Raw genomic sequence first — 144,179 nt, 5'->3', positions numbered from 1 at the left:
ATAATTGTTAAAAACAGAGAATATAAGTTATCCATGTTTGCAGACGACGTTCTGATGTCTCTGTCAAGTCCCTTGAGGTCTCTCCCCGCGGTGCAGAAGGAACTGAAAGAGTATGGAGAAGTATCAAACTTTTCAGTAAATACTAATAAATCGGAACTTTTGCCACTACATATTCTCCAAAACACTATCACTACTATACAAAATAAATGTGATTTCGCGATTCAGACGAAAGCCATAAAATATTTGGGTATACATTTAACAAGCAGTCTGGACTCAATTCGCACTATTAACTACACTAAGCTATTACAAACAATCTCTACTCAGGCATCATCCTGGATGTCTAAAAACATATCCTGGATAGGGAGAATGAATACGGTTAAGATGGTACTCCTGCCAAAAGTCTTGTATATATTACAAACCTTACCCTTACCACATACTCTCATATACATACGAAAAATACAGAAAATAATGAACAGCTTTATATGGAAAGGGAAACCGCCAAGAGTATCCAAAATCTCACTGTATGCTAATAAAGACTCGGGAGGACTGGGAGTACCTAATATATTATTATATAAACAAGCTATTTCCCTACAAAGAATTTTAGAATGGAGTAGAAATAATGGTTGTGACTCTAAACACTGGATACAATTAGAACATGACATCTCAGGGGTACCCCAACTAGGAGGCATGTGCTGGTTGCCTACAGCTTTAGCTAAATCTCAGAACACTTTCACAGCCACTGTAGTGTCGACTATATCAGATTGGATATACATCCCAGATAGATATAAGGGAATCTCCAGTGCCCATTCACCTTTGACACCAATTCTAGCTAACCCAGAGTTTCCAGAAGGCCAGAAGTATAATACAGAGGGTGACAATAGTCTAAAGGGTCACATTCCAGTCACAATATTACTCAGAAAGGAGAAATTGTTGCCTATTGATGACCTACAAGAATTGGGTGGGCGGTTTTTTAGTCAGTGGATGAGGTACCATCAGACACGCCACTACATCATGACACACAGGAACAGAACAATGTTGACAAGGCCCCTAACGATATTTGAACAGATGTGCCTATCTAGCTTTACACCAAAAGGGATTATCTCCTCTATGTATAAACTGTTGCTCTCAGCCACAAAACCCAACCCCCATAATTATGTGAAAAGTTGGGAGAGAGATCTACTGGGACCTCAAGATCCTAAGATATGGGAAAATATATTTAGGACCATAGCTCACTCAGCACACACTACGGCAGCTTTAGAAACAAATTACAAAGTATTGTTTCGTTGGTATCTAACACCAAATAGAATGAAACATCTCTTTCCCTTAGCCAATGAAAAATGTTGGAGATGTAGGGAAGAAGTAGGCACTATGGGCCACATCTGGTGGTCATGTCCTACAATAAACACATATTGGGGAAAGATAATAGATGAAATAAATCTGGCCTTAGCTTGCGATGTTGCCCTCTCACCCCAAATCTGTCTATTCAATATATTAAGTAATATTAAATGTAAAATAAGAAGGAACTTTGGCCATATTATGCTTAATTCAGCTAAACAGCTCATAGCAGCTGCGTGGCGAACTGACAAGATCCCTACAATAGATGAGTGGAGGGAAAGGGTGAAAGGAGCCCTATTGCTAGAAAGATATTATTATTTTAAAACAAACCAATTGGCAACATACAACGACATGTGGTTTTACTGGGAGTCTTATTTCGGAGCTATCAAACAACTTTAAACACACATAGATAACAAGTTCTTTAGTTACCTGACTAGCCAATCCCGAATATTAGATAGATGAGAACAAGACAAGGCGCTCTCTGCAGGAAGTAGTTGTTTCGTGTTTCTTGTTATATTCATGTTATTGTACTCACATGGTAATACTAATGCCAACGCTGTGATCATGACTAAATCAAACTCCAGAATCTTATCAAAGTAGTAATTCTAATTGTGTGAATGGACTTAGATCACAACAGCTGTAATACTAGAATGAACTAATGACTTTGAGTTTGTTTCTTCTTTCATTGACATGTCAAGAAATATGTAATCACAGTGTTGATGTTGCACTCTTTGATTTTGTATTGGTTTTATTCATAAAAATTTTCAATAAAAAGACTAATAAAGAAAAAAAAAAAAAAAAGTACAAAGATGGAAGAGACCAATACTCACAAACCAAGCAGCACTATGGCGTGCCTAAACCAGCAGTCCGGGACCTCAACGTCGCCCGGAAGACAGACAAAGGCAGCAGCTAATCCTTGAGCCGGGCCAGGTTCCGTAAGGCCAATCAGGATCTCTGGAGAGTGACACACCTTCCTCCTTGTGTGCCGAAGATCTATACACTAACGGAGGAACAGGCGAATGGCGGTGGACAGTGTCCAAGACACCAGTCTGCCAAAAATTGCACAGTCCACAAATGGAAAGAGGGGAGAGCAAACTCCAGCAGGGTAAAGTTAAAACAGTTTTATTAAAATGTTTTAAAATCAAAGCATCAAAGCAACGCGTTTCTCGGCTACACAGAGCCGTTTCATCAGGCTCTCCCCTCTTTCCATTTGTGGACTGTGCAATTTTTAGCAGATTAGCTGCGGCCTTTGTCTGTCTTCCGGGCGACGTTAAGGTCCCGGACTGCTGGTTTAGGCACGCCATAGTGCTGCTTGGTTTGTGAGTATTGGTCTCTTCCATCTTTGTACTTTTATTCGGGTTTTAGCGATATTACCCTATTGGCGCCTTCCTTTTCCCTACTACTGTTCTTCATACCAGCACATATACAGAGCTGTGGTTGTAAAGCACTAGCTGTATTGTAATGTAATGTGCTAGCTGTGACAAAAAAATATTAGATAACTAATATTTACATGTCAGTGATTACTGAAGCTCTGTCTGGTAACTATAGTAATGTGAGCAACAGTCATGTCACAAAACCAACTGACAACACAAACTGTTTTGTCAGTTGGTTTTGTGACATAACTGCTGCATCACATAAGCCACTCCCCTAAGAGTGTCACCATGACAACATTAAGGTTTAGCCTTAAGTTGTTTTATTAGTGTAGCTTTAACATAAGATGTTTAAAGGGCCATAATACCCAAATGTTTAAACACTTGAAAGTGATGCAGTATAGCTGTAAAAAGCTGACTAGAAAATATCACATGAACATCTCTATGTAAAAAATAAAGATATTTTACCTCAAAAGTTCCTCAGTAGCCACATCCCATTGTAAAGGAGTTCTAAGCAGCATATTAGTATGTCTGTCCCGGGACAGCCAAAGGGATGAGCCTTGTGCACTCTCATGTTATTTCCCTATTCAGTGTAAGTAAGTTTACAATGAAATCTCATGAGAGTTAAGTCAAATCTCATGAGATCACAGTAAAAGAGTTCATGACCTCAGCACTGCTGATGCTGATTGGCTGCTGTTCATTTCTTCATTTTTTATTTTTTTTTACCTGCAGCTGGGAGCAGCTGAGTATAACTTTTTACACAGAACTTACTCTGCTGAGCTGAGGAGATTGTGAGGTAAAATATCTTCCTTTTTTACATAGAGATGCTCAGGAGATATTTTCCTGGCAGCTTTTTACAGTTATACTGCATCAGTTTCAAGTGATTTAGCATATGAGTATTATGTCCCTTTAATTATGCATAATAAAACAACTTTGTAATATACTAATTATTTATTTTGCCCATTTTCATGTAATTTAGCTCCGAAAATTGTACATTGAGTTGGAACTGCATCCTGATGACTTTTCAGAGCTAACTCTGCATCAAATATTTACCTAATTGGCTTTAATAGATAACAACTGCTAAACAATTCACTTTATACTAACTTAAAGGGACATTGTACACTAGATTTTTCTTTGCATAAATGTGTTATACATGATCCAATCATATAGTCCATTTGGGGGGGGGGATGTTGTAAAAACGTACAAATTTGCTTATTATTAAATAACATTGTGCTGATTATGAGACTCCCAACCAAGCCCCAAAGTTTTAAATGTATACTGATCTATACAGACTTCACATTGCTTCTGTTTGTATAATGGCTCTATTCATAAGCAGGGAAGGGTCTGCTCTCAGCCCCTTTCAGTGGGAGTTCCAGGCTAATCTCATCAACAGTGCAAAATTGGGAGCTTCTAAGTTAGATTGTTCACCAAAAATGGGCCGGCATCTAGACTTACATTCTTGCTTTTCAAATAAAGATACCAAGAGAATGAAGAAAATGTGATAATAGGAGTAAATTAGAAAGTTGCTTAAAATTGCATGCTCTATCTGAATCACAAAAGAAAATTTTGGGTTCAGTGTCCCTTTAAAGGTACAGTCAACACCAGAATTTTTTTTGTTTAAAAAGATATATAATCCCTTTATTACCCATTCCCTAGTTTGGCATAACCAACACAGTTATAATAATACACTTTTTACCTCTGTGATTACCTTGTATCTAAGCCTCTGCAGACTGTCCCCTTATTTCAGTTCTTTTGACAGACTTGCATTTTAGCCAATCAGTGCCCACTCCTTGGTAAATTCACATGCGTGAATGTTATCTATATGAAACACATGAACTAACGCCCTCTAGTGGTGAAAAAACATTCAGATTAGAGGCGGCCTTCAAGGTCTAAGAAATTAGCATATCGATCAAGCTCTTGTCTCACAAAATAAAATACCTTGTGTGCAAAAAGTAACACCTGTGTTTGTGCGTGTAATTGATGGGTCACAATTCCTTAAAGGACCAATTACACATCATACCATACCTTTACTCACAATCAAAGACACAGGATATAAAGAATTCATCACTTACGATATCATTCCTCGTTCTTTACACCCAGTTATACTTGGGTATCCATGGTTACAAAAACACAATCCCACTATTGACTGGGCAGTTAATAAGATAACATTCAATTCACCATACTGTACAGGTACATGCTTCCCTTACGTCACTATTAGTCACATTGATCCCCTTTTACCCAGTGAATACAATGATTTCTCAGATGTGTTTAATCTCAAGAATGCAGAGAATTTACCCCCGCACAGACCGTATGACTGCCCCATAGAAACTAAACCTGGAGCTGTAATTCCATCAAATTGTATATTTCCCCTCTCACAAAAAGAACTTCAGTATCTTAGAGAATATCTTGATGAGAACCTAAGAAAAGGATTAATTTCACCATCTTCCTCTCCAACAGCGTCCGCTATATTCTTTGTCACTAATAAGGATGGAACACTTCGTCACCATCATCCATTATCACTCTATAAATGCTGTTACAATAAAAAATCGCTACCCCCTTCCACTCATACCAGAACTACTTGAACGTCTGAATGGTGCCACTATCTTCACCAAACTGGACCTAAAAGGGGCGTACAATTTAGTCCGAATGAGATCTGGTGATGAGTGGAAGACCGCATTTATAACCCGGTATGGGTTATACCAATACAATGTAATGCCGTTCGGCCTAACAAACGCTCCTGCCACTTTCCAACATTTTATTAATTAAATATTTAAGGATCTCATGGACGTCTGCGTTGTTGTGCATCTTGATGATATTCTGATCTATTCAAAGTATATATCTGAACATAGAAGGCATGTAAGATGGGTACTAGCAACCTTAAGAGACCACCAATTATATGCAAAAATGGAGAAATGTTACTTTCATAAGAATACTATAAAATTTCTTGGATATATAATCTCCCCTGCAGGCATACAAATGGATCCGGAAAAAGTCACTGCTATACTTAACTGGCCTACTCCAACTACTGTAAAATCTCTACAGAGATTTTTAGGATTTTCTAATTTTTATAGAAAATTCATTAACCACTTCTCTACTATCGTACAACCACTTACTCGTTTAACTGGGAAACAAAAGTTTAAATGGGATGAAGAAGCTAACACAGCCTTTCGATTACTTAAAACAAAATTCACCACTACCCCTCTTCTACGTCTACCAGATCCAAACCTACAGTACTCCTTGGAGGTGGATGCTTCTAATGTCGGTATTGGGGCTATTCTATCTCAGCATGATGAAGATTCATCAGACCTTCACCCCATTGCTTTCTACTCACGGTTACTAAATACAGCAGAGAAAAACTACTCTGTGGGAGACAAGGAGTTACTAGCCGTCAAGTCAGCTTTGGAACACTGGAGACACTTATTAGAGGGAACAACAATTCCATTTTACATCTACACGGATCATAAAAACCTTCAATATTTGAAAAAGAATAAGACTCTTTCCTCCTGTCAGGTTCGTTGGGCTCTATTTCTAGATCGATTTAACTTTATAATGAACTACATACCAGGCACTAAAAACATTAAAGCAGACGCACTCTCCAGATCCCTAGAAGCTTCCTCTGAGGATGAAGAGAAAACATTCATCATACCTCCGTACAAAATCCTCACTACTATATCTACCCTACAGGCAGATATTCTCTCTGCCTTACAGACTGACTCTGCAATACCAAAAAACTGTCTGAAGGACTCAAATACAGGGTTATATACCTTCAAGAACTTAACTTATGTTCCTCCATCATTAAGGAAACAAATACTACATCATTACCATGATTTGCCATTATCAGGTCACCCTGGAATATTGAAGACCCATGAGCTCATTAATCGCACATTTTGGTGGCCACACATGAAGCAAGACATTCATACCTATGTAACAACTTGTCATACCTGTACAACAAAGAAGAAGGATCATAAAAAAACATTTGGATTACTTTCTCCTCTACCAGTCCCTGAAAGACCTTGGAGCATGATAGCTATGGACTTCATAGTGGAACTTCCCCCTTCTAATGGCTACACTACCATATTAGTTGTGGTAGACCATCTGACTAAACTGGCTCACTTTATACCCTTAAAACAAACGCCAAATGTGTCTGCGACCGCAAAAGTCTTCCTATCAAATATTGTGAAATTACATGGGTTACCAACTTCCATTGTATCGGACCGAGGAACGCAATTTACATCCAAATTTTGGAGGAATTTATGTGTTCAACTAAAAGTCTCTCTGAGATATTCCACAGTCTTCCATCCTCAATCCAACGGTTTGACTGAAAGATTGAACCAAACCATTGAACAGTATCTGAGGTGTTACGTATCAACTCTACAAGAGGACTGGTCAGATTGGCTTCCCATGGCGGAATTCGCCTACAACAATTCTGTTAATTGCTCAATAAAGGTATCACCTTTTTATGCCACTTATGGGTATCATCCTAAGACCTTCCAAAATATCGGACCGTACTCTAATTCTCCCGCAGTATTGGATTACTCCACTAACATTAAAGACACTTTACTACTATTGAATAATCATTTAAAAGAAGCTAAAAATACTCAAAAGTTATATTACGACAGAAAACGTTCGATTCCTCCACCATATAAAGAAGGTGATCTGGTCTGGCTCTCCACCAAAAACATAAAACTGAAGGTTCCATGTAAAAAGTTGGCATCTCAATTTCTTGGTCCGTTTCTAATTCTAAGGGTCATCAACGAAAATGCTGTTATGCTAAAACTTCCTACCTCTCTCCATATTCATCCATCATTTCATGTTTCTTTGCTAAAACCCTATCTCGGTGGAGAAGATTCCCCAGTATCTGATACATCTGATTCTGCTTCATTGATCGATGACCACGAATAATACGAAGTAGGACGTATCTTGGATTCTAGAATTCGTCGCCGAACACTTGAATATCTGGTTCATTGGAAAGGCTACGGTACTTCAGAAGATTCCTGGGTTCCAGTACACGATTTGAATGCCTCTCAATTGCTCGCAGCTTTCCATACCAAATACCCATTGAAACCGGACCTATACTCCTTGGGAGGGGGTCTTGACCGGGGGGATTTGTCATAGACTACTGTCTCTTTAAATACTGTTATGCACCTTCATGCAGCTTAAAAATAAAGGGAACATATTTTTCCTGTTTCTTTGCTTGATTATTAGCATTGATTAGGGAAAGTCTGTATGTGCAGCCTGTCTCTCCAGCTACTCATCAAAAAGCCTTTGTAACTCTAAATTCCTTCTATCTACTAAAAGGGCACATTAGCTCCTCTACTAACCATTTCTACTGCCAACCTCAAAGAATTGGACTAAACTTTATAGGAATCACTAGCGGGTTGTTTCCGACCTGAAAACCGCCTCTCCCTGCTGAGCTGCCTGTCAGATGCGCTCCTCTCCCCCGAGTGACGTCATCCCATGCTGAGACGCTCAGTCTCTCTCCGCTTCCATCAATACAGGCAGGCTTGGGCCTAACAGATGCCGAGGACGGGTTAATGAATACAGCTACACAAACGGATCAGCTTGAACGGATCGCTCAGCTCATCTATGCTAACGAACCAACTTTGAAGCACAATAAATAACCGCAAGTATATTTGCTGAATTCTTATCACACATAGGATTTATAATTGTAAGGTTGTTCAGCCAAGTGAACTTTAACGAAGTTAAAGAACTTTCCTTAACCTGTACTGAACAGTGAATGTGTTATTAACTTGTGCCAACTTCAATTCAGATTAATATTCAAGGCATCCTGAGAATCATATTGTGCTGTTTTCTGTAATCAGAGGTCAAAACATTCAGATTATAAAATTGTGCCAAACTAAGAAACACAAATTAACTGTTTGTTACTTTGTGTGAATTGTTAATTACTCTTTATCAAACCTTGCTATTTCTTTACAACCTCTCTCGTATATCACTGTGAGCTGGGGAGAAATAAGTAGCTACAAACAATCTCTAACAGTTCTGTTCATATCTAAATAAAAGATTTGGACATTGCAGGTGCCTACAGTCACGTGATGATGCTGCGTCTTGATGAGGCTCCACTACACTTAGAATCCCAGAGTGACTGAGCATTAGATGACACAGGTGTGTCTTTTTAACAATTAGGCATTCTGGGAGAAGTTTAGGTATAACTTACGTTTTCATTTGTTGAGCAGATGAGAAACTTGGTTTAATTCCTCTTAGTCTGAGAGCAAACACATTCTCCTTATGGTATATCAGCTCAGTATAAAAAGCATAGCGCAGAGCTAAATACATTTATTTGAATGAAACTTTGGATCCAGGTGCACATTGTTTAGGATACAGGCAACTTAAAGCTTTATTAAAAAAAACAAGGGTATTATGAAATCTACTTGAAATCCATTTAAAATACAGACACCCTCTTTTTAAGATAATGCGAAGCAGCATAAATAACAGGGGTATGGTATCACATAAGCCACACTTTACCAAGTACGTAGAGTATATAATCATGTTTTTTTATTTTTATTTATTTAATAAATTTACTATGCAGCCATCCAGCCGGTATTTTTTTTTTTTGGCTGATCACATGTTCCAATAGTTAGTGTTACGCAGGCCCGCCCTTTGGACAGGCGCTTTGTGGGGCCCCGCACTCAGGAGAGCACAGACGTGCAGCAGTCCTAGTTGAGAACAGCCGAACTGCTATGGCTGCAGCTGGACCGGTGAGTCCCAATTTAAGGGGGTGGTGCCACCGGTGAAGCTGTGATTGCCAATCGAGTACTCTCCTCAATCAATCAGATAAGTTTCAAGGAGAAACTCCTAGCATGCCTGCAGCTGCTTTTTGTGAGTATTTTGCCTTAGACAGAGAGGGAAAAAACATATATATACAGATTGTTTTTGGGAGTGCTTGCTTGTATTATTTACTCTGAAAGTAATCTTATATTTCTGCACTGTGTATAGGGTATATCATCTGCAATTAACTAAAATCATGACTTCCTATGCACGGTGCAAAAATATACAGACTACTTTCAGTGTAAATGCTACAAGCACTCCCTTTGCTCCCAACAGCTTGTAAGATCAAGTCTGTTACTAGACATGTGCATGGAGAAAAAATTCGTTCGGTTCGGTTCGATTCAGATTTTTTTTAATTTCGGTTCGGAGCGATTCAAATTCGGAAAAATTTGAATCAATTCGGTTCGGATTTGTTTTGGATTCATTCGGATTCGAATAAATTCGGTTCGGATTTGTTTCGGATTCATTCAGATTCGAATAAATTCGGCTGGATTCGGTTCGATTCGGTTTGGTTCGGAAATTCAGAATTTCGGTAAGTGTTAGGTGGGATTAGACTAGTATTATGTACTAAATTCGGCTGGATTCGGTTAGGTTCGGAATTTCAGTAAGTGTTAGGTGGGATTAGATTTATACTGTACAATACTAGTGTAATCCATGGCCATCCGAATTTACCGAATAAATCCGTAGTAATTCGGATTTATTCAGTAAATTCGGCAGTATTTTAATTTGGAAATTCGGTTAGATCCGAATCGCCGAATTTGCAGAATTTGCCGAATTTCCGAATCGATCCGAAACAAATCGCACATATCTATCTGTTACACCCGGTGCCAGTGTGCATAAATCACAGACCAGTGAGAGTTACTTGCCTTGCCTATAAGTTTAGCTTGCCTTGTGTGTGTGTGTGTGTGTGTGTCCCTATTATAACCTTTTACCTCTCCCAGCAGTGTGCTCCTCCCCTCTGCCCCAGTGTCTCACTGGGAGCTCATGCTTGAAGCTGGCTGTAAAGACATTGGAATAAAAGGTAGTTCTATTGACTGCTATCTCAAACAATGAACTTGCATCTGCTGAGTAAAGATATCTTCATCTTGTATTCTTTAGTTATTTTATGAGGCAGATTTATTACCCTTTTTAGGTACTTTTGATACATGGTGCACACTGAACACTGACAAAATATAAGTGCACAGCTTGAAAAATCTGTTTTATTTAATGAATCCTGAGATTCTGAACATTGTTAAATGTAAATGGTGAAATTGCATTTCAGATGAAACATCAAATACACAAAAAGGTGTTACTAATAAGTTATGTGGAAAAAAGAATCATTATGAGACTTATCTTTAAGGAACGGTGTAAAAGCCGTAACGGAACGGAGCAGACCGGAACAGGCCTTTTATGAAGGAAATTGATTTAAAATATAATGGGATGTGTTATAGACTCTTGAGAACAATTTTAGGAACAAGAATCGTTGTGATAGTTAAAGGGTTAATTAATTATTATATCACAAAGATTCTTTTTCCTAAAATTGTTCTTAAGAGTCTCTAACACATCCCATTATATTTTAAATCAATTTCCTTCATAAAAGGCCTGTTCCGGCCTGTTCCGTTCCGTTCCGGCTTTAACACCGTCCCTATCTTTAAGTGCTGGAAGTTAAAGGGCCAGTAAACCCACCAAATAATGTTATATAATTCTGCACATAGTGGTCTGTAAAAATAGTTTTCGTTGGTCTTTCCTTTGCTTTAGAAAGCTGGCGCTAGGCTAATGTTAAATATAAATCTGCACTATGTGCAGAATTATATAACATTTGGTGGGTTTACTGGACCTTTAAAAGTCATGGAATGGGAGATGTTTTATGTTCTATGAGTTCTATTTAATGTATTACAACTTAAATAATCCTTCTTTGGTTTATGGGCTCTTGGTGGAATCTTAATGATTGTAAATAGTTAAGTGGTTTTTAAATAAATATGCTTTTTGACTAGTGATCCAGTCTTTTTAAATAAATCACTAGTCAAATGTATTAAAGTGCTTGAATAAAAAATGTGCAAATTGATATAATTTAATTGGCTAGTGCTGGCCATTGATAGATAGATATTCTTATTTCTTAAAGTTCACACTTGTCCAATGTCTAGGGTGTTGCCTGGTAAGTCTTAGCCTACTTTTTTTCCCCTTAGCCTGCTTTCCAGTTGCCTTTAAAACACTTGTATGCTTATTGGACTTGATAAAATTGCACTGAAATTCAAGTGGGTTATACCATCAGCAAGGAAGCCATGTTAATCTTAGCTAATTGTGTATATGTATAGTCATATTGATTCCTGGTAGTTAGTTAGGTTGTCTAAGACAATTAGCCGAAGTTTCACTATGATAGCATCTTTTATTTCTCTATTTAAACTATATTTTCAACCTTAAAAATAACAGCCATGTTAGTAAAATACCACCTGGGTGGCAAGCAGGCCTGGACATTGGACAGGGTAAGAGAGGCACCCACCATGGGCCAAGAGGTATGTGTAAAGAGAGAGAGAGCCATCTGAGGGGCGGGGCTTTTTCAAGGGGTGTGGTCAGGGGCAGGGCCAAGTGCACCTCCATCTTCATAATTCACCAGCCGCCACTGCTCCTGGAGGAGTTTATTTGCCTGCAGATTTTGCTGCACATGTATCTTCTTCGGTATCTGCAGCATTATCTGCTTTTCGTATGCTGGGAAAACGCAAGAGGAAAATTAGACATTCAGATAGTAAGGTTTCTGTTCCACCTACTGCTACGCAGGTTGCCCTCCCTCATAAGTCTGATGAGGAGGATACGTAGGTAACCTCTGAGGGTGAAATCTCAGATTCAAACAGTATTATTCCTTCATCTGATACTGAAGCAGTATCAGATGAACACCATCATGTACTGTTAAAGTAGGTATTGGCTACTTTGGACGACTCTGATACATCTGTTGTTGTCAACCCTAAGAAGTCTAGTAAACTTAATAAATACTATGATGTTCCTTCTTCTGTGGAAGTTTTTCCTGTCCCAGACCGTGTGATGGAGATTATTTCACAGGAATGGGAGAAGCCAGGGATTCCTTTCTCCCCATCTCCTGTATTTAAAAATATGTTTCCTGTTTCTGACTCCATTAAAGATTCTTGGCGCACGGTGCCTAAAGTAGAAGGGGCTATTTCTACTCTGGCTAAGAGAACTACAATCCCTATAGAGGATAGCTGCTCCTTTAAGGATCTCATGGACAAAAAGCTGGAAGCTTATTTGAAGAAGATGTATGTTCATCGTATTTAATGGCAACCTGCAGTTTGTATTGCCACAGTAGCAAGTGCGGCATCTTATTGGTGTGACGCCTTGTCTGAATCAATTTTAGTAGAGACTCCATTGGAGGAGATATAAGATAGGATTAAGGCTCTCAAACTAGTCAATTCCTTTATTTCTGATGCTAACATGCAAGTTATTAGACTGGGAGCCAAGATGCCCCTAGGGCACTGTGGCTAAAATCTTGGTCACCTGATGTTACCTCTAAGTCCAAGCTTCTGGCGCTTCCTTACAAGTGTAAGACCTTGTTCGGACCTGGTCTGGCAGAAAAAAAATTCTGATATTACGGGTGGAAAAGGGTCTTTTCTACCGCAAGACAAGAAGAACAGACTCAAAGGACGTCAAAATAATTTTTGTTCCTTTCGTAACTTTAAAGGTCAAAAGTCTTCCTCTCCCTCTTCCAAGCAGGAGCAGTCCAAGTCTTCTTAGAAACCCAATCAGTCTTGGAATAAGGGGAAGCAATCAAAGAAACCCTCAGCTAAGTCTAAGTCAGCATGAAGGGTCCAGGATCGGATCAAGTGGGGGCAGACTTTCCCTGTTTGGTCAAGCATGGAGACGAGATGTCCCAGATCCTTGGGCTGTGTACATAGTATCTCAGGGTTACAAAATAGAATTCAAAACGTACCCTCCCAGGGGCAGATTCCACCTCTCAAGATTATCTGCAGACCAGGTAAAAACAGAGGCATTCTTGAACTGTGTTCAAGACCTTTCCTCCCTGGGAGTGATTGTTCCAGTTCCAGTAAGGGAACAGGGTCTAGGATTCTATTCAAATCAGTTCGTGGTTCCCAAAAAAGAGGGAACTTTTCGACCCATTTTAGACCTAAAGTGCCTCAACAAGTTTCTCATGGTACCGTCCTTCAAAATGGAAACCATTAGTTTCATTCTTCCTTTGGTCCAAGAGGGTCAGTTCATGACAACCATAGACCTGAAGGACACGTATCATCATGTTCCCATCCACAGGGATCATCACAAATTCCTGAGATTCGCCTTTCTAGCCAAACATCAGTTTGTGGCTCTTCCGTTTGGACTTGCTCCCAGAATTTTCTCAAAGGTTCTGGGGCTCTCTTGGCAGTGATCAGGTCTTGGGGAATTGCAGTGGCTCCATACCTGGACGACATATTGGTTCAGGCACCATCTTTTCAACAAGCAAACTCTTATACAGAGATCTTGTTTTCTTTTCTACGTTCCTACGGTTGGAAAGTGAATCTGGAAAAAAGTTCCCTTGTTCCAGCTACAAGGGTGGTTTTCTTAGGGACCATAATAGATTCCCTATCTATGAAAAATTTTCTGACGGAGGTCAGAAAATCCAAAATTCTCTCCTCTTGCCTCTCTCTTGAGTCTACTATTCGGCCATCAGTGGCTCAATGTAGGGGGTAATTGGTCTGATGGTCGCTTCCATGAACATGATTCCCTTTGCTCGATTCCATTTGAGAGCTCTGCAATTATGCATGCTCAGACAATGGAACAGACAACATTCGGATCTGTCTCAGAGGATAGATCTAGATCAGTCGACAAGAGACTCTCTCCCATGGTGGCTTTCTCAGGACCATCTGTCTCAAGGCACATGCTTCCGGAGACCTTCCTGGGTGATTGTGACCACGGACACCAGCCTGCTAGGATGTGGAGCAGTCTGGGACTTGTTAAAGGCGCAGGGACTATGGACTCGGGAGGAGTCTGCTCTCCCCATAAACATCTTGTAGTTGAGAGCGATTTACAATGCTCTGATGGCTTGGCCTCAATTGTCTTTAGCCCAGTTTATCAGGTTTCAGTTGGACAACATCACCTCAGTGGCTTACATCAACCACCAGGGAGGAATTCGGAGTTCCTTAGCCATGAAGAAGGTGGCACAGATTTTTCAGTGGGTGGAAGCTCACAATTGTTGTCTATCTGCCATCCACATTCCTGGAGTGGACAACTGGGAAGCGGATTTCCTGAGCAGACAGACATTTCATCCCGGGGAGTGGGCTCTCTATCCGGAGGTGCTCTGCAGGTTAACCATCAAATGGGGGTGCCAGAGTTGGATCTGATGGCGTCTCAGCGGAACACCAAGCTTCCAAGGTACGGTTCAAGTTTAAGAGATCATCAGGCCGCTCTGATAGATCAACATCAACATTCATACAAAGATTCCAAAATACACCATTGTCGGCAAAACGGTATTAGTCGCTAGGTTCACTCTGAGTGATGTTAATGTGCAAGTGTATAGTGATTCTGTAAAATATGTATATGCTGTGTGCATAGAAGATAGGTGACTTTATATATTCACTTCCAACTCTTGATGCGTATCACAACCTGGTATACTCAATATAAGTGACGTCTCAGTTACAGAGCCTCAAGGTATAAGTGAACATGTAGAGCATATGAACCAGCAGGTATTAATTCGCTATTACACCAAATCACAGGTACAGTCTATAGCAAAAAATCCCTTATCTTTTCATCACAAGGAACAAACAAGTTCTTCACAAAGTTTAGGCAGTTTACCCCCACACCGGACAATACCTTGTAACTTCAGACTATTCGTCCTGTCGGTCCTACTCACTGCAGGGAGGGGAAGCGTGATGCTAGCAAACTCTGTTACTCTCCTTGTGTTTGGAACGCTGTACGCACCTGATGTTCAGCTCAATTGATTGCACGTTACCAGCAGTCCTTACACTTGCACTATCACCTCAGAGCCTAGGCTGAATGCACAATCCTTTCAGTACAGCGATTTCCCAACGCTGAAATAACAAGCAACACAACCACTTAGATGGAAAGGATTGCAAACTGCACTGTAGATGGATAGTTAAAACGACAATTTATTAGTTACAGTTTAAAAATGAAAGCACACATCATAGTAATTACACCCAAGCACACAGGAGAGGCTGCTCTCCGACGCGTTTCCTGCTACAAAAAGCACTTCATCAGGGATAGCAGCTGATTCCCTGTACTGCCCTTTATACCGGTATATTTAATTTAACCCCTTCGGCACCTGAACACATTTCAATTTACACAACAGTATGTGATGTGTTGTTGGCAGATAAATATCAATTTATTTTAAGTGTCAGAGGGGCCACATCACTACCGGACTAAAGGGCATATTTACATACTCTATTAAGAACAAAGGTAATAGAAATGAAAAAAAAAAAAAAACATTAATATACTATTCTAAATGTCTGATAAGGAGAAATATTTACATGATTCGATTAATGGGGTAAACTTAGTATATATATATTATTTGTGTGAAAGGATATATGTATATGTAGCGTTACCTAAGTACAATCTGATACAAGCTACTTTTTACTTTTCAGCGCATATGGAACAGAGTGACAGAGTTTTTTATATTTCTTATGATACATATGCAATATTATTTATACTAATGTTTTGCATATATTAAATATTAGATATTATATGCCTTAATAATTTCATTTCAGGCTTCATAATACTAGATTTGGAGATGAGGGCACACAGCATATACATATTTTACAGAATCACTATACACTTGCACATTAACATCACTCAGAGTGAACCTAGCGGCTAATACCGTTTTGCCGACAATGGTGTATTTTGGAATCTTTGTATGAATGTTGATGTTGATCTATTGGATTAAATTTCCCTCACATTTCAATATAAACACCAGAGACTTTGTCTAATACGTAACTTTAACACATTGGTGGTAATAGAAATAAAAATGGCATACGGCAATATTGCACTGAGACGCACTAAGATGGAGAATCTGATTAAAAGCACAGCCACCCAAGAAAGCACACAGGATATTATACACCTATTTGCTAGTAAGGAGAAACTAAGTATCAAAGAGTTGCGACTTTGGTGGGAAATAGAATTCTTGCAACTATATATCAATGAGAACAAAGTTCCAAGAGGACTAAGAATGAAAAAGTATCCAGCCAATGAGAGAGAGGATATAACATTCATGGAAGATTGGAATGAGACTCTCACCAAATGTTCACTGATACTTATGGGTAAACTACTTAATAAAAAGAAAGGAGAAAGAGAGACAGTGCTTATGGAACTAACTAATCTACAGGAGAAAATAGAACTGACCAAACAAGACACAAGATTTGAAGCATTCGACAAACAATTCAAGGAAACATTGGAGAAATTGGATAAAAAAATCATGGATAGAAAGATTGGCAAGTATCAACGTGACTGCAAGGACTATGAACTAAACATAGTTTATAGTTGGAATATGAGTAACAAGGGTTCTTCTGAACAAAAGAAGGGAAGAAGACAAAGATTCAGAAATAAAAAACAGAATCAAGAAAAAGGTAGAGTCACCTTCAGTGAAAGCAGCGTAAGCACAGAATGCTCCCTAAGTACGACTGGAGACCAATCATCTGCTTCAGAGTCGGAACAGGGAACAATCCCGGATGGATTAAACGTAATGGATAATGATGAAATAACAACTACCATCCAACATCAAAGTAAGGGACTGGGAGCAAAACCAAAGGAGAACACAAAGCGAAAATCTTTTTCTGATTTAGTAAAACAGGACTCTACTACATTGGTGGGTAAAAATACAGGAGTTGATCCAAGTACATCTACACCAAGATACCCGAGCAGAGCCAACAGAGGGTCAAAAAACGGGAAGAATCAGAGGGGAAGAATGTGATAAATCTTTCAAGTATACCTCTGACAAATGAACAACAAAGAGTCTTAGCTAAAGGACTTGGGTTTGCACCCACCAATGACTTTGATCTGTTTGATGTGCTCCTGGATTTAAATAAATTCATGAGAAAAGTGACATTAAAAAAACATTTCTCTGAAATAAATATCAGTGAACAGACTCCCCTGTTAGATAATGATGTAGAAAGTTTGCATAGTAGTAACATCTTATCTAGTGATATTGAACATATGAATTTTGGAGAATTATGTGATCTAACTAGTTTAGCAACATTGCATAGAGAAAGTACCAGATGTGGAGAAATACAACACATTATCCCCAAAAGTAATATCAAATGCACTAACAAACATTTCTACCCTTCACAGTCTAGAGGTGATAATATAGAATTATTCCATACTATTGTTGAACAGGAATTGACTAAACTCTATGACTGTGAAAGAGAGAAACATCAGAAAACAAGAAGATCTAATAACTTATCTGGAACAGAGTGGAGGGCATTACAAGACTTAAAACTAAATAAAAATCTGGTTATTACCAATTCAGATAAGGGTGGGTCCATAGTGGTCCAAGATAGGATCTCCTATGAGATGGAGGCCCTTAACCAATTAAATGACAATGACACCTATAGACCACTTACGTTCAATCCCACTATAAAATTTGTCAAAGAATTAGAGAGTATTCTAGAGGAGGGGATAAAATTGGGTATCCTAAATGAAAAAACTGCAGATGCATTGCTAGTAAAATTCCCTGTTATCTCCACCTTTAAACACTTACCAAAAATTCATAAGAATCCCTCTAAGCCACCAGGCAGACCTATCATTTCCACAATTGGTACGCTAGGTGAAAAATTAGGAGCATGGGTGGATGAATTTTTGCAGCCCATTGTAACCAACATGCCAGGCTATTTACGTGATACAAAACACTTACTCAGAAAACTAGAGGGCCTAAAATTAGACGATACATGTCTCTTTCTCACCATAGACGTAGTTTCATTATACTCCTGCATTCCACATAGCCAAGGCTTATTAGCCTTGGAAGAGACACTAAAGTTTTATACAAACTTTGATATCATCTTCATTAGTTACCTGGTAGATGTTGGTTATTTACTAACCCATAATTATTTTGTTTTTGAAGGCAAAATGTATTTACAGCATAGGGGTACAGCTATGGGGGCGAAATTTGCCCCCTCATATGCTAACATATACCTTAGCTACTTTGAACTGTTTAAAATATTTGGTGACCTTAATCACTTTAAGGACAACATTAAATTCTACACTAGATTTATCGATGACGTGTTGATAATCTGGCAGGGGAATGTGTCACAAATTGATGAATTTGTGAAATCATTGAATAATAACAGCATGAATCTCAAATTTTCCTATAGTTGGAGTAAAGAAAGCATTAGTTTTCTTGATCTAACGATAAAAGTAGAGGAAGAGGGTAAAACAGTAGCAATGGAGGCATTCAGAAAGAAAATAGCTGGCAATACCATTTTAAGAGCGGAGTCTAACCATCCCAAACATTTAAAAATGGCCATTCCCAAAGGCCAATTTATGAGGCTACGCAGGAACTGCAGTGATATTAAGGACTATGATAAACATGCAAATCTCCTAAATGCACGTCTAGCAAAGAGAGGCTATAATAAGAACCTTTTACTAACTACACAAGAGAATGTAAGGTTAATGGATAGGAATGAACTACTTCAGGACAAATATAAACCTAGAATTAAGAACTCTGAGGAGACTATTGTATTCTCTACACAATATAGCCAACAATATAACAAGATATGTAATATAGTCAAAAGATATCTTCCGATTTTGGAGAAAGAACCTACACTAACTAATATTTCGACCAATGGTGTTAAATTCGTCTCTAGAAGGGCTAAGACGTTGAGTCAATATGTAAATAGGAATTTTTCAGAATCAGATACACTATCTATGCCTAGGACAGAAAGCTGGCTTAGATCTAAGAATGGGACTTTTAAATGTGGAGTCAGACCTTGTAAGTCCTGTCAATATGTGAAACCAGGTGAATTCTTTGTGTCTCACATTACTAAAAGTGAATTTCGAATTTATAGACATTTTACTTGTCAGTCTGACTATGTGGTCTACTTGATTTCTTGCAAAATGTGTGGCTGTCAGTATACAGGAAGAACTATAAGACCCATAAAGGATCGTATACGAGAACATCTTTTGTCTTTGGAAGCTTTGGAGCCAAAAACGCCGGTGGCCAAGCATTTTGCGAAACATCGAGTAGGCCAATCATACACTAAAACCATGTTAGAACAGATTCTGTCATTTTTTCAATTTCAAGTAATAGACAGGATTCCCAAACTCAATACAGGGGGAGATAGATTAGCTAAACTAAACAAAAAGGAAGCTTTCTGGATCTTTAAATTAAATACTGGTAGTCCTAAGGGAATGAATAAAAGTTGGGATCTTAAATTGTACACAGGTATATAGATCTAATCTGAATTATGTAGAATTATACTCTGTTGAAAGTCCCCAAATTTCTTTACCCTCATCTCCAAATCTAGTATTATGAAGCCTGAAATGAAATTATTAAGGCATATAATATCTAATATTTAATATATGCAAAAAATTAGTATAAATAATATTGCATATGTATCATAAGAAATATAAAAAACTCTGTCACTCTGTTCCATATGCGCTGAAAAGTAAAAAGTAGCTTGTATCAGATTGTACTTAGGTAACGCTACATATACATATATCCTTTCACACAAATAATATATATATACTAAGTTTACCCCATTAATCGAATCATGTAAATATTTCTCCTTATCAGACATTTAGAATAGTATATTAATGTTTTTTTTTTTTCATTTCTATTACCTTTGTTCTTAATAGAGTATGTAAATATGCCCTTTAGTCCGGTAGTGATGTGGCCCCTCTGACACTTAAAATAAATTGATATTTATCTGCCAACAACACATCACATACTGTTGTGTAAATTGAAATGTGTTCAGGTGCCGAAGGGGTTAAATTAAATATACCGGTATAAAGGGCAGTACAGGGAATCAGCTGCTATCCCTGATGAAGTGCTTTTTGTAGCAGGAAACGCGTCGGAGAGCAGCCTCTCCTGTGTGCTTGGGTGTAATTACTATGATGTGTGCTTTCATTTTTAAACTGTAACTAATAAATTGTCGTTTTAACTATCCATCTACAGTGCAGTTTGCAATCCTTTCCATCTAAGTGGTTGTGTCGCTCTGATAGATACTCTGGCGGTTCCTTGGGTTTTCAGTCTAGCATACCTGTTTCCTCCATTTGCGCTCCTTCCATGAGTTATTGCTCGTATCAAAACAGAGAGAGCATTGGTAATTCTATTAGCTCCTGCATGGCCTTGCTGGATCTAGTATGCAGACCTAGGGAAGATGTTATCTCGGCCGCCTTGAAGGTTGCCTCTGCATAAGGGACTTCTAACTCAGGGTCCATTCCTCCATCCAAATCTCGTTTCTCTAAAGCTGACTGCTTGGAGATTGAACGCTTAGTTCTGTCTAAGCATGGATTTTCTGAGTCGGTCATTGAGACCATGATCCAGGCTCGCAAACCTGTTACTCAAAAAATTTACCATAAGGTATGGCGTAAATACCTTTATTGGTGTGAATCTAAGAGCTACTCTTGGAGTAGGGTCAGATTTCCTAGAATTTTGTCTTTTCTCTTACAAAAAAAGTTTACTTTTACTTCATGGGCAAAATTACATATGCTGCATTGCCCACAAAAGCTGGTGCTGGCTATTTTTTGTCGGATGTTGCGATCACATATATGGCGATATTTCACCCATCGCCTGCTATTTTTACCACATAAACTAACATAGAACCAGCATCGCAAGTTGGTATCACACATTCAACGCAAGGATTTACGCAGCGAAAATTGAGAAATTTTACTCAATATTCACCGTGCCACACTTAGGCAGGCGCAGTAAGCCTTCTGCTAAGTATATGAGCACCGTTACTCCCTGAAAGTTTTAACAAACACCTAACGCATGCGAAATATATACCTCTCAATCACCATCTCCCCACTGCAATAACTAATAAATGTATTAACCCCTAAACCCCACATCACAAAGTATCTAATTACACTATTAACCCCTAAACCGCCATCCCCCACAACGCAGTCTACCTAGTAAAACTATTAACCCCTAAACCGCCATCCCACCAAAACGCAATATACTTAATGAAACTATTAACCCCTAAACCGCAATCCCCCACAACGCAAAGTATTAATCTAATCACTAATCCCCCAAACCTAACACCCCTAAATTAACCCCAATTACATAAAATAAAAAAGACTATCTTATTAATAAATTAAATTAAAATACAAAGAAAAATAAAATCCTAATTTAACATTAAAAATAAAAATCCTTACATTGCATTACCAAAACAAAAACTAAGATTAAATTAAAGAAAAAAAATCTAATATTACAAAAAATAAAATAATCTAAAATAAAAAATGACCGCTATAAAAATAAAAAAAAAACCTAATCTAAGACTAAACTACCAAAAACCCTTAAAAGGGCCTTTTGTAGGGCATTGCCCTAAAGAAATCAGCTCTTATACTCCCTAAAAAATTACAAATTATCCCTTAACATTACAACCCCCCAAAATAAAAAAGAATTAACTCTAAAAAAACTAAGCTACCAATTGCCCCTAAAGGGGTATTTGTATCGGCATTGCCCTTAAAAGGGTAATCAGCTTTTTTGCAGCCCATTAAAAAAAAAAAAAAGTTCCTACTGATATTAGCGGACCAGGAACCACACTCACCCTACATGCCTGCAGCACTTGAACACCGGATTGATGTGGCGCACATGTATGGTGATGAGACCCCTGCGGTGGGTCTGTCGAGGTTCCGGATTCACTCTAGAGGCTCCTACTCCAGGTGTGAATAAGAGAGCCTTCAATGATCCAGTGGATACTCATCTGGATTCCCTACCTGATCAGTTCAGCTACCAAGGGGCTGAATCGACAAAGAGATCACGATGCAACACTAGACACCCTTACAGAGAGTGGGGAGGCAGATCCATGCCATACAACTACACCTTTCAGCAGGACCATGTTGCGTTGGACGAACTGATCGCTCACGTACCCGCTGATGAGGTTTATAGTTCCTGGATTCCACATTTAATCCTGGCTGCATTTCTACTCCCAGACAAGCTGCAGCTAGCTCCCAGTAGCGCATTACTATTCCTCCAAAGGATACCAAGATAATGAAGCAAAGTAGATAATAAAAGCAATTTGGATTTTTTTTTAAATTGTACGGTCAATCTCAATCTGAATTATGAAGTAAAAATGTGGGGTTTCATGTCCCTTTAAGCCTCATAGCATATTTAAATATACATGTAGTCTGTATCAGAAAATTAAAAATTATGAAAGAATGAGATTGAGGGGTGATCAGAAGAGCTTGGATGTGTAGTTTGGTATAAAACCCTATAATTTGTGTGACCTACAGCTTGGGAATCTCTTGAGAGACTACATTTTGCTAACCTGTTCTCTAAATTACTGTTTACACAGTTGTAATTGGAACATTGCATCAGGTCAGGGGATTCTGAGTCATACAGCAAAACTAAAAAGGTACCAGAACAAAGATACTGTTGATATTTCTAAAATTACAATATAATTCATAATTCTAAAGCAATTAAAGGGACAGTACAGACCTCAAGATTTTTAGTTATGTACAATGAAACAACTTTATATTTTCATTATTTATATTGCCCCCCTTTCATGTAATATAGCTCTGAAATATGAGCAATTCTTAAATCTCATAACTTGAAATACACATGATGTCTTCACAAGGCTAACACTGCTACATATCTGTTCCTAATTAGTTTATCAGATGACACCTGCAAAACAATTTGCTTTATACTTTATGACAGTGACTAGCCTTGTTGTCTGTGGACTAAAGCCCAGATCGGCTCCTCCAAATAAGGCAAATGGTTGGTGGAGTTTGGCTATTGAAAATTGATTGCAATAAAAAAGTATGTTAATTTGTTTTAAAAACATTAAAGGGATATGAAACCCAATTTTTTTCTTTCATTATTCAGATAGAGCAGGCAATTTGAAGCAACTTTTTAATGTACTCCTATTATCAATTTTTCTTTGTTCTCTTGGTATCTTTATTTGAAAAGAAAGAATTTAAATGTAGCAGCCGGGCCATTTTTAGTTCAGCACCTGTGTAGCGCTTGCTGATTGGTGGCTAAATGTAGCCACCAATCAGCAAGAGCTACCTAGGTTCTGAATCAAAATTGGGCCGGCTCCTAAGCTTACATTGGAGCCGGTGTTCTGTATTATTCCCTGACTGTGTTACGTTTGCCTACCTCCGGTCACGCCTCCAAAATAGTGTCAAAGACGGTTGTTCACACATGCGCTCACTGCAGCATTCCTACAATATATTGAAATTACACTAAAAAGAGCACGCATGCGCCCATGCCGCAGTCGACAAATATTACAGAAGCTGCACCTACACAATTTGGGTGGCATACAAATGGATCATACTTATTTTTCATAATATAAATAGTTACAAACACTCTGGGGACCTACACAATTTGGGCACTAACTGGGTGGCATACAAATGGATTGTACTTATTTTTCATAATATAAATAGTTACAAACACTCTGGGGACATCTAATTACCACTGGCCAAAAAAGCTGTAAATAAGTGAACGTTTTATATAAAATAAAAAAATAATATAATATATATTTAAAAACATTCCCATTCATGATGAAACCATAATACATGCCCATTTTAATTGTGTAGGTCCCTGCTCTGTCCGCCTGCTCTGAGGCTGCGGACATCAATCCGCCCGATCTTATACGATTGGGCTGATTGACACCCCCTGCTAGCGGCTGATTGGCCACGAATCTGCAGGGGGCATCATTAGACAAGCAGTTCACAAGAACTGCTTGTGCAATGATAAATGCTGACAGTGTATGCTGTCTGCATTTATTGATGTGAGGCAGACATGATACGCTACATCGTATCATGTCCGTCCGCACTTTAAAAAATCGGCCCCACTGTATCAAAGAAAGAGGAGGCGCACAATCAACAAAAATCACAACGCAACACCAATATAATAAAAAGGATATCCCAAATAAAAAAGTCAGTGTATGAAAGTCTTGTGTGGTAACCACAAATTATTAAGTCTTAGGGCAATACAAGTCCAGCTGCTCTCCGCAAGAGTAACGTCTCTCTCTTCAAAAAGTCTAAAATAGAAAAATAAACAGAAGGCGCTCCATAGCGTCATACAGCATACAGGATCAAAAAGTACATAAATTGCTAATATCAACAGGCTAGATGATAAATTCTCCATCTGAACAATGTCCGGCAAATAATCTCCAAGCCAATGAGTGTCCCTCCTTATGGAACATCCCATCCTGTACCTCAGCCAACCATGGAATGTCCTCAGCGTCTGAGCGTGTCAGCTCTGGAATCGGGTCTCTCTACAACTAGGAACCACAATAGTCCTGCTCAAGACCATATTTATGAATATTTATAGTTACATTGGATCCCTTTCCAGTCAACCACTTTGCCATATACCATATCCCTTTTAAAATCTTTTTATCAATATTAAACTGATATATTTTTATTAAAAAGTGTATACAATAGGGCATACAGGGCCAGTTGTGGGCCGGGACTGGTTACAGGGCCAGCCTTACCCTGCTTCTCACTGCCTTTCTGTGTCTGTGAGCCAGGTCATGGACAATCCCAACCCTCTCCCTATTCTTGGGAGCTGGGTCAGGAAAATGTTATGCCCCCAGCATTACATGAAAATGATCCTCCCCAACTGTAATACTGGGTTTACCCATTTCCTGCCCTTTGGGCAGGGGCATAACTACAAGGGTTTTAAATGTCTTAATTGAGACTAGGCCTCTTCTGGACCCTCAATCAGTAGTGGCATACCTACACGGGGGGCAGTGGTGCACAGGCTTCACCTGCATCATGTCTGGCCCCTCTGTGTGCCCTCCCCACAGCAAAAGAGGGCTTACATTACATGGGAAATGTATAAATGTGCCTTTCTGGTGGCAGGATTTTTAACGATGGCCACCACTGTGTTGTACAGAAGAACTTACAACCATATTTGTAGAGGAAGGATGTGCAAGTGAATAATCTCTGGTATGGACTAACCAAGGGGAAAGAAAGACAGTCACAAAAAAGCAGGTCATATTGATGATTGGTGATTTCCATGTGCATTGTGTGTCTATGGATGTCGATAAGCAGTTATTCTTTATTTAAATATGAACTCCTATAGCTTCTGTTTTCAAATTACAATTTACTTTTTGCAAATGACAACCAATTTGCAAAATACAGTGACAGAAGAGTGTTGTTTTTGTAAATCAAACATGTACATTTAGACAAGTGCAACGCTAAAAATTTCGTTTAGTTTTCATTAGTTAAATAATTTTGTGTCGGCAAATTAGTTTAGTTAAGTTTAAAAAAATAATAATTCATATGCATTATTCTATTCTGAAGTTTAGAAAAAAAAAGGATCCAAAAAAATCAGCCAATAGGAATGAGAGCTGCTTAAATCCTATTGGCTGTTTAAATCAGCCAATAGGATTTAAGCAGCTCTCATTCCTATTGGCTGACTTCAAGTTTTCAGCCAATAGGAATGCAACGGTACCCCAATAAAAAAGGGGTACCTTGCATTGAATCCTCAGTGTGCGGCGGACAATCGCATGAAGAGGACCTCTACGTAGGACCGATGGACCTCTGCCTCCGCAGGGATGAAGAAGATGCTGGTCCCGCGATGGATGAAGATGCTTCACCACTGGGATGAAGATCTTTTGCCAGACTTCAGCAACTGTGAGTACTGATTTTGGGGTTACTGTTAGGTATTTTTTTGTTTTTTTGGGGTGTTTTTTTTTTAGTTTAGGGCTTTTTTTTATTTTAATGGGCCGAAAAAGAGCTGAATGCCCTTTAAAGGTAGTAAAAGAGCTAAATGCCCTAAGGGCAATGCCCATACAAATGCCCTTTTCAGGGCAATGGGTAGATTAATTTATTTTCAGTTAGACTTTTTTTTATTTTGTGGGTTTGGGGGGTGGGGGTTTGTAATGTTAGGGATATTTGTTTTTTGTTTTTGCAAAAGTTAGTTTATTATAGATTAGGGTTTTTGTTTTTTTTAAATGGGGTATTAGAATAGGAATAATTTTTATTATTTTGGATAATTTCGTTTGTTATTTTTTGTAATGGTATTTTTTTTTATTTTTTGTAATTTTAGTGTTTAATTTTTTTTGTATTTGTAGTTTAAATTTTTTAGTAATCTTAGTTTTTTTTATTTTTAGTAATGTTAGGTTTTTTATTTTTAGTAATGTTAGGTTTTATTAGTTTAAGCTCAGGTTTTATTTTTATTTCACAGGTAAGTTTGTATTTATTTTAACTAGGTACTTAGTAAATAGTTATATTGTAGCTAGCTTAGGTGTTATTTTAATTTCACAGGTAAGTTTGTATTTTGTATTTTTTAAATCGGTAGTTAGTTAATAATTGTAACTTTAATTTAGGTCTATTTAAATTATGTTAAAGTTAGGGGGTGTTAGGTTTAGAGGTTAATAGTTTAATTTAGGTTGTGATGTGGGGGCCGGCGATTTAGGGGTTAATAGGTTTAGTTAGTGTTGGCGATGTTTGGGAATGTCGGTTTATGGGTTAATAGGTTTTTTTAGTGTTTCAGTTAGTGTCGGCGATGTTGGGGAACTGTTGTTTAGGGTTTAATAGGTTTAGTTAGTGTTGGCGATGTTTAGGAACGGCGGTTTAGGGGTTCATAGGTTTAGTTAGTGTCGGCAATGTCGGGGAACTGCTGTTTAGGAGTTAATAGGTTTAGTTAGTGTTGGCGATGTTGGGGAACTGCGGTTTAGGGGTTAATAGGTTTAGTTAGTGTCGGTCATGTCGGGGAATGGCGGTTTAGGGATTAATAGCTTTACTTAGGGATTTAGTTAGTGTCGGCAATGTCGGGGAATGGCGGTTTAGGGATTAATAGCTTTATTTAGGGATTTAGTTGGTGTTGGCAATTTCGGAGAACGGCGGTTTAGGGGTTAATAGCTTTTTTTGTGACTTAGTGTCGGCGATGTGCGGTTTAGATTAGAACAATGAGAAACTCTGAATATGAATAATGGATCCAAAAATTCGGAAGCTGAGTTATTCATTTTCGGAATTTTTGGGGATTTTAGTTATGGTGCCGATTCAGAAATTCAGATGTATTCGAATCTCCGAATCGGCCAAAATTCGTCCAAAAACGAAATTTGTCAGAAACCAAACACACATGTTTAATGTAAATTATACTTGTCAGTTTTGTGGTAAAGTTAAATAACAAAAGAGGGGAGGAGTGGGCTTCTATGTCTGGGCCTAATTTTGGTCTCAGTCCAGCCCGTAGTGTATATATGAGTGTAACACTTTATTTTCATGTGTTTTTGATGTGTTTTGTACAACTTTTTTTAACCCTTACACTTTAATTCAGGTCATGCTAAATATTCTAGAGCAGTGCCGGCTTTCGCTCAAGCGCAAACTATAACTTTGCACAATATCAGAGCTATTTAGCATGGTTGGGATATCCATTTAAAGTATAAGTTGTGCTAGAGCGATGTCGGCCGCACTAACTTATTTCTGGTAAATGGGATTTACAATGGACTTGCAATATCAAGTTTTACGCTAATGTTAGCGGGATCCAGCAATACTGATTATCACGGACCGCGCTATCAGTAGCGCACCACTTGTAGTCTGGCCCTTAGGGTACAAATATACCAATTTCTCCTTAAGCAATACAATATACAAATGTCAATCTGTCTAATGCATGCAAAGCAGTATGTGAAGTAGAAATGCTTAAAGGGGCATGAAATCCAAAAGCTTTCTTTAGTGATTCATATAGAGAATTAAATTTTTTTTAAAAATCCAATTTTCTTCTATTATCAAATTTGCTTAATTCTCTTCTTATATTTTGTTAAAGAGGATACCTAGGGGGGCCGTGTCCAAGCAGCGATCCAGAGTGGTTACATATCTCTAGAGCTCCGGCTGAATATCCCAAATCCGCTGATACAGGATACCCTTTACAGTGAATATATCGACCAAACAGCTAGTATTATTGAGATTAAGCCATTCACTGTATTTCTGAGGCCGGAGTGCAAGATTGCGCAAATAAGGCCTGGAGTGGCGCTTCGTTACAGGCAGCGCTACCCCCCTTGGAGTACCGAGGTATTTGGCCGAGATTGGTTGCGCAGACAATAAAACAGCAACCCTCTATACTGTCACTGAGCCGTTGAACAGAAAACATCAAGTAAAATAGAAAAGTCATGGGGAAAAAACAAAACATGGTGACCGAGAGAGAATATGGCCCGCTAACTTGTGTAGATTGCTTCCTAATGAGACTGGAAACCCGCCTAATGGACCTACTTCAGAGAGACCCCTGGGACTATCTAAAAGACAAACAGATGGCAACTTGTAATATACTGACCACAGAAGGAGCCCCTGATACAGCACCTCTTGGAGATGGGGCTGCGGCAATGAGTGCTCCCGTGGCACCTCTCCAACAGCAGAGAACTTCACACAAAGATCTAACATTACTCCCTGCACTTACGCCGCTCCACGTGGCGCAGACTACCGGCTCACCTCTGATTAAGTCAAAACAAAAAAAACGCCAATACTGCTTCAGCTCTCAATGCTTACTTAACATCTAAACATCGATCTCCTGCCACAACAGGTCAATTTGGAACTGTGTGTCCACCCATAAAACCTACCAATCTAACCTGTGGGGTTGAGCCGTCAGACAAGGCAACACTGAATAGGGAGCTGTGATGCGAGTTTGGAAGGGACTCCCGAACTGACACAAACACTCTTTTGAGTCACAATCTGCCGGCAAATAAGCCATCATACAGAATTATAGCTGCTTTCTCCCCGAGGAGGAACATAAGGGACTCTAACAGACAGTTGACAAACTGGAACCGCTTGGATCACTGGATGCGGTCTTAGCAATAAGTAAGAGAGCCAGGCTATGTCCTGCTCTGTTTGGTAAATGTATTTTAATTCAGCCTGTTTCTCTCTACATGTTTGAATACAAAAATTGTATACTTAATATGATGTTATAATTAGCGTTTGCACACTGTGACACTGGATTATGCTCGCATTTCCAATATTACCATGAAAAGATTATGTGAATGACAATAATACACCTTTATTAGCAGCATATAATAGAGAAAGTTTTTATTTTTATTTACTTATTTACCTGCCTCAGTTTCTTCTTTCTTAAAAGCCCTTATATACATTAGAATGATTTCTGTGGAGGTTAGTGGGGGCCTCTAAGGAAATATTTAATATCTTGAGCAAAGGTTAGGGGCTTCTTAACACATAAAGCTATAGCTCCTGCATGTGGGGAGGTAACAATGTGGGGGTCCTTCTCGTGGCCAACGGTCTGGTCGCGGGCGGGATTCCAACTAAAATTATATTTCAAAAGTATTAGCAAGAACTGCGTCCTATCAAATGCCAAATGCAATGTTTGTAGGCATATTAAAACGCTTCATAGAATATCACTATCTATAATTCTAGTAACATACATGGGTTTTATCTGGAATGATCATGTTTCTTGTGCTAACGATGGCTCTGAGCCGTCGCAAATTTTCCCAGTCAGGTGCTGACGACGGCTCAGAGCCGTCGCTAGCACTCACCCACCTTGAGGGCAATCTGGTGGCTCCTATCGACTCCCACCCCGGCGATTGGGCCTGTATAGTGAGAGGCATCGCTGGGTCTTCATGTTCTACGCGGTGATGTCATGCACAATGACGTGATGACGTCACCGCGCAACTTTATTTAAAAAATACAATAGATGGTATAGGGAAATGGAGCATGCTGCTTAGAAGCCTGTATCTCAGACATCTAAGCAGCTACAGACCCCCAAGACCCACCGTTGGAAAGGTAATCGCCTAACCTTTCCAACGGTATAACTCTTGAGGATGTGAGGAAAAAAAAAGATAAAAAAATAAAAACCCCTCAAATCCAGCTTAGCATCCAGGTGGGAAAGTGCATAGCACTCAAAGGGTTAACAAAATGACAAGCTTCAGATGTTCAACGCAGTGAATTTTCATGTGCACCCAGTTTCGGTTTATTTTTATGTTTTCACTTTATCTTTTGTTCTAAGATAACCCCTGGACTCAAACCATAACAATCTGTACGGTCCAAAAGAGACCTATATAAGTGATGTAGGGGACTAAAAAGTGAGGAATATCATTACTATTGTACAAGCCTAGTCAGATATGATATGAATATTTGATGTAATGTCTTTACTATGCTCTGTAAATGCATTTACTATTTCCTCAATAAAAATAATTAAAATAAAGAGGATACCTAGGTAGGCAGCATACACATCTGGATCACTGCTGCCATTTAGTGCTCTTATAAATGAATAACATTTTGAAAAGCAAATTTGCAAAACAGTTGCAATGTAAAGCTCCAGATATTTACACGCCCCTGAACCTGCCTATCTGCTGTTCTACAAATTACACAAATTACACTAAAAGAACAAAGTCATTTTTTATAACAGAACTTAATTGGAAAGTTGTTTTGTTTTTTTAACACTTTGGCCTCTAGTTATGAAATTCTGGCGGACCTGATCCGCCAGTGTGGATCAGGTCCGCCAGACTTCGCTGAATACGGAGAGCAATACGCTCGCCGTATTCATCATTGCACCAGCAGCTCACAAGAGCTGCTGGTGCAACGCCGCCCCCTGCAGACTCGCGGCCAATAGGCTGCCAGCAGGGGGTTGTCAATCAACCCGATCGTACTCGATCGGGTTGTATTGTTGCGATGTCTGTCCGCCTGCTCAGAGCAGGCGGACAGGTTATGGAGCAGCGGTCTTTTTGACAGCTGCTTCGTAACTGCTGTTTCTGGCGAGTCTGATGACTCGCCAGAAACACGGAGCATCAAGCTCCATACGGAGCTTGATACATATGCCCCTTTATCTGAATAATGAAAGAAAAATTGTGGGTTGCCTGTCTCTTCATGCATACAACTGTCTTCACATGCACCATTGCACCGGTTCTATAATAAGGTAATACAAATAAATATAACACAAAACAGAAAAAAAATCACTCTTAAAAAAAAAAAAAAAAAAAAAAAAGCAGATTGTGTTTTTTGCTGTAAATTTTTGCTGTTAGTCTAGCATGTGTATGAAAGAAAAGAAGAAAAGTTTGTTAAAGTGAATGTAAATTTTAATGCTAAAGTGCCCGGTTTTTCAAAATTCGATTAAAAACAGGGGCACTTTAATTCATCAAAATTTACATTTGTGTTGTGAAAATACTTATCTTTTAAACTTGACAGCCGCTCCAGCTTCCCCCGATCGTCAGACATGATGGATCGGTCATCCTCCAATCACGGCTTCCCCTCGGGGGAATCAGTGTATGATTCAACGCCGTGATTGGAGGAAGCTGGATTCTTCATTTTAGACCCAGGAAGAGGCTTTGCGACGGGCGGAGGAAGCTGGAGCAGCTATCAAGTTTAAAAGGTAAGTATTTTTTCACAACACGAGTGAAATGTAAATTTTGATGAATTAAAGTGCCCCTGTTTTTAATCAAAATGTTTAAAACCGGGTACTTTATCATCAAACTTTACATTCACTTTAAAGAGACAGTCTACATCAGAATTTTTATTGTTTAAAAAGATAGATAATCCCTTTATTACCCATTCCACAGATTAACATAACCAACACAGTAATATTAATATACTTTGTACCTTGTATCTAAACCTCTGCAGACTGCCCCCTTATTTCTGTTCTTTTGACAGATTTGCATTTAAGCCAATCAGTGCTGACTCCTAGGTAACTCCACGTGCATGAGCACAATGGTATCTATATGGCACACATGAACTAACACCCTCTAGTTGTGAAAAACTGTCAAAATGCATTCAGATAAGAGACGGCCTTCAAGGGCTTAGAAATGAGCATATGACCTACCTAGGTTTAGCTTTCAACTATGAATACCAAAAGAACAAAGCAAAATTGATGATAAAAGTAAATTGGAAAGTTGTTTAAAATTACATGCCCTATCTGAATCATGAAACTTTATTTTTGACTAGGCTGCCCCTTTAACATATAAGCATTCAAAGAAATTAAATGAAACTGAATGTCAATTTAAAGACTAACTTAAAAGAAAACTATTTTGTGTTTTGAGAGAAGATGTCACCTTGACAGCTATAGTATGATAAGTGCTCATGTTTCCACAACAAATGTCACCAAAACAATATATTTGATCACATGCAATAATTTTGATCTCTCTCTTGAGTACATCAGCATTGTCTGTCACATGGGTGGCTACAGATGTCATATAACTGTGATATATTCATTGAATAGACTGTTCTTTTCTATGGTGCATTTGTCTGCCAGGAATTAGTTCAGTTGACTTATATAGACAGTAAAAGTGATATTAATATTACAGAAGTTTAAGTTAACTTTGTTTTGTTTTTTATGCTAATGATTAGGAGAGGCAGAAATTATAGAATAACTAGATCTAACTGGGTTAAGATTGTTTTTTATTAATCTTGAATCAGATTTAGGTAGACTTGTTGTATCTTGTATATATTGTCTCCTTAGTTGCAATGTGTACACTTGGTCAAGCATGGCCTAATCCCTTATCACTTTCATCCATACCATGAAATTCCTCATACGTACCATTTATGGGCTAGATTACAAGTGGAGCGCTAATTTATCTTGCTCCCGTAAACAAGCAAATTTGCTACTGGCGCACGATAAATAACCACTAGCTCGAGGTAGCAATTAGCGCTCTTAAAATTAACCATAGATCAGATCTTTCATTAATTTTAAAAATGTGCCCAAATTGCTCCCAAATTTAAGTGTAGTGTCGTTTTTTATTTTTAAAAAAATTAGCTTTTTTTTTTTAATAAAAAAAAACTACATAAAGCAGTTTTTAAGTGTTAAAGTGAGCAGGTGTGTGTTGTTAGGCGGTCTATGGGGAACTGTGTGTTCTCTCTCTATATATATATGTATAGAGAGAGAGAATGGGACCAAGTGTAAACAACAATATCATGTAATTGTTTAGGCAATATTTACATGTCATAATACAACTTATATATGTAAGCTAACGGTAGTTTTCTATACCTTTGTACACATAATAACCTCAGAACAGTACTATTTGTTGTTTTAAATAAATATAGACTATTATTTGCATTTTAGAACACACAAAAAAAGACACAGGAAGAAAAGATTGTATATTACAGGCAGGGAAAAATAGTAATTTATGATAATTTTATTTTTAAAAAATATAAATTACAAATTATTTTAGAATAAATTTAGGGATTTGTACCTGTATATAAAGATATATATATTTTTTTTAAATAAACAGTATTTGTATCACCACCACAGTTAATGAATATACTGTAAGCAGCATGTGTTTCGCTCTTACAAAAGACCCTTCTAACAAGCACTCTCACATCCTGGATTTTCTTAAAGTGAAAGTTAATCCTAGTGTTGTACAAACGCAAGAATTGACTATTGAAACAAATAAAGGAGACTTTCATTCATGAAGTATAAGATACTTCATGTAGAAACTCCTTTATTTGTTTTAATCGATCGCTGTTTTTAGCTGCTATGGCAGCCCACGGCTAAAATATTTTTTTGCTAAGAGGTGATGTTTTCACCTCTTAGCCAATAGCCGTGCGGTAAATCTGGCTTGGCCCCCATGGGAGCTGGATTTACCGCACGGCTATTGGCTAAGAGGTGAAAACATCACCTCTTAGCAAAAACTGTGGGCTGCTGTAGCAGCTAAGAACGGCAATCGGTTGAAACAAGTAAAGGAGCTTTCTACATGAAGTATCTTATACTTCATGAATGAAAGTTCCTTTTATTTGTTTCAATAGTCAATCCTAGCGTTTGTACAACACTAGGATTGACTTTCACTTTAAAGAGACACTGAACCCAAATTTTTATTTCATGATTCAGATAGAGCATGACATTTTAAGCAACTTTCAAATTTACTCCTATTATCAATTTGTCTTCGTTCTCTTGCTTTTTTTAAAAAAAGCAGGAATGTAAATCTTAGCAGCCAGCCCATTTTAGGTTCAGCACCATGGATAGCGCTTGCTTATTGGAGGCTTACATTTACCCACCAATAAGCAGGCATAACCCAGGTTCTCAACCAAAAAAGGGCCGTTTCCTATGCATCACATTCCTGCTTTTTAAATAAAGATAGCAAGAGAACAAAGAAAAACTGATAATAGGAGTAAATAAGAAACTTACTTAAAATAGCATGCTCTATTTAAATCATGAAAGAAAAAAATTGGGTTTAGTGTCCCTTTAAATCAACTATGGCACTAGGGCCCTGATGCCACTGCACCTGCTGTACCATGGTAGATCCGCCCCTGACTCAGCTCTGCGACTAGTACTGCTGATTGCATTAGCGGCAGTTTGTGCTCGGGGCCTGCAGTGCTCTGCGAGTCCTAAACTGTACTTCTGCTATGTGTTGAGCTCCTTTGCAGGGGTTAAACAAATAGCATTGGGTCGCTATAGTCTTAAAATCACATGCTCTAAACAAATTAGAGCAGTGGTTCTCAAACCAAGTGACCTCAAGGCCCGGTAAATTTTAGCCGGACGTGTCCAGGGCCCTGTAGTGTGTATGTGTATATATATATATATATATATATTTATTTATTTATTTATTTATTATAATGCATTAGTGTAAGTGGGTGAAGAAAATATATACATGCATTGGTGTCAGCAGTGGGCTGGTATAACTTAACTGCGGTGCCGAGGTCCAGTCCAATCTGCTCCTTTCCCACGCTTTCCTCCCTCTGAAATGCCGCTATACGCATATGCACATGTGCACTGGCACTCTTACAGGCCTGTCTGGTATTTCTTATGTGAGAAGTGGCAGGCCTGTCACAGCTCGCAGTGGGGGCATTTCAGATCAAGGTCCGGTACTGGCCCGTGGCCTGGCTGTTAAGAAACCAGGAATTAGAGCATGCAATGTTTCAGCTATAATGGCCTTTAATGGCAGGAGTGTCACTAAACAAAAAATATTTCTGTGAGTGGTTGTCAGGTTGCCATTTTTACAGACATTTTTCTCAGGGAATCTGATATTTTATACACTTATACAAATTCAGTTTTTGACACTATTTGCTTACATGGAGCGTGACGTATTTAATGTTCAAATATTTATTGCCACAGTTTCCATGTACCTGGTTTATTATGAGGAAGGTGTTTGTTATTTCCTGAAACATCAATAAAACAACTTGACCTTCATGTGCAGAAAACTTAATTTCCTAAAAGAGCAGTTGTTGCTAAAATATAAATATAATAATATCTATGTTATGCAATGAAATTAAAAAGCAAAACACTCCAAACAATCTAACTATAATGCCTTATAACATGTCTAGGTATTTCCTTATTATTTATGATGTTAACAAACTTAGCCCACTTTTTGATAATTGAAAGGGTCAATAATTCATGCGATTTTACAGTGTTTTCATAAAGCATCTCACTCCAGTGATCACAATTTGCTTGCTGTGTACCTTTGATGGTAAAATGTATATTTTTCTTTCTTTGGTTTTCTCAATAAAAATAATAAAAAAAGAATGATATATATATTCCGTGTTTTGCATATTTCTAGGGTGATTACTTAAGTCTGTGAACCCTGACTTGTTCCCAGTTTGTTTGATTAAGAGCTTGCATTTGTGTGGCTGTATTAGGGACCCAGGTTTTGGAAAAGACCTTGGCATGGTACCTGGGCTTGTCCCATTTGGCCAAATGAGGTAACTGACTCTTCCAGTTTTGCTTTTAATCTTAGCTGAGAGCTTGTGAGTGAGTGCTGGACTTTTTCTGTGTGTTGTATTGTTTGTTTTGTAATTTCCCCTATGGTCCGGACCTGCACCCAGGCTAGTCTGGAGTTAACTGCCTGTGACTCTAGCAATAGTACAGATTCCTCAGAGTGCTATAGCACCAAAAGCTGAGCATGTTGCAGGGTCATTTGATGTGCACGCGGTCTGGTCTGAGACTGAGAGTGCTCTCCCCTTCCGTGTTTTGCATATGTCTAGGGTGATTACTTAAGTCTGTGAACCCTGACTTGTTCCTAGTATGTTTGATTAAGAGTTTGCATTTGTGTGGCTGTATTAGGGACCCAGGTTTTGGAAGAGACCTTGACGTGGTACCTGGGCTTGTCTTATTTGGCCAAATGCAGTAACTGACTCTTCCAGTTTTGCTTTTAATCTTAGCTGAGAGCTTGTGAGTGCTGGACTTTTTCTGTGTGTTGTATTGTTTGTTTTGTAATTTTCCCTATGGACCTGAACCCAGGCTTGTCTGGGGTTAACTGCCTGTGACTCTAGCAATAGTACTGCTTCCTGAGAGTGCTATAGCACCAAAAGCTGAGCATGTTGCAAGGTCATAGGATGTGTCCCCGGTCCGGTCTGAGAGTGCTATCCCCTTCCGTGTTTTGCATATGTCTAGGGTGATTACATAAGTCTGGGAACCCTGACTTGTTCCTAGTTTGTTTGTTTAAGAGCTTGCATTTGTGTGGCTGTATTAGGGACCCAGGTTTTGGAAGAGGCCTTGATGTGGTACCTGGGCTTGTCCCATTTGGCCAAATGCGGTAACTGACTCTTCCAGTTTTGCTTTTAATCTTAGCTGAGAGCTTGTGAGAAAGTGCTGGACTATTTCTGTGTGTTGTGTATATATATATATGTATATGTATAAGTGTATATATATATATCAGTTTAAGTTATGCTCAGTAGTAGCATTAGACAGCAGAGGATTGAGGGATTTATGGTACCACATACAGGTTTGTATAACGCAGTATGTGACAAGGTGAGTGTACACTAAACTTAGATGTGGCAGTGCTAGCCAACTAACTGTTCGTACCTCTCACAGGTGCGAACTAGGGGTGAAAACGTGTGTGGTGTGTTTGTCAGTGGCGCCCAAGGCTGACTGCAATGATTCTAATAAAAATTCTAATAATAAGTGCTATATGCAAATACAGGAGTCTGAATTTATATCGTGTGATCACCTTAGACTGATGACTGGCTGAAATTAATTGTATTACTGTGAAAGAGTGAAATGAAATATTCAATTGATACTAAGCGTTGTTAATAACACCAATTTTTAATAAAAACTAGACAAATTCAATAATGATTGAGCGAATATGGGCTAAAAATTATAAAATCAATATCAGCTATTATATATTACAAATAAAAAGGAAGTGAATTATGACACCAGTGTCTTATATACACTCTATATAAAATGTAGCAGCTTGAAAAATTATGTTAAAGGGTATATAAACTTTCTAGCAATTGTGAATAAAATTGTTACTGAAAAGATACAAATTTTTAAAACCATAAATGGAGACTATGTCTCAAAAATGTCTTAAATCTGTGCTGTGCCACAGACTGGCTGGACTCTCCAATCAATGTTCAAATGCACAGATCGATCCCAAGTGATCTTCTCACAAATATTTCAGTCATATGCATTCTATATGTGACTTGGATGTACGTTGGTTGTATTCACCTATATACGGTCTTGCAGTTTAAATTGTATATCGTGTACACTTCAAAGTTACTGTGGTTCGTTGGTGGTTTGTACTCACTTTTCTTCGGCTTTCCAGCCTGTTGTTACTCACTGTATATTTTCGGCGTCTTTGCCCGACTTGTATGTTTGCTCTATCCAAGCTGTCACTGATTCTGATCCAATCAGGAACGTTGAGAGTGCGCGCACTAATTCAAATTCTGAAGACTGTTAGTATCTTCTGCTTTGTACTCCTACCGCTGCAGTTCGTGCCAATGTTAGCACCTTGAAAGAAAGGGTTATGGGAGTCAATGTTCCAGTTATTTTAGGTATATTCTCCTACCGCTTCAGTTTGTACACTATAACGCAGTAGCCTGGAAGAAAGTGAGTACCTGAAACTGCAGAAAACAGACTACACACACACACAAACATTTGTTTATACATATACACACATTCATTATAAATGTATGCAACAGGCTTAGTCATTATCTCTCAAAAAGTTTAAGTTTATGCTTGTTAAGGGACACTAAAATTACATTTTCATGATTCAGAAAGAGTATGTCGTTTTTCAGTTTACTTCTTTTAACACATTTTTCCACAATCTTTTTATATGCACACTTTCTGAAGCCCCAGTTCCTACATGTGCACAAGTTCTCAGTGTATATCTATAAAAGCCTGTGATTGGCTGATGGCTGTCACATGTTTATGCTTGTTAAGGGACACTAAAGTCAAAATTAAACTTTCATGATTCAGAAACAGTATGTAGTTTTTCAGTTTACTTCTTTTATCACTTTTTTCCACAATCTTTTTATATGTACACTTTCTGAAGCCCCAGTTCCTACATGTGCACAAGTTCTCAGTGTATATCTATAAAAGCCTGTGATTGGCTGATGGCTGTCACATGTTACAGGGAGCCAGTAAATGGGGATAAAAATTAAGTCTTATTTATGATGAACTTGTTAATTATGCGACTCTGCCGTATTTAATTGCCCTTTAATGTTTGGCTCACTGTAGCGCTGCGGAATCTGTTGGCGCTCTACAAATAACCGATAATAATAATAACTGATCTTTGTTCTGGCATTTCACATTATTCCAAACTCTGGATAGAATTAATTTTCAGGGGATTAGTATTTGGTTGCTCAAATAATGCAATATCATCTTTTAAATTCAATATATACTGTAAGTTGTCATTGGAGCTATTTCTGTGGGGGGTTTTACACTGATAGAAATGTGCTGAAGTATGGGGTTTCACTCTTTGTTCATCTCAATTTGATGCAGTTTTGAGACCTTCTTTTTTGTTCCTTCCAATAATAGTTAATTACCAAAAGTTTAATACAAAGATTGTTGTTATTTTAATTTGTATGAAAGACAAGGAGACTTATCTACAAAAACGTGATGCAGTCAAACCCTTTAAATTAACTTTAGAGTAAACCCTAATATGCACATTAGCAGAAAGGTTACTGCCATGTCTGTATAGAGTTTTTAAAATTTTGAACACCAAAAATAAGTTTAGTGTCATATTTTTCTAAGGGCTGTAGTGTTCTTCCAAGATTAATTTTTTTTTTAAAAAAAAAAGATTTTTTATTGAAGTTTCAAAAGGTACAAAGAGTATAAATACAACATCTGCCCAATCATAATAGTAACACAAGAATACAGCACCAAGGTTGTGACACCTAGTATATCTGTTAGGCTAGTGAAGAAATAGCTGGCCTATATATCAAGTTAAGTCATACAATTTAAGGGCTCAGAGAAAAGATGTTGTGTCAAGGGAGGTGTCAGATATATGGTTGGGCAAACTGAAAGGGAACTTCATTTTATATTTTATATTTTGATAATAATATTCTGATCTCCACATCTCTAGGGTGTATAAGATGAGTGTTTCTGTGATAATGTGGGGAGTTAGCTTTTAATTTGACCACGAGTAGGTCATAGAACAGTGGAAGAGGAATTACAGTGGACAAGAGCCACTCGAATATTGGGAGGGGGGAGGGAAAGGGGAGGAGAAAGCATGGGGGGCGGAGCTCATTCTAGTAAGACTGCAGTATGGTTTAGTACGGATACCTATAAAACTAGCAGATATACAGTATCAACAAGTGTGGGATCCCAAGGTCTTGAAGCAGGAGGTTCAAACACAGTAGAGTTCTGATGAGAAATAAACACTATAACAGGCTATGTAGCTAGAAAAAGAGGTCATTACAGAATATATAAGCAACGGTATATCCCCATACATACTGTCAGTCAGTTACTACACCTGCTCTCGAAAGCAATATAGTTAAATTATCTCTTAAGTTATGACTGAACATATGTCCAACGCCTCGCGCTTAAAATCTACATGTTTGTAGTGAATTAATAAAATAAAAAAAAAAAATAAAAAAAAAAAAAAATAGAAGTGTATATGTCGGACCGTGCCTTCCCAGTTGACACAGCCCAACCACACCCATTAAAATATGTGTATAAAACTCAACTGTAGACTGAAAGCGCGTCTCTGAGATGAAGAGTCATCTTAAAGTTATCCTAAACTCATATTAGTAAAGAGATATATCCAGGAAACAGCTATTAAGAGTGGCGCTGCGTTATAATCTGGTGAACAGTATATGTCAGTATGAGATACTTAAGATAGGTAGTAATAACCTGTAGAGTTCAGCTAGTAATGGTCCTCTGATATAAGGAATGAACTAATGTTGTTTTGCTGGCTGCATAGTTTAACTGTATTAGGATTCACTCAGCTGATTTTATTATTATGTGTGATAAACCTAAGTGACTTAACCCTGAGGGGGGCAGGAATGAAAGAGAAAGGAACATAAGTATGGATAGAACAAGACACTCCAACTTACTTGTATAAACGTATGGGAGGGCACATCAATGTCTAACAACAACATTCTCCCAACTTAACTCAGTATAATAGAAAATTCAAAATACACTGTGTAGCTTACAGAGAGATACATTTCTCCGCAGCAAGGTTGTGATAGCGCTATGAGCTGTGTGCTAAATGATAGGAAGTGGTGTCACTGCCTGTAAGCAAGATCAATATTTTATACAGTGCGTCACAAGAAAAAATGGAGGAACGTAAAACATAACAACAAGCCTCTCATAGGGATAACAGATATTCAGTGTCCAGTGTCCTTTTCATTTTTAAAAAGTAAATTAATGAGATCTGATATATGAACAAATGCAGGATAAAGCGTATTACAGTTGTGTAAAGTATGAAAAGGACACTCCAATATACCATAAAACATGAACAGTGGTAACAAATAAACTGCCAATTACTAATCACATATTAAATAACATTTTTAACAAAAAAGGGCCTTGTATGGAAAATATTGACTACTAGTATTCAGGGATTAAGACCAGTGTCAAAAGCATTGAATGACATACAGCATAAGAAATTGTGATATATAGGCAAAACACATAAACCGGGTTCCAATATAACTGTTAGTGTAGAGTATCCATCAGAGGGAACCACTGTCAGTGCACATTAAAATAGCAGATAGAGAGTTAAGTGTCCCCAAGTCACATCAAAATATCAAGCTGGTAGATTATCAGTGCGATGTGGGGAGCTGGATGTGACACTGGGACATTACCCACTTCCCCATAGATATGTGGACAGGAACTGAAAAATATGATATGGAAGTTCTATCAGCCTATGTGAATTGTCCTTCTCTGGATCTAAAAACAAGCAGCTTATGACCAACTTTACATACAGTACTATACCGCCATATCAATGTCAAAGTCCAGCAATGTGTGGGGTTGATAGAAGGTCTGGAAGAGGAACTCATCGTGCAGACTTACACAGACTCTCCTGGGTAAAGCAAGTCAATCTACCCCACTCCGGTCGGTCTGCCAAGAACAATAGCGCGCCAGTTATTTCTGTGCGACCCGCTAACAGAACTTTGGGACTGGGATATAGCAGTCTTTACAATATCAGCGATTTTCAGGCCTAGCATGGGGACCGATAATGACTGCGCAGACAGTAGCTTGGGAAGGCGCGTGGAGACAGCAAATTGCCTAGTCACTTTCTGAGGTATCTGATGCCGGGTTTCTTGGCTGTACCATAGCGGGCTCTGGGAATCTCCTGCGTCACCATCTCTCTGCACCTCGTTAGAAACCGCGATCGCGGTAACAACATATAGGTCCTGACTGGAGATCTCCGATGCATCCGCTCCATGATGTGACTGAAGCACGTTAGCTTGCGGTTTGTAGGAGAGACTAAGTGCCATGGCCTTCTCAGACGAGGCAGGAGTATGTGAGTTGTTATCTGGGGGATTGCAAGGATCTCGGCGTGTGCCAAAGAATTGAGTGATATCTTTAGAGAGCTGGGCATATTGTGCGTCCATTGTTTCGCTCAATTCTAGGAGCAGCTCGAGCAGGATAGCTTCCAAGTTCTGCATGCTTGGATGAGCCGTAGAACTTTGTCGCACTTCTTCCATTCTAGTTTCTTCGATTGAGGGGGATGTAGATACCCCACTGTAGAGCCCAAGAGTTTAGCTATATAAAGCTAAGGTCAATATACAAGTTTCTGGGCTTATTTGCTCATAAATTATACTATAAAGATACTCCAGTTGCAGAGCTCTAACTTTCTGCGTCCATTCAGTTAGGCAGTTGGCTCCGCCCCCCCCCAAGATTAATTTTTTAAGGCAGAAGCAAAAGAGTAAATACCAGTCCTAAGTGCTATTAATTATACAAAACAAGTTAAATCAGTACTCTGATACTGACAGAAAAGTTTAAATCACTGCTGTTTTTGTTTCTGTGAAGTGGAAAAAAAAAACAAATCACTGCCATATGTGTTAATGACAGCCAATGTGTATTACTAGCAGCAGTAGGAGCTAAAATTATTGATTTGAGTGGATCTTGCAGAAAAGGGGGTTAAGACTCACTCTTTTTGTCACACTGGCAGCTGATGGGGTAAGATGGCTGCTTTAGGTTACTGGTAACAAAGGGGGTGAATCACTGTTTGTTTGTGTTACTGACAGTGTAATAGTATTGTTTTTGGAAGCCAAGAAGGGTAATTGGCCAATCTTTGCATGTCACAGGCAGCAGGGCCACATTTAGCATTTGCAGGGCCCTGGACTGGCAGGAAGATAAACAAATAGTGCAAGGGAACATCTGAAACGTTTCGGACTATCCCAAGTGACCATCCATAAGTGTGGATTTATTTATGCAATGCAGACCATCTATAATAGCTTACAATGTATTTTAGTTTTTACTGAGTGGTACAAAAACTGTAATATACTTTTATCTCATGCTTTATAGCCTGCAAACTATTGTAGTCGTGGCAATGTAGAAAATAAATAAAATGAACATGGAGTCTGTGCTTAAAAGCTAACAGTATTACACAATGCAGTTTGTCAGAACTTGCAAATTATTATTCGTGTAATCAAAACAATTTTAAAAGAATATTCAGTTCCTGTATATAGACACGTTTGATGCAATTAATTTCCTCTACCTGACTGCACCTATTTTCCCTGCCTCTTACAAATGATTCCCTTCTACCTATTGTCCCTAATGCTTCAGTCTCTCTGTCCCGCCTCTTTCACTGTCACTGGAAATTCTGCTCTCTCCTGCCCCTTGTGGCCGTCTCCTAGCACTGCACACCGGCTGCTTCCAGAGAAACTCTCACAATGCCCTCACTTCCCGAGTGATCGGATCATCACGGGGCCGCCATGGGTTGCGAGGATCTGGATGTTAGCGAGGAGGATACTGAGGTAGCTGGCCTGGAAGGTCGATACAGGGTCTCCTCGCAGGAGAATGCTACAGTCCTGGAGATGTGCTGGGAAGGACACAAGCAGCCCCGAGCCAGTGAGGGGAACACGGGACTCCCAGGGGACATGAAGGAACCAGGGGACACCCCGATCACCTCTGAATGTCCCCAAACAGCTGCCACCCAGAAACGCAGTTGCTGCTCTTACCTGCCCTGTGCCCACTTACGAGTGACAGATGAAAACACCGGTGAGATACAAAGGGATTTGCCTTTGGTATATACCCCTTAAATCTATTTATACTCATGATAATGTCACTTGGGGTCACCCACAAACAACCAGAATCACTCATCAGTTTACACAATGGATCTGCTTGAAACTCTTATTTTTATTCATTTTAGTCTGTATCTATTAGTACAGTTTTATGATGGATTCAGTCATTTACATGACAGCATGACTGGAATTTCCTTATAAAACTTCCATAACAGTTGTGTAACTTCTACCTTATTATTTCATTCAGCTGCAAGCTCAGATGACTGTGCTGTATATTATACAACATCATTATAGCAAGGCTTATATCATTATATCATTTTATATTTAATTTTATTATATATATTTTTATATTTTGTACATCTTTGCTGTCTTATGTACTAAACTAGCTTTTTGAGACTTAAAGGACACACAATGAACCCATTTTTTTTATTTTGTGAATCAGATAGAGCATGTAATTTTAAGCAACTTTCTAATTTACTCCTATTATCAAATTGTCTTCATTCTCTTGGTATCTTTATATGAAATGCAAGAATGTAAGTTTAGATGCCGGCCAATTTTTGGTGAACAACCTGGGTTGTTCTTGCTGATTGGTGGATAAATTCACCCACCAATAAACAAGTGCTTTCCATGGTTCTGAACCAAAAAAATAGCTTAGATGCCTTCTTTTTCAAATAAAGAAAGCAAGAAAATGAAGAAAAATTGATAATAGGAGTAAATTAGAAAGTTGCTTAAAATTGCATGGTCTATCTGAATCACAAAAGAAAAAATTTGGGTTCAGTGTCCCTTTAAAGGGACAATAAAGTCATAATTAGATATTCAAGAGTTAGACAGAACATACAATTTTAAACAACTTTCCAATTTACTTCTATTATTTAATTTGCGTCCTTCTCTTGTTATCCTTTGCTGAAGGGTTTAATCTAGGAAAGCTCAGGAGCAGCAAAGAACCTTGGTTCTAGCTGCTGATTGGTGGCTGCATATCTATACCCATTGTCATTGGCTCACCCATGTGCTCAGAAACCAGTAGTGCATTGCTGCTCTTTCAACAAATGATACCAAGAGAATGAAGTACAGTTGAAAATAGAAGTAAACTGGAAAGTTGTTTAAAATTGTATGTTCTACCTAAATCATGAGAGAAAAAAATTGGGTTTCATGTCCCTTAAAAAAAAAAAAAAAAGACAATCACAGAATTTTAGAAAGTTCCATAGGAACACAGGTTCCCAGATCAGATCTCTCTTCACAATAAACAGTAAATGAACATCTCATGAAGCACATGGTGTGCCCCCTCACACTAATATACCCAACACTGTACAGTTCCTGCCTTCTTGTGAATCACTTTTCACAAATACATATTTTATGTACATTTCCTGTGAAATCCACCATCAGGCAAATTGTTACAAAAGACAATTGGAATATAGTTTTGAAAATACTGTTTAATCTTATATGTATTTATTCACTGGCACTTTATAATGTTGATGTAGAAATTATGTTAGAATGACAAGGGGAAAGTGTTGCTTAAAAGGATACTAAACCCAATTTTATTATTTAGTGATTCAGATAGATCATGCAATTTTAAGCAATTTTTTAATTTGTTCTCTTGCTAACTGTAATTGAAAAGCAGGAATGTAAAAGCTTAGGAACTGGCCCATTTTAGGTTCAGCACCCTAGATAGCGCTTGCTTATTGGTGGCTACATTTAGCCACCAATCAGCAAGCGGTACCTAGGTGCTGAACCAAAAATGGGCCGGCTGGCTTTGCATTCCTGCTTTTCAATTAAAGATAGCAAGAGAACAAAGAAAATGTGATAATAGGAGTAAATTAAAATATTGCTTAAAATTGCCTGCTCTATCTGAATCATTAAATAAAAATATTGTGTTTGCTATCCCTTTAAAAGCATTCTGGGGTTATCACATTCTTTTGGAAACATTTATCTTATGGTTTTTCTACAAAATTCACTAATAAAGTTTGAGGTAATTTTCGTAGATAAATCATTTGATAAACTTTTTTTTTTTTACAGGATTGTGACCAATTTCATTATACTTTATGTCACACACAAATCATTAAAGGGACATGAAACCCAAAATGTTTCTTTCATGATTCAGATAAAAAATAGAATTTAAAAAAAGTTTCCAATTTTTTCTTCGTCCTCATGTTATTCTTTGATGAAGAGATATGTAGATAGGTAGCGTGCACATGTCTGCAGCACTACATGACAGCAAATAGTGCTATAACTAATATATAGCATTGTTGCAAAATTGCTGCCTTATAGTGCTGCACACTTGCACGCTCCTGAGATTACCTTTCCTGCTTTTCAACAAAGGATAACAAGAAAACAAAGAAAATGTTATAATAGAAGTACATTGGAACGTTGTTTAAAATTGTATCTAATTTATGAAATATATTATTTTGGTTTTATGTCCCTTTAATGTTAAAGAGACAGTAAACGTACAGAATAATGCTATATAATTCTGCACATTGTGCAGAATTATATAACGTTATCTTAGTGGTAACTTTACAGATTACTAGCATTGCCAGTTTTTTAGTCTAAACTTGGACTCCGCTCCAGGCTCTACTGAGCGGGTCTTGGATTTCCAAAGCGATATTCGCGGGCGTGCTGGCTAGTCACAGCACGCCTGATCACGCTATTGAACTGAATGTAGCTCGCTCCCGCTACAAGACCAGAGTAGGAACGAGCTACATTTAATCCAATAGTGCGATCGGGCGTGATGTGACTAGCCAGCACACCCGCGAATAGCGCTTTGGAAATCCAAGACCCGCTCAGTAGAGCCTGGAGCGGAGTCGAATTGTGATAATAGGAGTAAATTAAAATATTGCTTAAAATTGCCTGCTCTATCTGAATCATTAAATAAAAATATTGTGTTTGCTATCCCTTTAAAAGCATTCTGGGGTTATCACATTCTTTTGGAAACATTTATCTTATGGTTTTTCTACAAAATTCACTAATAAAGTTTGAGGTAATTTTCGTAGATAAATCATTTGATAAACTTTTTTTTTTTTACAGGATTGTGACCAATTTCATTATACTTTATGTCACACACAAATCATTAAAGGGACATGAAACCCAAAATGTTTCTTTCATGATTCAGATAAAAAATAGAATTTAAAAAAAGTTTCCAATTTTTTCTTCGTCCTCATGTTATTCTTTGATGAAGAGATATGTAGATAGGTAGCGTGCACATGTCTGCAGCACTACATGACAGCAAATAGTGCTATAACTAATATATAGCATTGTTGCAAAATTGCTGCCTTATAGTGCTGCACACTTGCACGCTCCTGAGATTACCTTTCCTGCTTTTCAACAAAGGATAACAAGAAAACAAAGAAAATGTTATAATAGAAGTACATTGGAACGTTGTTTAAAATTGTATCTAATTTATGAAATATATTATTTTGGTTTTATGTCCCTTTAATGTTAAAGAGACAGTAAACGTACAGAATAATGCTATATAATTCTGCACATTGTGCAGAATTATATAACGTTATCTTAGCGGTAACTTTACAGATTACTAGCATTGCCAGTTTTTTAGTCTAAACTTGGACTCCGCTCCAGGCTCTACTGAGCGGGTCTTGGATTTCCAAAGCGATATTCGCGGGCGTGCTGGCTAGTCACAGCACGCCTGATCACGCTATTGAACTGAATGTAGCTCGCTCCCGCTACAAGACCAGAGTAGGAACGAGCTACATTTAATCCAATAGTGCGATCGGGCGTGATGTGACTAGCCAGCACACCCGCGAATAGCGCTTTGGAAATCTAAGACCCGCTCAGTAGAGCCTGGAGCGGAGTCGAATTTTAGACTAAAAAAACCCGGCAATGCTAGTAATTTGTGAAGTTACTGCTAAGATAACGTTATATAATTCTGCACTATGTGCAGAATTATATAGCATTATTCTGTATGTTTACTGTCGCTTTAAATATATGTTACTTAATTTATGATAATATATTGCTTAATTTTTAAATAACTTTTTTTGATATTATGGGATGGGAATATCAATCATACTGAAAAATTAAGTATGTGGCACTGTGTGGGCACAAGCATATTGTTCAGGATTTGTTTCTTACAGTGTAATGTTTGAGTTCATATTGCCTGCTTATGTCATCATCTCTGTGCTGTAGGTGGTTAGCCTAGAGCTAGGGTGATTAGCATCATGATGACTTTGCATAATACAGTTCTTATGCAATATTAATGGGACCCAGATGGAGTCCACATAAAATGTCACTCAGTAAATGTTCAGTAATCCAGGTGCTATATCCTTTATGTAAATGTAATCTATTTTCACTATGTAAATGAAACCTTATAGCTGTCAGCACTGCTGAGCAACAATAGGCTGGAGGTTCCTATTCTGCTGTTCTACAAAATTACTTTTCAGTGCCCTCAGTTTGCTAACTTACGGCTAGATTTAGAGTTTTGTCTGTAAGGACCCGCGTAGCTAACGCTGGCTTTTTTTCTGGCCGCACCATAAAAATAACTCTGGTATTGAGAGTCCACATAAAGGCTGCGTTAGGCTCCAAAAAAGGAGCGTAGAGCATATTTAACGCAACTGCAACTCTCGATAACCAGAGTTGCTTACGGACGCGGCCAGCCTCAAAAACGTGCTCGTGCACGATTCCCCCATAGGAAACAATGGGGCTGTTTGAGCTGAAAAAAACCTAACACCTGCAAAAAAGCCGCGTTCAGCTCCTAACGCAGCACCATTGTTTCCTATGGGGAAACACTTCCTACGTCTGCACCTAACACTCTAACATGTACCCCGAGTCTAAACACCCCTAACCTTACACTTATTAACCCCTATTCTGCCGCCCCCGCTATTGCTGACCCCTGCATATTATTATTAACCCCTAATCTGCCGCTCCGTAAACCGCCGCTACTTACATTATCCCTATGTACCCCTAATCTGCTGCCCCTAACACCGCCGACCCCTATATTATATTTATTAACCCCTAATCTGCCCCCTCAACGTCGCCTCCACCTGCCTACACTTATTAACCCCTAATCTGCCGACCGGACCTGAGCGCTACTATAATAAAGTTGTTAACCCCTAATCCGCCTCACTAACCCTATAATAAATAGTATTAACCCCTAATCTGCCCTCCCTAACATCGCCGACACCTAACTTCAATTATTAACCCCTAATCTGCCGTCTGGAGCTCACCGCTATTCTAATAAATGTATTAACCCCTAAAGCTAAGTCTAACCCTAACACTAACACCCCCCTAAATTAAATATAATTTTAATCTAACGAAATTAATTATCTCTTATTAAATAAATTATTCCTATTTAAAGCTAAATACTTACCTGTAAAATAAATCCTAATATAGCTACAATATAAATTATAATTACTTGAATTCTGAAAGAAAAAAGCGCAAAGAGAGACTCAAGTGCAATAAATAACACAGACGCTGCTGCTCTTAAAAAAAATGCACTTACAATGTTTATTAATAATAAAGCAGGTATAAAACAGTTTTCTCCTTCAAGGTAATTAATCCAAATACTCAGCTGCTCCGGTCTGTTTTCACAGCCTTACAATGTCCGCTCCCTTCTGATGTCCACCGGAACTTTCAGTGTAGGGGAAATCCTTGTTGATGGGGCTACGGTAGCCCTGAGAGTCCAAAAAGCAGAGTGTTCTATTCTTAGAACTACGGCTCCTCTGCAGATCCAAAATTCAGTCCTGTGGTACCTCTACGCGTTTCTTCTGCTATCGTGCAGACTTTCTCAAGAGGATGAAGAGTCTAATGCTGAGTGGATTCAATATCCATCCCAATAAAAACCCTCATAGTAAATCCTATTGGTTGAAATTTCCTCTGTGTAATATGGGTAAGAAATGCTCACTGGGTCCTAGAGACCAAGTTATAAAATGCTACGTTCCTTTTGCACATAACAAATAATGTATACAGTTAATTACAACACATCTATAGTTAATAAAAGCAAAAGACAAGGGACAATTATTTTGCACAAAAAATTATAACAATAATACAAAACTCCTACCACTAGGTAAAATTTAATAAAGCAAAAAATATATTAAAAGTTGATACAACGTGTGTTAATGCATATACTAAAAATCCCTGCAAACTAAACAATATTCATCTATGTATACTTAATATCTACACATCCAAAATTAGTATATGTTGCAATCCCAAAAAACAAATAATTAACCCAACAAATGTAACAACAATACTCTGATCCTACAACTAGGTTTAATTCGATGAAGCAAATATAATTAAAAATTAAAACAAGATATATTTATGCGCATATCCTTGCAGCTTAAGCAAGATTCATCTCTATATATGATGAGCATTCACAATCTGGAAAACACATTTTTATTCTCTATGTATATATATGTGTATACCTTTCCTACTAAAAAGGAGTGATTTAATCCTAAGTATCCAAGTTGATCTGGAGTATAGAGGGATGGATCTACAAAAATGTGTTTAGAAAATTTGATAGTATGTACACTGTCATCTCTATTTAGGTATCATCCAATTAATTCTATACAATTATTAAAGGTTGTTTAAAATTTATTTAAAAGTTGTTTAAAATGGAAGGGAAAAGAGGAGGAAATAATTATTATATAAACAAGAATTATTAAAGGAACCTTAAGAATATCTAAAAAATGTCAGATTTTTTTATATATTAATTACATAAAAGCTGCTATGTCAATGTCTATGTTTAATCCTTTTGGATGTAAACTATTGAGCTTTTGGATCCAAAAAGTTTCTTGTTTTCTTAGGCTCATCAACCTATTGCTACAACTCTTAGGTATCCAATCAATTGCTTGAATTTTTAGAGACCTAGAGTCTCCCCCATGATGTTCCAGAAAATGTAATGGTACACTGTGATTAACTACTTTCTCTTTTATATTATATAGATGTTATAGATTTTCTGGAACATCATGGGGGAGACTCTAGGTCTCTAAAAATTCAAGCAATTGATTGGATACCTAAGAGTTGTAGCAATAGGTTGATGAGCCTAAGAAAACAAGAAACTTTTTGGATCCAAAAGCTCAATAGTTTACATCCAAAAGGATTAAACATAGACATTGACATAGCAGCTTTTATGTAATTAATATATGTAATTAATATATAAAAAAATCTGACATTTTTTAGATATTCTTAAGGTTCCTTTAATAATTCTTGTTTATATAATAATTATTTCCTCCTCTTTTCCCTTCCATTTTAAACAACTTTTAAATAAATTTTAAACAACCTTTAATAATTGTATAGAATTAATTGGATGATACCTAAATAGAGATGACAGTGTACATACTATCAAATTTTCTAAACACATTTTTGTAGATCCATCCCTCTATACTCCAGATCAACTTGGATACTTAGGATTAAATCACTCCTTTTTAGTAGGAAAGGTATACACATATATATACATAGAGAATAAAAATGTGTTTTCCAGATTGTGAATGCTCATCATATATAGAGATGAATCTTGCTTAAGCTGCAAGGATATGCGCATAAATATATCTTGTTTTAATTTTTAATTATATTTGCTTCATCGAATTAAACCTAGTTGTAGGATCAGAGTATTGTTGTTACATTTGTTGGGTTAATTATTTGTTTTTTGGGATTGCAACATATACTAATTTTGGATGTGTAGATATTAAGTATACATAGATGAATATTGTTTAGTTTGCAGGGATTTTTAGTATATGCATTAACACACGTTGTATCAACTTTTAATATATTTTTTGCTTTATTAAATTTTACCTAGTGGTAGGAGTTTTGTATTATTGTTATAATTTTTTGTGCAAAATAATTGTCCCTTGTCTTTTGCTTTTATTAACTATAGATGTGTTGTAATTAACTGTATACATTATTTGTTATGTGCAAAAGGAACGTAGCATTTTATAACTTGGTCTCTAGGACCCAGTGAGCATTTCTTACCCATATTACACAGAGGAAATTTCAACCAATAGGATTTACTATGAGGGTTTTTATTGGGATGGATATTGAATCCACTCAGCATTAGACTCTTCATCCTCTTGAGAAAGTCTGCACGATAGCAGAAGAAACGCGTAGAGGTACCACAGGACTGAATTTTGGATCTGCAGAGGAGCCGTAGTTCTAAGAATAGAACACTCTGCTTTTTGGACTCTCAGGGCTACCGTAGCCCCATCAACAAGGATTTCCCCTACACTGAAAGTTCCGGTGGACATCAGAAGGGAGCGGACATTGTAAGGCTGTGAAAACAGACCGGAGCAGCTGAGTATTTGGATTAATTACCTTGAAGGAGAAAACTGTTTTATACCTGCTTTATTATTAATAAACATTGTAAGTGCATTTTTTTAAGAGCAGCAGCGTCTGTGTTATTTATTGCACTTGAGTCTCTCTTTGCGCTTTTTTCTTTCAGAATTCAAGTTTTTTGCCCTACTTCATTTGGTGTGAAGGATCCATTTGGTTAACAAGCAGCAGAGGACTCTAGTGGTTTATGGACTGACATTTCTTTGGAAAGTGGTAAAACGTTTTTGTTATTCCATTTGTTCTATTTTTAATTTTTATAGTCTTTTAAATATCATATAATTGTATACAGGTTTTTATCTATTTTTTAGAAATTATACATGTGGTTGTAAGAATTGACATTAGTGTTTTTATTATATTTAAAGAGGGTGTTAGCGCCACTGTCATTTATTTTCTGTGTGTGTTATAAATTATAATTATATTATAGCTATTTTAGGATTAATATTTATTTTACAGGTAATTTTGTAATTATTTTAACCAAGTACAATAGCTATTAAATAGTTAATAACTATTTAATAGTTACCTAGTTAAAATAATAACAAAATTACCTGTAAAATAAATCCTAACCTAAGTTACAATTAAACCTAACACTACACTATCATTAAATTAATTAAATTAAATATCTACAATTACCTACAATTAAACCTAACACTACACTATCAATACATTAATTAAATACAATATCTACAAATAACTACAATGAAATAAACTAACTAAAGTACAAAAAATAAAAAAGAACTAAGTTACAAAAAATAAAAAAATATTTACAAACATAAGGAAAATCTTACAACAATTTTAAACTAATTACACCTACTCTAAGCCCCCTAATAAAATAACAAAGCCCCGCAAAATAAAAAATGCCCTACCCTATTCTAAATTACTAAAGTTCAAAGCTCTTTTACCTTACCAGCCCTGAACAGGGCTCTTTGCGGGGCAAGCCCCAAAGAATTCAGCTCTTTTGCCTGTAAAAAAAAACATACAATACCCCCCCCCCCAACATTACAACCCACCACCCACATACCCCTAATCTAACCTAAACACCCCTTAAATAAACCTAACACTAAGCCCCTGAAGATCTTCCTACCTTGTCTTCACCTCACCGGGTATCACACCGATCCGTCCTGGCTCCGATATCTTCATCCAACCCAAGAGGGGGCTAGACATCCATCATCCGATGGCTGAAGAAGTCCAGAAGAGGGTCCAAAGTCTTCATCCTATCCGGGAAGAAGAGTAGATCCGGACCGGCAACCATCTTCTTCCAAGCGGCATCTTCTATCTTCATCCGATGAGGACTGGCTCCATCCTGAAGACCTCCACCGCGGACCCATCTTCATCCGGCGACGTCCAACTGAAGAATGACGGTTCCTTTAAGGGACGTCATCCAAGATGGCGTCCCTCGAATTCCGATTGGCTGATAGGATTCTATCAGCCAATCGGAATCAAGGTAGGAATATTCTGATTGGCTGATGGAATCAGCCAATCAGAATCAAGTTCAATCCGATTGGCTGATCCAATCAGCCAATCAGATTGAGCTTGCATTCTATTGGCTGTTCCGATCATCTTCAGGGGCTTAGTGTTAGGTTTATTTAAGGGGGGTTTGGGTTAGATTAGGGGTATGTGGGTGGTGGGTTGTAATGTTGGGGGGGGTATTGTATGTTTTTTTTTACAGGCAAAAGAGCTGAATTCTTTGGGGCATGCCCCGCAAAGGACCCTGTTCAGGGCTGGTAAGGTAAAAGAGCTTTGAACTTTAGTAATTTAGAATAGGGTAGGGCATTTTTTATTTTGCGGGGCTTTGTTATTTTATTAGGGGGCTTAGAGTAGGTGTAATTAGTTTAAAATTGTTGTAAGATTTTTCTTATGTTTGTAAATATTTTTTTATTTTTTGTAACTTAGTTCTTTTTTATTTTTTGTACTTTAGTTAGTTTATTTCATTGTAGTTATTTTTAGGTATTTTATTTAATTAATGTATTGATAGTGTAGTGTTAGGTTTAATTGTAGGTAATTTTAGGTATTTTATTTAATTAATTTAATGATAGTATAGTGTTAGGTTTAATTGTAACTTAGGTTAGGATTTATTTTACAGGTAATTTTGTAATTATTTTAACTATTTTAGCTATTAAATAGTTCTTAACTATTTAATAGCTATTGTACCTGGTTAAAATAAATACAAAGTTACCTGTAAAATAAATATTAATCCTAAAATAGCTATAATATAATTATAATTTATATTGTAGCTATATTAGGATTTATTTTACAGGTAAGTATTTAGCTTTAAATAGGAATAATTTATTTAATAAGAGTTAATTTATTTCGTTAGATTTAAATTATATTTAAGTTAGGGGGGTGTTAGTGTTAAGGTTAGACTTAGCTTTAGGGGTTAATACATTTATTAGAATAGCGGTGAGCTACAGTCGGCAGATTAGGGGTTAATGTTTGAAATTAGGTGTCGGCGATGTTAGGGAGGGCAGATTAGGGGTTAATACTATTTATTATAGGGTTAGTGAGGCGGATTAGGGGTTAATAACTTTATTATGATAGCGGTGCGGTCCGCTCGGCAGATTAGGGGTTAATAAGTGTAGGCAGGTGGAGGCAACGTTGTGGGGGGCAGGTTAGGGGTTAATAAATATAATATAGGGGTCGGTGGTGTTAGGGGCAGCAGATTAGGGGTACATAGCTATAATGTAGGTGGCGGCTCTTTGCGGTCGGCAGATTAGGGGTTAATTATTGTAGGTAGCTGGCTGCGACATTGTGGAGGGCAGGTTAGTTGTTAATAAATATAATATAGGGGTCGGCGGTGTTAGGGGCAGCAGATTAAGGGTACATAAGGATAACGTAGGTGGCGGTCGGCAGATTAGGGGTTAAAAAAATTAAATCGAGTGGCGGCGATGTGGGGGGGGCCTCGGTTTAGGGGTACATAGGTAGTTTATGGGTGTTAGTGTACTTTAGAGTACAGTAGTTAAGAGCTTTATGAACCGGCGTTAGCCCAGAAAGCTCTTAACTACTGACTTTTTTCTGCGGCTGGAGTTTTGTCGTTAGAATTCTAACGCTCACTTCAGACACGACTCTAAATACCGGAGTTAGAAAAATCCCATTGAAAAGATAGGATACGCAATTGACGTAAGGGGATCTGCGGTATGGAAAAGTCGCGGCTGAAAAGTGAGCGTTAGACCCTTTTTTGAGTGACTCCAAATACCGGAGGTAGCCTAAAACCAGCGTTAGGAGCCTCTAATGCTGGTTTTCACGGCTACCGCCAAACTCCAAATCTAGGCCTTAGTGAATAATCACAACTAATTTATGGTATTTATCAGTTTACACATATGGTTATTTTAGTGTCTACACATGCACACTATCGGCTAGATTACGAGTTGTGCGTTAGGGTAAAAAAGCAGCGTTAAGAGGTCCTAACGCTGCTTTTTTATGCCAGCTGCTATTACGAGTCTTGCAGGTTTAGGGGCACCGCACACTTCTTTGGCCTTACCGCAAAACGACTTACGTAAACTTCGTAAAGTTTTTTTTCTATGGGACGTCCATAGCGTCGGTATTACGAGTCTGTCCTGGGAGGCCAAAAAGTGAGCGGTACACCCTACCCCGTCAAGAGTCCTAACGCATTTAAAAGGCAGTAGTTATGAGTTTTATGGTACAATGTTGTAACATAAAACTCATAACTAAAGTGCTAAAAAGTACACTAACACCCATAAACTACCTATTAACCCCTAAACCGAGGCCCTCCCGCATCGCAAATACTAAAATAAAATGTTTAACCCCTAATCTGCCGCTCCGGACACTGCCGCCACCTACATTATATTTATGAACCCCCTAATCTGCTGACCCCAACATCGCCGACACCTACATTATATTTTTTAACCCCTAATCTGCCGCCCCAATGTCGCCGCCACTATAATAAACGTATTAACCCCTAAACCGCCGCACTCCCGCCTCGCAAACATTACTTAAATATTATTAACCCCTAATCTGCCGTCCCTAACAACGCCGCCACCTACCTACATTTATTAACCCCTAATCTGCCGCCCCCAACGTCGCCGCCACTATATTAAAGTTATTAACCCCTAAACCTAAGTCTAACCCTAAACCTAATACCCCCTAATTTAAATATAATTTTAATAAATCTAAATAAATATTCCTATCATTAAATAAATTATTCCTATTTAAAACTAAATACCTGTAAAATAAACCCTAAAATAGCTACAATATAACTAATAGTTACATTGTAGCTAGTTTAGGGTTTATTTTTATTTTACAGGCAAGTTTGTATTTATTTTAACTAGGTAGAATAGTTATTAAATAGTTATTAACTATTTAATAACTACCTAGCTAAAATAAATACAAATTTACCTGTAAAATAAAACCTAACCTAAGTTACCCTAACACTACACTACAATTAAATACATTTCCTACATTAAATACAATTAAATAAATTAAATTAGCTAAAGTGCAAACAAAAATAAACACTAAATTACAGAAAATAATAAACAAATTACAGAAATTTAAACTAATTACACCTAATCTAATAGCCCTGTTAAAATAAAAAGCCCCCCCAAAATAAAAAAAAACCCTAGCCTAAACTAAACTACCAACAGCCCTTAAAAGGGCCTTTTGCGGGGGAATTGCCCCAAAGTAATCAGCTCTTTTACCTGTAAAAAAAAAAAAAACAACCCCCCCAACAGTAAAACCCACCACCCACACAACCATCCCCCCAAATAAAATACTAGCTAAAAAAACCTAAGCTCCCCATTGCCCTGAAAAGGGCATTTAGCTCTTTTGCCGCCTAAACCCTAATCTAAAAAATCAAACCCACCCAATACACCCTTAAAAAAACCTAACACTAACCCCCTGATGATCGACTTACCGGGAGACGTCTTCATCTAAGCCGGGCGAAGTGGTCCTCCAGACAGGCAGAAGTCTTCATCCAAGCCAGGCAGAAGTGGTCCTCCAGACGGGCAGAAGTCTTCATCCAGACGGCATCCTCTGTCTTCATCCATCCAGCGCAGAGCGGGTCCATCTTCAAGACATCCGACGCGGAGCATCCTCTTCATCCGACGACTAAAACAGAATGAAGGTACCTTTAAGTGACGTCATCCAAGATGGTGTCCCTTAGATTCCGATTGGCTGATAGAATTCTATAAGCCAATCGGAATTAAGGTAGAAAAAATCCTATTGGCTGATCCATCCATGATCTATTGGCTGTTCGAATCAGCAAATAGAATGCAAGCTCAATCCTATTGGCTGATTGCATCAGCCAATAGGATTTTTTCTACCTTAATTACGATTGCCTGATAGAATTCTATCAGCCAATTGGAATCTAAGGGACGCCATCTTGGATGACGTCACTTAAAGGTACCTTCATTCTGTTTTAGTCGTCGGATGAAGAGGATGCTCCGCGTCGGATGTCTTGAAGATGGACCCGCTCCGCGCCGAATGGATGAAGATAGAAGATGCCATCTAGATGAAGACTGCCCGTCTGGAGGACCACTTCTGCCCGGCTTGGATGAAGACTTCTTCCCGTCTAAAGAACCACTTCGCCCGGCTTGGATGAAGACGTCTCCCGGTAAGTGAATCTTCGGGGGTTAGTGTTAGGTTTTTTAAGGGTGTATTGGGTGGGTTTTATTTTTTAGATTAGGGTTTGGGCGGCAAAAGAGCTAACTGCCCTTTTAAGGGCAATGCCCATCCAAATGCCCTTTTCAGGGCAATGGGGAGCGTAGGTTTTTTTAGCTAGTATTTTATTTGGGGGGTTGGTTGTGTGGGTGGTGGGTTTTACTGTTGGGGGGTTGTTTGTATTTTTTTTTACAGGTAAAAGAGCTGATTACTTTGGGGCAATGCCCCGCAAAAGGCCCTTTTAAGGGCTATTGGTAGTTTAGTTTAGACTAGGGTTTTTTTTTTATTTTTGGGGAGCTTTTTTATTTTAATAGGGCTTTTAGATTAGGTGTAATTAGTTTAAATTTCTGTAATTTGTTTATTATTTTCTTTAATTTAGTATTTGTTTGTTTTTGTACTTTAGCTAATTTAATTTAATTTATTTAATTGTATTTAATGTAGGGAATTAATTTAATTGTAGTGTAGTGTTAGGTGTTAGTGTAACTTAGGTTAGGTTTTATTTTACAGGTAAATTTGTATTTATTTTAGCTAGGTAGTTATTAAATAGTTAATAACTTTTTAATAACTATTGTACCTAGTTAAAATAAATACAAACTTGCCTGTAAAATAAAAATAAATCCTAAACTGGCTACAATGTAACTATTAGCTATATTGTAGCTAGCTTAGGGTTTATTTTACAGGTAAGTACAGTATTTAGTTTTAAATAGGAATAATTTATTTAATGATAGGAATATTTATTTAAATTATATTTAAGTTAGGGGGTGTTAGGTTTAGGGTTAGACTTAGGTTTAGGGGTTAATAACTTTAATATAGTGGCGGCGACGTTGGGGGCGGCAGATTAGGGGTTAATAAATGTAGGTAGGTGGCGGCGATGTTAGGGACGGCAGATTAGGGGTTAATAATATTTAAGTAATGTTTGCGAGGCGGGAGTGTGGCGGTTTAGGGGTTAATATGTTTATTATAGTGGCGGTGACGTTGGGGGCGGCAGATTAGGGGTTAATAAGTGTAGGCAGGTGGTGGCGACATTGGGGGCGGCAGATTAGAGGTTAATAAATATAATGTAGGTGTCGGCGATGTTGGGATCAGCAGATTAGGGGTTAATACATATAATGTAGGTGGCGGCGGTGTCCAGAGCGGCAGATTAGGGGTTAATAATATAATGTAGATGTCAGCGATGTCGGGGGCGGCAGATTAGGGGTTAATAAGTGTAAGATTAGGGGTGTGTTTTAGGTGTAGACATACATTTTATTTCCCCATAGGAATCAATGGGGCTGCGTTAGGGAGCTTTACGCTGCTTTTTTGCAGGTGTTAGACTTTTTTTCAGCCAGCCTGTTGATTCCTATGGGGAAATCGTGCACAAGCACATTACACCTGCTCACCGCTGACTTAAGCAGCGCTGGTATGGGAGTGTGGTAAAGGAGCAAAATTTTGCTCAACGCTCACTTCTTGTCTTTTAACAACGGGTTTCTGAAAACTCGTAATACCAGCGCTGTAGGTAAGTGAGCGGTGAGCAAAAACTGCTCGTTAGCACCGCACAGCCTCTAACGCAAAACTCGTAATCTAGGTGATTGTTTGTTAGGCAATTTGTATTGTAGTATGTAAACTTGTTTGGTTTATGTATTAGCAGGTGATTATATCATAAAGGGATTGATTACAGTTTTATTATGATATCTTTATTTTTATGATTTCTTATTTTTTATCCTGTTATTGTAAATGTTCTGTTAATTCTTCAGCATTACAATCCCAGCAATTTAAAGTGAATGTAAACTTTTATGAATTTGTGACCGGTTTTTAAAAATAATATTAAAAACAGGGGCACTTTCATTCATGAAAGTTTACATTTCAGCGGTTTTGTTAAAATACTTATATTTTCTTCTTGCAAGCCGGAGCAGCGATTACTCCCGCCCGCAGTTCGTCTCTTCTTACGTCAGCAATGACGAATCCGGCTTTCTCCAATCACTGCGTGGCCTCAGGCAATGCTCTGCTCTGGGGATGGAAGCCGTGATTGGAGGCAGCCAGATTCATCATTGCTGATGTAAGAAGAGACGAACTGCGGGCGGGGGTAATCGCTGCTCCGGCTTGCAAGAAGAAAATATAAGTATTTTAACAAAACCACTGAAATGTGAACTTTCATGAATGAAAGTGCCCCTGTTATTAATATTATTTTTAAAACCCGGGCATTCATTCGTTAAAGTTTACCTTCACTTTAAAGCAACATTGTCATCTAATTATTTCTGTTTCATTTTAAAGATATTTCAAAATGTTTTTATTATTACTTTCTAATTTACTCCTATTAGCAATATTTCTTTGTTCTCTTGGTATCTTTATTTGAAAAAGCAAATGTAAAGTTTAAAAGCCGGCCCATTTTTGGTTCAGTACCTGGGTAGCGCTTGCTGATTAGGCGCTAAATGTATCCACCAATCAGCAAGCGTTACCCAAGTGCTGATCCAAAAATGGGCCTGCTCATAAGCTTACATTCCTGCTTTTTCAAATAAAGATACCAAGACAACAAAGATAAATTGATGTATTTGATAGAGTGTGTCCAATGTGGGGTGCATTATGTGGGCCTCACCACTAGGGACATTAATTCAAGGATCAGAGAACATCTTTCAACTCTCACCCAGGGCAAATCATTTACTCCTCTGGTCCAGCATTTTGCCACTAGACATATTCAGATGGTGTGCTATAGAAAAAGTTAGGCTCCCACCTGGAGGTGGTGATTTAGTACAGATTCTAGCCAAGCGTGAGTTGTTTTGGATATTCAAACTTTGTACCCGTATACCATCAGGCTGTAACTCGAGATACAATTTGATTAACTTTTGGGAATGAGTAGGGTCACATACTTTGTATATTACACAGGACTCTTCCCCTTTTATTGCATACAGTTGTGTGTCTGTTACAGTATTCCCTTTTTTACTTATATGCACATTGTATCTATCTATTTTTTGTCATAGGAGACTGTATGTACCTATATGTATTTGCATATATATTCAACATATAGGTTGTGTCTCTATTTGGCTCTTGATAAAATGTGGATAGGATACAATAAATCAGCCAGTACTTCTGTTATGTATGGAGACTGGGCTACTAGCACTTTATCATGGGCCAATTTGAGGTAAAAGTGGTTTGTAGTTTAAGATTTCATTTGTACTGTATCTACTCAATGCATCAAAGCGCTTTTTGTATTTTTGTATATATGTATATTGATACTGATGTTTTCTCCTTATACTTGCAACTTATATGTAGTCAGCAAATATCTTCAAGTTTAAACAATCATGAATTCTGTTGCATAAACCAGATGGGAGGGGCGTATGTATAGTATTAACGAATAGTAGGGCTGCAACAACTAATTGGTAAGATTAATCAAAAAAATAGTTGCCAACTAATCTCATTATCAATTAGGTCAGTGCTTGACAAATGTGTTTAAAAATTAGGAGCCAGTAAGTATATTTAGGAGCCAGGCATATTTTTAGGAGCCAGACCGTTGGATTTGTATATAGACATATGGAGAATAACCCAAAAAGTTAGGAGCCAGGGGTAAAATTCTAGGAGCCAGTGGCTACCAGGCTCCTGGGTTTGTCGAGCCCTGAATTAGGTGGTCTGCGATTAGTTGGTCAGTTGCATGACACCAGCTGCCTCACTCCAATGAACACCTGCAAATGATATTGTGCAAAAAATAGTATTTATTATTTTTTTAATATTTTTTTTCATCCGATTAATTGGATAACAATCAGCCGATTAAATGGATAGAAAAATAAAATAATAAATACTATTTTTTTCACAATACCATGTGCAGTGTTCATTGGAGTGAGGCAGCTAGTGCCATGCAACTGACCAACTAATTGATAATCAATCCACAAATTCAGAAGCACTACCAAAGTAATATGCACTTCACTTTATTAGTACCAGGAAGCAAAAAAACATGACGTTTCGGGCTTATTATATGATTAAAGGGACACTGAACCCAAATTTTTTCTTTCATGATTCAGATAGAGCATGTAATTTTAAGCAACTTTCTAATTTACTCCTATTATCAATTTTTCTTCGTTCTCTTGCTATCTTTATTTTAAAAAGAAGGCATCTAAGCTTTTTTTTAGGTTCAGACCTCTGGACAGCACTTTTTTAATTGGTGGATTAATTTATCTTTCAATCAGCAAGGACAACCCAGGTTGTTCGCCAAAAATGGGCCGGCATCTAAACTCACATTCTACCAAATAAAGATACCAAGAGAATGAAGAAAATATGATAATAGGAATAAATTAGAAAGATGATTAAAATTGCATGCTCTATCTGAATCGCGAAAGAAAAAATTTAGGTTCAGTGTCCCTTTAAGGGCATTTGAGCCCGAAGCGTAATTTTTTTTTGCTTCCTGGTACTAATATAGTGAAGTGCATATTACTTTGGTAGTGCTGCTGAGTTTGTGGATTGCTTATCGTTTGGAGTTAAAAGCAGTGGTTCCTTCTGCTTGCACACCGCTAGCCACTGGTGCTGGTGAATCAATTGGATACCTAATTGATAATGAGATTCGTTTGCAACTAATTTTATGATCAATCTTACCGATTAGTTGTTGCAGCCCTAGCGAATAGTATTTAAGATTACCTGTTTTAAGCCTAAAGCAGGTGTAACACCTTAGGCTATGATTACGGCATTCCGCCGAAAAGCGTAAGCCATTGGTGCTACATTCTCCTGTCAAGCTTGATTGTTCCTCCGTGGATTTTTAACTGTTTTTGGTTAATAAAGATGTTTTTTTACCAAGTAAGGTCTCTACCTTCTTTTCCTATACAATATTTTATGCCATTTTAAAAAGGATAAAGAATTCACAAGTGCATTTCAGTTTTAAATAAAAGCCTTTTTGCAATACACAAGAGGGTGCTTCACCTGTTTAGAAAACATTTATTGTTTTAGCAATGACTCAGTTTACATCTCGGCCAAGGAATGCTGACTGTCTAAGCAAGTGTTTGAATGGGGATACATGGGACATATGCACATATGTTCAGTGTACAGTAAAATTTATCACTGAAACACAAATAACATTTACTAGAAGTATTTTTGCTACTTCAAGAGTATATTTTCCAAAAAAGTGCTTTCGTGTGTATTTCAATTTTGAGTTTTATGTCCCTTTACAGCAAGGGTGCCCAATAGGTAGATCGGGATCTACCAGTAGATCCCAAAGGAGCTAATGGTAGATCGCGGCTGATGTGATTAAAAGGATGTGGTCATGTTACGCAATCTCAACACTGGGGCGTGAGTAGAGTATGGTTGCTAGGGATACTGCTTTATCTACCGCAGTGTGTGAATGAGCAGGTCATTAAACAGTCTGATGGTCGGACACGAAAAGTGCTACAGGATTGGATATTGAGGGACATCAATTTCAACCAATCATTGTAGATGATTTTTGAACGACAACACGATTGGCCTATCAAAAGCATGGTTGAGTGAGTACTCTCCCAATGGATATGGTGGTATAGTATAGTAAGGAGGGTAAAAAGTAAAGACGGAGGCTGCTGTGCTATGCTAAAGGAACAAGTCTGATTGATGTCTGGCAAATGAACCTGTTGACCCAGTAAGAAATGGTCTTCATGGCGCTCTATTGAAATTAATTTGTGTAAGCCTAATTTTTTATTCATTCTCTTGGTATTTTTATTTGAAAAAAAAGCAGGAATGTAAGCTTAGGAGCCAGCCCACTTTTAGTGGGTAGATCTCGTTGAGCTGGTTATTTGAAAATTAGATCCCAACACAAAAAAGTGTGGGCACCCCTGCTTTAGAGGTTTGTTATAATGCAAAAATGATATGATTTTAATTTGTCAGAGCATGTAATTTGTATTTAACCCCTTGTAAATGGATCAAACACAGAGATGAAGTACTGCTCAGGAGCCACAGTACTGAGTCAGCAGTGGCAGTTGCACAGCTGGAAATCTGGATGTCTGACTACTGCTGCAGATTGGGTCAGCAGCCATTTAAACTCTGAACCAGCAGTTCTCTGTGGCTCCTGGGTGGTACTTTAACTTTGTGTTTAATCCCCACAACCAAGGAGGGATTAACACATAGACTTTCAGGGTTGGTAGTGCCAATAACATGCTCTAATCATTTAGAGATTGTTATGAGTGTTCTTTAATTTCCCTTTAATTTCAGAAAAGTTTAGATTGCATCCTGCTCAACTAAGCATCCAAATTGTTATTGTTAAGAAAATGTATACCTTTTCAAAGACATTAATGTTCCTCTAGATATGTCAATGCTTTATAGCAGGGAAGGCCAACTGGCAGCCGCTGGGTCCCATGCGGCCCTCTGCAAGGATTTTCGTGGCCCTGGGAAAAAGCAGAAATAACAATTTATGCCATCGTTTTTGTGGTCCTATTAAAATAGGCTACATAAACTAAAATGTGAATGTAGGTTTTGAAGATTTCTGGCAAGTGGGTAAACGAGTTGCCACAATTAAAAAAACCTTTTGGAGGGAAGAACAGCAGGTAGGGGGTACACTGCAACCTTATTGGACATTTTTAGAAAATATATTAATTGTGCATCTAATGGCCATGAATTTATATGCAGCCTTTGAAGCACCACTAAACAAATTAGAATAGCATAATCAATAGATGCATAATAAATAGACAATGCAAAAGCACTAAGTTTGAATTTCACACGAGTAGTTGATTTTTTTCTGACAAATTTCAGTTAGTTTTATTTTCCTTCCCATGCCATCATGTGACAACCATCAGCCAATCACAAAATGTATATATGTGCATAAAATGTGTTACTTCTACTCTACAGTGTTATAATATACAAACAACCCAAAAAGATACAATATACAAAAAAAGTAACAATATAACACAGTCTATTAAAATTGAAAGGATATAGTCCAAATGTTGCCATATTGCATTTGACACGTAGAGTCCGCCAGATATAACCTCAAAGAAAAATGGTAAACATAGGGTAACCCTTTAACTGAATATTGGACCAATTTGTGGTAAACTTACTCACATTAAAAAAAACTGAGCTCTCCGGATATAAACGGATCTTAAAGGGACATGAAACCCAAATTTTTTCTTTCATGATTTAGAAAGAACATGCAATTTTAAACAGCTTTCTAATTTACTTCTATTATCTAATTTGCTTCATTCTCTTGATATCCTTTGCTGAAAAGCATATCTAGATAGGCTAAGTAGCTGCTGATTGGTGGCTGCACCTTAGATTCCTTGTGTGATTGGCTCACCCATGTGCATCACTATGTCTTAACTAAAGGATATCTAAAGAATGAAGCAAATTAGATAATAGAAGTAAATTGGAATGTTGTTTAAAATTGTATTCTCTACCTGATTCATGAAAGAAAAAAATTGGGTTTAGTGTCCCTTTAAAGATATTGCTTCTCCAGATTTTAATTCAGCAAGGTACTTGTTCACCTCAGGAAAGGCTCAAAGATAGGAGATCTTAGGTGTTAGAAAAAAAGCAGGCAAAGGGCTTTAACATTATTATTTGTTATTATACTTTATTTATAAAGCGCCAACATATTCCGCAGCGCTGTCCATGGGTACAATTCATTTAAATAAAACAATGATATAAAACTTGTAAGAGACAAGACAAAATTTTACAAACACATACAGAAGGAATTAAGGGCCCTGTTCCCGTGGGAACTTACCATCTAGAAGGGTAGGAGGTTGAGAAACAGGAGGTGAGGACTGCAAGAGTGAGAAATATGTTAATACAGAGTTAGATGAGGGAACTATTAGGTGAGTGGAATTAATTTATTACTGAGTTGGGTGGTAGGCTTCTCTGAACAAAAAAGTCTTCAGGGAGCATTTAAATGAAGAACACAAGGGAGAGTGTTCCAGAGGGTAGGTGCTGCACGACAGAAGTCCTGCAGTCTAGCATGGGAAGAGGTGATAGTCCAAGATGCAAGGAGCAGGTCATTGTTGGATCTTAGTGGGTGGGCTATAGTATACTTGTTAAATGGAGAGGATAGGTAGTGGGGAGCGGCGTTAGTAAGAGCTTTGTACAGGGAGTGCAGAATTATTAGGCAAGTTGTATTTTTGAGGATTAATTTTATTATTGAACAACAACCATGTTCTCAATGAACCCAAAAAACTCATTAATATCAAAGCTGAATATTTTTGGAAGTAGTTTTTAGTTTGTTTTTAGTTTTAGCTATTTTAGGGGGATATCTGTGTGTGCAGGTGACTATTACTGTGCATAATTATTAGGCAACTTAACAAAAAACAAATATATACCCATTTCAATTATTTATTTTTACCAGTGAAACCAATATAACATCTCAACATTCACAAATATACATTTCTGACATTCAAAAACAAAACAAAAACAAATCAGTGACCAATATAGCCACCTTTCTTTGCAAGGACACTCAAAAGCCTGCCATCCATGGATTCTGTCAGTGTTTTGATCTGTTCACCATCAACATTGCGTGCAGCAGCAACCACAGCCTCCCAGACACTGTTCAGAGAGGTGTACTGTTTTCCCTCCTTGTAAATCTCACATTTGATGATGGGCCACAGGTTCTCAATGGGGTTCAGATCAGGTGAACAAGGAGGCCATGTCATTAGATTTTCTTCTTTTATACCCTTTCTTGCCAGCCACGCTGTGGAGTACTTGGACGCGTGTGATGGAGCATTGTCCTGCATGAAAATCATGTTTTTCTTGAAGGATGCAGACTTCTTCCTGTACCACTGCTTGAAGAAGGTGTCTTCCAGAAACTGGCAGTAGGACTGGGAGTTGAGCTTGACTCCATCCTCAACCCGAAAAGGCCCCACAAGCTCATCTTTGATGATACCAGCCCAAACCAGTACTCCACCTCCACCTTGCTGGCGTCTGAGTCGGACTGGAGCTCTCTGCCCTTTACCAATCCAGCCACGGGCCCATCCATCTGGCCCATCAAGACTCACTCTCATTTCATCAGTCCATAAAACCTTAGAAAAATCAGTCTTGAGATATTTCTTGGCCCAGTCTTGACGTTTCAGCTTGTGTGTCTTGTTCAGTGGTGGTCGTCTTTCAGCCTTTCTTACCTTGGCCATGTCTCTGAGTATTGCACACCTTGTGCTTTTGGGCACTCCAGTGATGTTGCAGCTCTGAAATATGGCCAAACTGGTGGCAAGTGGCATCTTGGCAGCTGCACGCTGGACTTTTCTCAGTTCATGGGCAGTTATTTTGCCCCTTGGTTTTTCCACACGCTTCTTGCGACCCTGTTGACTATTTTGAATGAAACGCTTGATTGTTCGATGATCACGCTTCAGAAGCTTTGCAATTTTAAGAGTGCTGCATCCCTCTGCAAGATATCTCACTATTTTTTACTTTTCTGAGCCTGTCAAGTCCTTCTTTTGACCCATTTTGCCAAAGGAAAGGAAGTTGCCTAATAATTATGCACACCTGATATAGGGTGTTGATCTCATTAGACCACACCCCTTCTCATTACAGAGATGCACATCACCTAATATGCTTAATTGGTAGTAGGCTTTCGAGCCTATACAGCTTGGAGTAAGACAACATGCATAAAGAGGATGATGTGGTCAAAATACTCATTTGCCTAATAATTCTGCACTCCTTGTATATATATATATATATATATATATACATACACACACACACATACATATATATCGATTTTAATTATTTATTTTGCCCCATTTTCCTGTAATTTAAAGGGACACTCAAGTCAAAATTAAACTTTCATGATTCAGATAGAGCAAGCAAATTTAAGCAACTTTTTAAATTTACTCCTATTATCAAGTTTTCTTCGTTCTATTTGTATCTTTATTTGAAAAAGCAGGAATGTAAACTTAGCAGCTGGCCCATTTTTGGTTCAGACACTGGGTAGCACTTGCTGATTGGTGGCTACATTTAGCAAACAAACAGCAAGCACTTACCCAGGTGCTGAACCAAAGATGGGCCGGCTCGTAAGCTTGCATTCCTGTTTTTTTTTCAGCTAAGATATCAAGAGTACAAAGAAAAATAGATTATAGGAGTAAATTAGAAAGTTGCTTAAAATTGCCTGCTCTGTCTGAATCATGAAATACATTTTTTTTGTTTCAGTATCCCTTTAAATAACAGGAAAACAGGCAAATTATTAAACATTTTGGGCCAGATTAAAAGTGGGCAGTATTTAATGCTCCTGGTTGCGTGCTAACTCCGCTAGAAGTAACCTTTTTGCGCCTGTCGGGTAGCACACGTATTGCAAGTTAGAATTAAACTGTTTTCACATGAGCGCTAATCCACTGCGTGCAAAAAGCTGGTTAGGATACTGCACGCACATTAACGTATTCCCCCATATAAGTCAGGTCAGTGGAGCAAAAAAAGTGAAATAAAACACCCTACTCACGCACAAACCAGATCACATGTGCTACACTAAACTTACAGCAATAACTATATGTTTTACAGTGGTTTTTATTTAAAGATACAGAATAAGAAAAATACTCCTTGGTATTTACGTTCATCACTAATCACTAATGGGTTAAAAAGACAGAAGTCAAACCGGTAATTGTAAGGTCTGCGAAGAAAGGAAAGAATGATGTTACCACTTATACTGAAACTGCTTAGGTAATTGCTATTGTGCAATTCTCTGTAGAAGGAAATATGACTGAAATTGGCTTAGAAAGAAATTGGTAATGTTTGTTGTATGAGTAACTGTTGCAAAATGATTACTATAGAAGAAAGTCGAGGATACAGTCATATAGATTCCAAAGTAAAGCCATACTAGTGCGCATCAGAATGTGGCCAATAGTTAAAACAATGCTGAAGGTCAGACGGATGACCATGAAATTCCATAATAAAAATAGAGAGCCCTTGAATAACAGATTAACTAAGACTGAGAGAAATCAGTATAAAGACCAAATAAATTGAACAGTACACAATGGGCCAGATTACGAGTGGAGCACTAACGTTTGCACGCAAGCGATAAGGGGTTTATGTCTGGTGTATAGGGCTTGTCAGTTTTACTGCTGTTATTACTAGTTGAAAATAAAAGTGATCGCTTGAGCACAATTGCGATTTACGCTATAATGATTACCACATCCTTAGTGCTCTTACCTGCTTCACAAAACAAAAAAGTGTCACAAATACAATATAAAGTTCACTTACACTCATATCACTATCTAATAAAAAATATTCAAATAAAATATTGCATACAAACATTATAAAGGCTCAAAGATATGAGATCTCAGGCAGACAAAGGGAATTAACATTGAGATACATACATATACATCTCTAAAAATGTAATTGTGTGTGTGTATATATATGTGTGTGTGTGTGTGTTTGTGTGTGTTTATATACTGTATGTGTACATATGTATTTATATGTCTAAATAAATATTTACAGACATTTTATATATATATATATATATATATATATATATATATATATATATATATATATATATATATATATAAACACATAAATACATATATATACATCTATAGGCATATATAGAAGTGCATTGGATCCCTTTGCAGTTAAGTAGATGAAAATATAAAAAAACATATTTATGCAATATTCATATTTAATAAAGTGTTATACTATGTATTTACTGTAAATATTTCACATTCCAATGTTCTGCATACAGCAGAATATGAGCTATGTATTTTTAAATTGGTATTCCTATATATATATCTGTATATATCCATATATAATCATCTATATATATATAGGTATAGATATATATTGTTCTACAAACCATCATATATATATATATATATATATATATATATATATATATAGAGAGAGAGAGAGAGAGAGAGAGAGAGAGAGAGAGAGAGAGAGAGAGAGAGAGAGAGAGAGAGAGAGAGAGAGAGAGAGAGAGAGAGAGATTTAGAGAGAGAGAGATTGAGAGATTGAGAGAGAGAGATTGAGAGAGAGAGAGAGATTGAGAGAGAGAGAGATTGAGAGAGAGAGAGAGAGATTGAGAGAGAGAGAGAGATTGAGAGAGAGAGAGAGAGAGAGAGAGAGAGAGAGAGATAGAGAGAGAGATTGAGAGAGAGAGAGAGAGAGAGAGAGAGAGAGAGAGAGAGAGATTGAGAGAGAGAGATTGAGAGAGAAAGAGATAGATAGATAGATAGATAGATAGATAGATAGATAGAGAGAGAGAGATAGAGAGAGATAGATAGAGAGAGAGATATGAATAAATAGAACATATTTTGTTATGTGAAGAACATTGGAATGTGAAATATTCATATTTACATGTCGGGTTAGCGCACATGAGACTATACGATTGTGTATTTTTTTCACTTTTTTTGCTTTATTGACTTCTATGGGGGAAGATGTGAACGTGAACGAAATATTCTAACTTTGGCTTTTTGCACTCGTCTGGTTAGTGTGCAAGCGAAAACAATTTACTTTCAACTTATATGAGTGCAACCCGACACGTGCAAAAGGTTACTTCTAATGCATTTAACGCTCGAGCTGGAACGTTAATTAGCGCTCCACTTGTAATCTGAAGCAGTATTGGTTTCAAATGAGGGGTTAAATTCGTTTTTTACATTAGACACTTGCATTCATCATTCTCTTTCTAAACACATGCTGAATATGGCTGTGGGTAGCGGCGTTCCTCTCTTTTCGGAGACGGATTTATTTGTCTTTTGTGATTACTCCTATTATCAAATTTTCTTCATTCTCTTGGTATCTTTATTCGAAATGCAAGAATGTAAGTTTAGATGCTGGCCCTTTTTTGGTGAACAACCTGGGTTGCTCTTGCTGATTGGTGGATAAATTCATCCACCAATAAAAAAAGTGCCTTAGATTCCTTCTTTTTCAAATAAAGATAGCAAGAGAACAAAGAAAAATTGATAATAGGAGTAAATTAGAAAGTTGCTTAAAATGTCATGCTCTATCTGAATCATGAAAGAAAAAATTTGGGTTCAGTGTCACTTAAATGATTTAGAAAGAGCATGCAATTTTAAACAACTTTCCAATTTACTTCTATTATCTAATTTGCTTCATTCTCTTGAAATCATTTGTTGAAAAGCATATCTTCAGTAGCTGCTGAATGGTGGCTGCACATAGATGCCTCATGTGATTGGCTCACCCATGTGTATTGCTATTTCTTCAACAAAGGATATCTAAAGTATGAAGCAAATTAGATAATAAAAGTAAATTGGAATGTTGTTTACAATTGTATTCTCTATCGGAATCATTACAGAAAAATGATGGGTTTCATGTCCCTTTAACATTCAGTTTACCCATCTGACAATATTCTCATGTTTAAAGCATTCAGTGACATTGACTGTAATTGTGCTGTATGAGTATGACAAGCCTGTGGACACTTTTACATTTTCTGTTATCAAATGTATTTTGTCCCCTTGGTATCCTTTGCTGAAAAGCATATTTACATATCCCCAGCAGCAGCTATGCATTAGTGCGAGCTAGCTGGTGATTGGTAGCTACACACATATGCTTCTTGTCATTGGCTTGCCAGATGTGTTTAGATAACTCCCAGTAGTAATTTTGAGAGGAGTTTAGATATAACATGAAATAAAAAGATTATGGGATTAGGCTGTAGATTACTTTGAAGGACCATATTTCAATAACAACAAACTTCCTCCTAAAATGTAGTGATATTTGGACATGTCCACCTTAAAGGGATACTCAACCCAAATGTTTTTTTTCCCTTATTCAGATAGAGCATGCAAGTTTAAGCAACTTTCTAATTTACTCCTATTATCATTTTTTTTGTTCTCTTGCTATCTTTATTTAAAAAGCAGGAATGTAAAGCTTACGAGACAGCCCATTTTAAGTTCAGCACCCTGGATATCCCTTGCTTATTGGTGGCTACAGTTAAGCCACCAATAAGCAAGAAAAACCCAGGTTCTCAACCAAAAATGGGCCGGCTAGTAAGCTTTACATTCCTGCTTTTTAAATAAAGATAGCAAGAGAATGAAGAACAATTGACAATAGGAGTAAATTAGAAAGTTGCTTAGAATTGCAAGCTCTATCTGAACAAGGAAAGAAAAAATTTGGGTTTAGCATCCCTTTAATTGATAAAAGGAGCCTTTTTTATTACAGCTCCTCCAACAGTGATCAGAAGCTCCTGGAAAAAAAGGTGTTTAAAGTTTTGTGGTGTTACCTTAGGATAAATTGGTACTCTCCAAGAGAGTAACAAAATGAGCGGATTTAGCAGTTCTTTGGAATATCCTTACACACTAGAGCAAATTGTAAATCTTTTTGCCTCTACATAGTATATACAGAGAGAGTCGCTGAGGGAGGAACAGTTAAGAGTGAGTATTAAAGGGACATTAAACACTAAATAAATGCTAGATAAAATGATGCATTCAAAGAAAAGATTAGTCTGACAATAACATGTAAATGTATTTTTTAAAGTTTAATTAGCTGTTTAAATATTGACAAAATAAGTTTAAAGTTTTAGTGTCTGTAAAACAATGGGAGCTGCCATATTGTAACTTAGGTTACCTTCTCTGCTGTGGCCAATTAGGGACAGTTATAAATAGGTCACTAGAGTGTGCAGCCAATGGCTGTGTGGAATATAATAGTGTTCTGCACATCAAATTCTAACAGGAACTGAAAAGCTCACAATTTCAGAATGGAATTTTAGGAAAAGGGGACAAAATAAATAATGAAAGTATATTGCAGAGTGGTTTTTATATATACAATTTATCATTTTATATTACCATCTCAAAGTGTTTAATGTCCCTTTAATGGGAAATAGATTGTCGTATTGTTTCCTCTGCTCAATAAAGTTTCCCAAAAGCTGTATGAGGTACGGTAAATAAAGATTTACTTTTATGTGTGCTAAAAAATGATTTAATAGGTAGTATCGGGACCAGTAACCAAACTGACCTTCACCAATATTGGCAATCTGAGATTGGAATGATAATTTTTCACTCTTATGTAATTGTGGTTCCTGATTGGCTCATTGTCAGTTTCCTGTCAGTCGCTAGCAGAGATCAAAGACATAGCTATCCAGGGTCAGTAATGTCCCTTTAAAGATACAGTAAACTCAATGTAAGATCCCATGAAGGGCTAGATTACGAGTGGCGTGCTATCGTTTGCGCTCAAGCAATATTGGGTTTTTGTGGCTGTTTTTTCTGCCCGTATTACAAGTAAATGCGAACACGTGAGCGCAATTGCAATTTACGCTAGAATGATTACTGCGACTCGAGCTCTGGTTAACTTACACAAGTCAAAAAAGTGTGGCAAAACACATAATCAAAAATACATTTAAAAGTACAGTTACACTCATAATAACACTATCTAATAAAAAATATTTTTTTAAAGAATTGTAATAAAAAGTTATTAGGGCTCAAAGATATGAGATGTCGGATGTTAGAAAAAAACAGGCCAAAAGTGCTTTTACATAGGGATCAAAAGGAACACGTACAAATATATATGTATAAATATATATGCATGTATTTCTATGTTTATATGTGTATTCTAATGTTTGCTCCATATAAGTCTATGGGGAATACGATTCTGCGTTCCTAATTTTGTGGAGTCTTTTTTTTTCGGTGCAAGAATGCAACCTCGAGAGCACAAAAGTTTTACTTGCACCCAATAATATGTGCGCAACTGTTCATTTGATCCGAAGCTTTACCCCTTGAGAAAGTCTGGCCCGGGGTTCCAGACGAAACGCGTAGGGAAGCCTGTTTGAGCTCGTGAGAGGAGACTTGGAGGCGGGTTTCCTAGCAGACTGTGTAGCTGTTGTATGCTGGGGGACGCTCCAGTTTCCTCTGAGACAGTGACATCAGACGCCGTAGCTAGTGGTCGGTCATAACAACTTGCAACATCTGTTCCACTGAGCGGAGGAGCCGGAACACAGCCCGGGAGGGAATACAGCGCTTTTCAGCTGTCTTTACTGGACAATACAGCTTTTATGTGTAAGTCCATATGTGTCACTGTGGTCATATGTTTTGAATAAACCGTTAACTCGCTGTGCGCCTCTCTCATGTCTTTTTGAACATGTGCGCAACTGGGTTGAGTACAGAAAAAGCATTTAGCCACCAATTAGCAAGCGCTACCCAGGTGCTGAACCAAAGATGGGCTGGTTCGTAAGCTTACAATCCCACTTTTTCAAATAAAGATTCCATGAGAACGAAGAAAAATTGATTATAGAAGTAAATTAGAAAGTTGTTAAAAATTGCATGCTCTGTCTGAATCATGGAATACATTTTTTTAGTTCAGTATCCCTCAGGAGGGTGCACACAATAGCCATCTGGTAGCAGTGCTTGCAACATTGTTTATAGCAATGTTATACATAGTTCCTAACACTGCTGCCATAGACTGTTAAAACACGTGCATTTGCCTGATCTAGTTTACTCTTCAACAATGGATACCAAAAGAACAAAGTAAATTTGATCATCTAAGTCAATTGGAAAGACGTTTAAACTTGCATGGTCTGTCCTAATCATGAAAGTTTAATTTTGACTTTACTGTCCCTTTAAGAATAAGTTATACATTTCAGCTATGTTGAACTATGGGGGCCGAATTATCAAGTGATGCCCCTGTTTCCGCGCGAGCCTTCAGGCTCGCGGGAAACAGTAGTTATGAAGCAGCGGTCTAAAGACCGCTGCTCCATAACTTGTCCGCCTGCTCTGAGGCTGCTGATATCAATCCACCCAATCCTATACGATCGGGCTGATTGACACGCAAATCTGCAGAGGGTGGCATTGCACAAGCAGTTCACCAGAACTGCTTGTGCAATGATAAATGCCGACAGCGTATGCTGTCAGCATTTATCGATGTGTAGCGGACATGATACGCTACATCGTATCATGTCCGTTCGTACTGTAATAAATAGGCTCCTACATCAGAACTATAGTTATCTTTGTCAAAAAATAGCTATGTATATGCTTTTTTTCCCTGCATTTTTTTTGCTAAAATTTTCTAAATGTGTCTCTGAGTGTTCTGGGTAATCTACTCATTTTATTTATACTGGTAAGGAGTTACTATGTAATCTGGTGACCCTTTTTTTTCTATGTACAAAACCTGTCCAATGTGGATTAGTCTTATACTTCATTGTAATGTATCAACTAATCATTCACTTGTCAAATTTGACATACTCTTTGTACTTTAATAAAATTAATAAGATTGATTAAACAAAAACAGTTATTCATGTTCAAGGCAAAAACATTTCTTTTAAATATAGCTAGATTTCATTATTTAGAAGTACATAGTTTTCCCCTTTTTGAAAAGGAAGTGGCAAATATATTTTACATAGGTAAGGTGAGTCATTCACTATGCCCAGTCTCGATGAGCAACAGGATAATCAAATCTCAGAATGGACCACAGAGGGAAGCAAGCTTATCCTGCTCAGCTGATTTTTTATAAATCATATGATTGCCCAGTAAAAATGAGTTGTTTTATTTCCAGTGATTGTTATGTAAAGTTCAAGTGCCACTTTGTATATGAGTAGTTATATCTTTATAATACTGGGTCTTGAAGTGTTGTGGTAATACAGATGGGAATTCTTTTTTAACCCTGCAATCAAACCACCTCTTCAGACGCACTCTAATAATGACCATACCAGATAAGTCATTACCAGCCTCCATATGGTTCCTTAAAATAGACTAATTGTAGGTTTTTAGGGCATAGAGCAGTGATTTCCCATGATGCTTAGGCACTCTGAAGTCCAGTCGAGCACCATGGGAAATGTAGTTCTGAAACATCTGGAGTGCCAAGGTTCGTCATCACTGGCATAGTGTAAAATGAATTGTCTAGCTGTAAATTTCCACATAAAATATATTACTAAAGTAGATGTAATAAAAAAAACACCGGAGCTAAAATAATTAAAGAAATTAGGTTTTGTGAATTTATTAACTGAAATATAATTTCCATTTAACAGTAAGTTACAAATATTTAGTGATTATAAAAACATAAATTTGGCTTCATTTTTAAATATTGCAATTTTATAGGTTTTTTTTTCTTTTAAATATTTATAGATTTTTCTTAGACTTTTTTCTTTCATTATTCAGATACATAATACAATTTTAAAGAAGTTTCCAATTTACTTCCCTTGTCAAATTTGCTGCGTTCTCATTTTTTTCTTTTTCGAAGAGATACCTAAGTAAAGCACTACGTGACAGGAAATAGTGCTGCCGTCTAGTGCTCTTGTTAATGTGTAACATTGTTGCAAAACTGCTGCCATATATTGCTGAAGACACGTGCACACTCCTAAGCTCACATTCCTGCTTTTCAACAAAGGAAAACAAGAACACGAAGAAAATTTGATAATAGAAGTATATTGAAAAGTTGATTAAAAATGTATGTTCTATCTGATTCATGAAAGAAAAATGAAGAGCAAGTATGTTTTTGGGGTTTTGTTCTTGCATTGTGCTCAAGCATTCGAGAAAACCTTAAAGGAACATGAAACACAATTCAAAAAATGAAAATAAAAATCTAATTTACGTCTCTTATGAAATTGACTTTGTTGAAAATCAGGTAGGTAGGCTCAGGTGTGTACACGTTTGGGGCACTAACTGGTAGCCGTTTGCAAGAATGCTTTTAAATGTTTAGAACAGTCATATGTTTGGTATCACATTTAAACACTGGTATCAATTAATTTTAATATATAAAACATTGCTCACTTACAATTCTTCTAAAATAAAGCCTGTAAGATATTAAAAATAATAAAAAAATTCTTGAGTATGACGTATTAAATGACAGCCCACATTTATGGTCTGTCCGACATGCTGATTATCACTCCCACGATTGCCTAAATATTTTCTTACAATGTATGCTCCCCTATGCATGCGCAGTTGTGTCTGCCATATTACGCATGCGCACTACTATTGTTGAAGACATTTGCCGGTCTTTAAAAGGAAGTAGGTCTCCAGCTCTGCAGAAATTGTGGTCATGTGACCACAAGAATGGTTACGTAGGCAAGGAGTTACAGGGATGACAATTACTTCCAAATGCGCATGCGCTCTAGATTCAGCACTCTCACCTGCACGCTCAAAAGAGCTTGTGTAATAGAGAGCATTCAGGTTGCCCACCGTGATTGGCTAATGCAAATTAGCCTCAAGGTGGGTTTGTAAAGAAGACAATATTGCAGCCAGGATAGTGGCAAAACTGCTTAAAAGCAACAACGCAAGGTATTGGAGCATCTAATCAGTATATTTTTGACTGCAGGATGCTGAAATGTTTAAAATTGCCTTTACTATACCTTTAACGATGTTAAAGATTGTGGAAACACTGCTGTCATCTAGTGCGCAAAAGCATTCTTGCAAAACTGCTGTCATATATTTCTTCAGATATGTGCACACTACCTCCCTAGGTATTTTCTTCAACAAAGTGTACAATGAGAGTGACGTAAATCCACAAACCATTATTCAATTTTACTGGTTAAAAGTATTTTTGGCTTCTTTTTTGCTTTATGTTACACACTTCTCAATTCTGTTCTGGAAGTTTATGGTTTTAAACAATATTTAACTTTACGTATGTAATTGCAAACTGTTAATTACTTTAATATATATTCATTTTTCACAATGTAATATATTTTATATTGGTAGGTAATTTTTGATGTTTTGTTAATTTACATAACATAACAAAGGAATTAAGGAACAGTAAATTCAGGGATACAAATCAACCATCAAAAAAATAGAAATCTAATAACAAAAAATAAGAATTTGTAGGTACCTTTTTATTTATAAAATATAAGAGATTTTATTGAATATATGTGTGTTTTACATTTTTTAAAATGTTCATTCATCCTAGGATTTAGGAAAGTCATTAATGAGTTTAGACTAATCATAATTTACAACTGTTCAACTCCTAGGGGCCGATTTATCAAGGGCCGAATGCCCCCTGATCCCCCTTTTTACCATGCGAGCCTTCAGGCTCGCCAGAAACAGCAGTTAAGAAGCAGCGGCCTCTGAGCGGCAGACAGAAATTAACCCGATCGCATACGATCTGATTGATTGACATCCCCTGCTAGCGGCCGATTGGCCACAAATCTGCAGGGGACGGCATTGCACAAGCAGTTCACCAGAATATATATATATATATAAATGCTGTCTGCATTTAGCGATGTCTGTCGGACATGATCCGCTGAGCGGATCTTGTCGGACAGACATATGTTAAATCGGCCCCCTAGTGACTACTTATTAGCCTACGGGGTCAATTTATATATGTGTGGACAGACATGATCCGCATTTATCATTGCACCAGCAGTTCTTGTGAACTGCTGGTGCAATACCGCCCCCTGCAAATTCGGGGGTGTCAATCAGCCCGATCGTACATGATCGGGCGGATTGCTATACGTCGCCTCAGAGGCGGCATATGAGTTTAGGAGCAGCGGTCTTAAGACCGCTGCTTCTTAACTCCTGTTTCCGGCGAGCCTGAAGGCTTGCGCGGAAACAAGGAGAACAGGAGTCATTTGGCCCTTGTTAAATAGACCCCATTGAGTTATTTGCACTTCTTTAAAGGGACATAAAACACATGTAAACTTGCAACTCTGCAGCTTTTTATCATGACTCTTTGAGATTCTTTTTCTCGCTTATGATTCGCTACAGTTTTTCCACCCAAGTTAAAGGGACATGAAACCCAATTTTTTTCTTTCAGGATTTAGAAAGAGCATGCAATTTTAAACAACTTTCCTCTTTACTAATTATCTAATTTGCTTCATTCTCTTTATATCCTTTACTGATAAGCATATCTAAATAGTCTCATTAGCTGCTGATTGGGGGCTGCACATAGATGCCTCATGTGATTAACTCACCCATGTGCAATGCTATGTCTTCAGGATATCTAAAGAAGGAAGCAAATTAGATAATATAAGTAAATTGGAGTGATGCTTAAAATTGTATTCTCTATCTGAACCATGAAAGGAAAATTTTGGGTTTCATGAGGAAAAAATGATTGCACACTGTCCCTTTAAGCTTGTAAAGTCTGCAGCAGGCATTTCCAATTCTGAGTTAAAGGGCCATTAAACCCAAAAATTTTCTTTCATGATTCAGTTAGAGAAAACAATTTTAAACAACTTTCTAATTTACTTCTATTATCTAATGTGCTGCAATCTTTAGATATCCTTTGTTAAAGAAATAGCAATGCACATTGATGAGCCAATCACATGAGGCATCTATGTGCAGCCACCAATCAGAAGCTACTGAGCCTATCTAGATATGCTTTTCAGGAAATAATATAAAGAGATTAAAGCAAATTACACAATAGAAGTAAATTAGAATGTTGTTTAAAATGGTATTCTCTATCTGAATCATGAAAGAAAAAAAGTGGGTTTAATGTCCCTTTAAAGGACCAGTTAATACAGTAGATTTGCACAAACAACAAATGCAAGATAACAAGACAATGTAATAGCACTAAGTCTGAACTTCAAATGAGTAGTAGATTTTTTTTCTGACAAATGCCAGTTATGTCTTTTTCCACTTCCCCTGTACCATGTAACAGCCATCAGCCAATCACAAATGCATATCCAAATATTCTTCTTGCACATGCTCAGTAGAAGCTGGTGACTCAAAAGTGTAAATATAAAAAGACTGTGCACATTTTGTTAATAGAAGTAAATTGGAAAGTTGTTTAAAATTGCCTGTTCTATCTGAATCATGAAAGTTTATTTTTGACTTAAGTGTCCCTTTAAATTACAGGAAAATTATAACGGGAGTTAAGATCAATAAAATGGAATATAAGCTGTCCCTTTTTGCGGACGATATACTCTTGACTTTAACAAATCCACTGATATCGCTGCCTAACTTATACCAAACCCTAGCGACCTTTGCCGCTATTTCAGGTTTCAAAATCAATGCAGAAAAATGTGAAGCCCTCCCCATAGCGATCCCCAGACAGACTCAGACTCTGATAGAGTCCAATTTTAACTTTAGATGGATGAACCACTCTCTCAAATACCTAGGAATCCACCTCCCTAACTGTCCCACACAGCTTTACAAAGTAAATTACATCCCATTATTTAAACAAATTAAAAAAGATCTATTGAAATGGAAGGGTTTTAATTTCTCGTGGTTGGGAAGAGTAGCGGCGGTTAAAATGAATGCTCTACCGAGGATATTGTATTTATTTAGAACCCTACCCATCAAAATAGTGAAAACAGACCTAGAACTATTACAAAAGGAGATTCAAACATTCATTAGAGGTAACAAAACGAATAGGATAGCAAAATCAATTTTAAATAGACACAAAAAACTGGGAGGTATTGGGGCCCCTAATTTAATAGATTACTATAACGCTGCTAGATTAGCGCAAGACGTCTTATTACTGAAGAGATCTAAAGAGATTGTATGGCCTAATTTGGAAGCGAATCTAGGTGGGTGGAGTGAAAGTGATACAATTATCTGGGACCCAGAGAAAACACAAACCACTAAAGAGACACTAAGACCTTACACTGAAAATCTCATAGTGACTACCTGGAAACGTGCGAGAATTAAATACAAATTACTCCCACAACACTCCCTATACATGCCACTAAGATTCATACTGCCTAATGAACTCAGAACTCAAATTAAAAAATGGGAAAATAAGGGCTTATACAGAGTAGCGGATTATTTAGAGGGTGGAAATGTGATGCCATTTAATCAACTTCAGACTGTAATACACCCACTGAAATTGCACTGGTATCTTTATTTACAAATACAATCAGCTATGCAAGCATATATGAAAAACCCGAGAGAAAGCAACACCACCACAATAGAACTCTTCTGTAAATCAGCAGACCGCGATAAACATGCTATCTCCATCCTATACATAGCCATACAAGCTACACAGAACAACACAAAAACATCAACTATGGTGGCGTGGGAAAAGGAACTACATATTTGTAAAGACACTAAGGAATGGGAAACAATATTTCAGAACGCAGAGAAGGGACTTATAAGTGTAGACCTTAAAGAAAATGTTACTAAAACCATTTACCGCTGGTACTTAACACCCACGAGAACTGCTCACATGCACGCACAAGGAAATATCTATTGCTACAGAGGATGTGGGGAAGTAGGAACATATAGACATATGTGGTGGGATTGCAGAGAAATCAGAGGAATTTGGAGACATCTATCTACCTTCCTTAGTCAAATCCTAGGCGAAAATATCGAGCTCACAATACAACAGGCCCTCCTACACGAACATATAAACATATACAATAAACACATCAACACATTTATCAGAATCCTATGCACCATCACAAGGACGTGTATAGCTAGGTACTGGAAAACAGGGAGCCCCACCTGGACGGAAATATATAATAAAATTAATCATACATATACTATGTATGAGATGGCATCAAATACCCTAGACAACAGAGACACGGTCCAAGCGGTATGGTATTACTGGATAACTAAGTGAGCCCTAATGATGTGAACACTCAAGGAAATGTTACTCAAGGTGGTTTATATGATCACAACCGACTTTACTCCTTAAAATACATATAACACAGACTGATAGATGAATCATACAGACAAAAAAAGAGGAGATATGTCGTCGCATCATATCCCCCCTCCCCACCTCCCTTTAATCTAGTTCTCTTTAGCTCACCTTCTCTCAGCGATATCCTATTTAGTTATGACCACCTAGAGTGAAGTAGATATTATTTACTTTATGATGTTTTCCTGTTAAATGCTTAGATAAGATAAATACAAGTCCAGATATTCTAAAAGAACAATTCTCTCTATAATCAAAAGGAAGAATTCTGGAAAGAATGTAAGACCATGGAACTTATACCATGCATGAACGGGAACTGCAAGACTCCATTCTTGTAAATTGTGATACCATAGTTCATTATTAAGACTGTAAGTTGAATTGCAGGAAGGTCAATCATATGCTATTGTAAACTTTATCTCCGAGTCTTCCAGCAACAGAGGTAAAAGGAGAGAAAGGTATGTTTCTTGTTGTTATGATTTATTTCTGAAAATTAATAAAAATTATTCAAACATAAATTACAGGAAAATGGGGCAAAATAAATAATTAAAATCGATATATATATAAATATTTTTTTTAAATATACCCAAGTAAATAAATCACAATCTAAAAATGCTTATGTCACTTTAAGCAACAGTTTGCAGAATCCCCATAGCTATAAGAAAATGCTGTGCTACAAATATGAAGACACAGAATATCTAGCGATCGTTGGAAGAGGAATGAACAAGGGTTCAATGACACGCACCTGAACAAAATCAGCTAGTAGAAATCACTGAACCCAAACTGATTGCTCTTATAATGCTAATGTCAGGGCTTTTCATATTTACCATCCAGTCATAACCTTTTTATTTATATGGCAGTAAAAAAATAATGATAGGATCTGGGATAAACTGTACATAGTTTTTGTTGCTAGGATTAATCTAAGCTAATTCAAGTGTTAATAAAACAGAGACAGGTACGGAGCTGTAATTAGAAACCACTTAGCTTAGAGGCAAAACGCTCACATTAATGGGACAGTACACTGTAAAATTGTTTTTCCCTTAATTTGTTTCCGATGACTTGTTTTACCAGCTGCAGTGTATAAAATGTATAAGATATTGATTCTTTGGGTTTATTTTTGCATATGAAATAGCTGTTTTGTTCTTTGATACCACAACCCAGGGAAATTGTATTTCCTTATTTTATCACTTTCTGTACACACATGCTTTTTGTATATTATCTCTGTCTGTATACCAAAGCCCAATACTTAGAGAGAACAATTGAAAATTAACATTTTATTACTTATCTATCCTACCTCCCATTGGGAGTGTAATTTTTTCTGCTAGCTATGTTTACATAGCTTTTCTATAGCCAATATTTAAGTATAGAAACTTTTATCATTGGCCGGGATACCACAGGCAAAATCAGCTATTTCAAATGCCTAAAATAAAGTTTAATTAGGGGAGAAAAAATGTAGGGTACGCTAAATCCAGGTACACGTGATTCTGGCTCCTAATCATAAGGTGTATCTGAGTACCTGCTAAATAGAACAGAAGCCTGATCCTCTCTAAGTGTAGTGGTTTATTTATAACACATGCACAAGTAAAAGTTTTACTTACAGAAGTAGTAGTATATTAAAGCCTCGCTTGTGGACTAAGTGGTGGATTGAGCGGAAATCTACAGGTAATCACCTGCTATCAACATTGAATAAACCACTATATAATATTTGTAAGTGAATGCTCACATATGAATTATATTATTCCAGTAAGAGAAATATATGCAAGTCCAGATAGCGCACTAAGGATCTGTGGGCATGTGCATTAGTGGATTTGTATGTGAAACAAATGCAGAACATGGCCGCAGGCTACGGCATTCGTCTGTTTAGAGCACCCGCTTTATTCGTGTGAAAGTGCAAAACACAATGATCTGTGCGAATCCAGATCTTCGTATAACAATAGCCGAATGTGGCTGCCCACGGCAATATTCAGCGTTTGTTTCACATACAAACTAACAAATGCACATGCCTATAATACTTACCTTGTTTTTTGTTAGCTTGCCTGTGTTTTTCTGTATCATGTGCTAGACCCTTTGGCAATTTAGAATTTATTGATTAGATTTTTGTGATTATTATTATTATTTATTTGTACAGCGCCACAAAAAAAACGTAGTGCTGGGGATCCCTGATTACCTATGTGGTACCAGTTTACTGTTGTGTAAACTTCTGTTTAATCACTTAGCCTAATTGCCCTGTAATTGCACATTAATTGAATATAAAATTCAAACTTCATGGTGGCTACAATTAGCCAACAATCAGCAAGGGCTACCCAGGTGCTAAACAAAAGATGGGCTGGCTCGTAAGCTTAAATTACTGCTATTTCAAATAAAGATACCAAGAGAAATAAAAAAAATGATCATCTGAGTAAATTAGAAAGTTGCTTAAAATGTCATGCTCTATCTGAATCATGAAAAAAAATATTGGGTTCAGTATCCCTTTAAGGAACATTTACATAGTGCGCCCAGAGCAGAGTGCTGTTGGAAAAGAAAATCCTGATGCAGAGAAGCGCTGCAAAGTGAAAGAGCCAACAGTTCTTGCATGTGTCCCATTCTTTCTGCAGACTTGCTGCATTTTCTGCTATGACATCTCAGATCACAGCATGTTCTATCTTGGGTATCAGAAGTAGCAGTTGCATAACCTTGCCGATCACTGGCTTTATTATCCTCAGGAGCTGTGAGGCCTTACAACACATAGGGGTCTCACACCATGGGAAGAATATGGGGAGTTTGTAAACAAATCATTTTAGCTTTTCTAAAGGATTGTGTTTGATTCATAGGGTCAGTGATTTAGATATTACATGCTCTAATAAATCACAGCATGTCATTTTACATTCAGTTTTCCCTTTAGCTTCACTGCCAGCTCCAAGCATATTTTGCTTATATTTCTTCTGTTAAGTGTGATCAGTCCACGGGTCATCATTACTTCTGGGATATTAACTGCTCCCCTACAGGAAGTGCAAGAGGATTCACCCAGCAGAGCTGCATATAGCTCCTCCCCTCTACGTCACTCCCAGTCATTCTCTTGCACCCAGCAACTAGATAGGTCGTGTGAGAGGACTATGGTGATTATACTTAGTTTTATATCTTCAATCAAAAGTTTGTTATTTTAAAATAGCACCGGAGTGTGTTATTACCTCTCTGGCAGAGTTTGAGGAAGAATCTACCAGAGTTTTGCTATGATTTTAGCCGTAGTAGTTAAGATCATATTGCTGTTCTCGGCCATCTGAGGAGTGAGGTAAACTTCAGATCAGGGGACAGCGGGCAGATGAATCTGCATAGAGGTATGTAGCAGTTTTTATTTTCTGACAATGGAATTGATGAGAAAATCCTGCCATACCGATATAATGTCATGTATGTATACTTTACACTTCAGTATTCTGGGAGAATGGTACTTCACTAGAATTACACTGTAAGAAGGACATAAAGCTGTTTAATAACTAGAGATTATGTTTAACGTTTTTGCTGGAATGTAAAATCGTTTTCATTTGCTGAGGTACTGAGTGAATAAATGTTTGGGCACCATTTTTCCACTTGGCAGTTGCTTAAATCTGTTTTTTCTGTCAGTTTCTGTTCTCCCTCACTGCTGTGTGTGAGGGGGAGGGGCCGTTTTTTTGGCGCTTTTACTATGCATCAAATATTTCAGTCAGCAACTCATTGTATTCCCTGCATGATCTGGTTCATCTCTACAGAGCTCAGGGGTCTTCAAAACTTATTTTGAGGGAGGTAATTTCGCTCAGCAGAGCTGTGAGAATTATAGTTTGACTGAAATAAAAACTTTTATTCTGTAATTTGTTTCCTGCTTTCAGAAATTGTTATCTTTGCTAATGGGATTAAACCTTTGCTAAAGTTGTGTTGTTTACAAGGATTGAGGCTATAACTGTTTCAATTTATTAATTTTTAACTGTCATAGATCTTCTGTGCTTCTTAAAGGCACAGTACGTTTTAATATTATTCTATTTGAATTGTATTTCCAAGTTGCAAGTTTATTTGCTAGTGTGTTAAACATGTCTGATTCAGAAGATGATACCTGTGTCATTTGTTGCAATGCCAAAGTGGAGCCCAATAGAAATTTATGTACTAACTGTATTGATGCTACTTTAAATAAAAATCAATCTGTACAAATTGAACAAATTTCACCAAACAACGAGGGGAGAGTTATGCCGACTAACTCGCCTCACGTGTCAGTACCTACATCTCCCGCTCAGAGGGAGGTGCGTGATATTGTAGCGCCGAGTACAGCTGGGCGGCCATTACAAATCACATTACAGGATATGGCTACTGTTATGACTGAAGTTTTGGCTAAATTACCAGAACTAAAAGGTAAGCGTGATCACTCTGGGGTGAGAACAGAGTGCGCTGATAATATTAGGGCCATGTCAGACACTGCGTCACAGGTGGCAGAACATGAGGACGGAGAACTTCATTCTGTGGGTGACGGTTCTGATCCAAACAGACTGGATTCAGATATTTCAAATTTTAAATTTAAACTGGAAAACCTCCGTGTATTACTAGGGGAGGTGTTAGCGGCTCTGAATGATTGTAACACAGTTGCAATACCAGAGAAAATGTGTAGGTTGGATAAATATTTTGCGGTACCGACGAGTACTGAGGTTTTTCCTATACCTAAGAGACTTACTGAAATTGTTACTAAGGAGTGGGATAGACCCGGTGTGCCGTTCTCACCCCCTCCGATATTTAGAAAAATGTTTCCAATAGACGCCACCACAAGGGACTTATGGCAAACGGTCCCTAAGGTGGAGGGAGCAGTTTCTACTTTAGCTAAGCGTACCACTATCCCGGTGGAGGATAGCTGTGCTTTTTCAGATCCAATGGATAAAAAGTTAGAGGGTTACCTTAAGAAAATGTTTGTTCAACAAGGTTTTATATTGCAACCCCTTGCATGCATTGCGCCGATCACGGCTGCAGCGGCATTCTGGATTGAGTCTCTGGAAGAGAACATTGGTTCAGCTACTCTGGACGACATTACGGACAGGCTTAGAGTCCTTAAACTAGCTAATTCATTTCGGAGGCCGTAGTACATCTTACTAAACTTACGGCGAAGAATTCAGGATTCGCCATTCAGGCACGCAGGGCGCTGTGGCTAAAATCCTGGTCAGCTGATGTTACTTCTAAGTCTAAATTGCTTAATATACCTTTCAAAGGGCAGACCTTATTCGGGCCCGGGTTGAAAGAGATTATCGCTGACATTACAGGAGGTAAAGGCCATGCCCTGCCTCAGGACAAAGCCAAAGCCAAGACTAGACAGTCTAGTTTTCGTTCCTTTCGTAATTTCAAAGCAGGAGCAGCATCAACTTCCTCTGCACCAAAACAGGAAGGAGCTGTTGCTCGCTACAGACAAGGCTGGAAACCTAACCAGTCCTGGAACAAGGGCAAGCAGACTAGGAAACCTGCTGCTGCCCCCAAAACAGCATGAATTGAGGGCCCCCGATCCGGGATCGGATCTAGTGGGGGGCAGACTTTCTCTTTTCGCCCAGGCTTGGGCAAGAGATGTTCAGGATCCCTGGGCGCTAGAGATAATATCTCAGGGATACCTTCTGGACTTCAAATACTCTCCTCCAAGAGAGAGATTTCATCTGTCAAGATTGTCAACAATCCAGACAAAGAAAGAGGCTTTTCTACGCTGCGTACAAGAGCTCTTGTTAATGGGAGTAATCCATCCAGTTCCACGATCGGAACAGGGACAGGGGTTTTACTCAAATCTGTTTGTGGTTCCCAAAAAAGAGGGAACTTTCAGACCAATCCTGGACTTAAAGATCCTAAACAAATTCCTAAGAGTTCCATCGTTCAAGATGGAGACTATTCGGACAATTTTACCTATGATCCAAGAGGGTCAGTACATGACCACTGTAGATTTAAAAGATGCTTACCTGCACATACCGATTCACAAAGATCATTACCGGTACCTAAGGCATTACCAGTTTGTGGCTCTTCCATTCGGATTGGCTACAGCGCCAAGAATCTTCACAAAGGTTCTGGGTGCTCTTCTGGCGGTACTAAGACCGCGGGGAATCTCGGTAGCTCCATACCTAGACGACATTCTGATACAAGCTTCAAGCTTTCAAACTGCCAAATCTCATACAGAGTTAGTGCTGGCATTTCTAAGGTCACATGGATGGAAGGTGAACGAAAAGAAAAGTTCACTCGTTCCACTCACAAGAGTTCCCTTCCTGGGGACTCTTATAGATTCTGTAGAAATGAAGATTTACCTGACAGAGGACAGGCTATCAAGACTTCAAAGTGCTTGCCGCACTCTTCATTCCATTCAACACCCGTCAGTGGCTCAATGTATGGAGGTAATCGGCTTAATGGTAGCGGCAATGGACATAGTACCCTTTGCACGCTTACACCTCAGACCACTGCAACTGTGCATGCTAGGTCAGTGGAATGGGGATTACTCAGACTTATCCCCTTCTCTGAATCTGGATCAAGAGACCAGAAATTCTCTTCTATGGTGGCTTTCTCGGCCACACCTGTCCAGGGGGATGCCATTCAGCAGACCAGACTGGACAATTGTAACAACAGACACCAGCCTTCTAGGTTGGGGTGCCGTCTGGAATTCCCTGAAGGCTCAGGGACTATGGAGTCAGGAGGAGAGTCTCCTGCCAATAAACATTCTGGAATTGAGAGCAGTTCTCAATGCCCTCCTGGCTTGGCCCCAGTTGACAACTCGGGGGTTCATCAGGTTTCAGTCGGACAACATCACGACTGTAGCTTACATCAACCATCAGGGAGGGACAAGAAGCTCCCTAGCTATGATGGAAGTATCAAAGATAATTCGCTGGGCAGAGTCTCACTCTTGCCACCTGTCAGCAATCCACATCCCGGGAGTGGAGAACTGGGAGGCGGATTTCTTAAGTCGTCAGACTTTTCATCCGGGGGAGTGGGAACTTCATCCGGAGGTCTTTGCCCAAATACTTCGACGTTGGGGCAAACCAGAGATAGATCTCATGGCGTCTCGACAGAACGCCAAGCTTCCTCGTTACGGGTCCAGATCCAGGGATCCAGGAGCAGTCCTGATAGATGCTCTGACAGCACCTTGGGACTTCAGGATGGCTTACGTGTTTCCACCCTTCCCGTTGCTTCCTCGATTGATAGCCAGAATCAAACAAGAGAGAGCATCAGTGATTCTAATAGCACCTGCGTGGCCACGCAGGACTTGGTATGCAGACCTGGTGGACATGTCATCCTGTCCGCCTTGGTCTCTACCTCTGAAACAGGACCTTCTGATACAGGGTCCCTTCAAACATCAAAATCTAACTTCTCTGAAGCTGACTGCTTGGAAATTGAACGCTTAATTTTATCAAGACGTGGGTTTTCTGAGTCAGTTATTAGTACCTTAATACAGACTAGGAAACCTGTTACCAGAAAGATTTACCATAAGATATGGCGTAAATACCTACATTGGTGTGAATCCAAAGGTTACTCTTGGAGTAAGGTTAGGATTCCTAGGATATTGTCTTTTCTACAAGAAGGTTTAGAAAAGGGTTTTTCTGCTAGTTCATTAAAGGGACAGATCTCAGCTCTGTCCATTCTGTTACACAAACGTCTGTCAGAAGTTCCTGACGTCCAGGCTTTTTGTCAGGCTTTGGCCAGGATTAAGCCTGTGTTTAAAACTGTTGCTCCACCATGGAGTTTAAACCTTGTTCTTAATGTTTTACAGGGCGTTCCGTTTGAACCCCTTCATTCCATTGATATAAAGTTGTTATCTTGGAAAGTTCTATTTTTAATGGCTATTTCCTCGGCTCGAAGAGTCTCTGAATTATCAGCCTTACATTGTGATTCTCCTTATTTGATTTTTCATTCGGATAAGGTAGTCCTGCGTACTAAACCTGGGTTCTTACCTAAGGTAGTTACTAACAGGAATATCAATCAAGAGATTGTTGTTCCTTCTTTATGCCCAAATCCTTCTTCAAAGAAGGAACGTCTACTGCACAACCTGGATGTAGTCCGGGCTCTAAAATTTTACTTGCAGGCAACTAAGGAATTCCGACAAACGTCTTCTCTGTTTGTCATTTACTCTGGGCAGAGGAGAGGTCAAAAAGCTTCCGCTACCTCTCTTTCTTTTTGGCTTCGTAGCATAATTCGTTTAGCTTATGAGACTGCTGGACAGCAGCCCCCTGAAAGAATTACAGCTCATTCTACTAGAGCTGTGGCTTCCACTTGGGCCTTCAAGAATGAGGCCTCTGTTGAACAGATTTGCAAGGCTGCAACTTGGTCTTCGCTTCATACTTTTTCCAAATTTTACAAATTTGACACCTTTGCTTCATCGGAGGCTATTTTTGGGAGAAAGGTTCTTCAGGCAGTGGTTCCTTCTGTATAAAGAGTCTGCCTATCCCTCCCGTCATCCGTGTACTTTTGCTTTGGTATTGGTATCCCAGAAGTAATGATGACCCGTGGACTGATCACACTTAACAGAAGAAAACATAATTTATGCTTACCTGATAAATTCCTTTCTTCTGTAGTGTGATCAGTCCACGGCCCGCCCTGTTTTTAAGGCAGGTAAATATTTTTTAATTTATACTCCAGTCACCACTTCACCCTTGGCTTTTCCTTTCTCGTTGGTCCTTGGTCGAATGACTGGGAGTGACGTAGAGGGGAGGAGCTATATGCAGCTCTGCTGGGTGAATCCTCTTGCACTTCCTGTAGGGGAGCAGTTAATATCCCAGAAGTAATGATGACCCGTGGACTGATCACACTACAGAAGAAAGGAATTTATCAGGTAAGCATAAATTATGTTTTTGATATAGCTAAAGATATTTTTTTCTTCTATGTGAGAGAGACAAAGCTAGAAAAACTTCCATGCTTGTTCATAAGGCCAGTGCCACTCAGGGTGCAGTCTCTTTTAGCACACTATGCCTTTCACAGAGAATAAATATGCACAAAAGAACACAGGGGAGTGAGAGAAACGTTGCAGGAAGCCAATGGGGGTGCGATCCTATTGGCTAGAGCCTGCAACGTCATATAAAAAAATAGAGGCTCTGTTAAGGGGGGAGCAACGGTACAACAGCTTACAGGCGTGAAAGGGAAATATATTATACTACAATATACTTGATTGAAATTTAATGAATGAAATTGCCCTCTTTTAGTTGTGCTGTATTAACATTGTTGAGCAAATGGCTGAGGTTGACCATCACTTAAGACATAAGGTTAACATAATTTTTTAAAACTAATTTAGTTTTATATATATATATATATATATATATATATATACATATATATTTTTATATATATATATATATATATATATATATATATATATATGCTTCTGTATTGATTTAGCAATTGCTAAGTAGCATGTAGCCAGGTTAGGATCTGAAGTGTGAAAAGCAGGGAAAATAAATAATGACAGTTCACTATAAATGTTATTTTCCTTCATTTTACTATGCATAACATATTGAAAGGGGGGATTAGAATTTTGAATTTAATGTCACTTTAATTAAAAGCTAATCTACAATGTGGAGTAAGCAGGAATTAAGGAATAAATAAATAACATGGCAACAGGTGTGTCGGCGCCAGTACAAAAATAGTATAAACTATGGGAGGATGAGAACCTGGATGAGTTCATGGCAGTAAAATAAACCAAAATAGACCACCATATACAAGCCAAGGGAAGCTTTATTAAAGACACATGAAGTCAAAATGAAACTGCCAGGGTTTCTAAACCTTTTTGTAACAAGTACCCCTACAGGCATACATATTTGTACCTCCCACTGCAACACATAAATATTATTAGGTTAAACCGATGAGGATCACTATGTATACCCCTAAATGTAGGCTGACCATATTGCCGCTTTAAGAAGGAACACATATGAAAAATACATATGTCAGGGTTCTTATACAAAACATTTCTTTAAACAGCCCTGACATATGTATTTTTTATATGTGTCCCTTTTTAAAGCGGCAATATAGTCAGCCTACCTAAATGTCAAAGTGGTATCAGATCTACAGTATATGTCACTGTTTTCTGGAATTTGTAATAGAGCAACACAAAATAAAGAATTCGACACACACACACAGCAAACAATTAATTCTTTATATTATGTCACATAAAACTTTATCATATATTCAGCTTATCAGGCTCATTTCATTGTGGCATACTTGGGTATAGAACACTTTACCTGGCACATATCATCATGGCATATTTTCCTTGTGATATTTCACTGTGGCCCTATATATGACATATGTCTCTGTGACACTTTTTGACAGTATTATAGATTTTACTTGGCACTTTCTCTGTGACACAGTGCACGAGCAGCTGACCAGCCCAAACCAGGAATTAGAGTCTGACCTGTTAGGGGTACTCAGGGGAGAAATGAGAAACACAGATTTCTGTGATAATGTGAATGTTTTTATAAACTGCATCAAAGTACCCCTTGGCAGTACTCCAGGTACCCCATGGGTACATATACCTCAAATTGAGAAACAAGGCGATAGAGAGTACAGTTGACAAGACAACTTTTCAATTGACTTCTTTTGTCAAATATAAATGTATAACAATGTTACCATATGGCGATAATAGAGGTATGCTCTCATTGAAAGGATCTAAGTTTTAACAAAGGATACCAAATGAAAGAGGCAAATTTAATAACAGAATTAAGTTGAAAAGTTGTTGTTTTTTTTTTTTTAAATTGAATGCTTTACCTGAATAATGAAAGTTTAATTTTGACGTTCACGTCCCTTTAATTACAACTTTAAAGGGACACTAAACTCAAAATTAAACTTTCATCATTCAGATAGAACGTGCAGTTTTCAGAGCCTTTCCAATTTACAACATTTATTAAATTGTGCAGTATTTTTATATGCACTCTTTCTGAGGCACCAGATCCTACTGAGCATGTGCAAGAGTTTACAGTGTATCTGTTTACAAGTCTGTGATTGGCTGATGATTGTCACATGATACATGGGCCAAAAAATGGAAATACATTTTTAAATTTGTCAGAATAATTTTTTATAGTAAGAGCTATTGCGTTGCATTTCTATTATGCACTTGCTCATTATACAATTCTACTGTATTTAATATGGTTTTACTTTGGCACCTGACTCTGTGGATTTCAAGAGACGTAAAATCCAAAAAAAAATTCTTTCATGATTTACATAGAGCATACCATTTTAAACAATTTTCCAATTTATTTCTATTATCTAATTTGTTTCCTTCTCTTTGTATCCTTTGTTGAAAAGTATACCTAGGTAGGTTTAGAAGCTGCTGATTGGTGACTGCACATATATACCTCTTGTAATTAACTTTCAGCTTGCTCTCAGTAGTGCATCACTTCACCTTCAATAAAGGATACTAAGAGAATGAAGCACATTAGATAATATGAGTGAATTAGAAAGTTATTTAAAATTGTATTATCTATCTAAATCATGAAATATTTTTTTTGAGATTCATGACCCTTTATATCTCACTGTACTAAACCTTTGTTATATTTTATTTTACCTCCCACATCAGCAGTAGGTGATTAGAATTCTTATCATTATACCTAATTTCTAAAATGACAGTGATCTGCAGAAGTGGAATTAGTTTCTAGTCTAGTACATGTGATACTTTATATAATCCTCTCTTGAGAAAAAAAGAAACACATAATCACAGAAAAAAACTATAGCTAAAGTAATTCAAATATATGATTTATGCTCTGTTAATGGTCAGATTACACATTTACTGGCCTTTTTTAATCTAAAATATTTTCATGTTTATCTTCTTTTCAGCTTTAGCAAAAGTTAACCAAATGTTAAAGGGATACTAATCCCATTTTTTTTAATTTCATGATTCAGATAGAACATGTGATTTTGAGCAATTTTCTAATTTGCGCATATTATCAATTTTTCTTCATTCTCTTGCTGTCTTTATTTGAAAAAGCAGAAATGTAAGGTTAGGAGCCGGCCCATTTTTGGTTCAGAACCTGGGAAGAGCTTGCTGATTGGTTTGCTACATTTAGCTACCAATCAGCAAGTGCTACTCAGGTGCTGAACCAAAAATTGGCCGGCTCTTAAAGGGCCATAATACCCAAATGTTTAAACACTTGAAAGTGATGCAGCATAGCTGTAAAAATCTGATTAGAAAATATCACCTGAACATCTCTATGTAAAAAAGAAAGATATTTTACCTCAAAAGTTCCTCAGTAGCCACCTCCCATTGTAAAGGACTTCTAAGCAGCATATCAGTATGTCTGTCCCGGGACAACTGAAAGGATGAGCTTCGTGCACTCTCATATTATTTCACCAATCAGGTAAAGGAAGCTTACTATGAAATCTCATGAGAGTTAAGTCAAATCTCATGAGATCACAGTGAGTTCATGACCTCAGCAATGCTGATGCTGATTGGCTGCTGTTCATTTCTTCATTTTTTTTATTTTTTTACCTGCAGCTGGGAGCAGCTGAGTATAACTTTTTACACAGAACTTACTCTGCTAAGCTGAGGAAATTGTGAGGTAAAATATCTTCCTTTTTTACATAGAGATGCTCAGGTGATATTTTCCTGTCAGCTTTTTACAGTTATACTGCATCAGTTTCAAGTGATTTAGCATATGAGTATTATGTCCCTTTAAGCTAACAATCCTGCGTTTTCAAATAAAGATAGCAAGAGAACAAAGAAAAATTAATAATAGGAGTAAATTAGAAAGTTGCTTAAAATTGCATGCTCTATCTGAATCATTAAAGAACAATTTTGTGTTTCATGTCCCTTTAATGTGTTATTTAATGTAGGCCTGATCTTTCATTTAGTGCCTTGAATATGAGACACGTTTGAACAGTAAATGTTTATTTCAGGATTCAGACAGAGCATGCGATTTTCCAATTTACTTTTATGATCAATTTTGGTTCATTGTCTTAGTATCCTTTATTGAAGGTCCTGCAATCCACTACTGGGAGCTAGCTGAACACACCAGGTAAGCCAATGACATAAGGTATATATGTGCAGCCACCAAGCAGCGAGCTCTCAGCAGCTAAGCCTACCTAGGTATGCTTTTCAACAAAGGATACCAAAAGAAACAAAGCACAATTGATAATAGACGTAAATTTGAAAATTGTTTAAAATGATATGCTCTATCTGAATCATGAAAGAAAACGTGTGGGTTTCCGATCCCTTTAAAGAGTCATGAAACCCCAAAAAATTATTTTATTATTCAGATAGAGAATACAATTTTAAACAACTTTCTAATTTACTTCTATTATCTAACTTTGTTTCATTCTCTTGGTATCATTTGTTGAAGGAGCAGCAATGTACTACTGGTTTCTAACTGAACACATGGGTAAGCCAATGACAATCGATATATATATATATATATATATATATGCAGCCACCAATCAGCAGCTAGAACCTAGGTTCTTTGCTTCTCCTGAGCTTGCTTAGATAAACCTTTCAGCAAAGGATAACAAGAGAAGGAAGCAAATTAAATAATAGAAATAAATTGGAAGGTTGTTTAAAATTGTATTCTCTATCTAAATAATGAAAGCAAAATTTGGGGTTTCATGTCCCTTTAAACTAATTAGTATTATCAGTACTTTAACCTTTATTCACAGTAAGCCTAGATAAGAACAAGGACTTGAACTTTAAGATATCAGTGTGGAAGCCTGTATAATCATTAAACACAGAGATAAAGAAGCATATCAGAAACTGAGTAGGTTGAATCTCATTTCACTGATTCCCAGCAAGGCTACCGCCTTGCAGCACAACAAAAAGGGGGGAGAGGCGGGCACAAGGGGAGACAGTGTGGCACTAAAGAGAGAATACAGTGCATTTGTTATTGTGTACATGGGTGTGTGAAGTGTGAATAAAATGCACAAACAAATCAGTTGTTTGACTGTCGCACATCCTGATAATGATGGCGCGGACCCAGATTTTGTTGTATTGTTTAGGATTTATGCTCATCTGTTTGTGTTATTTTTTGAAGACACTGAAATGCTGAGTTCTGCTCCAAATAAGTTTGTTTTTGTTTCAGTAGCTAATAGTTTTTTTTCTTTGTATTCTAAGCAGTTTGCAGTAATAGAGATTAGTGAAAATCCATAGTCCTTTTTGTGTAGCCAGGACAGTCTACCCCAGAATTTTTATTGTTTAAAAAGATAGATTATCCCTTTATTACCCATTCCCTAGTTTTACATAACCAACAATGTTATATTAATACACTTTTTACCTCTGTGATCACCTTATATCTAAGCCTCTAAAGACTGCACCTTTATTTCAGTTCTTTTGATAGACTTACATTTTAGCCAATCAGTGCTGACTCCTAGGAACTCCACAGGCCTGAGCACAATATTACATATATATATATATATATATATATATATATATATATATATATATATATATATATATGGCACACTTGAACTAACGCCCTCTAGTTGTGAAAAATGTCAAAATGCATTCAGATAGGAGGCGGCCTTCAAGGGCTTCGAAATTAGCATATGAGCCTACCTAGGTTTAGCTTTCAACTAAAAATACCAAGAGAACAAAGCAAAATTGACCATCAAAGTAAATTGGAAAGTTGTTTAAAATTACATGCCCTATCTGAATCATGAAAGTTTATTTTTTACTTGACTATCCCTTTAACCTTTTTTAAAGGGACAGTAAAGTAAAAAAAATAAATGTTCATGATTTAGATAAAGCATATAATTTTAATCCACTTTCCAATTTACATCTGTTATCAAATTTACTTTGTACTTTTGGTATCCTTTGTTGAAAAATAAACCTAGGTAGGCTCATATAAAATGTGCACGTGTCCATAGCACTCTATGGTAGCATTTTTTGCAACGTTTGTTGCAATGTTATACTTTGTTGTAAAGACTGCTGCCATAAAATACTAAGATATGTGCATGCTCCAGAGCTTATATAACCCTACCTAGGTTTACTCTTCAAAAAAAGATAGCAAAAGCACAAAGCAAATCTGTATAAAGATGTAAATTGGAAAATTGTTTAAATTTGCATTCTCTTTCTGAAACATGAAAATTTCATTTTGACTTTACTGTCTATTTTAATCTAACCTTGGCCCTCCACAGTTACTAGCACACATTGCAACTCCTACCACTGTTACCTACCCAAATTGTAATCAACCAACAACACAAGTCACTTTAGTATGTAACACCTTCCTGCAAGTACCTTAAACGGATACTAAACCCAGATAGAGCTTGCAATTTTCCAAAAAATTTAAAATAGGGGTAAATTAGAAAGTTGCTTAAAATTGCCTGCTCTATCTGAATTAATTCATGAAAGAAAAATTTGGGTTTAGTATCCAAGCACTCTACACAACATCTTACCCAATGGACAGCCACACCTAGCACCCAAAGAATCCTCACTCCGGGGACTCCCTCCTCCACAACTTTGAATCACAAATACTTCCATCTTAAAGGGACAGTCTAGTCCAATTTAAACTTTAATGATTCAGATAGGGCAGTGTTTTTTAACCAGTGTGCCGTGGCACACTAGTGTGCCGTGAGAGATCCTCAGGTGTGCCACGGCAGACTAACAACAGTGCGGGGGTGTTTGTGAATGAATGTCAATATGTCATGTATAGTTTGTAGGAGGCATGGCATGACAGCACAGTACAGTGTGTATATATATATATCCTGTATTAGGCTACAATGTGTGATTTTGTCAAATTTTGGGATGGTGGTGTGCCACAGGATTTTTTAATGTAAAAAAAGGTGTGCCACAGCAAAAAAAAGGTTGCAAATCACTGAGATAGGGCATGCAATTTTAAACAACCTTCCAATTTATTTTTATCATCAAATTTGCTTTGTTCTCTTGGTTTTCTTAGTTGAAAGCTAAACCTAGGTAGGCTCATATGCTAATTTCTAAGCCCTTGAAGACCACCACTTATCTGAGTGCAGTTTTTCCACAGCTAGACGGCATTAGTTTATGTGTACCATATAGATAACATTGTGCTTATGCCAGGGGGTCAATTCCAATTTTTCTCAATTTTTTCCTGATGTTCAAAAATAACAGATGTTAAAGGGAAATGAAACCCAAATGTTTTCTTTCATGATTCAGATAGAGGGGTAGATTTACCAAGCAAGCAGTGGATGCTTCTATCTACTCCCGTACTTTCCGGCTCGCCGGTAATGTAAGTTAAGAAGCAGCGGTCATAAGACCGCTGCTCCTTAACTCGTACGCCACCTTTAAGGCGGCGGACAGCAATCAGCCCGATCGGATACGATCGGGTTGATTGACACCCCCTGCTAGCAGCTAGCTAGAAATGCTTGTGCAATGCTAAATGCCGACAGCGTATGCTGTCTGCATTTATTGATGTGCGGCGGACATGATCCGCTACAACGGATCATGTCCGCCCACACGTTGATAAATCTACCCCAGAGAATACAATTTTAAACATCATTCCAGTTTACTTCTATTATCTAATTTGCTTCATTCTTTAGGTATCCTTTGTTGAAGAAATCACAATGCATATGGGTGAGCCAATAATACGAAACGTCTGTGCAACCACCAATCAGCAGCTCATGAACCTATTTAGATATGTTTTTCAACAAAGGATACCAAGAGAATGAAGACAATTAGATAATAGAACTAAATTGGAAAGTTGTTTAAAATTGCATGTTCTGTCTGAATCATGGAATAAAAAAATTGTGGTTTCATTTCCCTTTCATTTTTTTTGGCTAACAAAATTATCAAATTCTTTCCAAGTCAAATACAGCCGAGATTGTTAACACACACAAGATTTGATCTTCTTTTTCCCAAAACGGCACACAAATTTTTAAATTTTGAATATGTTAATAAGTTGTTTTTTTTTAAATTCATTAAGAAAACCTTGTTTTCCATTTTGGTAAGATTTTCATCTAAAATCAAGAACAGTGCAGGATATTCATTTCCATAAGAAAAAAAGGGACTATAACAGGATTTTAACAGTTCTCACACTGTACACCATGAAACCGCTAAGTAACACGGTTTTATAGATAGTCCAAAGTTGCAGAACTCACTGCACAAACTTCATTTTCTAAAACCCACTGTACAGACCGTGATTTCCAAACCTCACTCACACGGTACAGAACGGGGTTTTTTGTCCTGGCTCCTGACACTATTGTAAAGAGAAAACCCCTTCCTAAAGATGCAAATACTGTACTTCACAATCCCAAAATTGCTAGTATGAAAAAAACCCAAATATATTAAAGGGACAGTCTACTCCAGAATTTTTATTGTTTAAAAAGATAGATAATCCCTTTATTTGCCATTCCCTAATTTTGCATAACAAACACGGTTATATTAATATACGTTTTACCACTGTAATTACCTTGTATCTAAGCCTCTGCAGACTGCCCCCTTATTTCAGTTCTTTTGACATACTTACATTTTAGCCAATCAGTGCTGACTCCGAGGGAAATCCATGGGCGGGAGCACAATGTTATCTATGTGACACACATGAACTAATGCCCTCTAGCTGTGAAACCGTTTCAAATGCATTCAGATAAGAGGCGGCCTTCAAGGGCTTCAAGGTTTTGCTTTCTTAAAATAATACCAAATTTGATGATAAAAGTAAGTTGGAAAGTTGCATGCTCTATCTGAATCATGAAAGTTTAATTTTGACTAAACTGTCCCTTTAAGAGCTCAATTGCTAAACACTGATTCTCAATGCTATGGCTGTGGTTCCATTTTCTCTACTTTCCTGCAGATTTTGTTAGCTGTACGAGATATCACATATTTGTCTATTAAGTACTGAGGGACTATACAATAGTGCTGAATATAGTTTTAATGAATCCAAACCATATATTGATAATTTGATATATACATCTAAAATGTTTTTTTGTGACCATTTAAAAGTGTATTGCACATGCACAAGATAATATAATTATTCCAAATTGTCATGGAATACTGGCAAACATGTTGAACCTCTAGTTTTGTTCTTTATCAACACCCTATGGGGCCTCTGAGCGGTGGACAGCAATTTACCCGATCAGGTTGATTGACACCCCCTGCTAGCGGTCGCGAATCTGCAGGGGGCGGCATTGCACAAGCAGTTCACCAGAACTGCTTGTGCAATGTTAAATGCAGACAGCACATGCTGTTGGCATTCAGTGATGTCTTGCAGACATGATACACTGCAGCGTATCATGTCCACCAGGCATTAATAAATCGGCCCCTTTGTGTGTTGAATTTTATTAATGAGATAAAGTGCAAAATCCGTGGTCAGGAAGATTGTGATTAACAAAGCCATTGCTGCCCATACATCATATCTGCTTATATACAATCAGAACCTTTCTCAATACGGAAATAGTTTTATTGCTTGGAATATGATCACTCAAAACTTTAAAAAAAACACGGATAAACACCGCCGATAAACAGAATCATAAGAATTGGATTTAAACCCATAGGGGCTGAATTATCAAGGGACGAATGGCCCTGAATATCCTTATTAAGATGGAGTTAAGATGCAGCTGTCTTAAGACCGCTGCTCCTTAACTAGTCAGCCGCCTCTGAGGCGGTGGACAAGCAATCAACCGGATACGATCGAGTTGATTGACACCCCCTGCTAGCGGCCGATTGGCCGCCAATCTGCAGGGGGCGGCATTGCACAAGCAGTTCACCAGAACTGCTTGTGAACTGTTAAATGCATGACTGTTGATAAATCGGCCCCATGGTCAAAAATATAATCAAGTTTTAACAATTTATGTTATAAGGCATGTGATAAATTATACTGAAATGTAGAAAAGCTCAAATTTTCTCTGTAGTTGATCACATACCAAACGTTTATTTGACTATTTAATTATCTTTCTTTGTCTATTTTTTTGTAATTAACGTTTGCATGGTATGCAAAATGTGAATTCAGCATCGTCACTGCAATCTTAGCTTAGCTGACATCGCAATAAACCTATTTACCCTATTAACCCCTAAACCGCAAAACCCCCACATCGCAATAAACCTATTTACCCTATTAACCCCTAAACCGCAAAATCCCCACATTGCAATAAACCTATTTACCCTATTAACCCCTAAACCGCAAAACCCCTACATTGCAATAAACCTATTTAAGTTATTAATCCCTACATCGCAATAAACCTATTTACCCTATTAACCCCTAAACCGCGAAACCCTTACATCACAATAAACCTATTTAACATATTAACCCTTTAAAACGCAAAACCCACAACGTAAATAACTATTTAAATAACTAAGTACAGTACACTAACCTTACACCCCCTAACCTAACACCCCATTAAATAAACCCAAATTACCTAAACTAATACATTCTAAAGTTACAAACAAAACAAAAAATGTTTACAAAAAATAAAAAAAGCTATCATTACAGAAAATAAAAAAATCAAATTACCAAATTTAACAAAATTAAACCTAATCCCTGTTAAAATAAAAAAGACCCCCCAAAATAAAAAAAAAACCTACTCTAATAATAAACTACCAGTAGCTCTTAAAAGGGCTTTTTGCAGGGCATTGCCCCAAGATAATCAGCTCTTTTACAAAAATATACAAAGTCCCACCTAACATTAAACCCCTCCACCCCCCAAAATAAAAGAACCTAACACTAAAAAACCAAAACTACCCATTGTCCTGTAAAGGACATTTGTTTGAGCATTGCCCTTAAAAGGGCATTTAGCTCTTTTTCTGCCCATCCCTAATCTAAATAAAACAAATCCCCCCAAAAAAACCTTAAAAAATCCTAAGTCTAACCCCCAAGCTGGTCCTCACGGTTCCTGAAGTCCGGCGGAGAAGGTCCTGTACGCAGCCTCAGAGGTGGAGTATGAGTTAACTCCTGTTTCCAGCGAGCATAAAGGCTCATGCGGAAACATTTGGAATTGGCCCAATTCGGCCATAACAAATTGCCCCCTAAAACTATACAATTTATTTATTTAATCTTTAAAAAAGATATAATCAAAAAAATACATCTCATAACATTCTCAGGCTAATCTTTGCTTTGAATATATCATTTATTTGGTGTTTTATGCATCTTTAAAGAAATACAGGGGCTTTACACTACAATATTTAATATAGTTAAACAATTATTATTACTGTCCATTTAAACCAGGAAACATGAGCACTGAGTAAGCACAAAAACAAAACAAAAATTTAAAAAATGAGCTATGCAATTCTAAACTTTTTTTTTGTAATAGTCAAGGCTAATGAATAAGCTAAAAGTTTCCTGATGAATTCTGATTAATTGCTCTCTACAGACTGTAAAAAACAAACAAAAAAAAACATCAGTTTTCTGATAGATTAACATTGAATAAGAAAAACAAAGACTGTGTTCAATCATGCTAACAAATTGAAAACTGTGTAAATTCACTGGAAATGCTATTTCAAATAATCACTTAAAGGGACACTGTACCCAAATTTTTTCTTTTGTGATTCAGATAAAGCATGCAATTTTAAGCAACTTTCTAATTTACTCCTATTATCAAATTTTCTTCATTCTCTTGGTATGTTTATTTGAAAAGCAAGAATTTAAGTTAAGATGCCGGCCTATTTTTGGTGAACAACCTGGGTTGTCCTTGCTGGTTGGACAGCACCAATAAACAATTGCTGTCCATGGTTCTGAACCACAAATTTGCTGGCTCCTTAGCTTAGATGCCTTCTTTTTCAAATAAAGATATCAAGAGAACGAAGAAAAATTGATAACAGATGTAAATTAGAAAGTTGCTTAAAATTGCATGCTCTATCTGAATCATGAAAGAAAAAATTTGGGTTCAGTGTCCCTTTAAAAATGTTACATTTTAAATTTGGTGCAGCTGAACTTGGCATATTTGTTAAAGGGACATGAAACCCAGCATTTTTCTTTCATGATTCAGACAGAACCTACAGTTTTAAACAACCTTCCAATTTACTTCTGTTATCAATTTTGCTTCATTCTTTTGTTATCCTTTGTTGAAGGAGCAGCAATGTACTACTGGAGGCTAGCTGATCATATCTTGTGAGCCAGTGACAACATGCGCAGCCACCAATCAGCATCTAGCGCAGAGTAGTACATTGCTGCTCATTGAGCCTACCTAGGTATGCTTTTCAACAAAGGATAACAAGAAAATGAAGCAAATTAGATCATAGAAATAAATTAGAACGTTGTTTAAAAATGTACGCTCTATCTGATCATGAAAGAAATTGAGTTTCATGCCCCTTTATCTGAAAAATTATTTAATTATTTTTTCTTTTGCACCAGTATAGCCCTTTTATAAAAATAAAATAGTTATACATTGTATTTCTTTGCATGAACAGCTAGTAATTCTACTTGTATTGTTTATTTCAGGGAAGAAAAAGTGCACGTGTCCAGGACTAGGCATCTTCTACACCATTTTGTCAGCACTTTTCTTTTCATCTAGTTCTCTAATAGTGAAGAAAATCGAAAATATTCACTCTGTGGAAATTAGTGCAATTCGGTGTGTGTTTCAGATGCTGTTTGTTTTGCCCGGCTTAATTTATTTCAAGTAAGTGACAAGCGGATTTATTAAACAATTTAATACATGCAATGTTATGTTCCTTAATTTTTACATGGCTCCAACAAGAGAGCCTGAGCAAACTATGGCACAAATCATTTTTCTCATACTACTTAAAGGGACAGTCAACACCAGAATAATCCCTTAATTACCCATTCCCCAGTTTTGCATAACCAACACAGTTATAATAATACACGTTTTACCTCTGTAATTACCTTGTATCTAAGCCTCTGCAGACTGCCCCCTTATTTCAGTTATTGCATTTTAGCCAATCAGTGCTCATTCCTCATGAAACACATGAACTAAAGCCCTCTAGTGGTGAAGAACTGTCAAAATGCATTTAGATTAGAGGCGGCCTTCAAGTTCTAAGAAATTAGCATATGAACCTCCTAGGTTTATCTTTCAACTAAGAATACCAAGAGAACAAAGCAAAATTGATGATTAAAGTAAATTGGAAAGTTGTTTAAAATTACATGCCCTATTTGATTCATGAAAGTTTTTTTTTTAACTTGACTGTCCCTTTAAAGTGACACTAAAATAAAAAATAAACTTTCATGATTCTAATAGAGCAGCAGTTTTAAGAAACTTTCCAATTTACTTCCATTATCAAATTGTGAACATTTTTTTATGTACCAGTTCCTACTGAGCATGTGCAAAAGTTCACAGTGTATATGAATATGAGTCTGTGATTGGCTGATGGCTGTCACATGATATAGGGGGCCGTAAGAAAAAGAGTAAGTGCTATTGCATTGTTTTTTATTATGCACCTTTTGATTATGCAATTCTACTGTATTTAAAGGGACATAATGCTCATGTGCTTATTGCTTAATCACTTGAAACTGAAGCAGCATAACTGTAAAAAGCTGACAGGAAAATATCAACTGAGCATCTCTATGTAAAAAAAGGAAGATATTTTACCTCACAGTTTCCTCAGCTCAGCAGAGTAAGTTCTGTGTAAAAAAATATACTTCAGCTATTGCTCAGCTGCAGGTAAAAAAAAAAAAAAAATTAAGAAATGAACAGCAGCCAATCAACATCAGCAGTGCTGAGTTCATGAACTCTTTTACTGTGATCTCGTGAGATTTGACTTAACTCTTATGAGATTTCATAGTAAACTTCCTTAAATTGAATAGGGAAATAAGATGAGTGTGCACGAAGCTCACTCCCTTAGCTGTCCCGGGACAGACATACTGATTTGCTGCTTAGAAGTCCTTTACAATGGACTTTTGAGGTAAAATATCTTTCTTTTTTACATAGAGATGTTCAGGTGATATTTTCTAGTCAGCTTTTTACAGCTATGCTGAATCTCTTTCAAGTTTTTCAACATTTGGGTATCATGGCCCTTTACTGGTTTGTTAATCTCCCACATCTGTAGTAGGCAACACTGTTCCGATGTATTTTCTATCATGAGAGTGAGTTTAAAGAATCATTGCTTGCAAAAAGTTCCATCTTAAAGAGGGCATTTCAAAAATGTATTTATATTAGGCATGTACAATCAGATACAGATTAATGTAAAATAACTATTTTTGTTATTCATTGCATTCATATGAAAATGATAAACAAGTTGTTCCCATAATGAAAAAAACAAATTAACAAATGCAGGCGCCAAAAAAAGGCTTAAAATGTACACGGTTATTAGACAATAGGGATGTAGACTTTACTTTGTTCCTGACCATTCCTGAACCATTAAAAACTATTTTGGTGCTGCTGCTGGCGGGTAGCAGTAGCAATAGGTACTGCTTTAACTTTGTTTAAATGTAAGCTGCTGTCCATATTCTCCTCTGCTGCCCTGAAGACATTCCAGATAGGAAATTGTGGGTAAATGATTTTTCATTAACAAAGAATTCTGAACACCACCATGGGCCCCATTTATCAAGTTGCAAAAGCAGCTTTGGGGTCCCAGCGTTTCAGGTTTGTGCGAATGAGCCTGAAACACTAGTTAAGTAGCAGCAGTCTTAAGACCACTGCTATTTAGCCTCTCCGCCGCCTAAAATGTGTCGGAGTGAAATCATTCCGATCTGATCAGGATGATTGACAGCTGCACGCGAGCAGGGGGTGGTCATTGCACAAGCAGCAAGGCCGGAGGACAGGTTTGAGGTAGTGAACCTTGTCCATCCGGCCTTTAATAAATGCACCTTTTAATTTTGCAGTTCTACTGTATGTTATTTTCCTTTAAGGAGAGACATTTACTTTGCAATATAATTCTCAGTAAAATAAGCTTATAACTTATCTCCATGCCGGTGAGTTTTTGAGAATCGGGCCCCTAGAGAGAGGTTGAAGTGGACCGGCTTACGCCCTGAGTGCTTTAGCTGTTTATATGAACTTGAATCTGTTAAGTCATGCTGGCCTCTGTATACACAATACAACCAATACCCGACATATGGAAAGCTATTTTAGTCCCACTCAAATGAACAATCTGCCTGAGGAGTGTGCTTTGCTTTGCTAAGTGGTTGGTTGTATTTACACAGTATAGATTTCAGAAAAAAATGCTGACTTCTGGTGCAGGATAAGAGCATGGAAAATTAATGTTAATCATCTGCAAAACTAAAACATTAACTACAACATTTAACCCCTTAGTGACCAGAGCACTTTTCCATTTTCTGTCCGTTTGGGACCAAGGCTATTTTTACATTTTTGCGGTGTTTGTGTTTAGCTGTAATTTTCTTCTTACTCATTTACTGTACCCACACATATTATATACCGTTTTTCTCGCCATTAAATGGACTTTCTAAAGATACCATTATTTTCATCATATCTTATCATTTACTATAAAAAAAAATATAAAATATGAGGAAAAAATTGAAAAAAACACACTTTTTCTAACTATGACCCCCAAAATCTGTTACACATCTACAACTACCAAAAAACACCCATGCTAAATAGTTTCTAAATTTTGTCCTGAGTTTAGAAATACCCAATGTTTACATGTTCTTTGCTTTTTTTGTAAGTTATAGGGCCATAAATACAATTAGCACTTTGCTATTTCCAAACCATTATTTTTCAAAATTAGCGCTAGTTACATTAGAACACTAATATCTTTCAGGAATCTCTGAATATCCATTGACATGTATATATTTTTTTTTAGTAGACATCCCAAAGTATTCATCTAGGCCCATTTTGGTATATTTCATGCCACCATTTCACCGCCAAATGCGATTAAATACAAAAAATCGTTCACTTTTTTACTAATTTTTTCACAAACTTTTGGTTTCTCACTGAAATTATTTACAAACAGCTTGTGTAATTATGGCTTAAATGGTTGTAAATTCTTCTCTGGGATCCCCTTTGTTCAGAAATAGCAGACATATATGGCTTTGGCGTTGCTTTTTAGTAATTAGAAGGCTGCTAAATGCCACTGCGCACTACACGTGTATTATGCCCAGCAGTGAAGGGGTTAATTATGGAGCATGTAGGGAGCCTTTAGGGATAATTTTAGCTTTAGTGTAGTGTAGTAGACAACCCCTAGTATTGATCTAGGCCAATTTTGGTATATTTCATGCCACCATTTCACCGCCAAATGCGATCAAATTAAAAAAACCGTTAAATTTTTCACAATTTTAGGTTTCTCACTGAAATCATTTACAAACAGCTTGTGCAATTATGGCACAAATGGTTGTAAATGCTTCTCTGGGATCCCCTTTGTTCAGAAATAGCAGACATATATGGCTTTGGCGTTGCTTTTTGGTAATTAGAAGGCCGCCAAATGCCGCTGCATTTCACACGTGTATTATGGCTAGCAGTGAAGGGGTTAATTATGTAGCTTGTAGGGAGCTTGCAGGGTTAATTTTAGCTTTAGTGTAGAGCTTAGCCTCCCACCTGAAACATGAGACCACCTGATCCCTCCCAAACAGCTCTCTTCCCTCCCCCACCCCACAATTGTCCCCGCCATCTTAAGTACTGGCAGAAACTCTGCCAGTACTAAAATAAAAGCTATATTTGGGCCTTTTTTGTGTTTTTTAAGCATATTTACATATGCTGCTGTGTAGGATCCCCCCTTAGCTCCCAGCCTCACTGATCCCCCACCAAACAGCTCTCTAACCCTCCTCCTCTGCCTTAATGGGCGCCATCTTGGGTACTGGCAGCTGTCTGCCAGTACCCAGTGTAGTAAAAAAAAATGTGCCTTTTTATTTTTTTAAATGATCTTTTCTGTAGTGTAGCTTCCCCCCCCCCAAGATCAACCCCCCCACCCCTTCCAGGTCCCTTAGCTGTTTATTTACAGCTTTAATAACTTTTTTTGATTACTTTACCCAGTTTATTTTTCTGTAGTGCAGCGGTTCCCTCCCGCTCCCGCCCCGTGCACGCGCCCCCCCCCCCGCCCCCCGTGCACGCGCGCGCTCCCGTGCGCGCTCCCGCCCCTCCCGCCCCCGATCCCGCCCCCCTCCACTCCATTCGGCACATCGATGGCCGACCACCCGCCTCCCAGACTTGCTCCCACCCACCAACGATACCGGCCACCGATGTCCGGTGCAGAGAGGGCCACAGAGTGGCTCTCTCTGCATCGGATGGCCAAGGGGGGTTATTGCAGGATGCCTCGATATCGAGGCATCACTGCAATAACCGGAAAGCAGCTGGAAGCGTGCAGGATCGCTTCCAGCTGCTTTCCAGACCAAGGACGTACGCCACACGTCCTCGGTCATTAACTGACTTTTTTTTGAGGACGTGTGGCGTACGTCCTTGGTCATTAAGGGGTTAAAGGGACAGTGAACTCAATTTTTTTTCTTTTGTGATTCAGATAGAGCATGCAATTTTAAGCAACTTTCTAATTTACTCTTATTATCAACATTTCTTCATTCTCTTGGTATCTTTATTTGAAAAGCAATAATGTAAGTTTAGATGCCGGACCATTTTGGTGATCAACCTGGGTTGTTCTTGCTGATTGGTGGATACATTCACCCACCAATAAACAAGTGCTGTCCAGCGACCTTAACCAAAAATTGTCTGGCTCCTTAGCTTAGATGACTTCTTTTTCAAATAAAGGTATCAAGAGAAGGAAGCCCATTTTTGGTTCAGGACCCTGGGTAGCGCTTACTGAAGAAAAATCAAGAATAGAAGTAAATTAGAAAGTTGCTGCCTTTAAAATAGACTGGCCATCTTGCATTTGTTTAAGCACCCCACTTATAATAGTGTCCTAGAAATTGTATGTAAGTCTCATTCTATTTTAAAGATTGAGTCAGGAATGATTCAGCCAACAGTGGCAGGTTTTACTGTGAGGACTGTAAGATATTATTGTAAGCAGATATGTTTATGTACCCTGCAGAAAATGTAATTATTTTATGATGGCACTTTTTCTAATTATCATTAACTAGCATTAATTTGTTCTTTGAAGAGACATTATAGTCACAAAATGACAGGCTCTCATTTGTCAGAGCCAAGGCCAGATTTATAGCCCAGGTGCCTGTAGGGGCACAAATCTTGTTCACTAAGTTGTCCGCCGGCAGTGAAATAATAGCACGTCCCCGGGCCCCATACTTTCATCAGGGGTAAGGGTATATAAGAAGGTGTAATGTAAATCCTGTGATTAGTTTATGAAGAATGCGGATATATTAAATTGTTCAAACACACTACCAAGTAGAAACACTGATGTGCTTATAATTACAGACTTCTATTTGTGGGGGCTACAAAAAAATAAGATTATATTCTTTTAACAGATAATAGCATCAATAATATGGTACAGAGCCTATTAGAACATAAATTATTTTTATATATTAAATATATATAGATACATTATCAACTAGAAACACAGATATGCTTATAGTTACACACGTCCATTTGTGAGGACTACAGAAAATCATATCACATTCTTTAACTGTTAATAGCATCAATAATATGATGCAGACCATATTATAACTTAAATTATTGTTATATATTTATTATAAATAATAATGAGCTTAAAGTTACCTACATGAAGCCACCCTATTGCGGGTATATGCTTGTTCCATTCCACCTAAGTCACTTGGGATGACAGAGTAGGCACATGACTGCTGCTAACAAATGATGAAATAAGCAGGAAGCAGCTAGCTCTAAAATCAGAGGTCCTTTATCTGAACGGAAACTAGCTGTTACTATTTTTTCCAGCACTCACTACGGTGGTTTCAGGTAGTTAATTTAAGCTTACCGTTATTTATAAAATACAAAGACAGGCGCCCCTCTATAAAGGCACATGCCTACTTTGCCTAATTATCAATCCGGCCCTGGTCAAAGCATGTAATTTTAGCACTAGCAACCCTGCAAGTCTTTGTGTTTAACCACAGATAAGAAAGCCACAGAGAACTGCTAGTCCCAAGCAGAAACGGTCGTTGAGCCAATCAATGCCATGGTAACATTTACAAAAATAGATTCTAAAAATTATGGAATAGAGAGCTCCTCCCACAAGGAACCATCTGGTGTAGATCACATTGTGTAACTGTGGTGTACAGGGCAGGTAGGCTTTTGAGCTTGCATTCTAAGTATAGTAAAATTTATGCTGTTCAAATTAGTAATATGACAATTCACTAATTTATCTTTTTTTTTTGTTTTATTCTCCACAGTACAGGTTTTTTAGGACCAAAAGATCAGCGTATTTTCCTCTTTCTGCGGGGTTCTCTAGGCTCTGCTGCTATGATTCTGACATACTACGCTGTCCAGTCAATGCCTCTTGCTGATGCCACTGTGATAACGTTCAGCAGCCCAGCATTCACATGTGTATTTGCTTGCATATTTCTCAAGGAAAAGTGCACCGTGTGGGATATTGTTTTTATGCTGTTTACCCTTACTGGAGTCATTCTTATAGCAAGACCACCATTTTTGTTCGGTTCGCGCCTTGATGGAATTGAAGATGATTACTCAAACCACTTAAAGGGAACAATAGCTGCTGTAGCAAGTGCAATAGGAGCTTCTTTGACTATAGTCCTGTTGAGAAAGATGGGAAAATCTGTTCATTACTTCCTGTCTATCTGGTATTACGCTATCATTGGTCTTATTGAGTGTGTAATTGCCCTAGCTGTAATAGGTGAATGGAGTTTGCCATCCTGCGGGACAGACAGATGGCTTCTTATATGCATTGGCCTTTTGGGGTTGGGTGGACAGACTTTTCTTGTTAAAGCATTACAGATTGAGAAGGCTGGGCCTGTATCCGTCATGAGAACAATGGATGTTGTATTTGCATTTATATTTCAAGCTTTGTTTCTAAACCACACCCCTTCACTGTTGACAGTGGGAGGGGCTTTGTGCATTGTGGCCAGTACTGCTGGAACCGCCCTTCTCAAATGGTATGTGAGTTCCAAAAAGGCAAAACAAAATGAATTATAATTTAAGATAAAGTAAGAAAATACATTAGAAATAACCTTCCCAACATATCTAGTAAAGGAATTAGCTGATATTGTGCGCTTTAGGCACGACTTTGTAGTAAATATAAAAAAATATATTCTTTGAATCCTACAAACTGCAGTCAAGTGAAAAACAAACGTCTTAACATTTCTAACGTTTTTAAGTTTCAAACAGGTCAAAAACCTGTTTTTATGCTAAAAGTGAAAGCAATAATAGTTCAAATACAGCTAGGCATTATGGGTAAATGTATGCAAATCAGAACAGTGTTTTACTGTTACTCTAGGGCAGGGGTCATTATCCTTGGCTCTCCAGAGGTTTTGGAACTACATTTCCCATGATGCTCACACACTTTAAGCTGGCTGAGCATCTTGGGAAATGTAGTTTCAAAACCTCTGGAGAGCCAAGGTTGATGACCCCTGCTCTAGGGTATTATTCTTAAGGCAAAAGTATTTTAGGTAATTCCACAAAAATATATTTTTTACTTGATTTTTTTTTAGAGCAACTCAAATTTTGACATTGATTGCTATTAATTATAAGAATTATAACTAATTTAATTTAAATAAACGTTTATAAGGATATATGCAAATGCACCAAAATAACAACAACAAAAAAACTTAAAGGATCATGAAACTCAAAATGAAATCTCCATTATTCAACTAGAGGGTTTACACGTTTAAACAGGGTGCTTTGCTATGGCAATATGTGGTCTGCAGAGATGGCAGCACTTAATTTAACAAGGCAGATTATTTTAATATAGTGACACACAGGGCTACTAGTCCGGAGTAAGAAAGAAAGAAACTGCATTGAGAGGACTATTAACTTTTGCCCTCTAGACTAGTACTTTTTTCCTGTGAATGGTAAACTATAGTCATATTTTTCAAGCTATATATATATATATATATATATATATACACACATATATATATATAGCAAAAACAACAGGGATCTGAAATCCCTATAGGAGGCGCTAAAACCAGTGAAAGTGTATCTAAATATATGAGCACATCCTAACTGGTAAAAACATAAAAATAGCAAGTTACTCCTAGTTAGCAATAAACATGCTCTTGTTGATTATATCACCAAAATAACTAGGATCTCCTAATATGCAGTACGCCACAAAAAGCTAAATGGTATATACATGCACAGGTAGAACTGGTGATGGTATAAAGTTATAAAGTTAACAAGTGTTAAAATAAGGTCAAAGTGACTGTAGGGCCCTCAATTAAATGATAAATAGTTGTTCATACAAAACTAGTCCATTGATGTATCAATGTGTTCAGTCAGTCCCAAGGAAAGTCCTTATAATGTGGTATAAGTCTTTGGTGATAAAGAGACTTGTATGGTGTCCGTTCAGAACAGGCAGCACTCTATATATATATATAGGGCTTGAATAAATAAATATATATATATATATAGGGATTGAATGAATATATATATATATATATATATATATATATATATATATATATATACATAGGGATTGAATATATATATATATATATATATATATATATATATATATATATATATATATATATAGGGCTTGAATAAATATATATATATATATATATATATAGGGCTTGAATTATATATATATATATATATATATATATAGGGATTGAAAAAAATATATATATATATAGGTGGAAAAAATATCACTATAGTGTATTAGTCAGTGGTTAAAAGCTTCTAGCCCAGAGGGGAGGGGGGGGGGGAGTCTACTCAATGTTGAAGATAGGAAAAAGTCAAATTTTCTACTCATTTGCTGCAATTTCCGGGACTAGTGGATTTTTGGCTCATAACATTTTATTTTAGGCTTTGTCGTATAAAACTAAAAAAGTTTTTTAAAGCATTTGGAGAGTTAAAATACAAATCTCACAAAGTTGCAGATTTCCTAAAGGGACATTAAACCTGTATTGTTTTTGTGTAAAATTTGAACTCGTTGCACACTCCCTGCATATGGAAAACAGTAATTACTAGATGTTATTTCAAATCAGTGATTCATTGTTTTCTTTGTAGGTGTATGTGGTGGAGAATGAAGGGCGTTACTAGGCCTTGTCTCATGCACATATGTATCTGTACGCCACGCCGGAACTTTATACACCACTGGTTTTTGCACAATAGTAAAGATTTGCACTATAACCCTTATAAAAAGTAAGCACTTTACAGAAATACTTAATTACGGTAATCTCAAAAAGAAAAAGACAACAATCTTCATTTAATTATTTTATAATATTATATTCTTGTAGCTAATAAGCCTTATTTTCTACTCAGATTTGTGATGTAAAACAAAGATAAAAAAATTAGAATAGTTGTTCTTTTTAATATGTAAAGAAGCGTTTTGTAGTTCATAGTTTTAAACTATTTTGAGGATGTTTTTCTTGTATTTATAGAATTTCTTGTGGTATTTGTAGTATATTTTTTACTTTCGTTTAACTTATTCAAAATGATAGAAGCCCTTAGATTTGTGCAGCACTGCATATATTTTTATATGTGGTCTTAAAGGGACATTAAACACTTTGAGATGGTAATATAAAATGATAAATTGTATATAATAAAACAACTCTGCAATATACTTTCATTATTTATTTTGTCCTCTTTGCCTTTAATTCCATTAGAAAATTGTGAGCTTTTCAGTTCCTGTTAGAAATGGAAGTGCAGAACACTGTTAAATCCAGCACAACCATTGGCTGCACACTCTAGTGACCTATTTATTACCGTCTCTAATTGGCCACAGCAGAGAAGGTAACACAAGTTACAACATGGCAGCTCCCAGTGTTTTATAGACACTAAAACTTTACACTTAATTTGTCACTTTTTAAACAACTAATGAAACTTTAAAAAATACATCTACATGTTAGTCATGGACTAATCTTTTCTTTGAATGCATCATTCTATCTAGCATATATTTAGTGTTTAATGTCCCTTTAAAGGCTTTTAATATGAGGGTATAAACTATCTATTTTCTGAATAATTATTCTAAGTGTTGTTAGCATAATTTAAACAGTCAATTTAAATAGACTTCGTAGATGCACAAAAGCTGCCTATTGTGCCTTCCATATTTGCAATTGCTGATATGTCTCATTTATACCGATCTTTTCTCTTCTTATAGCATTTAAAGGGACAGGAAACCCCAAAATGTTCTTTCATGATTCAGATAGAACATACAATTTCAAACAACTTTCCAGTTTACTTCTATTATCCCATTTGTTTCATTCTCTTGTTATCCATTGCTGAAGGAGTAGTATTGCACCACTGTCAGCTAGCTGAGCACATCTAGTTAGCCAATCACAAGAGACAAATGTGTGCAGGCACCAATCAGCAGCTAGCTCCCACTAGTGTAGGATATGTGCGTATTCTTTTTCAACAAGGGATACCAAGAGAACAAAGCACATTTGACAATAGAAGTTAATTTAAAAGTGTCTTTAAATTACATGCTCTATCTGAATCATGCAAGTTTAATTTTGACTTTCCTATCCCTTTAATTCCTGTGTTTACCATTCTGAGCAACTTCATTCTGTACGTTTTATGTTCAATATAAATGATGGCGCTAAGATGTAAATTATCGAAATAACTTTATGTTGACTTTATACTGTATTTGTCTTTAGGCCATTATATATTACCTCATATTTATGAGGAAAGTTTTTGCACAATCATAATACTTTTGCCTTGTCCAAGAATCTTACCAGTAGGTGGTTTTCGGCACACACAACTCTCTTATACAGTTAGCACTTGCAATTAGCAAAATACCGATAGACCATTAAGTAGCAGCCAATTTGGTGATCTGTCTCTTGAACATTTTTGTAAGAACCATATGTTATGTTTGTTTTTCTATTTCCACCTATGTAAAGTAAAAAAAATATATTGTTTACTATGAGGAGGACATTGCAGGCTTGGGTATGGATTGGTAATGAAAGGAAATACTTAATTACTTAAATACTTAATTACTTAATTACTTGATGTTCAACTTTCATCATTTAAGACGTTTTGATACTTAATTTAAGATTTTATTTAATGTTGCTTCTTACAAGAGTTCAATGACTTGCTTCAATAGTTTTCAGATATAAATAATAGCATCAAATTAATAAAATAAATACAAAGATATTGCAACTGATTATGAAGCAAGGCATATTAAACAACTTGCTTGTCCCTTTAATTTTATTATTGGTGCACTGTAAGTAATGTGTGAAAAAATATTGCAATGACTGCTGTTTGTAATAATTAGCATTCATTGTAATATTAGCAAAAAAATAAAAATAATGTTTTTTAAATATATATATATATACTGTATATATATAAATAAAACTTCCCTAAAGGGATGCACTCTCACACTTGTATCAACAGCCAAATTTTGCACACATAAAGCACTCACTGGACTATAGTCAAAACAAACAATATAAAAGTCCAGTGAGTGTTTTATGTGCTAGAAATATTTATATATATTTAGATATATATAAATATATATATATATATATGACAAGTCGTTGAGTGTGTAATTTAGCTAATTCATTAAAATACTAAATACAGTCTATCACGTACTTAAGGCTTCATAATCTCTACATTACTGGTTATTTTGGACTTTTGCAACACTTTATGTTGAAAATATTTGTATACAACGCATTTGTATTTTGTTCAAAATTATTAATTTTATTTATTCTGTATTTTATATGCTCAGGTTTTATTTATTTAAATTAAACTTGATAAATTATTCTGATCATAAAAATATGACAACCTGTTTAAATAATGTTATAACAGTGCTGGTACAAAATTGGATTTTTAAAATATTTTAAATGTGTGAAATGTTGATGAAGACAGTTTTCATAAATCTGAATATTCACACTTCAAGGAATTTAAATTATAATACAAAATTGTTTTCTGCAGAAATGTTTTATATCTTAAAGGGATATTAAACCCAACATTTAGCCACCAATCAGTAAGCTCTACCCATGTGCTGACTCAAAAATGGGCCGGCTCGTAAGCTTACCCTCCTACTTTTCAAATAAAGATACAAAGAGAACCAAAATAATAATAATAATAATAGGAGTAAATTGGAAAATTGCTTAAAATTGCATGATCTAGCTGAATCATAAAATAAAAAAATGTAGGTTTAATATCCCTTTAATTGCAGTTGTACATGCATTGTTTTTTGTATTCTAAATTTATTTCACAGTATTTCCTTCATATAAATTATGCTGTGCCAAGATGTAAGAAGATTACTCACTCATAAAGATTTCAGATAGATAAAAAACAGAAGCATCATTTATTTTAAAATTATAGCAAATAGCTTTACATTTTAGGATAACATTTATTTTATTTTTTATGAGTGTATATGTGTATATATATATATATGCTGTTTAACTTGATGGATGTTTTACATCATTTCAACATTTTTTTATATTTTGGTGCAACGCTTTATATGCTAAGTAAAATAAAAAATTGACTTATTTAACCCTTTGAGTGCTAAGCACTTTTCCACCTGGGTGCTAAGATTTTTTAATTTTTTTTTATTTTTGATTAATATATTTTTTTATTTTTTTTTTAACAATTTTTTATTTTTTTTAAGACCCCCAAGACTTACACTGTTTGAAAGGTTAGGCGATTACCTTTCCAATGGAGGGTGTTGGGGGTATGTAGCTGCTTAGATGCCTGAGATACAGGCTTCTAAGCAGCATGCCCCCTACTCTTATACTTAACATTGTTAAATATAAATAAAGTTGCGCGGTGACGTCATCACGTTATTGCGCGTGACATCACCACGCAAAACAGGAAGCCCCGGAGATGCCTGTCACTCTACAGGCACGATCGCCGGCGTAGGAGCGGGTTGGAGCCCCCAGATCTCCCTCAAGGTGGGAGAGTGCTAGTGACGGATCTGAGCCGTCATTAGCACCAGAGTGGGAAACTCTGTGACGGCTCAGAGCCGTCATTAGCACTCAAAGGGTTAAAGTCAAACAAAACATACAAGCAACATTTCATTTTTTTGTTCGTTTTTTTTTTTTCTTTAAAAATCAGGGTTTTTTAGGTTGCTGAATGGTAGAAAAATACTAAAACCAATATCACAGCAATGTTTTACAAAAAAAAATATCTATATTATTATTGTTTGTAATTAAATATCCATTAGCATCTTTTGTCTATAGCCCTCTCCCTACATCATTCTACAGTCTTTAATTTTTTTTTCATTTACTGCTTGTACAAGTTTTTTTTCATGTATAACATACACATATTTTTTATGTTATCAGGCATGACACACTAAATCAGTTTAGTCATTCTTAGATTAGCGTATGCTTTAATTTAAAGGAACAACTTCACTACACATTATTAACACCTTGTTATACAAATGCAAGCAAAAATACTTATCTTCTAAAGAGAATGCTGCCTGCATTTTACCTTTATTGCAGACTTATTTAAAACTCAGTCTCATGGGATGGTTGAAATAATTTTTTTGAAGTCCCCACCCCCTCACAGTGACATTGTGCAATACAATTCATTGGTATCATAGTCCTCTTAATACAAATAATTTCTTATGAGACAAGATTAAACAATGTATTTTGTGAATGCCCTCGAGAAGTACTGAATTTTACTTCTCATGAGCTCTGGGTTTAATTAAAAGACTGTAGTAAATAATATATATATCAAATGCTGCTTTGTTATAGAATCTCAAAACTTGAGAGTGAAAACAGCACAGTCAATTTACACATTATATTTAAAGGGGCATTAAAATAAAAAAAATTAAAAAACTGTAATGCACTTATTTATTTTGTCAGTTTTTACAGGAGCAATTGAAAAGTTCTTCCTACGGGATTATACAATTCATCCTTTTACATGATCACAGTGATTTTAGTCAGTTTTGAATTGCAATTTATATATTTCCCTTGTTGACAACAACTGTGATAAGATATACAATATATATTAGTCTTTTCAAGGGTTATTTCCCTGGACTGCAAAATAACATATATTTTGCAATTTTACAGGCTTCAATATTATTTTACATTTATTTAGTGTGCAGATAATTTTGAGTGCAGCAGTTAATTGCTGTTATATATTGCGCATAGTAAAACAAATATTTTTCTATCTTTTTACTCATCGGTTCCATATTTCTACAAGAATCTTAGGGATATTGGGGCTTTTCTAACAGAACAGAACTGTCATATTTCACCTATAGCATTAAAGGGATACTGCACCCAATTGTTTTCTTTCATGACTTAGATAGAGCTTGCAGTTTTAAGTAACTTTCTAATTTACTCCTATTATCAATTTATCTTCATTCTCTTGGTATCTTTATTTGAAAAGCAAGAATATAAGCGTATGAGACGACCCATTTTTGGTCAAGAACCCTGGGTAGCGCTTGCTGATTGGTGGATACATTTAGGCTTTACATTCCTGCTTTTTCAAATAAAGATATCAAGAGAACAAAGAAAATTGATAATAGGAGTAAATTAGAAAGTTGCTTAAAATCACGTGCTCTATCTGAGTCATGAAAGAAAAAAATTGGGTTCAGTGTCCCTTTAACTTAATGATGATCTCTGGTTTGTGTGACATTATGGGTTGACTGACTTTTAATACATCTCTAGCTCCTTAATAGGAAATAGTAATTTTTTTCTCTCCATGAGAGAGGTAATAATCTCTATTTTTATTGATTAACATTTGTTACTCTCTATGGTGACGCCATAGATGAATTTATATTCTCTAAACTTGTATTTAAAATACCTATTTTAAAATTATGTTTACTGTTAATAAATAATTTATGTCTTACCCATTTTTTGTAGAATTAAATATCTGTGCTATTTATACTGAGAAACATAAATTCCTATTTTTCTCCATGTGTTAGTATTTCTATTTTCTTATAGTTCTGTATTAAGATAAAATTTTAATAAAGCTACAATGTTTACTTTCTAATTTTGTGTTGTTTTTATTGCCAGAGCAAATGAGAATCTACTTGGTGTTCTATACAGGTAGCCATCAGTTTACGCCGGGGTTAGGTTCCAGAAGGAATGGTTGTAAATCAAAACCGTTTGTAAATTTTTTTTTATTTTTTTTTATAAATTCTTTTATTGAGGTTTCAAAAGGCAAATTACAAAATGGAAAAAAGAAAAGCAGTGTACACAATTAGTCATTGCAGAGAATGTCAAGTGCAATACAGCGTTAAGTGCATACAGACAATCGAGAGAGGACAAGCGTCAATGAACAACTGTAGTTTGTAAAGAAAATTTGCCAGTTTAAACATAAACCTTCTAATGAACTTTAAGGGCCTCTTTTGGGCCTCAAACATAAACAAAATAAGACAGCTAATGAAGGTTGGTATGGGGTAATAGGGACCACATATGGGCCACAAAACAAACCTCTTTTTCTATATCAATTATAGGGTTGGGTATGAATCTATGGGTGTATCACTTCTAGTGAAATATGTTATATAGGTGGTTACTGCAGTAAGGTATGCGAGAATGCACCGTTGAATAGTGTAACTTAGCAAGTGGTATAAATAGAGATTATGGTAGGAGTGATATAAATAGTAATTATATCAATTATAGGATTGGGTGCGAATCTGTGGGTGTATTTCTTCTAGCAAGATATGTTACATAGGTGGTTATTGGAGTTAGATATGCGAGAGTGCACCACTGAATAGTATAACTCAACAAGTGGTATAAATGAATATTATGATAGAAGTGATATAAATAGTATGGTAAAATATGTGGGAACAAATAGGTAGGTTACGGCATAAGCAAGATAAGCCGTGTAGTTAACCCTCCCACCTTAGGAGGCGTGGTATGGGGGGGGGGGGGGAGAGGGAGGAGGTGGTAAATTAACTAATGGACTTATTGACACTTAGGCACTGCTTCAAACAAATATATACTGATTTGGAACATAAGTATGTCTCTTATGTGCAACCTGGATTCTGGTCTATAGGAGAGGAGAACATATAAACTGACATGCAATAATATGGGTCTCAAAGTCTGGGGATCTGAGCAGTATTCTAAACAAGGGCCAGCCTCATGTTGTGTATGAAAGCCTAACAGCTTCTAAAATATGAATAGGGATTCTAGGAGGAAATGAAGATTGCCAATGGGCAAGGGCCCTTTGCCCATCGGCAGTAGGTGTATGACTATGAAATCCCATTCAGGCACTATGTATAAGCAGTAGGCATATAAGTTACTTAGCCCTAAGCATGCAATTGTTATTCTCATTTGGTAAGACTCTAATTAAGTGGTATCCTATAGGAAGAGTGTGTTAGAGAGGTGATGCTACTGTTGGTGTGTGCCCTCATCTTAGCATCATGTTGAATACTATGGTTAGGCTTTACGCATTGGTTACAGAGCTGCTGGGGTTTCTGCAAATATCTATGCGTCTATTCCTTTAAACTATTAAGGTACTTTGCGGTCTCAAGTGGACAGTGCAAAGAAGTTGTGCTTCAGTGGGGGATTCAATATGGCAGGGTGCAAGCAATGTACAAGATTAAGAAATGCAAGGCTTTATAAAGCTGTACTAAGGGAAACAGCTATGTGTGGTTATAGGCAGCACACTGGTAGACATACTGTCACATCACAATGATCAGATATGGTTATGTGTACAAGCTAGGGTAACAAGCCTATGGTAGCGTTTTATACATCAAACTAAAGAACTTCACTTTTGCAGAGTGAGAGAGGAGTGAATAGGTTGTATCTGAACTACATCTTTAAACCAACATAAAGGTCAGGACCATTGGTATTAAGCAGAACAAATTATGTTAAATGATCAAAGATCCAGCCTCTATCCCTCTAACAAGGCATACTGTGGCTAAAACTCATTTTAGTAGATATACATAACAGCCGGTTAATTATGGTATAACAGGTCAATAACTAACAGGAAGTATAAGTAGGTGTAAAATTCTGACTTTAAGGTACCGGTAGGTATTAGGTCTTGGAGAAGACGGCATAATCACCCCCCACCAGTGGCTAGTCATTTATAACAGTTTCTCATCCTGTGAGCCATATCTCTTAACTGCAAGGGCTTTCTTAGTAAAAAAAAAAAAACACAAATCAAACAGGCAGAAGCATTCTGCCGCCATGGGACTCAGAAATGTCTATCCCACTCCGGTTGCACAATGTTGCCAGTGATCTCCCGGGTCTTCACTACACTGGTGCGAGACAGGTAAAGCTGTGAGATAAATACCGGAATTACTGCCATCATTCCTAGAGCTCCCGGGGAGGCACAGTAAGAGCAGGAATGTGGGTAAGTCTGCAGAATCATTCAGTCCGGTTGCGAGGTTGGGGGACCTGTGTGCCCGACTTGCTTTTTTACATGGCCTCACCATGCGCTGCCGAGGTTGGGACGACTCTATCTGTAGCTGAGGGCAGCTCCGTTCTTTAATCTTCTGGTCTACGACAGGGTCATTAAAGGCTACCACTTTAGTACCGCTTGCGTTAGTCAGGGGGATTATGCTCACCGCCTTATACTGGATTGATCTGGTAGCCGGCTCATCAGCTGGAGGTGCTATGCTCTCGGGTCTTGCATCGCTCTGTAAAGCGCAAGAGGTGGATGACGGGCGCTGAGGCCCTAATGTACCGCATTCTACCCAGGTAGCTGTGGAGGCATAAAAACGTACCAGGTTTTGTGAGATCCGCTTCAGCTTGGCAAACCGCCTCTCTAAGTGTGTGATCGAAAGTAGTTTTATAGCTGTCCAATAGCTTGCTCAACTCTCTTAGTATGTATGCCATCGATGTCATATAATAAATCTGCAGTAGCTGCCAATCCACAGAATAGCAAGCTGTGTCCTCTAGTTACTTCCCACGTGGACGGGAAAATGGCCGCTGCTTTACAATCGGCACAGCACGGCAGTTCAATAGACTAAGGCTTCGTTCAGGAATAAACAGGCTCCTCTGTTTTAGTTCCTTATAACTTCGATGTGAATGAATGCTGGTTTGCAATAAAGTATATGGACCTAAGCAGTCGCTAAATGTATGTTTTATATGTAGAATAGCTGGAGCTGTTAAGATGTGCGACCGCTCAGGTAGAATTATGATAGAAGTGATATAAATAGTATGGTAAAATATGTGGGAACAAATAGGTAGGTTACGGCATAAGCAAGATAAGCCGTGTAGTTAACCCTCCCACCTTAGGAGGCGTGGTATGGGGGGGGGGGAGAGGGAGGAGGTGGTAAATTAACTAATGGACTTATTGACACTTAGGCACTGCTTCAAACAAATATATACTGATTTGGAACATAAGTATGTCTCTTATGTGCAACCTGGATTCTGGTCTATAGGAGAGGAGAACATATAAACTGACATGCAATAATATGGGTCTCAAAGTCTGGGGATCTGAGCAGTATTCTAAACAAGGGCCAGCCTCATGTTGTGTATGAAAGCCTAACAGCTTCTAAAATATGAATAGGGATTCTAGGAGGAAATGAAGATTGCCAATGGGCAAGGGCCCTTTGCCCATCGGCAGTAGGTGTATGACTATGAAATCCCATTCAGGCACTATGTATAAGCAGTAGGCATATAAGTTACTTAGCCCTAAGCATGCAATTGTTATTCTCATTTGGTAAGACTCTAATTAAGTGGTATCCTATAGGAAGAGTGTGTTAGAGAGGTGATGCTACTGTTGGTGTGTGCCCTCATCTTAGCATCATGTTGAATACTATGGTTAGGCTTTACGCATTGGTTACAGAGCTGCTGGGGTTTCTGCAAATATCTATGCGTCTATTCCTTTAAACTATTAAGGTACTTTGCGGTCTCAAGTGGACAGTGCAAAGAAGTTGTGCTTCAGTGGGGGATTCAATATGGCAGGGTGCAAGCAATGTACAAGATTAAGAAATGCAAGGCTTTATAAAGCTGTACTAAGGGAAACAGCTATGTGTGGTTATAGGCAGCACACTGGTAGACATACTGTCACATCACAATGATCAGATATGGTTATGTGTACAAGCTAGGGTAACAAGCCTATGGTAGCGTTTTATACATCAAACTAAAGAACTTCACTTTTGCAGAGTGAGAGAGGAGTGAATAGGTTGTATCTGAACTACATCTTTAAACCAACATAAAGGTCAGGACCATTGGTATTAAGCAGAACAAATTATGTTAAATGATCAAAGATCCAGCCTCTATCCCTCTAACAAGGCATACTGTGGCTAAAACTCATTTTAGTAGATATACATAACAGCCGGTTAATTATGGTATAACAGGTCAATAACTAACAGGAAGTATAAGTAGGTGTAAAATTCTGACTTTAAGGTACCGGTAGGTATTAGGTCTTGGAGAAGACGGCATAATCACCCCCCACCAGTGGCTAGTCATTTATAACAGTTTCTCATCCTGTGAGCCATATCTCTTAACTGCAAGGGCTTTCTTAGTAAAAAAAAAAAAACACAAATCAAACAGGCAGAAGCATTCTGCCGCCATGGGACTCAGAAATGTCTATCCCACTCCGGTTGCACAATGTTGCCAGTGATCTCCCGGGTCTTCACTACACTGGTGCGAGACAGGTAAAGCTGTGAGATAAATACCGGAATTACTGCCATCATTCCTAGAGCTCCCGGGGAGGCACAGTAAGAGCAGGAATGTGGGTAAGTCTGCAGAATCATTCAGTCCGGTTGCGAGGTTGGGGGACCTGTGTGCCCGACTTGCTTTTTTACATGGCCTCACCATGCGCTGCCGAGGTTGGGACGACTCTATCTGTAGCTGAGGGCAGCTCCGTTCTTTAATCTTCTGGTCTACGACAGGGTCATTAAAGGCTCCCACTTTAGTACCGCTTGCGTTAGTCAGGGGGATTATGCTCACCGCCTTATACTGGATTGATCTGGTAGCCGGCTCATCAGCTGGAGGTGCTATGCTCTCGGGTCTTGCATCGCTCTGTAAAGCGCAAGAGGTGGATGACGGGCGCTGAGGCCCTAATGTACCGCATTCTACCCAGGTAGCTGTGGAGGCATAAAAACGTACCAGGTTTTGTGAGATCCGCTTCAGCTTGGCGAACCGCCTCTCTAAGTGTGTGATCGAAAGTAGTTTTATAGCTGTCCAATAGCTTGCTCAACTCTCTTAGTATGTATGCCATCGATGTCATATAATAAATCTGCAGTAGCTGCCAATCCACAGAATAGCAAGCTGTGTCCTCTAGTTACTTCCCACGTGGACGGGAAAATGGCCGCTGCTTTACAATCGGCACAGCACGGCAGTTCAATAGACTAAGGCTTCGTTCAGGAATAAACAGGCTCCTCTGTTTTAGTTCCTTATAACTTCGATGTGAATGAATGCTGGTTTGCAATAAAGTATATGGACCTAAGCAGTCGCTAAATGTATGTTTTATATGTAGAATAGCTGGAGCTGTTAAGATGTGCGACCGCTCAGGTCCAAAGCTGGCTCCGCCCCCCAACCGTTTGTAAATTGAAACCCAGTTTATAATGTAAGTCAATGGGAAGTGAGAGAGATAGGTTCAAGGACCCTCTCAAAATTGTCATAAGTAACACCCAATACATTATTTTTAAAGCTTTGAAATGAAGATTTTAAATGCTAGACAGCATTATAAACCTAATAAAATAATCACACAACACAGACTTCACTTGCATTTTTCTGCAAACAGTTCTTTCTATGCATTCCAATCTGGACTGAGTTATAAACAGGAAGATCTTGTTTCTTTGAAATCTGCTTGATAGCTCAGGTCTGGTTAAACGGATTAATTTCAGCTTGCTTGGCTTTGCTACAACACAAGTGGACAGCTCCACCTACTGGCTATTTTAATAAATGCACTGCTTCTCAATGCTTTTCAATAGCAGTCACATGACTGGAAAAAAAGGTTGTTATTCTGAAACGGTGTAAATTGAACCGTTGTAAAACGAGGGCCACCTGTACTTTTATTTTTTATTTTAATTTTTAAAGTAGAAGTAAAGTCTGATATTGTTGCATTAGTTTAATACACAAATAAAGAGACTGTCTTTAAGTAAAACAAATCAATACAACTGCTGCCCTAATTAATATACAAATGCAGAGCTGTCGTTATAAGTACACAACCTAACCCACACACAAAAAAAGACATACTTGAAGAAGGGACGTGACCTTGAAATGCGTTGTATCCATCGAAGTCTGGATGGAATTTTTGTCACAGATTACGCTGCTACAACAACTTTGTCCAAGTATTATTGTATTTTATTTTTGTATTATGATTTTTCTTTAACTATTTGTCAGGTTTGTGGGCCATGGACCTTTTGAAGGTCTCCAAAATGATTTGGAGGCACTGAGACTACAAACTAATACAGAGGGCCAGATTATGAGTGGAGCGCTATTTATCGCTTCCTCTCTCGCGCTAACTCCATTAGAAGTAAGATTTTTGTGCGCATCAGGTATCACTCGTATTACAAGTTGAAAGTAAAAAGATTTACCTTGCGCGCTACCCCAACGTACGCAAAAAGCCGAACTTTAAATATTCCGACCGTGCTAACATATTCTTCTATGGATTTTAATGGCGCAAGAAAAGTTGAAAAAACACCCTACTCACACCTAAACCCGGATCGCATTTTCTCAAGTGCACTAAACTGACATGAAATATAAGTTATTCATATAGAAGAATATGTTCTATTTATTCATAAATAGATACTTCTATACATATCTGATGTTTTTTTGGTAAAATATATAGCTATACCTATATATACTGCATGTATGTATATATATATATTTATATATATATATATATATATATATATATATATATATATATTAGGTATAGATATATACAGATAAATATAGGAATATCTATTTAAAAATACATAGAACATATTCTGCTATGTGAAGAACACTGGAATGGGAAATATTTACAGTACACATACAGTTAAACACTTTATTAAATATGAATATTGAATAAATATCCTTTTACTTGTTTGCATATACTTGAAAGCAAAGGGCTCCAATGCACACACACAAATATATATATATATATATATATATATATATATATATATATATATATATATATATATATATATACTGGCTCCCTGGAACTTCACGTGCGTGAGCTTAATGTTATCTATATGACAAACATGAACTAACACCCTCTAGTGGTGAAAAATGCCCTGAGAGAAGAGGCGGCCTTCAAGGTCTAAGAAATTAGCATATGAACCTCCTGGTTTAGCTTTCAACTAAGAATACCAAGAGAACAAAGCAAAATTGGTGATAAAAGTAAATTGGAATTGTTTTAAAAATTACATGCCCTATCTGAATCATGAAAGTTTATTTTGGACTAGACTGTCCCTTTAAAGGATTATAGCATTGGAAATGATGATATCGGTATGTGTCTGGTTCTAGATTGGAATCAGGCTACTAGCGCTTAGGATCTGCTATATAGATAGAACGAAGTGTACTATGTTGGTATCTATCTAATAAAACAATAATAACATAACTACTTATAACAGATATAATAGATATAGTGTAATTGATACTCTGGCGCTTTTCTGGATAAACTGTGTGGTTTCAAAAACACCAAATTGTTATAACATATATCAAATGATTATTAAGTATGAAGCGTTTTTCTTCTTGGCAAAATGTCCAAATCATTAACAATGTTGCAATATCGAGTTATATTAATGTTATTCTTATCAATATAAAAAGTTGTAGGTATATTTGCTGAGTCTTATATGGCTGCTGTTTGTAATCTGTTTTAAATTTTTAGTCATACTGCTAATTCTCAACAGGATTTCTTATTTGTGGTTTTGTTTGAATGTCTTTGCTACAAACACATCTTTATTATAAGTGCAGCGTCATGCAAACTACTACACTTTCACTGTACTTTTGTAAATAGCAGTCGCAGTGATTTAAACGGTGTTTGGGTTGCACTGTAATCACCACACTGTGGTATAACACCAGTATAATGGGCACTGTGAAGCTGTGTCCCAAAAATTACTCAGATATATTTTCTATTATTGGCAAATGTTAATGCCTAGATACCCTTATTGCTGTCTTTTAAAATAGAGCCCCCATATGCTCGACCAACCCCTGACGCATTTTGCCTCTCCAGGCTTTATCAAAATAGGTTTGTACCATTGACTGGTAGAGATAATCAGTATGTATAGGCAGGTACAAATAACAAGTATGTCAAGAATGGTAGAGATGATCGGCATGGATAGGCAGGTACAGATAGCAGGTATGGCAAGACTGGTAGAGATAATCGGTACGGATAGGCAGGTACTGATAGCAGGTATGGCAAGACTGATACAGATATCAGTTATGGCAAGACTGGTAGAGATAGTCGGTATGGATAGGCAGGTACAGATAGCAGGTATGGCAAGACTGGTACAGATAGTCGGTATGAATAGGCAGGTACAGATAGCAGGTATGGAAAGACTAGTATAGATAGTAGGTATGACAAGACTAGTAGAGATAATCGGTATGGATAGGCAGGTACAGATAACAGGTATGGCAAGACTGGTAGAGGTAATCGGCATGGATAGGCAGGTACAAATAGCAAGTATTGCAAGACTGGTAGAGATAATTGGTATAGATAGGCAGGTGCAAATAGTAAGTATGGCAAGACTGGTAGAGATTGTCGGTATGGATAGACAGGTACAGATAACAGGTATGACAAGACTGGTAGAGTTAGTTGGTATGGATAGGCAGGTACACATAGCATGTATGGCAAGACTAGTACAGATAACAGGTATGGCAAGGCTGGTAGAGATAGTCAGTATGGATAGGCATGTACACATAGCAGGTAGGGCAAGGATGGTACATATAACATTTATGGCAAAGCTGGTAGAGAAAGGCAGGTACACATAGCAGGTATGCAAGGATGGAACAGATAACAGTTATGGCAAGGCTGGTAGGGATAGTCGGTTTGGATAGGCAGGTTCAGATAACAGGTATGGCAAGACTAGTACAGATAGCAGGTATGGTAAGGCTGGTAGAGATAGTCGGTATGGATAGACAGGTACACATAGCAGGTATGGCAAGGATGGTAGAGATAGTCGGTATGGAGAGGCAGGTACAGATAACAGGTATGGCAAGACTGGTACAGATATCAGGTATGGCAAGGCTGGTAGAGATAGTCGGTATAGAGAGGCAAGTACACATAGCAGTTATGGCAAGGATGACACAAATAGCAGGCATAAAAAGGCAGGAAGATATCTCAGGTATGGCCAGGCTGCTACAGATAACAGGTATGGCAAGACTCATAGAGATAGTCAGTATGGATATGCAGGTACACATAACAGGTATGGCATGGATGGTACAGATAACAGGTATGTCAATGATGGTAGAGATTGTAGGAATGGATTGGCTGGTACAGATAACAGGTATAGCAAGACTAGTAGAGATAGTTGGTATGGATTGGCAGGTACACATTGCATTTATGGCAAGACAGGTAACGATAACAGGAATGCCAAGGCTGGTAGAGATAGTCGGTATGGATAGGTAGGTACACATAGCAGGAATGCCAAGGATGGTACAGATAACAGGTATGGCAAGGCTGGTAGAGATAGTCGGTATGGAGAGAGGCAGGTACAGATAAGTTATGGCAAGAGTGGTACAGATAGCAGGTATGGCAAGGCTGGTAGAGATAGTCGGTATGGATTGGCAGGTACACATTGCATGTATGGCAAGACAGGTACCGATAACAGGAATGCCAAGGCTGGTAGAGATAGTCGGTATGGATAGGTAGGTACACATAGCAGGAATGCCAAGGATGGTACAGATAACAGGTATGGCAAGGCTGGTAGAGATAGTCGGTATGGAGAGAGGCAGGTACAGATAAGTTATGGCAAGAGTGGTACAGATAGCAGGTATGGAAAGGCTGGTAGAGATAGCAGGTATCGCCAGGCAGGTACAGCTAACAGGTATTGCAAGGATAGTGGAGATAGTAGGTATAGATAGGCTGGTACAGATAACAGGTATGGCAAGACTGGTACAGATATCAGGTAGGGCAAGGCTAGTAGAGATAGTCGGTATGGAAAGGCAGGTACACATAGCAGGTATGGCAAGGATGGTACAGATAACAGGTATGGCAAGACTCATAGAGATAGTCATTATGGATAGGCAGGTACACATAGCAGGTATGATAAGGATGGTACAGATAACAGGTATGGCAAGGCTGGTAGAGATAGTCTGTATGGAGAGGCAGGTACACATAACAGGTGTGGCAAGGATGGCACAGATAACAGTATGGAAAGGCTGGTAGGAGATAGCAGGTATCGCCAGGCAGGTACAGCTAACAGGTATTGCAAGGATAGTGGAGATAGTAGGTATAGATAGGCAAGTACAGATAACAATTATGGCAAGACTGGTACAGATAGCAGGTATGGTAAGGCTGGTAGAGATAGTCGGTATGTATAGACAGGTACACATAGCAAGTATGGCAAGGATGGTAGAGATAGTCGGTATGGAGAGGCAGGTACAGATAACAGGTATAAAAAAGAACACAGAGGCGCCCAATGGCCTAATACCACAAAACCAAGATAGAGATAGGATGGTAAGAAATATACTCACAAACAAACTGCACCATGGAGTGGCGGGAAGCAGACTGGAACCTCACAGTTGCCCAGCAAACTGAATAAACGCAGCCGGATATCCAGGAGTGATTTCTCGCCTGTGGGATCCACAGTGTTCCTAGAGGAGAGGATATAGAGCCAACATAGCCCAGCACAGTTTTGTACAAAAATGTGTGTGTATAGAGAGTAGGCACACTTACATATTTCAAAGCACCTCCAGGTGCAATAACCACAGGTTGGGGCTTCTCAGCCGCCCAGCTGACTGATTCCAAGGATTTCAGCAAACAAAGTTATTCCCAAACAGGATTCAGGGATGTAAAATATCCCCAGATAAAACACAGCAGCAAGTGTATCAAATTAAAAAATACTTTATTAAAAGAAAAGATGCGCATATGGTCTCTGCTTTTGCTACGGTCTGTGAGGGAGGGGAGGGGTATTATGCACTAATCGGACTTTGTGTTTATTTTTTAGATGATCTGAACTGTTATTTGTATCCAAATGTTATTTGTATCCAAATGTATTTATGTGGGGCTAATTTGTGATTTACAATGTATACATGGGGGCACCTATGATGTGAAACTATGGATAACATGTATGATAAATAAGGATGTATTGATATCTCATTGTTTAAATAAGACTGCATTACTGGTTAGTTCACCATGTATGTTTACCAGAGTACCCATAGCAACCATGTTAATTAGATTGGATACACATGTTTCAGCTTTTTTTATGTGTTTTATTTAGCAAGTGTATTTTTTATTTTTATTCATTAGCCTGAGGAAACAGCCCCATAGAGGCTGAGAAACGCATTGCTTTTAATAAAGTATTTTTTTATTTGATACACTTGCTGCTGTGTTTTATCTGGGGATATTTTACATCCCTGAATCCTGTTTGGGAATAACTTTGTTTGCTGAAATCCTTGGAATCAGTCAGCTGGGCGGCTGAGAAGACCCAGCCTGTGGTTATTGCACCTGGAGGTGCTTTGAAATATGTAAGTGTGCCTATTCTCTATACACACACATTTTTGTACAAAACTGTGCTAGACTATTTTGGCTCTATATCCTCTCCTCTAGGAACACTGTGGATCCCACAGGTGAGAAATCACTCCTGGATATCCGGCTGCGTTTATTCAGTTTGCTGGGCAACTGTGAGGTTCCAGTCTGCTTCCCTGCACCCCAAGGTGCAGTTTGTGAGTATATTTCTTACCATTCTATCTCTACCTTGGTTTTGTGGTATTAGGTCATTGGGCGCCTCTGTGTTCTTCTTTTTTAGACCAATCATTTTCATCAGAGAGCTGACCTGTGCACTCCTTTAGAGCTACTTCCATCTAATGGACATTATTGGTTGTATGGATTTTTATTTTTCAGCTAAAGGATTAATCCCTTTACCTGATTTCTTATGTTATATTTATGTTGATTGTCTTATATTGTTGATTTGATGTGTCTTTCTATAACTATTGTGATATCACTACTAAGAGCGCCCCCTGGAGGATTGGTGTTCTAATATACACTATATCTATATCTTCTCAGATAACAGGTATGGCAAGACTGGTACAGATATCAGATTTGGCAAGGCTGGTAGAGATAGTTGGTATAGAGAGGCAGGTACACATAGCAGGTATTTCTTTAATCTAATGAAAGTTAGATACCAAGGATGCAGGGCCGGCTCAACCATGGGACCAAGTGGGTCCAACGGACCCAGGCAGCACTTGACAAGGGGCAGCACTTCAGTGACTGAGTCTGTTAATGTCAGACCCAGACCACTCCCATCCTCTGTCTCCATGGGGGAAGTCACAGTCTACCAGCAACATAACCTCATCTTGCAGAAAGACAAAAAACAAATCAGGGGCAACATTCAATGTGGACAAGTGCATCTCTTCCCTAACTTCCTTTCCACTTTTTGCACAATTATTCATAAGCATTGGTTGCATGCAGGTAGGTAGGCTTAGTAAGGTCAGCAGTCAGGCTAGTAGGTTAATATGCTAATCAGTAATGTTACTACGGGGGGCGTAATTTCTTTCTCAGACCCAGGCAGCACAATATCTTGAGCCGGCCCTGCAAGGATGTAGTAATCCTGGTATACAAAAGAAAGGGACTTCAGCACTCTTTTAAACAATATACAAAATATTTTATTAATACACATTATTTTATAGAAAGGCATATCCTGTCATCATGGCAGAACACATATCCCCGGATACAAGGTGCAAAAAGGAGATAACAAATCAACACAAAGTGCAAAAAATAACAGCACATATCAGAACATATAACATTTAAAAAAAAAACTTTGGGCGAATCTGGCGTCCCAGATAGTATGGCTTAACATGTATGCTTAGTGTGGAAACGGAATCACAGCAAGTATCCAAATTTTCAAAATTTCAAGATAAAGTTGCATTTTAGGCAGACAGGTATGCAGTGGTATGCCAGGATTTAAAGCAAGGCAAATAAGCAAAGTGTGATCCATAACATGCAGGAGGAGGCAACGTACAGAAAGAAGCAAGCTGAATAGTAGCTGAAGCAATCGGGACAGCAAGCAAATGAAAGCCAGCTCCACATATAGCGGTTCTGTGTCAAATTAGATTCTATGAGGAAGTAAGTAAAAATATAGATAAAGGGGAATCAGTTGATGTGATATACTTAGATTTTGCAAAGGCGTTTGATACAGTGCCACATGAGAGATTAATGCACAAAATTAAGGGACTGGGAATAGCTGAAAATGTTAGCTCATGAATAAATAACTGGATAAAAGATAGGGAGCAACGAGTAGTAGTAAATGGATCATACTCAGATTGGACAAAGGTAATCAGTGGAGACTCCCAGGGATCAGTACTGGGCCCCGTTCTTTTTAATATTTTTATAAATGACTTGGAGCTAGGATTAAATAGCGACATCTCTATTTTTGCAGCTGATACTAAGTTAAGTAAGGTCATTAGGTCAGAGCAGGATGAACTTTCGTTACAAAGGGACCTGCAAAAATTAGAAGTATGGGCAGGTAAATGGAAAATGAGATTTAATACGGGAAAATGCAAGGTTCTACATTTTGGAAGTAAAAATAAGCAGGCAACGTATTATTTAAATGGGACAAGACTTAGCCAAACACAGGAGGAAAGGGATTTGGGGGTAGTAATAGATAACAAGCTAAAGATGGGTGCACAATGCAAGGCAGCAGCTTCAAAGGCTAATAAGATACTAGCATGTATTAAAAGAGGCATTGACTCAAGGGAGGAAAGCATAATTCTGTCACTATATAAAGCCCTGGTAAGACCTCACCTTGAGTATGGAGTGCAGTTCTGGGGACCGATCGCAAAAAAGATATTGCAGAACTAGAAAAAGTTCAGAGAAGGGCCACAAAGCTAATAAGGGGATTGGATAATTTAACCTATAAGGAGAGGCTAGCCAAACTGGGTCTGTTTTCTTTAGAAAAAAAGGCGCTTAAGTGGTGACATGATTACTTTATATAAATATATTCAAGGCCCATATTCAGAGATGGCAGAAGCTCTGTTTATTCCAAGAAAATTGTTTGTGACCAGAGGTCACAATTTAAGGTTGGAGGAAAGGAGATTTAATCTCCTGCAACGGAAACATTTTTTCACTGTAAGAGCAATAAAATTGTGGAACTCATTACCAAAGGAGGTAGTGAATGCCAATACCATAGATACATTTAAAAATTATTTGGATACATTTCTGTCTATAAACAAAATTCATGGATATGATTGCTAGTATTAAATGGGTAACCTTTTAGTGGGATTATTTAAGTTTAACTGGAGCTTTTTGTATATATTTTAGATTTGTGTAGGTTGAACTTGATGGACTTCGGTCTTTTTTCAACTTCATCTACTATGTTACTATGTTACTATGTAAAAGCTACATAATACCTCTCCTTAATGTATTGACATTCAAGAAAAGTTTCCACGCTGTTACCAGTTATTGTCCATTCCAGACCGCAGCAATAGTATCCCAGTTCAAATCCACTTCAGATAGGCAAAAGGAAATCTTTAAAGCCAAACATCGGGCATCATAGCGCCTAGCCACCACCTACTCCCATTGGCTGATCAACGTACGCACGTTTCACTCCCATTGGCTAATCAACGGGGCTTTGTCAGGACACATAGCAGGTATGGCAAGGATGGTACAGATAACAGGTATGGCAAGGCTGGTAGAGATAGTCGGTATGGATAGTCAGGTACACATAGCAGGTATGCCAAGGATAGTACAGATAACAGGTATGGCAAGGCTGGTAGAGATAGTCGGTATGGAGAGGCAGGTACAGATAACAGGTATGGCAAGAGTGGTACAGGTAGCAGGTATGGCAAGGCTGGTGAAGATAGTCTGTATAGAGAGGCAGGCACACATAACAGGTATTGCAAGGATGGTAGAGATAGTCGGTATGGAGAGGCAGGTACAGATAACAGGTACGGCAAGACTGGTACAGATATCAGGTATAGCAAGGCTGGTATAGTCGGTATGGAGAGGCAGGTACACATAGCAGGTATGGCAAGGATGGTACAGATAACAGGTATGGCAAGGCTGGTAGAGATAGTCGGTATGGATAGGTAGGTACACATAGCAGGTATGACAAGGATGGTACAGACAACAGATATGGCAAGGCTGGTAGAGATAGTCGGTATAGAGAGGCAGGTACAGATAACAGGTATAGCAAGAGTGGTACAGATAGCAGGTATGGCAATGCTGGTGAAGATAGTCTGTATGGAGAGGCAGGTACACATAGCAGTTATGGCAAGGTTGGCACAGATAACAGGTATGGAAAGGCTTGTAGAGATAGCAGGTATGGCCAGGCAGGTACAGCTAACAGGTATGGCAAGGATAGTGGAGATAGTAGGTATGGATAGGCTTGTACAGATAACAGGTATGGCAATTCTGGTACAGATAGCAGGTATGGCAAGGCTATTAGAGATAGTCGGTATGGATAGGCAGGTACACATAGCAGGTATGGCAAGGATGGTACAGATAACAGGTATGGCAAGACTCATAGAGATAGTCATTATGAATAGGCAGGTACACATAGCAGGTATGACAAGGATAGTACAGATAACAGGTATGGCAAGGCTGGTAGATATAGTCGGTATAGATAGGCAGGTACAGATAACAGGTATGGCAAGACTGGTACAAATAGCAGGTATGGCAAGGCTGGTAGAGATAGTCGGTATGGATAGGCAGGTACACATAGCAGGCATGGCAAGGATGGCACAGTTAACAGGTATGGAAAGGCTGGTAGAGATAGTTGGTATGGATAGGCAGGTACAGATAGCAGGTATGGCAAGGATGGTATAGATAGCAGATATGGCCAGGCAGGTACAGATAAAAGGTATGGAAAGGCTGATAGAGATAGCAGGTATTCTATCCATACATTTTAAACTCTGCAGCTGCTAAAACAAATCATTGTAAATCCATTAAAGGTATTTTGAAACCGAAGTCATACAATATAGAGAACACACCACATTATTTCGTTCTCACCTATCTTCATTACCATGGTGTAAAATATTCAACAATATGGCAAAGTTTAAATCCCCTTTTAAATAACTAGAGATGGAGCCATCACATAAATGAGAATTCACCTTAAACTAGAATTAAAGAAACATAGGTAGAACAAATATTAATGTGCATTTGAACTGGGGCCCAAGTACTGTGTTGGCCACAGAGTAGGTGGTATATACATAGGCTGGTTCAGATGGTGGGATGTCCTAGTTATATAGGAAAGTGTTAATGTGTTAATTGTATTAGGTGACATAACAGTATTATTATTTTATTAATAAACATGACAGACACAACAAATGTTATTTGTGCATTAAGCCAAAACCAAGTTAGGACATAATGAAGGCACAATGTCACTCATTTTATGGCTCTTTATATGTTTGAATAATAGCATATTCATTCTTATTATTATTTTTCATTATAGGAGGCTCCTCCAATTCTTCTCTTGCCCTGGTACCGCCTCCTATCCTTTCCCCTGGTTCTTTTGTCCCCACCACTTCCCCTATTGTTTGTGTCCAGTCCCCTGTGTCATGAGTATTTGTCTGTCCCATTCACCCCTACTCCCTCCCCTTCCCATTCCCTTACATTTGCTCCCCCTGATGTGTATGTGTCTGGCCCTGTTGTTTCCTCCTCTGCCTCTTCTTCTGACCTCTATTCTTTTTCTCTTTCTAAGTCCCCATCCTCTCTTGTTTCTGTTCATACTAACTGTTGTTCCTCTGCCCCTCCCCCATTCTCATTCTTCTTCCCCATTGCACTCTGTTTCTTTTGAACCCTCAACTTTTATTTCCTCTCTCCCCTCCACCTCTCTTTCTTCTCTCCCCTCAACCTCTATTTTTTCTGCCCCCTCCACCTGTGTTATTCCTCCTCATCCTGTTTCTTTGCCTTCCTCCTCTTGTGTCTGTTGTTGTCATAATACCCCTGTGTTTTTGTCTAATGTCCCTGCCCCTAATGTGTCCTTGCCCTTCCTACGCTTTCCCTATGCCCAACCATCCCTCTCCCCCATCCAATGTGTCTCCCTTTCTTCACTCGATCTATCTAGGCTCGATGTCAACTTGAATGGGTGAGTCTGTAATGATTTACAATCTTTTGTGTGATGTTAATAGGTATGTAGATGTATTATTTTTTGCTCTTTTTTTCTCGTCCACAGAGGTGGACCCAGCATGGTATGTCCATGTATCCAAAACAATACAAAGGATATAACATACCATACTAAGTTCCCACGTGCAACTTGGTGTCATGCTAGATAGTTTGTGCTTCAGGAGCAGAATCGACAGATTCTTGAAGTTTTAAAAAGTAGACTTCCTGCTCTTGAAGCACAACAGGGCATAAAAAAGGGAGGATGGAGACTCAAGTAGAGGAGCACCCAACGAGTGAAGGGGGGGGACATTATCTCCTCCTGGTTGCTTGTTGCCGCTGATTTTTTCCCTATTAAATAAATGAAAAAAATTAAAACTTTGAAAAAAAATTAAAAAAGGAATATTTTTTTAAAAAGAGCCAAAAAATAAATAAATAAACCAAATAAATAAATAAAATAAAAGTTGTGGTAACAAAAGATCTTATTTACATTAGCTTCCTTTGGCAGTGCTGGACCTACAAAGCCCTAACTCTGGCCTTATAAGTGGACATTGGCCCCCTTTTCACTGCCTCTTGAAATGGTGCTCTTGTAGTGCTCGACCCGCAAAGCCCTAACTCTGGCCTCATGAGTGGACATTGACTACCTACCACTATTGTGATCTAAATTTATGAAGGTAATTACATATTTAATAAACCCTATTTCTAAACTAACGTGTTTTTTTAATAATGAAATAAATATAAAAATCTCAAGCTAATAATTACAAGGAACAGTGTATTTTGAAAGTAGTTATATCCTTCATGTGCCAGCAAAGGTTGTTTCAAACACCAGCAGGTTCTAATTTTATGATGTTCCTAAAAATATTTTAGGTTAATATGTATTATTTACTTATTGTTTTTTAAAAAAATAACCAAAAAATGTGTTCATCTAACAGGGTAAGCTGGGAACATGATTTTTAATGTAAAATCAATTGATTAAAACTCATAGCTATCTTATCTATGATTCAAAGGTCCATATTTAGAGAGCACTATGACTAAACTATTTCTTAGAATTTCAAGCTCACAAACATTTGTTTTAAATGTATTACAAAACATATTTTAAATGTGTTAGATATCAAATATTTTATATATATATCATATATATCAGCCCACAAAATAGTTGTTAATCACGTAATGAAAGGTAATAAAAGTCTAACAGTTCTAATTGAGATCCTATAATACAATACTAACAATATATTATACTGGCCCTTTAAAACTAAAAGATCAAACAAAAAGTGTATTTATATAATAAAATGTGAAACTTCATGATGAGCTGTGTAGGTGCAACTGCATCAATGCTTTAAATCCGCTTGTCTTGTAGATTAAAATATTGTGTGGTTTTGTGGATACAGTTCAAACATTGTTGTTAACATACAACATGTTTTAGAGCTCAATATATTTGTTCGCACATGTGCGTGCAAGATGACGTATGGCGTACGCAATGTGTAGTTTTCACTCGATCACACATTTGCAAACGGATTAAAAGTATAGATGACAAGGTGGTCACTTATCAATGCTATAGTAATAAATACAGAGCACGTACACCATGCTTTAAAGGTCACCATGTTTGCGTGTGTGTGCGCAATAAGATGACGTTTGCAACATGGAGTACACAATGTGCAATTCTCACTCGATTAATAAATACAAAGTGCATTCACCTTTATATTGAACCTATCAACAACACGCAAATTTTTTTCTGAAATATTTTTATTAACGAGTATCGAGTATCATTTTGACAACTATGCATAGTATGTAATAAATGTATGCATACCTTATTTAACTAAAGGGACATTAAACTAGATGTTTAACATGTTCAATAAACAATACTATTTAAAGTTTCAAGTATTATTATTTTTTTTTAAATGTAAATATGATTTCAGTACTAAATTAAACAAAGATTGTACAGACGAGAGTTTAGTCATGCTTGTTTTCTGTTAACAAGGATTATTTTTAAAACAATACAACCACATATTTATTTCAAGCCATTGAACTTAAAGTGAAAGTAAACTCAGGCTATACGTTATTAATAGTTCAAATATATATTAAAATTAAAGGTTACTTTAATTCATCATTTTATTTGCAGCCTTTTCTAAATGCTTTTTTTAAAAAAAAAAAATAAGTTTGCCCAAGTCTCTCGGCGATCCTCCACCTGTTTGAAAAAAAAATGTCCTTTGCAGTGACGAATCCAGCCGTATCGAACTGATTGGGTCCCCCATTGGCGTCTAAATCAGTTCGATATATACGCCCCCGGCTTGTAATGCGCATGCGGCTAACTCTGAACTCTGTCTGTCTCCCGAAGCGCGTTCATGCAAGCCGCATGCGCATTAACAAAAGGAAACCCCTACTATGCTTACATTATAAGTTTTGCTCGTTCCATTCTTTGGGGAATCCTTCAATGTCGACACACTGCTAGTACGATTTCTGCTAAAATACTAAACATCGAATTTAGTGATTCATTGTTAGTATCTTAGCGGAGATCGTAAGATTGCGCATGCGTATAAATTAATTACTCGATTACGTGCACACTTCCTTACGCATGCAGCGGGTGGGACCGCTGATCAATGTAAGAACGATGAAGCCGGAAGAAAAGAATGGGATCTGTCGGTCTTCCTCTGAGCAAACTCACTTTTAAATCCTTTTCTGGCAATATGATGTTAAAAATCTTCTTATGTTAAAAATCTTCTTATTTTAAGTCTGAGTTTCCCTCTACTTATACTCTTGATTGTTCTATCATGAGTATATTCCTAAGGTTTAGGGTTATAAATCTATTAATAGTTTATGCAGGATAATTTTTATATCTCGTTCTCTGTAGTATTAAAATAAAGAGTTTATACATTGTAAAAAGTAATAACAGTGTTTTGTTTAAAGGCTTTAAATTAAAAGAGTTGCAAAATCGAGATGTAATTATATTTCTGTAAGTGTACATCTGCTTTTTACCTGTGTATTGTAATTTACCTGTTCTTTGTGTAAATCTATTGTTTTTATTTGTGTCTCTATCTATGGATGGCAGAATCTACATACTTAAATCACAATTGTATATATATGTATAAACAAGAGATGAAAAGGTTAATCCAAGCACAAGGTGTGTTACTTTGGATCCTGAATGTGATTGGTTGACACTGCCTTTAAATTAAGAGACAGGTGCATTACTGTGTATGCATGATTAAGAGACTGCGGTCTCGAAACGTCGCATACCTGTCTTGTATGCTTTTAAACATTTAATAAAGAAGATTCTTTTTACTTCATTGGTGCTGTGGACAGTTTTGTTTGTTTTACATTGTGGAGCTGGAGGTCGCCAGCTTGACCAATTTGCATCAAAGCCTAGGAAGGCATTGCCCTGTGCCGGTCTCATCTCACAGTGCTGTATCTATATGAGCGACTGGGGACACGAGCAGGAGGGCTAAAGATTAAGGACATTTGAATACGAATAAAACTCTTAAAGATGGAAAAGCAACAAAAGACAGATGGTAACAAAGTATTCATGTACACTGAAATGGAAGCAGCACGTATAACTACTTTAACCAGAGGATCTAGAGACTTTTTGAAAACCATACCCATCCAAGACCATGAGAAAAAAATTGAAAATCTAAAAAGCAAGAATATAGCTTGGGATCTACATATCACAACGTTATCTGAATATCACAGGGTTAAAAGGATTCCGAGAGGCCTACGGATGAACACCCGCCCCACATTATTACGTGAGAATGAAGAATACTGTGATAAATTCGAGGCTATTTTGAACAAATGCAGTTATGATTTAATAACCCTGACCGTTGAATATCTACTTAAAGATGTGGAACGACAAGAAAAAGATATAGAAACCTGCAGAAATGAATTGGTAAAATCGCTAACAGCTGAAGCTTTGGACAAATTCCTGAAAAAAACAGATGAAAAAATATCTGACCTGAAAAAACAGATTCAGGAACGGAAGCGGTTAAAGTTCGTCCGTGATGAAGACGACTACATGAAAGGCAGAGTTTACAAGTGGAGGTCGGGGTACTTTGAGTCACAGAGGGGATTCCCCACCACGTCACAGCGACGCCAAGGGCGGTATACCAATCAGCAGCAGAGACGTAAGGAAGGGGGCGGAGCTAAAACAGATACGTCATCCGGATCATCATCACCTTTTTTATCCAGCATCGAAGATGGAGCCACAGAGGTGGGAGGAAACACCGGCGGAGAGCAGTCCAAGCGGATGAAAACGAGGGGACCAGGCAATCGGAAGCCCCGCAAACAGTAATTAACACATTAGTACGAACTTTTAGAAAAAGGGTTATCCTTTTGCCCCTATAAAGACCTGGACTTCTTTGAGCTAAACAAATATTTGTTTAGATTTTTCAGAAGTATAAAATTGAAATTGTTTTTCGGTAATAAACATATTGGCATAAATGACAACATGTTAAGAAAATCTGACAAATGCTGTACTATCACCCCAAAAAGGTATAATCTATACAAAAAGAGTACATTTACACCTCAGGTACATAACAGCAGTCTAGACACATTCATGAAATTGGTTATGTCTGACATTAAAGAATTGGAAACAAAAGTAACCAAGGATAGAAAAAGGAAAAACTTGAATTTATCTAAGGTTGAACGAGAGACCATTAAAACTATTAAACAAAAAGATAATGAAATCATAATTAAAAGAGCGGACAAGGGCGGAGCCACCATAGTCCTAGATAAAGAGTATTACATAAATGAGATTCTGACACAGCTACAAGATACTGACACCTATCAGAAATTAGACACCAACCCTATTTTTAAGATCCAGAAAGAAATCAAATGTATTATAACCAATGCCATTAGAGCAGGTATCATAGATAAAACAATGGGAGAATATTTATATAGAGAACATCCAAGAACCCCCATTTTTTATACTGTACCTAAAGTACATAAAAATATGCAAAGACCTCCGGGGCGTCCCATAGTTTCCAATGTTGAATCTGTATTCTCTAATATTGCTGTTTTTTTTGGATAAATTGCTGCAACCGTATGTAGAAAAAATGTCCTCATACATTAAGGATACAAGTGATTGTATCAGTAAATTATCCACATTAGAATTAGACTGCTCTAAATGCATAATTTACACACTAGATGTAAAGAGTTTATACACCTCAATAAAGCACGAGAGTGGCATCGGTATAATAAGACAAATGCTAATAACATCAGGGGAATATAATTTGCAACAAATTGTTTTTTTTGAGGAATTACTGAGAGTGGTGTTATTCTACAATTATTTTATTTTCAGGGACTCTTGGTATATACAAAAGAAGGGAACGGCCATGGGGTCTAATGCTGCCCCATCATATGCCAACCTTTATATGAATTTTTTTGAACAACAATTTGTCTATAGCAACCAGCTCTTTCAGAAGTATGGCGCCACCTGGTGGAGATTCATAGATGACATCTTTGGCATATGGTGGGGCAGCAGGGACTCCCTGGTCCGCTTTGTGGATGAGATCAATCATGAAGTAGTAGGCCTAGAGTTCACTTTAAATTTAAGTGAAGAAAGGATGGTGTTTCTAGACACTGAGATATACAAAAAGGGTACTGAATTGAAAGTTGATATACATTGCAAAGAAACAGATCGCAATACCCTTTTAAGGTATGATAGTTTTCATAACAACAGGTTAAAGGACTCATTACCTAGGAGTCAACTTATTAGGGTGGACAGAATTGTCAGTGAGCAAGAAATCAAAAAAATTAGGTTTAAGGAAATGGGCAAAAAGTTTCTAGATAGAGGGTATCCTGCAGTGCTTATTAATCAAGAGATACAAAATGTACATAGAGTAAGGGATAGAGATAAAGCAAGACAAGCTAAAGATGATAAATTAATCTTCATATCCCAACACAATGAGCACAGTAATAAGATATCTAAGATTATAAGAAGGCACTGGCATATCATCCAGGATTGTAATAAAGAAATAAAAGTATTGCAGAACAAACCCATTATGGCCCACAAGCGAGTTAAAAATCTTGGAGACTTTCTAGTAAAATCTGACTTAGGATCTAAACGACCAAATAAAGAAAGATATATTACTGAGAGGAATGTAGGTTGTTATCCATGTTTAGGGTGTGGTAATTGTAATTCTGTTATCAAGGGCAAGGAATTTGTACACCCTAATGGTCATAAATTTAAGTTGAAATCACATTACACATGCGAATCCACATATGTGGTATATATAATTAAATGCCCATGTGCCCGTATCTATGTAGGTGAAACGACCCAAACCATGAGAAATAGACTCAATCAACACAAGTCAAATATTAGAAAGAAAGATGATAAGGCTCCAGTAGCTTGCCACTTTGTGGAATTTGGCCATCAAATTAGCCAACTACGTTGGCAAATCATAGATCAAGTGGGAGTGCTCAGAGGAGGAGGTGACAGAGAAATGTTTCTGAAACAAAGAGAGGCATTTTGGATCCACAGGTTGGATTCTATGTACCCTAAGGGGTTAAATAGAGAATGGGATCTGTCGGCCTTCCTCTGAGCAAACTCACTTTTAAATCCTTTTCTGGCAATATGATGTTAAAAATCTTCTTATGTTAAAAATCTTCTTATTTTAAGTCTGAGTTTCCCTCTACTTATACTCTTGATTGTTCTATCATGAGTATATTCCTAAGGTTTAGGGTTATAAATCTATTAATAGTTTATGCAGGATAATTTTTATATCTCGTTCTCTGTAGTATTAAAATAAAGAGTTTATACATTGTAAAAAGTAATAACAGTGTTTTGTTTAAAGGCTTTAAATTAAAAGAGTTGCAAAATCGAGATGTAATTATATTTCTGCAAGTGTACATCTGCTTTTTACCTGTGTATTGTAATTTACCTGTTCTTTGTGTAAATATATTGTTTTTATTTGTGTCTCTATCTATGGATGGCAGAATCTACATACTTAAATCACAATTGTATATATATGTATAAACAAGAGATGAAAAGGTTAATCCAAGCACAAGGTGTGTTACTTTGGATCCTGAATGTGATTGGTTGACACTGCCTTTAAATTAAGAGACAGGTGCATTACTGTGTATGCATGATTAAGAGACTGCGGTCTCGAAACGTCGCATACCTGTCTTGTATGCTTTTAAACATTTAATAAAGAAGATTATTTTTACTTCATTGGTGCTGTGGACAGTTTTGTTTGTTGAAGCCGGAAGAAAAGGAGTGGGCGGAGGAAGATACTGCAGAGTAAGATCGCATTTATATAAATATTCCCAAAAACTTAAAAAATAAAAAAAAATAAAACGCTAGCGACTGAACTTGTTTATAGTCAATTAAACTAAAGCTGTATTCCAAAATGGTAAACTTTACTTTCACTTTAACTGTAAGATATGTATAAATAATACATTTTAACATTTAATTGAGTTTATCCTATTTTTTTTAGAAGCCTAATGATATAGTATAATGCATGAGTTGAATGTTCTTTTTATTATATAAGGAGAACAAGAGACTGCTCATCACATCACAAAAAAACTAAAAATAACGGGTTGCATGTGATGATATGGTAGAATCATACTTGTATTATTGATATCGGTTATTTGTATAACACCAACAGATTCTGCAGAGCTAACTTGTAGAACATACTCTTCAAACAATCTGCCTCCATGGTCCCGCTACCATAGAAGCCTATTGAATTCCAAGTATGCTCTACAGGTGTAACCATACCACATCATATGAAAATTTGGAACAAAAAGGAAGCCCTTGTTGTGATGCATGTGATGATGTGGTAGGATCACACTTGCAGAACATACTCTGCAAACAATCTACCACCATGGAAACCTATTGAATGCAAAGTATGCTCCACAGATGTAAGCATAGCACATCATAGGGTTTATTTAGCAGCGCTAAAAAAAGCTTGGAAATGATGATGCCAATCTAACTAATGTGCTCTATAGCAGATACATAGATGACCTGTTCTTTATATGGGGGGGGTTGTGAAACTGATCTAAACACTATTCTGACAGATATGAATAAAAATGAAATGGGACTATCCTTTACCAGTAACTATAGCAAAAGCCAAATCACCTTCTTGGACTTAGATATCGAAATTGTAGAAAACCAATTAATAACTAAAACACATTTTAAAAAGGTGGATGCCAATAATCTAATCCATTATAACAGCTGCCACATGAAAAAGTGGAAAGACAATGTCCCTAAAGGGCAATATTTAAGAATTAAACGGAATTGCTCAAGAATGACAGATTATCAGTATCAAATAAAGATCTTAGAAAGGAAATTCTTAGCAAGAGAATATAGTCCAGAGGTAATCAACAAAGCTAATCAAGAAGTAGATAAGAAAGTAAGGAGGGACCTCTTAGAATATAAAACAAAAGATATCAAAGAAAATTGTGATGAAATTAATGTGCCCTTTATAACTGAGTTCAGTCATGACAACCTAAACATCCAAAGAGTTCTAAAAAGACATTGGCACTTAGTACAAACTGATCCCATCATAGGGGGAAAAGTGGGGGAAAACCCAAAAATAATAATAGGAAAGCACAGAATTTGAAGAGCCTACTAGCCCCCAGTCAATTGAAAAGCATAAAGAAGAAAGACACTCAAAGGTGCCTAGACGGAAATCCTTTAAATGTTTTTTTCCCCTGTTTTAGATGTCGGGCCTGTAAATTTAGTAGTAAACAAAAGATTTTAAAATCAAATAGTGGAAACTTTACTTTCAAAATAAAAGACACAATTAGATGTCAAGATAAGGGCGTTATTTACGCCATTCAATGTTCATGTAAAAAAAATTACATAGGAGAAACAAACAGAATGCTCCGTGAAAGGATAAGGGAGCACCTCTCTTGCATAGATAGGGGCAATCTTGACCCTTATATCTATCGCCACTTTAGGGAAGTACACAACAACAACCTTAAAAATTTTAAATATTGGGGAATCAAAAAAGTACACCCCGACTGGAGAGGAGGAAACTGGGAAAATAAATTACTAAAGGCAGAAGCTGAAATTATATACCTAATGAATACCCTCCAACCTGGAGGCTTGAACTCTGAGATAGACATTTCCCCCTTCTTATAAAAATCTCTTATAATATGCTAACGCTTTCCGGGTTAAATCAGCTACTTATATAGAAAATACTCACATACATTAAGCAAGCAATAATAATAAAAAAAAAAAATTAATTTACCTTGGGCAAAGATAGTACAAGCCCTATATAAATTCATTTTTCTAGTAATTAAAAAGGAATTTTTATCCCCCTAAAATTAATAAATTAATTGAATAAGCCATATTTTTACCTATCAGCAATAATTCTAGTTATGGGATTGAAAATTTCAGATTTAATTGTACGCCCATTTTTAAATTTATAAATTGTTGAACTTACTATCCTTTGTTGA

The 144,179-nt window shown here is 37.4% G+C and overlaps 1 protein-coding gene across 1 annotated transcript; it reads left to right on the top strand.

Moving 5' to 3' along the window:
- The first annotated feature begins 43,505 nt into the window (after nucleotides 1-43,505).
- On the top strand, nucleotides 43,506-109,964 carry SLC35G1 (solute carrier family 35 member G1). Its single transcript, XM_053691690.1, has 3 exons — nucleotides 43,506-43,833; nucleotides 102,302-102,479; nucleotides 109,016-109,964. The coding sequence occupies exons 1-3, from the start codon at nucleotides 43,548-43,550 to the stop codon at nucleotides 109,773-109,775; spliced, it is 1,224 nt and encodes a 407-aa protein (XP_053547665.1). The 5' UTR covers nucleotides 43,506-43,547; the 3' UTR covers nucleotides 109,776-109,964.
- The last annotated feature ends 34,215 nt before the right edge of the window (nucleotides 109,965-144,179 follow it).

Source organism: Bombina bombina, chromosome 9 (genome assembly GCF_027579735.1).
Source record: "Bombina bombina isolate aBomBom1 chromosome 9, aBomBom1.pri, whole genome shotgun sequence".
In the NCBI taxonomy this organism is placed as follows: Eukaryota; Metazoa; Chordata; class Amphibia; order Anura; family Bombinatoridae; genus Bombina; species Bombina bombina.
This window is presented reverse-complemented; position numbering and strand designations above follow the sequence as displayed.

Excerpts from the sequence above, each read along its gene's own strand:
- SLC35G1 (XM_053691690.1), top strand. The coding sequence starts at position 43,548 with ATGGGTTGCGAGGATCTGGATGTTAGCGAGGAGGATACTGAGGTAGCT. Across the intron at positions 43,834-102,301 it reads AGTGACAGATGAAAACACCG|GGAAGAAAAAGTGCACGTGT; the intron begins GTGAGATACAAA and ends TGTTTATTTCAG. Across the intron at positions 102,480-109,015 it reads CCCGGCTTAATTTATTTCAA|TACAGGTTTTTTAGGACCAA; the intron begins GTAAGTGACAAG and ends TATTCTCCACAG.